Raw genomic sequence first — 144,179 nt, 5'->3', positions numbered from 1 at the left:
CCGAATGGTGAGGTTTGTAAGGTCAAAACCCATTGAGAGGAGTCCCACAGCCTCGTCTAATAGCAGCCCCTTTGCATTGCTAGATGCACTTTATCTACACAGTTTTTTCGAATGAAAAGACCACCAGGTCAATGTCCCCGGTTTTGATGGGCCTCAGTTTTGGAAATGTAATGAAAGAGTGTAAGTATGTTATGCCTGTTCAAAATCAAGCAATCTGCCAGAGTGAACAGGCGTTCCAAACAAATGCTGTTCTTGAGTTCCTTTCCTGCCTTTGATCGCATACCACTACGGCCCCCTCCACGTCTGGCCGATGAGCATTGATCCTTCTCTCGACCAGTGCTTGCACGGTCCTCCTGTTTTGGAGGGATTGAAAGCTGTTTCAAATTTGGTTGATTTGATGGAACCTTTGTAATCTAAGGCACTGCCAGTAAGCCCTGGTAAGCTTCCCGAAGGGAACCCTCCGCTCCCAGTGCTGGTTAAGTTCAGCTCTTCCACTTGGGCATCTGGTCTGGAGCCTATGTAGGACTGCTTTGGAGGCCCAACTTTGTCTCTGAGTAAGGTGTTTCGCTTTTGTTCCAATGTCAGGAAGGGCTCTGTGAGAATCAGCAAGGTATTTAGAGGGCCATTTTGGCCACTTATTCCATTCACAGTCACTGTTTCCATTTGTGGAGCAGCGCTGCCCCCCTCAGGCTGTGCTGTGGAGGTGCCAACACATGCCACACCACACCTCCTCTCCATTATAACTTCTGTGGTTTGTGGTGCTCGTTCGTTCTGCACAAGTTGCATTGGTTCAGTTCAACTTCCTGCGCCTGGTCCTTCCATGAAGTGTGAGATAAACTCAGGAGGAGTTTGACGGAGGCCGATGGAGACACCTCTCCATCCGAAATTCCCCACCCCCCTGTTGAATGTCATTCAGAGGTCTTTTTGACAAGCCTTCTTTGATACAAAAGTCCCTTGCTGACTGTCTGCTCTTCCGACTTTGCTCAGGTGAGCTTTGGAGAGATAGATTCCTTAAGAATTTTCTTGCTCCATTTGATCTTTTGTTTCCCCCAGGGGCTTGTATTTTGATTTCTTTGGTATGTAGGATTGAGGATTTCTTAGGGGCTGTTTTTTCAACTTTTTCCTGCTAAAAATAGGGTATTCTTTGTGTGTAGGGTCCACCCCTTCCTCCCCAACGTTGTTTATTGTTTCCTCGTCACCTGGGATGGTACGTGAGGCTAACGCTCCTGCTGTGAGCGAGGAAGTTCAGTCCAAACAATCAAGGTAGCCCATTGGGTGTCCGCCGATTTTTGGACCTTGGTTAGTGTTCCCCCAGCTGGGCCCTGAGTTGTCAGGGGTACCACAACCTCACTTGGGCACATAGCGGCGGTCACGTCATCCCCCGCCAAGGGTTTGATACATCTGGATGTTGTACTCTCATCACTTACCACGTGCGCTTGGGGGAAGATACCAGTTTCCCCTTGCACCTGCCTTGGTGGTTTGCTCCTGGTACGTTCCTCAATCAAAGATTCCAAGGTTGACTTTAGAGAGTTGGCATTGGCCTCCAAGCTTTTTTCATGTGCTATTTGGGCGGCGTCACAAAGCCTTGCAGGAAAATTCGCTTGGTGTGCATCATGGCCAGCATTGTAGAGTGATCCTTTAGACAATCATGGTTTTAAATTTTACTGATTCTTGATATATTCTCTGTCTGTTTACTCCAACAGACTACAAAGGATACTTCACTCACAAGAATATTCCGTCCTGATGAAGGCCTACCACAATACTGCTTCCCAAGTATAGCTCTTAATGGCCAAAACACTGTCGTGTTGACTTGTTGTTTATGTTGTTGATCAACTTTTTATTGTTTTCACACAATGTGTTGATGACCTGTCCATTACCAGACTGATTTCTCAAGTTTCCTCCCCAGAGGACCTTTAGAGAATGTAATTGTGTTATTTCAAATATTTGTGATTACATTTGCACAATTCAGGTACTACACTATGTATGTTTTAATTTTGAATATCCTATGCCTCATAGATTCTAGTGTATCTTTACACTTACTGCACACAAATTAAATAAGAACTGTAGTATATATACTTTTTCAAAAAACCTGTGTCCACCGAGTCCTTGTTTGAAAAACTCAGGATTTAGTATTTCTTTTTTTCAGCAGTTAGATCTCTATGACCTTGCTCAATTGTGTTGTTTATATAAGTGTACCTCCCTGGGCAGAGCAAGGCAGCAACCAGGCGCCCTGTCCAATATTTAACACCGTATTGAAATCACTCACTTCTTACATCGGCGGGGGGGTCCTGTTGGACTACAACCCGGTCCACCATCAGGTTTTCATGAATGTTCCTGAGTGCATGCCAATTGGAGCCTCCTGGCCGTTGATCGTCCCTTATCGTACAATTACGATTCAAGTCACAGTTAGGTGACAGTGGATAAACCTTGTTGGAATTGTGATACATTTCCGAAGTGCAGCCCGTCTCCTGGATCCTCTTCTCCAGTACTTGGTACAAATCCTGCTCGACTGTTGCTGCTGACTCCAGGAGTAACCGCTCAGCTATCTCATTGCCCACAGACTCCTTCCTGTTCCCCAAAGAGTTTCCTAAAAAGAAACATTTCCTCTTCATCCAATCACTGACCCTCTCTGACAGGGCCGGGAGTTTTTCTTCAACTGCGCGGTCTGACAGAGGACGCCCTCTTCACAATGGGCCGCACACTCTGATGTCTGTTTCCTTAAACAAGTTCAATCGTGCTCCATCTCATCTCTTTAGACCCCCATATCCAGGTCATCCTTGGCTGAGTCAGGTTTAGGAAGTGTAGTCTGCAGTAACGGGGTGACAGACCGTAAGATTAAGGCCACTGCCGTCTCCTTCGGGACACCGGGGGCAGAGGCTACATAGCAATCAGGACTCTAGGCAGACTTATTGGCTAGTGTTCCAAATACTTCCTCGCTTACATTGATGGACCGTGCATCATGGTCAGTCACAAATACCTCCTGGGGTGGGTCAAAGGGCAGCAGTGCCATGGTGGAAGCCCTACAAGGGAAACCACTTGCCTGCCTGCCCCTCGCTGCATTCCCCTTCTGTCTGCAGGCCATGCAACATGGCACTACATGTTGGTGTTAAGGGCAGAATTAAAGTTGGAGATAATGTTGCTTTGTGCAAGTTCTACGCCCTTACCTCCAGGAGGTTTTTTGTCTGCTCTCCTTCATAGTGTCTTTGAGAGCGTTGAATCGCCCAAGGGGGAGAGCTTACCTCTTGTGCACAGAGGGGCATCAGAGTCCATTCTCCTGATAAAATGGTCACAGAAAAAGTGTGGATCCACCCACAGAATCTATGAGCACCATTCACCCACTCCACCAGCGGACCACAGCAGAGCACCTTTCGCACAACGTCTGCTCTGTGTTTCGTGGGGTATGTGTGTGTTAAGAAGGCTTCAGTGAAGCGGCTCCAGCTACGGACAAACCTCCAAAGGAAAGCACAGTGGAATGACTCTCCCACAGTACACAGCAGACCACCTTTTGCACACCTTCTGTTACGTGTTCCGCAGGGTGTGTGGGTTAAGAAGGCTTTAGTGAAGCGGCTCCAGCCACGGACATGCCTCCAAAGGAAAGCACAGTGGAATGACTCCCCCACAGTACACAGCTGACCACCTTTTGCACACCTTCCGTTACGTGTTCCGCGGGCTGTGTGTGTTAAGAAGGCTTTAGTGAAGCGGCTCCAGCCACGGACATGCCTCCAAAGGAAAGCACAGTGGAATGACTCTCCCACAGTACACAGCAGACCACATTTCACAAACCTTCCAGTTATTCTTTTGAATGTTTGTTTTGGTGGAGAGAAACCCGGGGAAGGGAGTCACTCCCTGGACCTGTGAACATTATCCATTTGGAACTTTTGTTGGATTTATACCTTTTTGTTGAACTGGAACATGTGTGCACTTTCCAAGCAAAAGACAAACCCTTACCAACTTAGAGTTACTCTTAGGATTTCGGTCACTGGACATGTTTGCTTTGGACATCTTCACACAGGACAGACCCGTAGTTTTTGGTTGAGGTAGGGAAATATCTCCTAGATTAGGGACACTGAGGCATTTCCCAAACCCCTTTATTGTTTATTAAAAGTTTACACCAATCACCAAGAGTCCTCTGTGTCCGCGTCTCATTCCTGGTTCCTCGCAATACACAGGCCCCTTTAAGTAGCTTACATACCACCGGATTCTAGCCACTGCAAAACCACCCACCAGATCATGAGAGACCAAAATAGCTGAGCAGCGAGAGTTTACCATATGATAGGTTGATTCATCGGCCACATTTGCGAAAATGTTAATTACCTCCACCACGGATGCTGGTGGGGATCCCAATTCTTCCAGGAAGAGCTATATTACTGACAGGTACTGGGTGCTGTGACACTTCACCAGGTCTTGACACTTCTCCCCTTAGGGGAGCCCCTTCCTAGGAGGCTAAGGAGGTGAGGCTGCTACCCAATAGTCCCCGTAGGGGTGGTAATATGCAGGAGGATCTGTAGCTGAAGCAGTCTTGTCGCTCCAGAAGGGAGACGAGAAGAACAGGATGTTGCTGTAGAGTCCTGGGACCCAGCAGGGTACCGACTCACTTTGTGGTGGCATGACCACAGAAAGGTGGACGTTCGGGTCCAGAAACAACGCTGAGACCACCAGTCTACCGCCGAGCCATGCAGGAAGCAAGAAGGAGGAGGAGAGGCTCCTGCGATCCCATGAAGACCCAGAGCTGTGTCCCCAAGGAACCGCAGGTAACAGGAATGGCAGGAAGACTGGGTGGGGTTCAGGAAGAGGCCTGGCTCAAATAGAGTATATCAATAACCATCTCCCTCGTCGCAGTTGCCAATCCAATACCACTGCCCAAGGAGAGTGCATTGGGAGTTCTCTCCCTTCTTACAGTGGTTCATCCAATAACACTGATCAAGCAGACTGCCGGGAGTTGTCTCCCTCGTTGCAGTGGTCCAACCAATACCACTGCTCAAGCAGAGTGGAACGTGAGCCATCGCCCTTAGCACAGTGATTCACCAAATACCTATGTTAAAAAAGAGGGTATAAGGAGTTGTCTCCATTGTTGCTGCGGCCCACCAAACGTCATTGGAAAGCCCAAGAGCTTTGGGAAACAATCCCCTCAATACGATATAGAAACCAGTAGAGAGACATACAAGAAAGATACAGTGAACCCTGAAAATATATCCATCATCAGATTGTGAAATGGAAGCCAAATAAGGCTATGGGTTTTTCTACTTCCTGGAAGGAGTTTAAGCGACTAATCCACATTTTTTGCAAGAGTGCTTAAAGACCCCTGTGGATAACATTTATAGAAGAACCAGGAGAAGGGAGGCATTCCCCTGGTCCCTTGTGATGGGTCATTGAAGGTGTTACCTCTATCATAAGACTGAAGCAGCTAGGAGAAGGGAGTCATTCTCATGGTGAAGGAAACACAAACTTCACTTTAGTTAAATACTTATGTTTATAGTGTTAGGATTAGATTAGTTGGTTTCTGACAGAGGACAGAGAACATTTTATTTTTACGGACATTCTGACAGCTCACTAAAGTTTTCCTATGTTGAGGCAGGGCAAGCCCCTTAGAAGTATGGAGAGATAGGTTTTCTTGAGTTACACAATAAATAATTGTAGCCCACAAAATGACCCCTCCTTGTCAGCCGCCTTCTTCTACACTCTCACAGTGCCCAGGACTTTTCAATAACAGGGATAGCTGATTGTCAGATGCCTGCGGCACCCATCTTTCTCTGACACTAGCGACGCAGTGAGAACCAGGCTGTTGAACCAGAATGTTCCACATTACCATTCGCCAGCTGGACCCGTGAGAAGGTCATGGAAGGATAGTAATCTATGGCTAACTCCAAGGTTATCAGATACCAGGCCTGGGAGGGCCATAACGGCATGATGGTAACCACCATTGCTCCCAGGGATTGTACCTGTAATAGGATACCGTGAAATCAAGCGCATACTGTATGCCTTAATTGTACTACTGCCAGAAAGTGCCTGTGGCCAGAGTCTTCAGATTAGGTCTCCAACTAAAGAACCTGAGAGCTGGGTGTTGAAACAAGATGCTTAAATATGCAAGTGGAACAGGCCCCCAAAACTCTGACTTTAATGAAATATGTGCCTCTGTAGGTGCCAAAATGCTGATCTCTCCAGTGAAGGCAGCACCAAACTGCAACCTTTTTGCATTAACCCAGAATAAATTCTGCTTGAACCTTTATCTGCCTGGGAAGGCAACATTCACAAAAGGCCTTTCCTTGCCTTGTTAGATTTCTTCAGCTGGTACCCCCAATTTGTAGAAGTAACAACGAACCTAACAGTTATCCCTCTGCAGCCTGATTACACAATGGAATCTGCATTTTACGAAGCATCAAGCCAAAAAGGACACAGCAAGAATCTCTAAACCATTGGTGTGCATCTATGTCTTTTGCCAGGTACATCTCCTGCCAGTGGAAGCCATGTTGCAGGATGCACCTGCCCTGCCCCCACTTCAAGACTGGCCTCTAACTGCAAATGGAGACCTGACGAGATCCAAAAGTCGCTCATCCATTCCATGCTGTCATGTGTTTTAGCCACCCTTCTAACACTTCAACCCCTTTAAAGAAGGAAGGGACCCAGTCTGAACAGTCTGGCCTTTTCTGAACATGCTGATTCTTTAAGCTTTGCATTGCCCTGTCATGGAGGGTGCAGAAAAATAGCCTGACTCAATGCTGAAAGTAGCCAGACCATTCTGCCCAAATGTCTTAGAGTTATCATGCATGCCATGAACACATGAGAGATCTTCTTTCTGATTGTACTGATCGTGTCCTGAGGAAGCTGAAGAGAGATGAAACAGTTCACTACACACCCAGAAACTGAATTGTCTGAGTAGGATGTACCTCTGGAGTTTTGCCAATTTACGACAAAATCTAGAAATACCAAAAGATGTATATCAATGTGCATGTGATCAAACGCTAGGGAAGGATTCAGTGCCATAAGGATATCTCCTAATTATATAGAAAACCTGCTAACCTTTTCACAGAAAAACATACCATTGGTCATAATGGTTTGGTAAAACACTAAATTACTGAAAATAACCCAAAGGGCAAAGAAGAAAACAGAAATATAATCTGGCACCAGAGGAACAAAAAGACAATTCTGATGTTCCAGAGCAATTGGAATTGTTAGATTGCCGTCTTTGAGATCCAGGTGTTAAGCCAATCACCTGGCCTCAATAAATATCCCAACAATGCAACCATCTCCATCTTGAAGTGTCTGCTTATTATAAAATGATTGAGGGACTCATATTGAAGACTGGTGGGAAAGATTTGTCTTTCTTCCTCACTAAAGGATTGCTGAAAACGTTGCCCTCTTACACTCTGCCCAGTTCTATAGCCTTCTTTCTTCATAACTTCATAATCTCCTGATGATTAATCAAGAGAAAATCAGCGTGACCTGGAAAGGAAAAGAGAGGACTCTGCCTGGGAATTGGTACAACTCTGTGTGATATGCCTGAACCATGTCCAGGATCCAGGAATTCTATGAAATACAAAACAAGTTTTTAAACAAATGCTGTGCTTGACGCCCAACTGGAATGCTTGGAAAAGAAAACTGAAAATTCCTTATGTCCATTTGAGAAAGAGTTGGTCCTCTCCTGAAGCCCTGTCATCTTTGGTTTTATTGCCACTAGGCAAAAATATTGGTGGAGCCTTGGTCAGTTTGTAAGAACCCTGATTTCTTTGAGTCTAGGGTCCTGAGTTGCCCATCCTCTGGCAAATTAGGTTCAGCCAAGAAAACAGCCCTCCATGCATCCACCCTGGTGGAAACCCATGATCAGAATAGGCATTATAGAGATGTTTGAGTCTTGTCCAGGGTATTTAACGTGTAGACACATTTTCCAATTTTTGTTAACCGAGTCATCGCTAAGAGAACCTTTCTGCATCTCATTTGACTTGAGCATTGACAAGACCGACCAACTTGGGATTGATTTTTTAAAACAACCTCCTTCCCCCTTTCTTGTGTTATGTAATGTTATGTTATGTTAAGTCCATTTATAATACAACAGATACAACCACACAACGGCCACCACCAGCTAAAAGAGGAAGGTCTTAAGGAAACGCCTAAACTGCAGAGGAGTCTTGGTCGCCCTTAAAAGAGGGCACAATGAGATCCAGAGTTTAGTGGCTGCCACGGAAAAGGCCTGGCCACCTGTCAGGGACATCATTTCACCAAAATGCCAGGGGTAGCGGAAGTGACATCACACAACCCTTGACCTCTGATGACATCACAGTAAGTGATGTCATTTGACCCCACCCCGAAGGGACATCACGGGAAGCGATGGAACACAACCTTTCACCCCTTGACAAATCAGGAAGTGGCGTCAAGTAGCATTGTTCCTAAGTGCACTACGATAAATATAGTTACGATATCACAGTAATGTGATATACATTTCATACAAGAATGGATCAGCATATGTATCGTTAATATCATTGTGTACAGGCCCATATTACCAAATTACTGTGAATGCAAGCAGACGCCCAAGGCCAAATGATGTGTTATTATATAGCACTTACACTTAACCAATTTATATAGAACAAATATACATACAACATCACCCAACCTGTGTTGGTACTAATTTATAGACAGCAGAAGGATGAAAGGCCGAGTTGGCCTTGTGGGGATTCAAACCTGCAACCTGCAGATCACACACAAACATTGCAGCAGCGAGTACTGAACCCGCTGAGGTATATTACCAGCTATAGTTATCTTACCGGCTATAGTAAAAATGAACAATTACACGTCTGAATGTTCTCAAAGTCAGAAAACAAATTACACTCTAGTGGATAACAATAAACCGGTAACTGAGATTTAACAGCAGGCCAGTTCATATGCAGGTCTGGTGCTCAGTTGGCCACATGTCAAGCCTGCGTGGATCTACTTTTCATGCTTCAGAGGTTGGCAAAATACACACCATCGGGAGGGTTCAGAACTGTTTATTAATGAATTTAGAGTAGCGCAGGGAAATCAGCGCACTTGCACGGCATCCCGTACTGTGGGCACACGTTACCTCATGCATGCAAACAGCATGTCAGGGAGATAGGAAAGATAGACAGACACATTACAACAAAGCATTAATTGTGGCACAATGACATCAAGGAGCACTTGATGTGCTATGGTCAAACATTTCTACACTGTGCACAAGTTTTTAGGCACAAGAATTTTGTCATGTGACCGAGGACCCCGAGGTGGAATGTCTTGTGATGATCGTAACAGAGACATTGGCAGCAAACACATGCTATAGCTGCAACCTCTGAAAAGCAAAATACATATAGTTTTTGGCTGTATTGTTAATTTCAGGTGTTTAAGAACAGACTAAATCAGACTAAATCAGTGACTCACTCCCTGAAGTGTGCCTAAAATAAACCTTTAATGAGTCTAGCAATTATTGTATAGAATTCCAGAAAGACTATTTGTTATTCTTATTATTTGTTATTTAGGGTCACTGCTCAAAGTGTTACACTTGTGGAACCCTCTATTTCTTTTAAGAGGCCTGAACAAGAAAGCTAGCCCCTTCAGAGGCAAAGAGGCAAAGAGGCACAGAGGCACATGGCCCTGGCCACAGCACAGGAGCTTCCAAAACATTTTTAATTAAAAAGACTTGAGGGGTAGCACGGGAGACTACATGGGTAGCAAGGGAGATCTCAGGGGTCGCAGTTGCGACACCTGGTGAGCCCCAATGGATGTTCCTGCCACCTTTTCTGGAATGTCTGATATGAGGAACCAGGATCAAATTACCATCTCGAGACTGCAGCAAATAACTGAAACTTGAGTTGGAGGTACTCAGCACCAACACCGTAAAATGCTCGGTGAACAATACATAAAGACTTAAACTTAATCCGTTTAAGAACAGGATCCAACAATAGGATGAGAACCACGAGAGCCAGGAGAACCAGGAGAGCGAGAGCACCGTACTGGAGAGTCCGGCAAAGTCGAGGCGGGCCAGCAGGGGGGAGTGATCTACTGTATCGAAGGCGGCTTAAAGGTCTAATAGAATCAGCGTGCCTACACCCCCCCACCCCGATCGCACATACGCACTAGTCGTCCACCACTCAAACCAGAACACTCTTGATCCCACAGCCAGGCCTAAAGGCACACTAAAAAAGGGATTTAAAAAAACAGAGAGTTTTCCAAGACAGAACAAAGTAAAGGAGAGATCAGGGATTCCAAAGTTTTCATAAAGTAAGGGATAAGGGAGACTGGATGAAAGCTAACTAGATCAAAAGGATTGAGGGAAGGCTTTTTAAGAGAGGAATAACTAAAGACTGTTTCCGGTTCACTGGAGTGGAGCCCAACGAGCAAGAAGCGTTGACAACCCAAGCTACTCAAAGGAGCAATTTCTGGTAAAATGTGTCTATAAGAATAACTAGAGGGACAGGATCAAGACGGGACGCAGATTTTAGCTTCATAGTCAACCTTCACAATATCTTCAGCTGAGAATGGTGGAAATGAGGACCAGGACGGTGTAGGAGAAAAGGATTGAATCAACGGAGCAGATGTACTTGCTCTCAAACCAGAGGATGAGATTTTATTGCGAATATCCATTAAATTTTGTGACAAAAAGTCTGCCAAAGAATTGCATAAAGTTTAGGAGAGGACAATATCTGCTGAGGGGGAAGCATTAGGTGATTATGAACAAACTATTATTGTAGAGGGTGTGCTTAGCGTCTTGAATCGCATTGTGATGTGTCTTTGTGACCTTTTGCAAAACCAACTTTCCATCCTGACTATAAGTAGAATGCCATTTGCGTCCTGCCTGCCTCTATTGCAAATGAAGGGATCTAAGCTTATTGTTAAACCAAGGCTCCGAGAGCCGGCCATGAGATTTCGCGGAGCATAGAGGGGCAACATGGTCTCCAAAAGAGGTCAGAATCAGAGACAGCGAAAAAAGGTCATCGAGACAGGAATTTCTAATGTGCAATACAATGCCCACTCTGCCGCGGAGCACAAGTCCCGTTTAAGAACCGCTTGCACATGGGCAATAGGCTGCACAGATTGCGTTGCAAATGAGAATGGAATTACAAAGTGATTAGTCCGAATAGCACAAAGGGCCGTAAAAACAGCAGAGAGGAATCAGCAGAAGGAATGCAATCGAGTGTGCTGCACATGTCTAAGTTCAGCAACAAGCTGTTCGAGCTCTAAATCAGATATAGCATCAAAGATCGGTGCCGGGGCAAGAGGAGGAGGAGAGTTATATTCAAGATTAATGTCCCCTACAATCGCTACGTTGGGAAATGTGAGATGTAAATCAGGAGCAAATTCTAGAAATGCATCACAAAAAAGGATTTCATTAAGGGGAGGTCGATGTGCAATTAAAATATGAATGATCCTAGAAGCTGAAGCCGCTACTCGAACCAAAAGGGCCTCCATTTTTAAATACATTAGAGCATGGGAACGACATAATGCTTATCTTGGAATTAAAAGCCACAGTGACTCCTCCCCAGGAGGAGGCGAAATGTGATCAAGGCGTGTATTCTCGTAAACGGCTGGGAGTGCCTGATCAATCGCTGGAGCTAAGGAGTCCTTAAACCAGGTTTCGGTAATAGAAACGATATCAGGTAGGAATTCAGTAACAAAATCATTAAAATAAAGCTGAATGGGCAACTAATGAGCGCACGTACAGAAGAAAGCCACGCAGTGAATGCATGTTTGGAAGGCCATTAACCACACTTACTGAGGAATCAGAAGCACGCGGCCACAGTGTATGCCATGGCGCTCGCGTAGCAAGTCATCTCGTGAGTAGGTGGCAATGCTGCTCATAGATTGCACCGTCCATGGCCCGTTCGGTGCACGGACGAGCACAGACGGGCTGTACTTAGGCGGAACTTGAGCGTGGACATTACGCACGTCTGCTGCGCTTCCGCCATGATTTCATGTTAAATATACACATAAAATCGCAGGAGTCAATCCATGTGCTACAGCCAGGGGGCTGCGAGAAAAGACTGCACGAGGCAGACTGTGTGCAAATCTGAAAGTAAACCAGGTGTGACCGCCGGGTACAAGACCACGGACAACCGTTTTGGAGGCCAGGCATCCTACCCGGAGCAAACTCGGGATACAAGGAAACAACGTAAGAAGCAAAACAGTAAACTTAATAATAAAATAACGCGTCAGGAAGCAGGCGTCCAGTCACCTGCTATGCTGGGGAAATCCAAAGCCAAAAGGAACAGAAGAAGAATAAATAAACTATTAAAACAGAATACAACCAAAATGAGAGCCAGGAGGTGTTAAGGAGGCACTATTGTCCCAATGAAGCACACTGCTCTCTGTGCTCAGGCGCTTATCACCTCTGGGTCCAGGGGTTCCTCCATGACATTAGCCTCCTCCGGTAGGTTGATTATATTCAAAACGGTACCAACCGTTCCCGTCCAACGTTCAATAAGCAGTCCAGGCAGATAGCCCAAGCCGTATTGAAAACCTTCACTATATCCTTTCCATAGAGAGAGAGAGAAAATAAAATAAAAATGTCGGATCCAGACTAGGCGTGTAATGTTGCTTTCTGCTTGTCGCAAGCTTGGGGAACGTTGCCTTCTCTTGTTGCTAGAAGTATTATCAACTTTCTGCCACAGAAAATGCAAGGCAAACCTTTCCACATATGGGAAGACAAACTAGTCACATACATTTGGTGTGAATGGATTAGACATGGGCTCCCCCATATGTCCCAGATCCCCTGAGTGCGAGAGGTGGCACCAGCCATGTCAATGTAGTCATCGACCGGGGTCATGTCTGGGATAGTAACAAGGGGAGTATCTGTTTGACTGGAGGAACTAGGGTGCTACCACTAATCCTTGCCTGCTAACCTTACCGCAACATCCTGGCTTGCTTAAATGGATATAGTCCATCACCTCGGCAAGCAAAATCAGGTCACCTGTCACTAACGTACCCATGAACATAAAATTCCTGTGGCCACACGACTACATTTCCAAAAAAAAGGACCCAAGCTAAGCTCTAAATGGTGGCTTTTTCACTGTTTAACCTAGAAAGGGGCCACATCATGAAATTCTTGTACCCTTTCTCTCTCCGGGACCCTCAGCCAAACCTTGCTTAACATCCCCAGTCACTGACAACCCCAAAGCTATGAACCATACCTGGTGGATTGAATAGCGTTTTCCACAATTTGGTTCACAGTGGTGGTCCTGCATGTGCCTAGAAAACGCAGCTAGATTGTTGACCCATTATACCTCCTCGTGACCTCCCCCAATAGGCTGGGAGTTCTCCTTTTGTTCCCTTTTGACTGAATATTGTAAAACAACGGTAGTTAGTACGCCGTCGGTCTCTCCAGATATAGGTAAATGTAAACTTCACTTTTTGGCATATGCTGAGGATATAGCCCTAATTGATAAGAATCTAATAGAACTGTTCGGTAAAGCTCGCTCAAAGACACCCAAATTGCATTGGTCGCTTGATCACCAGGCAATCTCAATAGAGAAAAGAATAACGTGTTTGGGATTTGATATTAGATCTAAACATTCAGTGCTGGACCTAACAATGGAACTCGAGAGTGAAGTCTTGCAATTTATGTGTCAAATGAAAAAACTGTTTCACTCATTTTGCAGATTTTCACTCATGCCTCTTATTAAATTTTATAAAGGCAAAATTCTGTGTTCCATTCCATATGTCATGGAGAGTAATACTTCTGCTAGTAAAATCAACTGGGGTCGACTTGAGGGCCGTATATGGAAGAATTCATTATCTCTACCGCTTTCTTTGCCAATTGCAAAGTTGCGATATGAGTTGGGCCTGCATTCATTGCAGTTCCATTATCACTGGCAGGTACTTGCCCTCTATAGACTTATCTTTATCCCTCAAGGATGTTCTTTATATGAGGACATTCATGATTATTTTATTTTTCAGCAGAATCTCTATTTGGCAAACTTACATTATGAAGCCGAAATGATTATTGAAAACTGTGATTGCACCAATACCATCGTTATAGAAAATCCTGACATGGTGAAGTGCGCCTTAATGCGTGCGGATTGGATACGCACCAGAGCTTTGATCAGTAGCTTGAACCACACTAAGTTATACACCTTGTCAAAAACCCAGCAAATACGTTCTACCGTAAATAAGACGTTTTCCAAATTCAACTTGGCGGGCAGAATTGATGCATTTTCGCCTCAATTTGATCAAGACAAATGAAATGCAATGTATATGGCAGAAATTGGACCCTTCTGCTGGTGAATGTACTCTGTTGTGAAGGTCTCATACAGAACTCTAGAGATTTGTTGAGATCATGTTCAACCACTTAACCTCTCAGATAAAAATATTTTGCACACTTTGTTCATGGCCTGGCATGGCTTTCCACTCAGGCCTTTTGGCAGAGGATTTCTGCTGGGCGTGAGATTCCGGTATCTATTGCATTATTCAAATTATTAAATGAATAGAATTTTATTAAACAATCTTTGTTATTGTAAATATTGTAAAGACGAGAGGTGAATTTTTTTGTTTTAGAATAAGCATTTTATTTGGTTTTAATTCTAATGAAATGTATTATGTGAGTAATTATGAATGTTCTATTCTTATGGGTTTAAATCACATTCGATGCCAAAATGTATTGGGGGACCTTTTGTTATGAAATCAATTTTGTGTTACCCTTGCATTTGATGATTTTCTTGTTGATCTTATTTTTAAAGAAATGTATTTTGTTTTCTGTCTCTTTTTCTTTTTATATGATGTAAAATGTATAAAAAGTTATTTTTTGTGACTAATTGCACAATAAAAAAAACTATATATTTTTTTTCAAAAAGTATGCCGTTTCCTTGCATCCTTTGTTGTTTCCAGGCCCACGGGTTGGGGTTGAAGGCCCTTTTCTGAAAGGGATATCCTGACGTGGACCCAGATACAGCGTAAGATTTCTAGGAGGATTGCACACGACTCGTAATCCACCATTTGGAAAAGCCCTTCACTCTCTCTCTGCAACATCACCTACGATCCGCGCACTGAAGCGCAGCAAGATCGTGTCCGCAGAGTCTGGGGGCAGGCATCTGAGGCCCAAAGCATACACCGGTAACAGAGAGGAAACCCTGTTTTACACACCAACATCAAAATGAATCCTTAAATAAAATACAAAGGATATTCACATATCTTGTATCCTATTAACAGCACCTAGATGTGACATTTTCCGGGTTGAATGGAAGGAGATGTGTGGGGACCTCACCCCCTCTCCTGCATGCCTGCTGGTTGTCTTTGCTGTGAGTTTGATGATGACATAGGTTTATGAGGTCACCTCCACGGTGGTTGGTCATAATTTCGAAAACAAAAAGTCGAATGACAATAATGTCGAAACAATAATGTCGAAAAATAATTTTTTTTTATTTATATATTTTTTGGGCTTTCGTGAGTAAAAAAAAAGGAAAAAAAAGGAAAAAAAGGGGGGGTTGGTGGGGAACCCCCCCATTTCGAATAAAAAACGTAGTTAAAAAGAACTTCGATTTTTTATTTTTCGACATTATTTTTTCGCAAAAATGACTTTCCACATTGTTTTTAGTGCTCTACAGAATTGGTAGAGTGATTTAAGGGTCCTCAATTCAAGAAAGAATTCAACAGCTTTGGACCAAAAACAGAGAATCTTCTGTCTCCCCGAGACTTGTACGCTGAGAGAGGGATAGCTAAAAGATGGTGATCACTAGATCGCAACAGTCTCTCAGGCTGGTATGGGTGAATCAGGTCCCTCAAATATTTAGGGGCAATACCACTGACACATTTAAAGATAAGGCAGGCTGCCTTAAATATGATGCGATCCTCTATCAACAACCAATGTAAATCGCAACGAAATTATGACACGTGAGCAATTCTGCTCAACTTAAAAATCATCCTAACTGCCACATTCTGTACTTTTTGGAGTCTGTGGATCTGTTTAGATGGAATTCCCAGCAACTGGCTGTTTCAGTAGTCCAAATGGGTGCTGGTCAACATTGACAGAGGGATTATGGGAACAGTAGTTTAAAAAAAGTTCACTTCCTTGCTTCTATGTAAATTAAAGAATAGAGAAGTGCATAATAGGAGCCTCAATGCGGCCTCCTTAGACTGCTCCAGGTGCCACTAGTACTAAAGAAAAGCACAGGATTAGATCTACTTTCTATCTCTCTCTCACACACACATGCACACACACACACCTCTGAAACACACATTTTGTCTCACAACACCAAAACGAATGTGGATTGGCCCACACTTTGTCCTGATAATCCCCTGACCCACAGTGAGCCCATGGTGTTGATACACTTTTCTACCAATGAAAATGCCTTGAAAAGGGTGTGGCAGGGAAGGCTATTGCAGCTTGCGGCTCGCCACTTGTTTTGGACTCCGATTCCCATGATACCCTACCATTGACGATGCTGGCTAGGGCTGATGGGCGTTATAATCTAGAAAATCTGGAGAGGTGAAGGTTGCACACCCCTGAAAGATTGGCATATATTCATGCTCTTGTCCACCTGTCATTATCACAGGTTGAGTGGAACAGTCACACAGCAGCACATCCTTGAATCAGTCTCGTTTAGATATAAATCGTGGCCCCATTGCTCCAGTATCCATAAGCAGTCATGTCAGCACCCTTAAGGGTATATACAACTCTTCACCAAAATTCCTTCTGAATCATAATCCTATCATTTATATATTTATGTTTATTTATTTAGCTTTTATATGAGCGCTCCAAACCCTCAGGCATTAGGGCGCTAGTTACAGAAAGTGCGAGGCACATAATTGAGAGTGCAGGAATACGTATACGGTTACAGACAAAATAGGTTGAGGTTCAGCATGCAAGCAGAGCCTCGCCTCATGGTACGGGGGTGGGGGCGAGCAATGCCAAGAATGCAATATTAGGTAGGAAAAAAGCAGTGCAGCACACATGTCAAATATCATAGTAGGTAAGTAAGCACAACCTGGCAAAGCCACGCCTCATGGTACTTAGGCAGTATCTGGTGGATAACGCAGGCAGGACTCGAGTCAGGTAGGTAACGGTGAGTGAACATGTGCAACAAAAGGTCATAGTCAGGAAGGTAGCAGGCTGCAGCATATAGCACATTTGACTGGGGATGGATCAGATATATGTTACGTGGCTTACCAGTGCAAAGTAAGTATCGTAGTTGTAGTCAGGTTGTGTAGGAAGCACAGAGCTTCACAGGTGTGAACGGCAAGAGCAAAGTGTCAGGAATCCATTGAAGGAAAGAAAAAGGACAGAGCAACGCGCAGAGCCGACGGAAGCCCCTGACAGGCCCAGACGGGCAAAGGGCCTTTTATTTGCTGGGGGACGCCGGCAAGCCTCACGGCTTGATTCCGAGCAGCTTGTTCATTGGAGTCCCTCCAATCAGACCACACGAAGGCAGCCATAGATGCCTCAGTGCTTGTCACTGCGGTCTTGGTGGTCAATGTAGGAACGGGGCAGCCATCTTAGAAGGAACAAATGCTCCATGGGCAAAATGTTGAATTCAGGCATCAGCCTCCTACTGAAAGCAGAGTGCTGCAGGAGGGGCTCAGGTGCTCAATCCTGGTGTCGCTGGAGGAATGTCACAGGGCCTCATTACGAGGTGGGCGGTAACGGATACCGGGCACCTTTAAGGAGACCGGTGCCGGTACTCCCTTACCACCCAATTCCGAGGTCCCTTAGCGGGAACCGTAAAGGATGTGTGGTCTAAGCACATGTTCTTTACGGGACCCGTAAAGCGACCTTGGAGCTAATAACGGGCCCACAATTGGCAGGCCCTTTATTATCGCCTTCCCCCTTCCCGTTGAGCCCTATGGGGGCTCAAATGGGAATGGGGAATGGCATTTGGAATGTGGACTTACCGGGTCCGCCTAAGGCGGAAAGTCCCGGTAAGTCTCCTCTCCACCAGACTGGACCTGGACACGATTTTGGAGGCAGCCATGGCGCTAAAAGCGCCATGGCTGCCTCCAAAGTCGTAATGAGGCCCATAATCTTTGAAATCCATACATTGATATATGTGTTCTTGCCACGAGAATCCATGCTCTTTCATGATAACATGATACGTTTGAGGGACAATTCTACACTTTGCGTCACGTTTGCGATGCCACAAAGATGTGCACATACATTATATTGATGACTTTCAAACTCTTGTGGATCTATGTCAATGGGTCACTTTTTGTACCCCATTGCTGCATCCCCTCTCCCCATCTTTTCTCATTCGTGTTACCCCGGATGGGTGCTAAACGGGAATGCTGCAACCAGTGTTTTTGACATAAATTAATCAATAAAAAGACCCACAAAGGAACCGGTATCAAGCATGCATTTTCAGCAGACAAGGACATTAAACAATTAGCATCTTTAATTCAAAAGAAATGAATCTCGGCAAATGCCCAGTACTTTCAGATGATTTTGAGATGACGCTGCTGCTAGTCTGCATCTTGGCCACATTCTCCAGGGTTCATTCTTATCACAGTGACTGCTCATCAACTTTAAGAGCTTCCTGCCAGGTACAAGTCACAGGTGGCTTTTGTTTAGAAATGCTGAAAGGTATGCTGTGAAATAATGTCATAAAAGCAGAGTTCATTATTGTGCAACTACCATCCCCTAAACAGCTTTCATAATTACAACTTCTTTTTTATAATTAACCAATTCTCTTATGAGTTGTAACTGTGCCACATTGTTTTTAAATAGATTATGAAATACATGTCCAATCAAAACTGCTTTTTGATTACCAACAGTATGGTCAAATAACGAATTACCAAGTTCTTGTCAACTTTAAATAATTTGGTAGCTCTTTGAGAAAAAGTATATTTTTAGAATTAAGTATACATTAAAATGACAGAAATTAGTGGAAATGTGATCAGGAAATCTGTTTTCTTTAGATTGACCAATGTCTTCTCGCGTTATGGGCGTAACTTTCATGTTTTGCTGTCTGCAGAGATTGATGATTTATAGAATATAATTACTGAATTAAATTGAGATTCAATTAGGTTTTCTGAGTATGTTGATTAAATATGCTAATGCATGACACTAAATGTGGCTTTTGGGAATGATATGCTTGCAACAGAGCAAAAAGAACATATTCTCAGAATATTGTGGGCTTGATTCACAGAAGCGTTTCATGATGGTGCAATCCCATTGAAAAATGCTCAGTGAATTAGGCCCTATGGGGGTCATTACAGTTTTCTGGTGCAGTAAAAAAACTGGTAAAATTGCCAGTAATTCCAACACCATCACTTTTACTGCACCAGCAAAACACAAGTTTGCCAGTGGGGGCAATGATTTACCTCCAGCACTGAGCGACTGGTAAATCCGCCCCACCAGCAAAAAAATGCCACAATTAGAGGCACTGGTGCCGGTAATTGCGGCAATCCCCTCCACAGAGTCCTATAGGACTCCACGGAATGGGGATTTACCTGTGTTTCCATCACCTGAAATATCCCGGTAATACTGTGATATCACGCAGCGGAAACGGTAGGGTCAGTTTGCTGGTATCCCGCCGGAATTACCGACCTGATACTGGCAAACTCATATTGACCCCCATGTCTTAGAAATTTTTTGTGTTAATAATGTAATTTTATATACATGGAACTTGCCTCATAGGGTTGCCCTTGGGTATGAATATCTACTTATGTTCCATAAAACCCAAATCATTTTGTAAAATTCATTATCTTGATATCATGAACAACTGCTAGTTTGTAAGGCCAGCTAATTCTGTCTACTTTGTGCCAATTAAAATGCAACCATCCAGAGTAAGCCACACAACAGAAGGAAAATAAAAAGAAAGTGAACAGCCTAACCATGTGATCCATGAACAATGAAACCCTCCCTTGACAAAAAAAGTGTAAAACACATTAACCAGGCGGTGACACCAAACTGACTGCGTGCAGGCAGCGTGTAGGTTGCCCAATCCTAAGGACAATATAAAGAGACTGTGATCCCTGCCAATACCAGGTATTAGTGAGTAAAGGTCTGTATGCTCCTAGACAAAGGGCCTGATTCACGGAACGTTTTCCTATGGGATTGCACCATTATAAAACACTTCCATGACTCAGGCCCAAAGTCACAAAGTGCCTCTGAACATCCCCTAGTGGAGGAAGAGAAGCACAAAGTGAATAACCTGGAGTCAGACAACGAATATACCACCTTCCAAAAGCACCAGACTCACAGAAGATGCCAAGTGTACTCTCTTCAATACACATGATTACCATGCTCCTAAAGCCTCCTTTCTGGGGCCTTCAGCTAGCTCTACAATGCCTCAGAGTTCCCGAAGTGAAGGAAAGATGCTCAAGGTCGAGCACAAGCAGGTTCACTAAAGTCAACAAAATAAGATGTCCGCCATGGAAATTAGAAGGAGCCTCAGAAATGTAGATCCCATCCCGTTTTTGTTTCTACCCTGACAGAGCCCAGAGCCATTGAGAAGAGGCGACCTAGATGCAGTGAGAAGGAGCGCAGCATTGCTGGACAGGTCAGTGAAAAGAAATAAGAAACAATGAGGTTCACTGAGCCGCTCACATTGCTGGGAGCTGCAGTGAAATACTAAACCTTCGTAACGAAATTACCGCCATTTTCCCCACACTGCCGAATTATAACTTCGGATTTTAATTGGTGGATTTACATCTAGTAAAATTCTGGAGGTAAATCTGTCACGGTACAGTCAAAAATCGGCGGCACGCGCTGTAATTCCACCACCATTACATTCAACAACAATCTCCATGGAGTCCTATGGACATGTGGAATTACCACTACTTGTAATCCTGTGTTAACCCCACGGGACCACGTGGCGGTAATGGAAATCAAGTTTGGTGATAATTCTGCAGTTTACCACTGAATTACCACCAAACTCGGAATGAGGCCCACATCCTCTTAGTGAAGGCTAATTCTAGATGTGGGGCAGCGAACATGAGGAGCATGGCAGGGCTTATAGTCGTGGCGTGGGACTCCATATATGTTTGAAAAGGAGAGATTTTCAATGTCCTTTGGTAATAATGCAAGATCAAGTGAGCGCACAGCTGGCACCTGACAGATAAGGAATAGTAAACACAGCTTAAGTGCCATCACTGGGGACTCGAATAAACTGAAGAGCACAAAATAAACAAGCGAGCTTAAATTACATTATGTCAAATAAAATTACTTGACACCTGCACAGAGCTTCAACCGCACCCGCCATTGACCAGCATCCATGATCGGCACACTGAATACATACAACATGCATGCAGCATGTGTCCAAACCCTCGGAGATACGCAGTGGGACTGGAACCCACGAAGCAGTCACTGCACCCTTGGTCTGCACGCCTAAGAGACATTTAGAAAGCCAGTGCCCTGGCCCACTGAGCTAACTGGGAAAAGAAAACTGTTTGTGGCATTAAGTAAATGCATCCTTTGAATGCAATCTTCCTGCAATGTTCAACGAACCTCTCTATTCATAGCTAATGTGCACATTAGGCAGAGTAGCGAGTGAGAACGTGTGTGTGGTCAATTATTGTATGTGGCCAGCTTTGTTATGTTATGTTATGTTATGTTAAAGGTACTTATATAGTGCACCATCACCAACAGAATTGGTCCCCATGCGCTCTGGCGGATTTGTAAACAGGAAGGACGGGTGGGTGGTAAAGTGCGTGCGGATTGCTGGGAGAGAGATGGTTGTGTGATTTTGTGTGGTTTAAGTATGCAGAGGATTGAGGGTTAGGTTAGTGGGGTCTGTATCTTGATTCAGGTACTTCTGATTCTGTTAGAGTTGTATCCCTGTGGGTTGGGTTGATGCTGGTTCCTTCTGGGCCGACTCGCTTTGTTGGTGCTGCGCTGGTCCAGCTGTATCATGGCGAGTATTGTTTGGATTGATAGGTGCGTCTGAACCTTTTCTTCGGGTGTGGGACTGGGTTGGTAAGATGGATTCTCTTGTTATCTACTGTGACACTGGTCAGTTGATGCTTTGAATGGTTCAGGGTCGGAGTGGTGTTGATGCGGCCTTCTAGTGCATCCCTCTTGGTGAGCCTGTGTATTCAGTCGTTCCTTTCCTCCTGTCATGACTATCTGTTGGTTCTTCCGTTTCTGTGTAGTGAACATCCTAGGGGTTATTGTTTAGTTGTAGTTTTTGTGTGATGGGGCATTGCGCTTCCCACTGTGTAGTAGGTGGACAGTGTGTAATGATGAAACATTCTGATTCTTACCCACTGGATTGGGGCTTGTGGTGTGGTGCTTCCTTTCCCTCTCTGTTGTCCTTAGGTCTGTTGGGAATGGCTATCGTTTAAGGTCATGGTCCTCTTGATGATTCAACCTAGTGTTTTTGTCGTTGTCTAGCTATGTATAGGGTCTTTGGTCGTATTGCGGCTGTCTCCCGGTTAGTCGTTTAGTATGTCGTGGGATATTTTCCTGAGGGGTTTTCCCATTGATTGCTTGGTGTGGATCCGGGTCTCTCTCTACGTTCATCAATGTTTTAGTTGTGTGTGTGCTCCTGTGGTTGGTCTTTCTAGTTATGACGTGAAGAGCGAGGTTTTGAATAGTTTCCTGAATAGTAGGTGGTTTCTTGTGTTACGTATGTACTTTGGAAGGTCGTTCCAGGTTTTCGGGGCTTGGTGAGAGAAGGATGATCCTCCAAGTATTCTTTTGTGGAGTTGGTTGTGTGTAGTTTTTTGTCTGTAGCAATGTTGGCTTCAGAGTTAATGATCGGTGTAGACAGTGACATGCCTTAGCTCCAGTAGGGGGTTGAGTCCCCAGTTTTCACACTGCATAAGTAGTTAAGGCCATTTCTATAACTAGAAGTTAAACAGCAGAACAAAGAGAGTTGCGGTGGATACGCATTACATTAAACAATGAACACTTAGACGACCAGTGATAGACTTAGGGACTGAGGGAAACACGTAGACTTGGTCTTGGAAAACATTGGATCCTGGGTAGAAAATTCAGAAAGAGCGCCCAATAAGGCACAATACAAACACACCCACAGAGCCCTGACAGTGAAACATGAACATGAGCTGTCCAATTAATCCATGGGGCCTGAGTAACCCATGCAAAAGTGGTGCACAGGGACAAAAAACTCGAACATGGATCCAAAATGTCAGCATGTCAATTAGGGAAGAGGGTGACTTGAGGAGAATATTGAACAAATGGGGACAAAAAGCAGAATACATGTTCTTTCTTACCTGTTCTGTAGGTGTTCAACTAACTCACGTTAAACGTCATTACGAGTTTGCCATTTACCATTACCGCTGTATGGCCCTGCAGAAATACCGAAGGATTACAAGCGGTGTAAATCCGCATTTTCGGATGCCATTGGATTCCATGGGGTTTTTGGTGGAATTACCTCTTACGCTCTGGTAATTCCACTATAAAACGGCACATGTACGCTGGCGGATTGATCTCCATTTTTGTGCTGGAGGTAAATCCTCCACCCCTCCACTAATCTCGTAGTGAGGCGGGATGGGAAGGTAGCGGTAACGGACATTACCACTGCATTCCCACCAAATGTTTCCCACCCCGCCGACCTCATATTATATTTACCCAAATAGACAGAGAGAAGGAAGGGGGACGCAGGAGATGAAAGGTGGAGTCAGGAGGCATAAGAAGAGGACGACCGAAGTCTAGTGGTGCCACTTGGATAGACTACACCAATGTAAACTAACACCAAACCTTAACATTACAGGGAGCTGATGTTGAGAAAAGGCTTCTGAGCAAATAGTGACCAGTGGGATACCACCTCTGGGCGCACATGAAGGTCATTCCCATCAGAAAGGAAAACATCAACATGTTCACTCTGACCCAACAATTCCAGACCTACCAAAACGCTGAACATTCAAAGAAGACCTCAGCGCTCAGCCCCCAGTAGAAGACCTCAGCGCTCAGCCCCCAGTAGTATTGGGCAAAGAAGACCTCAGTTCTCAGCCCCCAGTAGAAGACCTCAGTGCTCAGCCCCCAGTAGAAGACCTCAGCGCTCAGCCCCTAGTAGTATGGAGCAAAGAAGGCCTCAGTGCTTAGCCCCCCCGTAGTATTGCACAAAGAAGACCTCAGCGCTCAGCCCCCAGTAGTATTGGGCAAAGAAGACCTCAGCCCTCAGCCCCCAGTAGTTTTGGGCAAAGAAGACCTCATCACTCAGCCCCCGTAGTATTGGGCAAAGAAGACCTCAGCACTCAGCCCCCAGTAGTATTGGGCAAAGAAGACCTCAGCGCTCAGCCCCCAGTAGAAGATCTCAGCGCTCAGTCCCCTGTAGTATTGGGCAAAGAAGACAACAGCGCTCACCCCCCAGCAGAAGACCTCAGCACTTAGCCCCCAGTAGAAGAACTCAGCGCTCAGCCCTCAGTAGTATTGGGCAAAGAAGACCTCAGCGCTCAGCCCCCAGTAGAAGACCTCAGCGCTCAGCCCCCAATAGAAGACCTCAGCGCTCAGCCCCCAGTAGTATTGGGCAAAGAAGACCTCAGCGCTCAGCCCCCAGTAGAAGATCTCAGCGCTCAGTCCCCAGTAGAAGACCTCAGCGCTCAGCCCCCAATAGAAAATCTCAGTGCTCAGTCCGCTGTAGTATTGGGCAAAGAAGACCTCAGCGCTCACCCCCCAGCAGAAGACCTCAGTTTTCAGCCCCCAGTAGAAGACCTCAGCACTCAGCTCCCAGTAGTATTGGGCAAAGATGACCTCAGCGATCAGCCCCCATTAGAAGACTTCAGCGATCAGCCCCCCCGTAGAAGACCTCAGTGCTCACCCCTCTGTACTATTGGGCAAAGAAGAGTTCAGCGCTCAGCCCCCAGTAGAAGACCTCAGCACTCAGCCCCCAGTAGTATTGGGTAAAGAAGACCTCAGTGCTCAGCCCCCAGTAGACGACCTCAGCGCTCAGTCCCCAGTAGTATTGGGCAAAGAAGACCTCAGCGCTCAGCCCCCAGTAGTATTGGGCAAAGAAGACCTCAGCACTCAGCCCCCAGTAGAAGACCTCAGCGCTCAGCCCCCAGTAGAAGACCTCAGCGCTCAGCCCCCACTAGTATTGGGCAAAGAAGACCTCACCGCTCAGCCCCCAGTAGAAGACCTCAGCGCTCAGCCCCCAGTAGTATTGGGCAAAGAAGACCTCAGCGCTCAGCCCCAGTAGAAGACCTCAGCGCTTAGCCCCCAGTAGTATTGGGCAAAGAAGACCTCATCACTCAGCCCCCGTAGTATTGGGCAAAGAAGACCTCAGCACTCAGCCCCCAGTAGTATTGGGCAAAGAAGACCTCAGCGCTCAGCCCCCAGTAGAAGATCTCAGCGCTCAGTCCCCTGTAGTATTGGGCAAAGAAGACAACAGCGCTCACCCCCAGCAGAAGACCTCAGCACTTAGCCCCCAGTAGAAGAACTCAGCGCTCAGCCCTCAGTAGTATTGGGCAAAGAAGACCTCAGCGCTCAGCCCCCAGTAGAAGACCTCAGCGCTCAGCCCCCAATAGAAGACCTCAGCGCTCAGCCCCCAGTAGTATTGGGCAAAGAAGACCTCAGCGCTCAGCCCCCAGTAGAAGATCTCAGCGCTCAGTCCCCAGTAGAAGACCTCAGCGCTCAGCCCCCAGTAGAAAATCTCAGTGCTCAGTCCCCTGTAGTATTGGGCAAAGAAGACCTCAGCGCTCACCCCCCAGCAGAAGACCTCAGTTTTCAGCCCCCAGTAGAAGACCTCAGCACTCAGCTCCCAGTAGTATTGGGCAAAGATGACCTCAGCGATCAGCCCCCATTAGAAGACTTCAGCGATCAGCCCCCCCGTAGAAGACCTCAGTGCTCACCCCTCTGTACTATTGGGCAAAGAAGAGTTCAGCGCTCAGCCCCCAGTAGAAGACCTCAGCACTCAGCCCCCAGTAGTATTGGGTAAAGAAGACCTCAGTGCTCAGCCCCCAGTAGACGGCCTCAGCGCTCAGTCCCCAGTAGTATTGGGCAAAGAAGACCTCAGCGCTCAGCCCCCAGTAGTATTGGGCAAAGAAGACCTCAGCACTCAGCCCCCAGTAGAAGACCTCAGCGCTCAGCCCCCAGTAGAAGACCTCAGCGCTCAGCCCCCACTAGTATTGGGCAAAGAAGACCTCACCGCTCAGCCCCCAGTAGAAGACCTCAGCGCTCAGCCCCCAGTAGTATTGGGCAAAGAAGACCTCAGCGCTCAGCCCCAGTAGAAGACCTCAGCGCTTAGCCCCCAGTAGTATTGGGCAAAGAAGACCTCAGTGCTCAGTGCCCAGTAGAAGACCTCAGTGCTCAGTCCCCAGTAGTATTGGGCAAAGAAGACGTCAGAGCTCAGCCCCCATTAGTATTGGGCAAAGAAGACCTCAGCGCTCAGCCCCAGTAGAAGACCTCAGCGCTTAGCCCCCAGTAGTATTGGGCAAAGAAGACCTCAGAGCTCAGTGCCCAGTAGAAGACCTCAGTGCTCAGCCCCCAATAGTATTGGGCAAAGAAGACCTCAGTGCTCAGCCCCCAGTAGAAGACCTCAGCGCTCAGCCCCCAGTAGTATTGGGCAAAGAAGACCTCAGCGCTCAGCCCTCAGTAGAAGACCTCAGCGCTCAGCCCCCAGTAGTATTGGGCAAAGAAGTCGAGGTCGAAAAAAAAAGGACTTAACTATTTCCTCAACCTGGACTTCTCGGCCTCGGCTGGATTGCCAGATGCAGCCTAGTTTGGTTACCTTTGAAGAAAAGCAGGTAGCGAGTGCAAATATGGAAGGAGCAGATGGCAAACATGAGGGTTTACCTAACAGATTCTTTTGGCCAAAAGAATAAACTCCTTCTTAGAGGAATTAAGCTGTAGTTTATTATTATTTTTTTATTGTTGTGTTCCAGTTCATATCAAACTATTAACATAAAACAATAGAGATTACTTAAACATCATAAAAATAAGAAATAATACAACTTTCCATGAACAATTAATAAACTAAAAAGCATCTTCGTCACTGAGATTACATCAAATATATACAATGTATGCAAAAGAACGTATACGCATTATATATAATACATTGCCAAGTGCATGCTCAAAGGCTTGCCACACTTTAACCGAAGCAATTGCTCTCGATAAACTAGACCCAGAGATAGCGTTTGCCCTGAACAATTTGTTCTGAATCTCCAAGAATCCCTCCCTCTGCCAAATGAATGTAGTATCTAAGATTGTACTTTAGCATAGCTTTACAGGCAGTGAGAACATGCCCAAGTGATTCTATAGCATCACAATCTCCGCACAGGCGGCAATGACGCTCATCCAATGGTAGAACCAACCACGCACACTTAACTGCCCTAACCTGTAGCTTCTTTAATCTTAACCACATAAAGGTGCGTCTCAACGTTGGGTTAGGGAATTGAAAAATATATTTCTATGGTCTTCGATAGGCAAAATATAATTTAACATAGTCACACTCAGAGGACAGTTTGCCCACATGATTGTGATTCTGGGCCCAATCTCAGACCAATATTCTCTTTTTAAAAGAACCCAAGATCACACCCAGTCCCAGAGCCCAATTTGGAATCCAAGCAATTTTTCCAAAAATATTCTCATTGGCAGCTTTAAACTCAATAGGGCCAGGCTGGACCCATTAGTGATTTCTTCTTTATGGGTAGCGAGCACAGTGACTTTCTCTGCACACATGATTTTTATGAAGACATGTCCCCCGTTGATTTTCACCACCGTGCTCAAAGATGTAAAACCAAGCTCTATTCTTATCGCTTAGATTGGGGTGGCCCTTGATAGACCCAATGTGTGACGCCAGATATAGCCCGCCAGGCAGTCTGCCCAATGCTCGGAATCTGTATATGAACATTCCAATGCATATGCAATGCTCGTCACATGTTTTTGGCGATACAGAGTGACAATGCCTATTAGACTAAAACCTGTGTCGCTGATAACAATGCTTTTTAATGAGAGGATGATGGATACGGCTTTTGAACAGCATTTTTCAAACAGCACCAATTCCTTTTGGATGTCAATAACGTATCTTACATAACAATAGCTATAAACCCTATTCATAGATAGTCCCCCTAACTGCACTTTTGGAGTGGTGGTAAATCTCTTTCTTCGGCTGGGGCCTCCCTCTGGAACAGCCCCCCAGCCTCTTTGAAACTTGAGGAGAACGATCTCTGGTTCCAGAAGCACCCCAAGACCTTCCTCTTGGCTTCTCTCTTCCTCTCCCCTGCTGATTTCCTGTCTGATAATGCACTGGTCACCTGGCTACCCTCTCATTTCAGGCCCAGGTCCCTAACCGTCCAGCTGCACACCCGCACTGCCTCCCGGAACCCTTGCCCTTGGGTCTGTATCTGTAACCCTACAGTCCTCCTACCTGCACTCTTGGATACCTGCTGTCTGCACTTACCCTGGCACCTGCCACCTGCTGGCTGCACTTCTTGTTATTGTTTTGATCCCATGTACAGCACTGTACAGCACTGCCCGCCCCTTTAACCTGGCACTCCCCCCCCACTTGCACAAACTCAATATCACTTGGCCTAGTAAGATTGATGTCTCTGTCCCCCCTTCCTTGCCTCGTTGCGCCTTGAAACACTTGTGTATGATCGCGTTACAAATGCCATTTCATATCATATCATATCACCCTCAGATGTCAGAATGCTCACTTTGCTCTCTTTAACTTTCCCAAACCTCATGAATATTATTAACTAAGTCGTTAGACTTTGCATACTCAATTCTTGATTTGGCACTTCTGCAGATCCCCACATATGTTGTATCAAAAATTGCCAGATCCCCGCAGGCAAGATGTAAACATTTTGGACGACCCATTTTTGGTGGAAAGTTACAGAGACTCTCCAATGTCAGCCAGGAATAGGTTAAATAAAACAGGGGCAAGTACACACCCCTGCTTTACTCCTTTTTCAATTTCTATTGGGGTGGTCATTTCCCCCTTCAATTCAACCTAACCTGGGGACATTGTTCTCATGCAAAAGTTGGCAGGCATAAATGAGATGCGTAGGCATATTCAAACCATCCAGTTTTTCCCACAAGTTTGCACAATCTATTGTGTCGAACGCTTAAGCAAAATCGACAAGGAGAATGTATAGGGGCAGGGAAGTTTTAACACAGGCCTGACGGATCAGAGCGTTAACTATAAATATGTTATACATACAAGAAAGAACCTTCTGAAATCCAGTCTGAAGCCGGATCAGTAATTGGTGTTCCCCAATACATTTCTTAATGCTGAGCAGCAAACGCGAAGCAGGTATTTTACTAGACCTGTCTAATAAAGACAGTAGTCGATAATTTCGTGGATCGTCGCTTTTGCCACACTAGGATAATGTGGGATCGTTTCCAAGAAAGGGGAATGCGACCAGTACTAACAATGTGATTAAACAATGCCTTCAAGATGTCCACCCACAGGACAGGGTTCGCTCTCATGACCATATTAGAGACGCCATGAGTGCTGGGTGCTGTGGATTGTTTAAGCATCTTTATCATCCCCACCAAGTCTTCATCATCCCCACCAAGTCTTCCATGTCAAAACCAAGCTTCAGCGAATCCTGAACGGACATCTTAAAAGGGGATCGAGCTTTAAACTTTTCACCAATGTGGTGCTCCCATATCATAGCAGCAATACCGTTAGACAACGCTTTCTCAGATTGCCTACCTTTACTATTAAAAAAATGTGCCACAACTGTTTGCTATCGTTTGTTCTTATATCTCCGTATAGGTTCTGCCAGGCATGGTTAGCAGTGGACATATGATGGAGTTTTATCCAATTCCTATAACTATTTTTTAGATTCTGCAGAGGAGCACCTGGAGGTGTTACCCCTAGCCCCTCACTGCCATCATACTGGAACAGCAGGAGAAGAGCTATATGTGGGAAACCCATGTGTTGTGCCCATCCCTCATTCAGTGTCTGGGAGACGATATGCACTCCGGCAACCATACCAAATGTACCCTCTTACCGAAAGAGTGGAAGGATGTCAGCACACACCTTTGGACATCATGTAGCGCTGAGTGAAATCTGATTAGGGCAGAGTGATGTCATGAAGAAGATATACACGGACAAACTATATGGAAATACTTAAGAGTGACAATGTAACTGAAGTGACAAGAGAAATATGTACAACATGATAAAGTGATCATATATGCAAAGAAGATGAAGTAACTTCCTGACCAATACGTGTAAATACTCAGTAATACAAGGTAGATGAGAAATATAGAAGCTTGCTATAGAGGAAAATATAACATGGCGAAGGCGGCTATGATAGGAAGATGAATCAATCCAGCTACCTCAGAGTCAGACCAGGGATGCAGAGTCAGGAGACGCTGGAGAAATATCTTTGTGTGCAAAATAAAGAGGAGTCTGTGTTGGCCTGGGTTCAAGGATGCTATTTTGAGGAATAAATGCAAGGCACAAAGAGAGGCAGACGGATAAGCTATGTACATATTTCTCTTATATTAAAGAAGAAGAAAACATTTGCAAGAGCCAAGTATTGGACAAGTAACAATGGATAAGGTCTATATAAGATGGAATGAGCAAGTCTCTGGAGGCCAAGAGGAGCAAGAACACCCATTAGTACCCGGCAAGGGTCAACAAGAATGTAGCAAACATTCTGATTGGCCCTCGCCGGGTCTTTACCTGACCGCGAATCCCTCGGCCGGGATTCCTTGCCTTTGGTCCCGGTGGGGGCGTGGCAGCCCCTCAGCCGATGAGGAGGCTCTAAACGGGGCCATCCCTGCTCCGAGCCTCCACACGGCTGGAGGCTGCCATCCTCCTCCGCCGGGGACTCAGGTAAGTGTTTTTTTTTCCCTCCCCCTTCCTCTGCAAACAATCCCCTCCCCGCCCCCCAACCCCACTTACCTTCGTATTTATCCTTTTTCGGGAGGCTGCCATGGAAAGGGACAACAGACTCTGTTTTCCCTTCCTCGGCTGCCATTTTCTTTCACTTTTTTTTCTGTTCCGAAACCACAGTGTTTCAGAACAGAAGAAATGCTATTATTACCCCGGTCTTGCGTGCCGGGGTACTAATAGCAATAAGCCCCTCGCCGCGAGGGCGTTACTGAGTCAGGTAATGCCCCAGGGCCTTCGTTAAGGCCCTCACTTGGGCCTATAACTATGGGCCCCGGGGCATTACATGACTCGATAATGCCCCTGCGGCTCGGGGCCTATTGCTTACGGATAAGTAAATCACATAGCAGGAAATAGGAGGTCAAAATCGACACATTTGTGGTCTCCTCACACCTAATTCAGAAGTTGAAAACAAGGGGTATTCATTAAGCTTCAGATGAAGATAGTGATGTGCTTATACTCCCTCAAATGTTCCAGAACAGAGAGAAGACTACAAGGACAACTACAGACGGAAACCTTGGCTTATGGCCAGGACTGATGAGAGATGATTAATTGATTGGGAAAGTGGGGAGTAATCTGAGGCGTCTCAAGCACCTGGGTTTGGTTTTGCTTAGGTGCTGATAACAAGCCGAAAGTCCAAGGTTGGGTGAGAATGCCAACCAATCAGAGGGTCTATGGGACAACATGGTACACAATGTTGCACAGAGCAATCTGCTGGCATTTTCTCTCCTCTAATCAGTATTATACATATTTAGAGGTAGTTTGAGGTGTGCCTTACAGATAGGGGCAGGCAATTCCTCCCTCTTTCTTTCTACTCCCCCTCTCGCACCCTCCGTTCCGCTGATCTCTTCCTCCTCTCTGTCCCTCCCTCTCCTTGTGCTCCTTCTCACTTCTGTTCCTTTCAGCTTCTCGCCCAGCTCCACTAGAACTCTTTACCCCTCTCTATCCGTTCCTTCTCCTCTTTCTCTTCCTTTCGATCCTCCTTAAAAATCCCACCTTCTTCAACCTCCCTCCTGACTGCCCTCTGTCCCCCCTTCCCTGCTGCCCTACTTCCTCTCACCCTACCCTTTGCCTCCGACAAATTGTTCTGCATACGGTTCCTGTTTATTTGACTCATGAATTGTAATTTACTGCTTTCAATGTATTCTTGTTGTTTTATGTAAAGCGCTTTGGTTTAAAGCGCTATATAAAAGTTAATAAATACAAATACAAATTCAAAATGCAATGAAGCACTAACCCATATGTATGCCATAGGTATATATGTTCCCTTAAACAATCCTTCCCTTCAATAGGTTTTGCAGTTTGCCACATAGAATGACATCATAGATGACACATATAGGGGTAAATAAACTCTGTATAATCAAGTTTGTGTGTGAGTGTGCGAGCATCAGTCCATTGTTCACCAGTTTGCCCTGCTTTACTAAATTGAGAATTAAGTAGTATTTTGTCATATTTTCAGAGTCTGTCCAATTAGTTGGTCTGAGATCTTTATTGGTAATTCCATCTAGCACAAGAGACGCTTCAAGGTGCTAGAGCACATTTTGGTAGCAGTGCGGATTGTTCAGGTCTAATTGACCTAGCCCAGATCTTCGAACTTTCGCCACTAGCCAGAAGACCGCAGAGCTTCCTATGGAGAACGTCACGTAAGAAAACACAAGTAAGAAGATACAGTTGGCAGGTCCCTCTTTGCCGAAATTCCTGACCGGACCCTGCATGCCCCACGGACTGAAGGCGGACTGGCCAGTTGAGGAAGAGCCGATGCCAAGGGACTCAAGCTGAGCCACGGATGTAAGTAGAACATTGAAGGTGGCAAACACAAGAGGAGGGATGGTGTTGTAAATATAAGGTTTAAAAGTAACAGGATTTTTTGAGATAACAAAGAAGTGAAATAGATACTTTGATTCCTGGTTCCAAGGGGACAAAAAGGTATGCACTAAAAATACTCCGACCAGGAGTGTTCAGGATTGCTGAGGCAAGGCCAACAAGAAGAGTGCATATCAAACTCCAAAATGGAGTAAAAAATAACATGAGATACATTTACTAAATGTAGTAAAGGAAGGCGTATGCAGGGAAAAGTAATTAAAGTGCACATGTGTATGGGGTTATAATATGTCAGTATAAAGTTTGTGTTGTGTTTAGATTACTAAATATAAAACAATAGTAAAACATTTATGGATTATTAGATTTTTTAAGCAAAAGATTGATGTCAATTAGGAGGATAAAAATGAAAGGAAACAAATAAATAAATAAACGAAGAAGAGATTCTTAAAATCAAAATGATGAAACAAGATCCTAAACATTGCTAGAAAGTGTAAACAAAGGAACACAAGGAACGTTGTTGCATAGATTTTAAAAGTGGTTAAAATATTTTGATTTTTGGATACTAAGCAGCGATTGATGGTGCCTGCTCAAATTGATCAGTGTGGTATATTTGAATGAATAAAGAGAAGAATAAAAGGTCGGGTAAGTTTTGTCAGTCAAGATCGACTTGTCATCATGGGGGACACTCTTCTTCTACACTTATGCAGAACATTGACAAAATATACAGCAAACATAAGGAATTATTATTCTGAGTGGGTTTGACGCCCGACCAATAAGACACTGATACCGTGGCCTCATGAGGGTTCGTTGTCAACATATTTGCATGCTGCATGTACGGGAAAGAAGTTACAGAAAAGGTTGGCTATTTTAGAGTTATGGAAAATGTATCAGAGTGAGAAAAAAAATCCATCCGAAAAGGAGTGGATGCTTAATCAGCATGAAGGGGAGGATGTAATGGCTTTGGCACCCCTTCCCCCTCCTGAAAATAAGAGCGTAGATACAGAGGAGAAGGGATCCTAACCCTTAAAGGAATTGAAAGCAGCAGCGCGGTATGTTAATCCGACATACAAGTCCCCTGCTTATAACAGTGAGGACAATGCGGAAGAGTGCAAAAGCAGAGCAAGCAGATATATATTAACACGCAGTGTGAGGAAGGTGAGACAGGACAGACAGATGGAGATAGAGGAAGAAGCAAGGAAACAGAAAGAAATAAAGGAAAAGCTAAGGGAATAACAATAGTACAGAATTAATGGATCGGAGGACAAATATTACTTAAGCTGGACGATAAGGACATTGATGGGGTTTGAGAAAGAGAAGAGCGCAAAAAGGAAGAAATGGAAGAAGAGAGAGCATACAAAGAAGAGAAGGAAAGAGAAAGCAATCAAAGGGAAGAACGAAGAAGACACGAGGTGAGGCAAGAAAAGGAGAGACTGGAAGAGAAGAGACAAGAGGAGGTAGAAGCACAAAGAATGAAAGTATGTAGGTTGCAAAGAAGGCAAGCTGAAGATGAATTAAGGGACATGAGGCAAAGGGAAGAAGAAATGAACAGAAGTCAGGGATTAAAAGATGATGAGATAGAGTATCTATGTCATAGAAATATAGTGCTGATTAAAGCACAAGAATGACTTGAGAAAGAGAGAGGGTCACAACAGCTCCGCAGAGAGTGCCCTGCAGAGCTGTTGTGACCCTCTTTATTCCTCAAGCAGCTGCAAGGGATTCCAAGAATACTGACATGGGCTGATGAGCGTGAAGTAGAAGACGTGGGGAAAAGGATTGGGGATTTGTATGTGCAAAAGAGGGATAAAGAAAGGTATAAAACACAAGAGAATATCGAAGGATCTCTTTCGAGGGAAACGCGAGGTAGGTCAGGTGACACAATAACAGACGAGCACAGAACGCTGCCTTTAAGCAGATTAGACATTGATGTGGAAAAAGATAATAGTCATCCAAGCTGGGGCATAATGATGTCAGACCAAGAGAGGGAAGATAAAAAAAGCGCGAAGGGAGAGCGCATGTAGATTTTCTAAAGAATTGAGTGTAGAGAAAGGGGTAAAATGGTCAGATTTAGAGGACCCTTAAGAGAGAGCTCCAGAATCGACCCTGTACACTGAGCAATCACAAGCATGAACGCGCAGTATAGGTGATGTATCCCCGCCTTATATAAGCAGATTAAAGGCTCGACCAGGACGGAGACAATCAGGCAAAACTAGCCCCGCCTGGAAAACAAAAAGGTAGGCCGGTATGATTATAGACAAGGATTTTCACAATTTCCATTATTAGAGAAAGGGGCAGGACATCCACAATATATTCCATGGCCACAAATGGATAAAGACAATAAAAAATGTAAATTACTGAGTTTAACTTCTGGTGCAGGAAAATGGATTCATGAGTTCTAGTGAATGATATCGGGAATGACGTTAGCCATAGGTGACGTACAAGGCCTCCAAGCAGCCATTCCAGGGGAGAGGGCTGACGACATTTGAAAGTGAGTAGGATACGCAGGTCTAACTCCACAAAACATGACACATCATGGAGCGCCATTTAATAATTGCAGCGCAGATGTATGGCGGGTCCTCAAAGTACAATATCCCGATACATCAGATATGGGCGCGATTATGACTAGGAAAAGGGGAGAGGATGAGGACCCTGTTGCCTTTATTCAAGATATTCAAGATAGATGGCACCTTGAGACAAGAGAACTGTGGGACAAAACGGAAGCATGGTAGCATTATTTTACCACATTTTGTGTCAGGGACTGCCCGAGCCAGTGCAACGGCAAATGAAGCAACAGGTGGGAATAGAAACGAAACCATGGCCAGAAATACAGTTGACGATCATGAATCAGTGCCGATTGTTACAGGAGAAGAATAATAAGAAAAATTAGAGTAGAAAGCAGGAAGAGGTGAAATTAGTTCAGAAGAAGTTATCAAAATGAGTCATAGAGGGAGCGGTACTGACAAGTAATGAAGTAATGAGGCGGTGTTGACACAGGAGATGCGACCAGCGCAGCAAAATAATGCAGTGTACCCTATGGATTAGGGTGGGTATAATTCTTGGCCAAGAGGAAGAGGGAATGGGCCTAGAGGAGGGGGCTCACTCCTCCGGGAGTAGGAGGAGTTAATGGCAGACAACTGCATCAATGTTGGAATTGCAGGAGAATAGGACACATAGCCAGAACATGTAGAAGCGGTGGAGGCATGCAGCAAAATTGGCAAACTCCAAGAGGGGGGAAGGGCTATGTTCCACAATATAATACAGAATCACAGGAGTATTGTGCCCAAGATCACAGGCAGACTCAGACATGTGCGCTGGAATTATAGCAGACACAGCAAGCGCCATTGCAAATGCAATCACCACAAGGCCAACTTCAGCAAGTACCTATGCAAACACAACAAGTACAAACTCAGCAGTCACAGGCACAACAGGCTATGATACCACAATGGAATATGAATACAGGAGTCCGGCAAGCACCTGCACCCAAATTAGGGAGTGTGACTGTGGTAGGAGGAAATCCTTTCACAGGTACAGGGATGACTTTATATCCATAATAAGACAGTCCACAGAATGACCTGATGTGTTCAGTACTATCTGTGACATCAGAGCCCTGAGAGGAACCAAGGGTGAAGGTACGATAGGATGCAAGGCATTTTCATTTCTTTTACGCACTGGGAAAATATCCAATGTCAGATATTGCCATGAATCCGCAGGGATTCTCTTGGGTGATGTATTTAGTTCGTTTCACAGTCAAATTACCAATCTCTTTAGGAGAACACAACGTGTCAGTGTCATTTGTCTCGGGAGGATGGCTCAGGGGCAACGTGCTCACCTTGGAAGCAAGACAACATGGAGGAACACAGGTTCGATCCCCGTGTCCGCGCTTAGAAACCTCTGGGTATTAAGCGCTTTATAAATAACCTATCATATCATTATTATATTCTATGCAGACGCCAGTTAACATATTAGGGCGTGACTTAATGACAAAACTTAACATGACAATATCTTTCACTGATGAAGGAATAGTGTGTTCTACTCCAGGGATACATTATATGAATGTGAGAGAGCTTATATCAGCCTGCACAGGCCAGAAGGCATTACGAGGAGTTCCCTTAGATACAGAAGTATTTTTGTATGGAGTGACTGTTTTATTATCATGGATACCCAAGTTGATAGGTAAACTATTGAGGATACCTGATGAATTTTTGTTTACAACAAAAATCCACATGGCTGATAAAGAAGGGCAGATTATCCCCTTAGAGTTAGAAGCAGCAGTGCCCAGAGATGAAAGGGTGGTTCTTCAAGGGACAGATGATGAGGGAAGAGGATGTAGGACAGTGATAGCACTCAGTTAAGGATAAAGGTTGACAGATTTGTCAGAGGGGGAGCTGTTTAAGGATGAGTACTCAGACGATGAATTAGTATTTTTCATGAGTCTCACTTATTGGATTAAAGCAGAGAATAGAGAAATACCACTGAGAATGGCACTGGTAAAAATATACCGTAAATTATACAGGAAGATTTAGAGAAAGTGCCAAATATTTTATGGACCACAAGTCCATGTGATATGGGTCTATTAATAGGAGTGGGAGCAGTTAAAATCAAACCAGGAGCTCTTTTGCCACAAGCAAAGCAATACCCCATGTCTAGAGAAGCGAATGAAGCTATATTTGAGGCAATTTCTGCGTCATGGAGATTTATACAAGACCTTTGCCCCCTACACAATACAGTCAAAGCTGAGTTTCCTTTAGTTCCAAATCCCACAACAATATTGTGCAACATCCCATCTAAGGCTAGATACTTCACAGTTATAGATTTAAAGAATGCGTTCTTTCAATTCCCCTCCATAAAGACTCACAAGATTTGCCTTCCTTTTCGCATAGAAATATTAGCCTGAAACATACTTGTTTGCCCCAGAGGTACTGTGAGTCCCCTTCAATCTTTAATACAGTCCTTCACATGGACCTAGGTAATGTTCAGCTCAAAAGTGCAATAATTCAACATGTGGAGGACATTTTGGTGTGTAGTGAGACAGAAGAAAGATGCAGAGAAGATTCAGTTAAACTCATGACCATAATGTCAGAGAAAGGGTATAAGGTGGACAAAGAAAGGTTACAATGCTGTCAGGAAGAGGTCTTGTCTATAAGACAGTTGATTTCTCATGAAGGGAGGAAAGTGACACCTGAGAGAGCAGAAGCAATTATGAAGACTTCAGAACCTAAAACAACAAGAGAAATGCAACAATTGTTAGGCGTATCTAATTATTCTAGTGCTTGGAATTTTCGATTACAGTCAATATATTCAACCACTTTTAAAAGGATTTAAATAAGTACAGGTGAACAAGAGTAAAATAACATGGACAGAGGAGACGATGAAGGATTTCAAGAATTAAAAAAGGCAATCAGTACAGCTTTTATCATGAAGATTCTTTTTTAATTTCTCATTCAAATGGAAAACTTATGACAGCAGTCATTACACAGAAAATTACATTAGGACATGGACATAATCATTGGCTTACTATAGTGAGATTTCAGATCCAGTAATGAAAGGGCATTATCCCTGTGAGCAATCTTCAGCTGCTGCTGCATTCGCGATTGAAAAAGCTTCAAGTATAATGGGGTGTTCAGTAACACTATTTGTAGAGCATGTCTTATTTGTGATTTTAGAGAAACCCCAAAGTAAATTAACTATACAAATGTCAGGATCAAGATCACTCTCAGACAACAGCTCCCCCAACTCCTCACCTGAACTCCCGGAGCTGATGATCGGCGTCTTCTTCCGTCGAAAATCTTTCTTTTATGGAGATAGGGTCTACCACGGGAAGCCGCCACGGTGACCCCTTGATAAACAAGAAGCCCGGTGGTTCAGCTCCCGGAATAGCCAATAGGGGAAAAAGCCACAAAGGCACAAAAAACCGTTCAATGATGTTTGGAGTCCTTTTGTTACAGTGCGAGGTGAGCTGTTGTAGAAATAGCAGGCGGACATCCAGTATCAACGTCCTGACTGAACTGGATGAAGACTCCCAGGCAGCAAACTGTAGCACAGGGGCAGGAAGAGATTCCAGGAAGGCAGAGGGAATTGACAAGGAGGAGCAGTGGCTGGAGAACTTCAGGTAAGTCAGAAGTGGGCAAGAGGCAGGGCGAGGCCCCGAGAAACGGGAGACCTGGAAAGAAGGAGGAAGAGGGCGAGCCGTGGGCCCCAGGAGGAAAAAGGACCGGGGAAAGAAGAAAGGAGGGAAAGGGAAGGCATAAAAGAAGCACAGGGAGCGTTTGTGGTCCGCCAGACTCTTCACCTTGCGTTGAGAAACCACCAGGTTATCCTTGGCAATGCGATGGGCTTCTGCTACCTTCAATAAGAAAGATTCAATTGTAGGCATGTTGGAGGTGCGAGAGGTTACCGGAATAATACCCCGAGGATGTAAACCGTAAGCACAAAAGAAGGGGTATATTCCAGTGGCTGAATGAACAGAGTTATTATAGGAGAATTCTGCCGTACGTAGCAGGGAAACCCAATTGTCCTGTTGTGAGTTAACATAGCAGCACAAGTATTGTTCCAAAGTACTGTTTAGGCGCTCGGTTTGCCCATTGGACTGAGGGTGAAAACCAGATGACAGAGCCCTCTCTATACCCAATCTGACGCATAAGGCTTTCCAGAACTTTGAGGTAAACTGACTTCCCCTATCGGAGGTGATCTTGTCGGGTAGGCCATGCAATCTGAATATCTCTCGAATGAAAACTTTGGCTGTCTTAGATGCTGAAGGGAGTCCAGAGAGAGGAGTGAAGTGGGCAAGTTTGCTATAGTAATCAACTTTTATCATAATGCAGGTACACCCTTCCGATACGGGTAATTCAATAATAAAATCTGTGGAAATGTGGCTCCATGGTCTGGTGGGAAGCTCAGGTTGTTCGAGTAATCCAATGGGCTTCTGAGTCTGGCCATTGCTCCTTGAACAGACGAGACAGGGCTCTATGTACTTCCTTATATCGGAGGTCATATCTGGCCAGAAAAAAGAACGGAAGACCAATTTTAGGGTCCCTTTTGCGCCTTTGTGACCTGAGGACCTATGGTTGTGACACCAAGATAGTACCTTGAGGCGCAAAGAGGGATTTGGAATGAACAATCTTTGATTGACAAAGAGTAATCCCTCTTTCCTTTCAGTCAAGGCTTGATACCGTTTAGGGATGGATTGTCCAGAACCAACCTTAGCCCCTTTGACCTCTTCCATGAAGGAAGAGACATATGCAATAATCAGATTTCTGGGGAAAAATGGATCGGGTAGGGTTGCTGAGATAGCTTCCGGGTTGCTTCAGCGAGTGAGTGCGTCCGCCAGTATATTCTGGGACCCTGGGAGGTAAGTAATTACAAAGTCGAACTGAGAAAAAAAATGCACCCATCTCACCTGCCGAGAATTGATACAATCCATGCGCTGCAAGGTCTTCAGGTTCTTATGATCTGTCCGGATGGTGAAGGGATGGGTACTACTTTGCAGCAGATGCCTCCATTCTTCGCAGGCTCTCTTCATAGCCAACAATTTCCACTCGATTACGGAATAATTACATTCTCTGGAGGTTAAAGTTTTGGATATGTATCCGATGGGATGTTCTCTTCCTTCATGTTCCTGGAGTAAGACAGCCCCGATAGCTCTTGCTGAGGCATCTGCCTCAATGATGAAGACCTTGGTTTGGTCGGGTTGACGGAGTATCAGAGCAGACGAAAACAGGTCTTTGAGATTCTGGAAGGCCTTATCAGCTTCTTCCGACCACTGGAATATGTTAACTGACTTCTTGAGCAGTCCAGTGATAGGCAGGACGATGTCGGAAAAATGCGGGATAAACTTGCGGTAAAAATTCGCAAACCCCAGAAACATCTGGACCTCCTTGACTGAGGATGGAGCTGGCCATTCCAGAATGGCTTGAATCTTCTGTTTATCCATCTCGATGCCTTCTCTGGAGAGGATGTAACCGAGGTAGGGAACCAAAGAGACCATAAATAAACATTTTTCGGGTTTGACTAGTAGGTAGTTAGCCTGGAGACATGACAACACTGACTGTAGATGCTGGATATGTTCTTACATCGAGGGTGAGAAGACCAGTATATCGTCTAAATAGACTATGACAGTATGGAACAAAAGGTCAGAAAATAGACGGTCCATAAAATGCTGGAACATAGCATGAGTGTTGACGAGACCAAAAGGCATTACCTGGTACTCAAAGTGGACATAGGGTGTCCGGAAGGCCGTCTTCCTCTCGTCGCCCTCTTTAATACGCAACACATGATAAGTACTCCGAAGGTCTAATTTAGAAAAGACAAAAGGTCCTTGAACCGCTTCGAGAATAACAGAGATGAGAGGCATCGGATACCTATCCCTGATGGTCACCTTGTTGAGTCCTCTATAGTCTATGCAGGGTCAAAGCTCGGAGGAATCCTTCTTTGGTATAAAGAATAATGAAGCACTGGCGGGTGAATGGGAGTGTTGGATGAGACCGTTTTCAAGATGTGTGTCTAGATATTCCCGTAAGGACTTCTTTTTGGTTACTGAGAATGAAAACATCCGTCCGAAAGGGACCAAGGCATCTGGTTGTAAATCGATGGCACAGTCTTCCGGTCTACGGGGAGGTAAGGTCAGAGGTCCCTTATCGCCGAACACGCTGTTGAATTCACTCAGTATGGTGGGAATGCAATGCACAGTCCGTGGTCCCAAGGGAGGGCTAGGTAATGTGGTAACTGCATGATATTCGGGTTTGGGTAGACAGTATTGTCTACAGAAGGAGGAGTGAAAGCCTAAAACATTATTGGACCAGTTGATGGATGGGTTATGCTTGCGTACCCAGGCGATGCCCAAAATCACAGGAAAATGGGCAGCGTGGATGATATCGAAAGCCAGATTCTCAGTATGTTGAATGATGTTGTTCTGGAGAAGTTCGGTGGTATGGGTTATGGGACCCGAGCATAATGGAGTGCCATCCACTCCTTCCACCTTTTGATTCTCCCTTTTTTCAACACGCTGAATGCCTACTTTACTGGCCCAAAGAGTGTCAATGAAGTTGCCAGCAGCTCCACAATCTGTGAGTGCCAAAGTGTCAATCTTCTGATCCTTAAGGCTTATCTGTATTTGGACCACCATGAGTCGTGCGTCTTCCTTATCTTCAGGAGTAGTTATGCCACTGACACATAGGGACTAGAAATTGAACCTCAGAATTCCGTCCCGCCTAAGACCGAGGTCTTCCATTTCCCAGATGTCTAGGAGGCACATCGGGGCATTCTCGTAATAAATGGTTTGCAGATCCACAGTAAAGGCATAATCCGGAGTCCCGTTGGCGTTTCCGGTCTTCATGAGTAAGTGGTGCTTGGGTGGTTCCGATCTGCATTGGCTCGTCCTTGGGTTGCCGGGAAACAGGCGGAGAGGGAGAAGCTTATGGAACAGGTAGGGTGTATAAGGAGCCTTTCCTTTCTTTCTTTCAGTTCTTCTTTCACTCAGACGGTAATCAATTTGAAGGACCGCTGATAGTAGATCCGTGAATGTGGAGGGACGAGGTATCCTATCTAATTCGTCCTTAAGCTCTTCTCTGAGGCCTCTCTGGAATATGGTGAATTGAGCTTGTTCTGGCCAAGCAGCCTCGGCCGCTAAACGTTTAAAGTTGGTAATGTAAGTGAGCAGATCGGAGGATCCCTGTTGAATGTCCAATAACTCTTCACAAACCCCGTAACATATTTCCGGGCGTTCGAAGGTCTGTTTGAACAAGGCAAGAAAGGCCCCATAGTCCTGCAGCACAGGATCATTCCGTGTGACTAGGGGAGTAGCCCAAGCTAGGGCATTGCCCACAAGGTTGGATATCAGAAAGCCCACCCGGGCATGCTCGGAAGAGAAGGTGGTAGAGCGAAAGGCGAAATGAACCGTACGTGCCTCCAAGAATTCTTTCAGTTTTTTAGGTGAACCGTCATACTTGCCAGAGGAGAGAGCCATGGGTGGGAGTTCGGGCGGAGGGCGATCTCTGGCTGCAACCATCTGTCGGAGGACGGCATACTCGGTTTTAACATTCTGCGTTTCTAGGTTGAGATTTTGCACTGCTGCTACCACCAATTCTTGTATCTGTTCTGCGGTAGCCATTGGGTTTGCTGAATGTATTTGGGCGTCTCAAACTGTCAGGATCAAGATCACTCTCAGACGACAGCTCCCCCAAATCCTCACCTGAACTCCCGGAGCTGATGATCAGCGTCTTCTTCTGTCGAAAATCTTTCTTTTTATGGAGATAGGGTCTACCACGGGAAGCCGCCACGGTGACCCCTTGATAAACAAGAAGCCTGGTGGTTCAGCTCCTGGATTAGCCAATAGGGAAGAAAGCCATAAAGGCACAAAAAACCCTCAATGATGTTTGGAGTCCTTTTGTTACAGTGCGAGGTGAGCTGCGGTAGAAATAGCAGGCAGACATCCAGTATCAACGTCCTGACTGAAGTGGATGAAGACTCCCAGGCAGCAAACTGTAGCACAGGGGCAGGAAGAGATTCCAGGAAGCCAAAGGGAATTGACAAGGTGGAGCAGTGGCTGGAGAACTTCAGGTAAGTCAGAAGAGGGTAAGAGGCGGGGCGAGGCCCCGAGAAACGGGAGACCTGGAAAGAAGGAGGAAGAGTGTGAGCCGCGGGCCCCAGGAGGAAAAAGGACCGGGGAAATAAGAAAGAAGGGAAAGGGAAGGCATAAAATAAGCGCAGACCAGGAACAAGGGGATAGCAACGGACAGCGCTAAAGGGAAGACCACGGGAGAGGGAAGCGAGAAAGAGAGAGAGAAAGACAGGGGCTGGGCTCAGCAGAGCCAAGAAGAAACTGAGCATACGGACCCAGTGAGACAAAGCAGCACTAGCGGGTTGAGACGCGTCAACCGCAGGGGGCTGTAATGCTAAGAAGCTCCCGGCGGCGGCCATGTTGAAAAAACACTAGAACGCCGAAAGAAGCGCCGAGGACAGCGTGACAGGGAAATCAATGGTGCCCAGCATGCCACCGATCCCACAGTCTCCATGAGGGATGGTGCATGACAACAAAGAGCATCAGGATACAAGGTAATTATTTTGATTCCTGCAATCAAAATTGTTCGATGCAAGACTGTTAACCCAGCAACATTCATAGCAGAACCAGTAGGGGAGGATGATTATGTACATGATTTTACAACGTAAACTGAATGCTATGATGATATTCCCCAAGCTAGAGAAAATGCTCTTGGGAGGGGGGAAGGTCTCTTTATTGACGGTTCTTGAAAAATTGACCAAACGGCTGGCGAAAGATATACTAGATCATTGAGATAGTGACAAGCACGAGATTGCCTTCGCATTACTCATGAAACAGGCTGCAAAATTATTGGCGCTTATCGATGCACTTCAGAGATTTGAAGATGAGGAAGTGACGATGTACACTGACTCAGCCCATGTGATGTCAGCTGTGCATGCAGGTTTGTCATGTTGCAGAAGGCACTCCATTGCAACATGCGGTGCTATTGGATAAGCTTATTGAAGCATTAGGACTCCCATTGATGTTCGCAGTCGTAAAACGCGCAGCGCATTTTAAAATGTCAGACAAATTACTTGCGGAAAGAAAGCTGCAGATTTGGAAGCCAAAAAGGCAACCTATTTCCCAACCATTTCTAATTTTGAAATTGAAAGTGTTAAACAAATGCAGGATGATGCATGTTGCTAAAGAGGACTTTAACATGACATCTATTTTCCAGTTAATTGAGATACAAGGTCGAGCCCCACAAGAAGAGAAGGATTTATGGAGGAAACAGGGGCGTTCTTTATCCCCCAAACAGGCAATTTTTAGACAGGATATAACTGGAAAGCCAGTTATGCTTCTAGCATTTTTGAGGGTAGCACTGGAGCAGCTTCGCTAACCCGTGCATGTGACTCGAGAAAGAGTCTTGGGCTACAATTGTAGAAGATTGGTTTTCGCCAACTATGTTGGAGCATATGGCACAGTTCATTGTAAATTGCATTGTGTGCCAGAAATTTACTGCATTGCAACAATAAAAATGACTTTAAAGAATGGATGGCTACATTGCCTACCCCTTGCTTTGTATGCTCTAAGAAATCAGCCTGGCTCAGAACACTATTTAAACACTGATGTCCATAGTGTAGCAAAGACATTAGGTGATGAGATGCATGATTACCTAACAACAATGACTGCAAGTGTTTCTTTCATGTCTCAACAGGTCAAGAACCGAAGGAAGGGGTCAAAGACAAGTGACAAAGACAGCCAATCTATTGATTCAGAGGATTTATTGAAGCAACCAAGTCTATATCCCGGGTACCAGGTGCTGGTAGGAAAGTTTGTAGACACTTGGAGTGCGCCCTGATTTGAAGGACCATATGAGGTGGAAGAAGTTAACCCCCCAGCTTCCAAGTTAAAAGGAAGAAGAGCTTGGCTGCATTTGCCTGACATCAAACCATATAAAGAAGAAACTCAGACCTCTCCTGCAACTACTGACAGTGAAGCAAGAGAAGAAGTCCCACGCATGCAGACTTATTCAATGGCCGAGAGAAAAGATAAGGAGAATGAAGAGCACAAAAAATATTAGGGACCGATATATTTCAACATTTGTTAGGGAATACATAGACTTGCAGTTATCCTGGAACTTTTTAGATAGGCTCAAGAGACAATGTTTTAACATACTGGCGCAGGTATGGTATGCCAGAGGTCTGGGGGTTACTAGGAGCTTATCGTTCAGCTCCCAGGGCCCAACAACGCTCTTCCAGTAACAAACGGAGGACTCAGCCAAGGCCAAGTTAGAACTGTTGTTTATTACAAAAACCGGCAGGGATCATACAGGACATTCCATCATTGTCCGAATCACACCTCTCAGGCCCGTGTTGAGCCGTTTTGTGGTCATCTTGCATCACAACACAGGACCTTACCCAAAAAATGTATCACTCTTTTTGGTTGGGTGATCAAAGTGATATCCCTTATGGATAACCCCTATAGATCTTAGTTGATTGGCCCTTGCATGTCAGGTAGCTGGCATGCCCCTTCCCCAAGAAACGATCTATTAAATTGTTGCAGGGTCGCAGGAGTACCATTGGCCCTTGCCCTCTGCCATCCACCCATGGATTTCTGTCCCCTTATTGGCTGGAACAGGTCTCCCGAAGCCTGGGCCCCAGCTCTGTTCTTAGCGCTCTGTGCACCTCTTCAATGTGATGGGAATGACTGTGTGTTCCCAATGTATCTGTTAGCAGTACCACTTTTGCCTGTGAGAGTGCCCTCAACATTACATAACTGTAAATGAGTCCATGTTTCGCTTCATGTCTGAGTTGCTGAGAAATGTTTGCCTTCTCACTACAGGTGAATAACCATTGTCTAGCATGGCTGCATCACGTGTTTGAAGACCATGAAATCAAGCTCTTCTGGTCTGCAATTAATGAATATTTATTCTGTTTTTCTGCAGTTGGTCCCTTGTCGTTTTAGGTCTTTATTGTGTTGCTTGACTCTGGCCTTGGCTGCAAGCCCTGGCCTTCTTGTTCTGTGGAGCCTGGTTCTGCTTCCCCTCATCTCTCATCCTGCAGCTTGTGGCCTTAGGTGATCCTCGTTATACTCATACTATGATTTCTATGTATCTATATCGTGCTATGTTTCCCATAGGTTAGTCATGTTTGGTCCTTCCTTGCTCCTTATGTGATCCTGTAGTTCCATAGGGTTAGTTGCCATAAGCATCTGCAAGCTTGCCCTGCATCTCTTCACTACCTTGCATTCAGCGTTTCTGCACTTAGCTAGTGAGAAAAATAATAAAAGCTTTTGACAGTATGTATATGTATCTGTCCTCTATCTACAGAACTGTGTAAGTATGTTCTTTGTATGTTCACGTGTGTGTTTGTGTTACTTTGTGCATGGCTGCAAGTGTACTTAGTGACTAACATTGCTATGTCGTGGTGTCACTAATGATGTCAGCACAGTGGTTTCTCGCCATTAGTCAACATCATCCATCGAGGTGTTTGGGTACATGACCAATGTTGTAGCACCTTTCTACATATAGACATTGATTGGATAAGGTTTGAATGGCTGTCTAAAGAGAATGGGCCTCATTACACGGAAGGCGGTAATCCAGGGTGCTATTAGCACCCTGGACCATGCCGGTAAATTACCGGCACCGCCTTGGCGGAAAGGGGATTTACCGCCCCATTCCAAGGTTGGAGGGGCGGTAAATCCCCCTTCCGCCATTGCCCTTCCCCATTCCCATTTCTGCCCCATAGGGCTCTATGGGAATGGGGAAGGCGCTAATTACGGCACCGCAATTTTGCGGTGCCGTAATTAGCTCCGAGGTCCCTTAGCGGGTTGGTACTTAACGCCTGCAAAAAGCAGGCGTTAATTCCTCCAACCCGCAAAGGGACCTCGTAGTACGGCGGTAAGGGTTAACGGTCACCGTTGCCATGAACGGTCACCGTTAACCCTTACCGCCGTCCGTGTAATGAGGCCCAATGTCTTTCCGGGTACGTGTCAGCCACTGATCCTCATGGGGGCTGTCCGAATAGTGAGTGACTTTGTGCATTTTTTACTCTTTGTGTTTATGGGGGTGTGGAGGGGCATTCCAGGGACCCTCCCTTCAATATATTCAGAGTCAAAAATTAAGATGATGAGGTTTCAGAATATTGGCGGCTCATTGCCATCAAGAAAATTGATGAGTTTTCATGGAATAATAATTGTGATATAATTTTGTATTATGATTTGTGTTTTCCTCCTAATTATTGTGGCATTTAGACATGTTATAAAAACAATACAGACATGGTGGGTGACAATGAAACATTTCTTATTATCCGCAATAAAAGTGCTGACAGCATCTTATATTATAAGGCACCTATTTTGATTTAAAAGGGATGTTGGGGAAGATCATGAAGATATAAATACATATTTTGATAATTTAGGTCCTTTAAAAAATAATTTATGGTATCAGCACATGAAAGAGGTGGGAGAGAAAACATCAGATGAAAGCTTCTACGTCTGTTCCTTAATACCGTATACCATGAATGCAACAAGGACATTTATTGCCAAAAAAATACCTGCGCATGATGCAATATATCCCACTCATCTAGCAGCGTGTACGACCAGAGGGCAATTCGAAGGAAAATGGGCATATTTACGATGGCGATCAAGAGAAACATTTACATATGAAGATACTTATGTGAAAACAAGGAGGATGGAAAGTGGAATGGGGTTGACATGTAAAAAAGTATCTATCCATCCCAAATTGGAGAACAAATAAAAATTGTCAAGATGAAGAGGATGGACTGCTCAGATATGACTGAAAGATCAGGAGAACCAGCATGCTGGGAGACACCTCAGCTATTGGTGTATGGGCGTGTTGCCACCAGTACTAGATAGGAAGCAGTACTATTATCTTGCCCTGCACACTTATTGAAGAAGAAACCAGTCAGCATAGTGCAAATAGTGGATGTCAGATGCCTTGAGTCATGGGCCAACTACTCTAAGATACTAACATGGGTCAACAACAAAGCAGGACCAGTATCTATAATACCACTAAAGTATACAACATGCTTGAAGAATGAAGGCTTGGTTCTGGTTGGAGAAAAGAAAGGATGTGGATACACAATCGAGGTCTCAGGAATGAATGAGGAAACTGCAGTATTGATGGACCGATATTGGGTCTGTGGATCCAGAGCTTCCATTCAGTTGCCTAAAAATTGGGGAGGAGTATGTTCTATTGTATTAATACATGTTCCAGCATTAGTGATTCCTCAAAGTGATCTCAATATCGATGAATTTCCAAAAATAAATGAACACCAGAGAAGGAAGAGGGTGCTTGTTCTTCGCTGACTGAAAAGGGAGAACAATTTCTCATCAAAGTCAATAAATGCCTATGAAGAGATTCCAGATGAGCATAAACTGTTCAGCAAGACAGTAATGATAATGACATCTATGTTCAAGCCAGGTCACTAGACTGCAGTCAATGCCAAATGTATACAGATTACCAGATGGAAGCTGTTACAGATGATCAATGCAATGATAATAGGATTCAATGCAATCAGAGAAGAATTGAGATCCATCAGGCTGATCACTCTCCAGAACAGGTATGTCCTGGACTTAATTACAGCAATGGAAGGAGGCACGTGCACCAAGGTCGGGCCTTCTTGCTGTAGATTCACACCATCTCATGATGGAGAAAATGGAACCTTGATGGAAGCAATACAAAGATGGAAGATGAAGTTGATGAGACAGCAGGATATGACTGGTTTTCAGTTCTATTATTGTGGATTCCAACCTGGCTGGCAAATACTTTCAAAACACTTAGATCAATACTCATGTTGGTATTGATAGGATTTTGTTTCATAGGGATCATTTTGGGACACTGCCAGAAGACAGAAAAGAAAGCCATTGTGATGAAGATAATGATTGATATGAATGCTGGAGCTGGTGAGAGAACGCAAGATGAGGAAAGTACCCTTTAGAATATAAAGAAAAAGCCCCCTGGCACCTCCATGAATGAAGTTCTACTATTGTAAGGATCATAAAAATATGTAGGATTTTGGATATTCTGTCCACCATCAGGAGAATGCTGTCACATGATCTGGAGTGTGGATGAACATATAAAGACTGCAGGTCACCTGAGGGGGGTGATAAAGATATAGATTCCAAAGAAACGACAGTATGAAGAGAAGATGAAGGAGATTGAAGAGGAGAATGTGGTCGAGGACTTGACCAGAGGGGCGAATGTAGAGTAGCAGGTGGATGCGTTTTCCCTAGCTCCTGCCCCCTCACTGCCATCATACTGGAACAGCAGAAGAAGAGCTATATGTGGGACCCCATGTGTTGTGCCCATACCGCATCAAGTGTATGAGAGATGATATGCACTCAGGCAACCATACCGAATAGACCCTCGTAGTGAAAGAGTAGAAGTATGTCAGCACACACCTTTGGACATCATGTAGCACTGAGTGAGATCTGATGAGACCAGAGTGATGACATGAAGAGGATATACGAGGACATACTGAAACAATATGAAAATACTTAAGAGTGACCATGTAACTGAAGTGAAAAGAGAAACATGTATGTTATGATAAAGTGATCATATATGCAAAGTGGATGCTAACTTGGTGACCAATAAGTGTAAATACGCAGTAACGCAAAGTAGATGAGACATATAGAAGCTTGCTGTACAGGAAAATATAACATGGCTAAGGGGGCCATGATAGGAAGATGGACGTCGGCTCATGTCAAGACTCAATCCAGCTATCTCAGAGACAGACCAGGGATGCAGAGTCAGGAGATGTTGGAGAAATAGCTTTGCATGCAAAATAAAGAGGAGTCTGTGTTGGCCTGGGATCAAGGATGCTATTTTTAGGACTAATCGCAAGGCACAATGGGTGGCAAATAGACATGCTATGTATGTAAGACATATTTCTGTTAGATTAAAGCAGAAGAAAAGATTTGCAAGAGGCAAGTATTGGACAATTAACAATGGATAAGTTCTATACAAGATGGAGTGAGCAAGTCTCCAGAGGCCAAGAGGAGCAGGAACACCTAATATAAGTAAATCAAATAGCAGTAAATAAGAGGTCGGAATGGACAAATTAGCAGTCCCCTCACACGTGATTCAGAAATTGAAAACAAGGGCTATCCATTAAGCTTCGGATGAAGATAGTGATGTGATTGCACTTCCTCAAATGTTCCAGAACAGAGAGAAGACTACAATGTGAACTACAGACGGAAAGCATTGGCTTATGGCCGGACTGATGAGAGATGATGGATTAATTGGGAAAGTGGGAAGTAATGTAACATGACTCAAGAACCTGAGTTTTGTTTTGCTTACATGCTGCTAATGAGCCGAAGGTCCAAGGTTGGGTGAGAATGCCAACTAATCAGAGGATCTATGGGGCAACATGCTATACAATGTTGCATGGACTAATCTTCTGCCATTTTCTCTGCTACAATCAGTATTCCTTACAGAAAAGGGGCAGCCAATGAAGTACTAACCCCTATTTATGCCATAGGTACATATGTTCCCTTAACCAACCTTTCCCTTCAATAGGTTTTGCAATTTGCCATGTAGGATGACATCATAGATTATACATATTGGACTATATAACCTCTGTATAATCAAGTTTGTGTGTGAGTGTGCGAGCATCAGTCCATTGTTCGCCAGTTTGCCCTGCTTTATTAAATTGAGAATAAAGTAGTTTTTTGCCATTTGGTCATTTGGTCTGAGATCTTTATTGGTAATTCCATCTAGAACAAGAGATGCTTCAAGGTGCTAGAGCACAACTCCTTACCTCTCAAGGTTTATCTGATTGGTCCACCTCAGATTGTCGCAATTTTCTAATTTCCTATCTTAAAGTGCATTTTTCTTTGGTTATTACTTTGTCAAACGAGTGTGGCTGCTTTACATTTGCTTTAAATATACGGTCTTTACTTCTCATCAGAAATATGCTGGTGATATGCTGGTGATGGAAACAATCCAATTTATGATCTTATCTGGGCAATGAAACCTTCCAATACACTTTGTCAAGATTTGCCATGTATTTTGTCAAAGCAGCCAGATTTCTGTCAGACCAGCCCACTCGGTTCAAACCATTGTTGACCTGTGAATCACCCACCCTATCAAACTCACGATTGACAGCAACTTTCAAGACCAAATTGATCTTTAAAATAGCGTGATTGCTAAACTCAGAGAACTTGTTAACCTTGCCACAGATTGATTCTCTCCCGAAAAGATAGTCAATCATGTTGCGGAATACTTGTCACTGTTTCTCCACATTGTGGCAGCTGCATATCCCCATACATGGACCCGTTGATAATATACACTCCCGGGTCATTGAAGAATTCTACCCACAAACAGGAAGTCCTAAATGCTTTGGCTTGCCTTTTAGACACTGCATGCAATGGCAACACTACCTTCTCAGTCATAACACAATCAATACAAGGAAAATTTAGATCACCCCCCAAATAAAATATCTACATCAATGGACTCAGTTCTGAATGATGTTATAGTCTCATGTATGATCAGTTGTGTGGCTCCAGTAAGACCCCCTCCAGGTGGATCATATACATTTACCAATTAAATATGATAGTTGTTACATAAATCCACGTCGACTATTAAGATGTTAAGGTTAATGGCTGATATGGTTATTTCCATAGCTCCAGATTTGTTAGAGCAAATGGTCGTTAGTCCACCAAATTGCCGACCTTTATCACCTCTTCTCGCCAGATTTTTAAAGCAGGAAAAACCATCAAATGCAGCCTCCCCCATCAGCCAGGTTTCTTGTAGTAATATGTCTGAGTTTTGTAGGAGGTTTTCTAATCCCTCATCAGTGAACACGCTGTGGGTGTTCCAAGAGCTTATGGCTATGCTACATTCAGGTACACTGACTTGCCGCTGGCAAGAAGGACAAGAGCCACTTCCAGCGGGTCTTCACCATTGCATCTCCATCTTGTCTGGCTGGAGGAGGCTTTAATAAAGAACTACTGGCTTATTCAAATTTCCCAACCGAGGTTGAGATTGTGCCACAGGCCTTCTGATGTCGTCAATCTGTGTTGTGCTCAAATTTATAATTCAATCGATATCAAAGCCCCACTTTAAGAGAGAAGATGCATTTATGCGTACCAAGGCCACAGTTTCTGAGTCCCTACAGTGGACTTTACTTACCACTGTGCTATACCCTTCCAGCTGTTCAACATATCCAAATCCCCACTTTGTAATACACACAACGATGGTAAATTATTGAAAAGGTCCAACAATGCGCTTCGATTTATAGGATGATTGCCATCTTCAAAGAGGTGTGTTACAGTAAATGATGTCAGCGGTAAAAACACTATTTGTTCGGGTTCACTGGATTTATCTAAAACAGTGGCCAAAACAGAGGCCTCCACAACCATTTTGCTCGTAACCATTATTTCAGCAGCATCACAAAAATCAGAGGCTGACAAGCTAATCTGTTGGACATGCATCTGTTTTAATAAAATTGATTTATTGTCAGCTTTTTTCCAAGATGCTTGATTAGATCTGATTTTTTTTCCGTTTTTGTTTTTTTGAGCCACTGTTTAGGAGCCAAGAGGTTAAATTACCAAGTTTGTTATTTAATCTCCTCAGTTTCCTTGCTACTTTCTTACCGAATTTCTGTGCTGGGGGCACTCTTTTTTGTGAATTCACCAGGACATCTGCTATCTCAGATGAGTCCAGAACAGGCTCTAGATCATGATCCCAGACTTTTTTTTTTCCTTTGTTGCCTTCAACCTTTTACGCCTTGCTTTCCTAGATAACACTGAGGGCCTCATTACACGGATGGCGGTAGGTATTTAACGTTACCGGTAATGGAATACCGGTAACGTTAAATGCCCATGCGGATTACGACCCGGCTCACCGCCATTAGCGGCACCGCTAATTACGGTGCCATTAATAGCGGTCAGTCCACGTGCGCGCGACCCGCCAACCCGTAAATAACGACATGCCACTAATAGCACACCATCACAAGGCCAGTGCACATGGCAATAGCGCCATGGTAAATACCCCAAAACCCCTTACCGGCATGGCGGCAATACCACCATCGCGAACCACCTGTTAAAAGAACTAAGCAGTGTCAACACCTGCCACAGGTGGCCAAAATCAGCACAGGTGGAGGCAATGGAGACTGTGGCTGCTCAAAAGAAGCACACCACACCCCTTCCCGCACCCCTTCCCACACCAAGATGGTTCCAATACTGGCAGCATTACATGGCCTGGAGGACCTGATTGCAGCACTGCTGCTACAACAACAGGCTGCACAGAGGAGAGGCAGGAGGAGGAGGGCCAGACAGGCACAGCAAGCACCACCACGCCACCTAATCATACCACAGAGGCACCCACCAATTCCCCGGATCAGAGCCAGTCCATTTAACCTAACACCTGAGCAGATACACACCCTGTACCGTCTGGACCGGGACACCATCACCAGCATCGTGGACATGATACACAACGACATTGTGAGCCTCATAGATATCCGAACTGCCATCCCCCCTCTACTCAAGGTGGTGACAGTGCTCCACTTCCTGGCCACAGGAACCTACCAGCATACAGTGGGGCAGATGCATGGCATCTCCCAACCAGTATTCTCACGCATACTGAACCAGGTACTCGATGCCCTCCTGAAGCATGCACCCGAACACATATCCATGCCACGGACTGCCCAGGAGATTGCAAACACCAAAGTTGGCTTCTATTCACTGGCAGGCATCCCAAGTTGCATTGGGGCCATCGACTGTACACATGTGGAATTGGTCGTCCCACATCACAATGAAGTAGTCTACCGAAACAGGAAGCAATTCCACTCCATCAATGTCCAAATGGTATGTGACGCAAACAAGATAATCACACATTGCTGTGCCCGATTTCCAGGATCTACCCATGATTCCATGGTCCTGCGGAACTCAACTATCCCCCGCTACATGGAGCGACAAATGGGACAATGTTCGTGTCTACTTGGTGAGTTCCATGCTAAGCACATGGCAGTGTGATTGGGGGGGATAGATAGATACTCCGAATGGGTGTGCATGGGGGGATAGATAGATACTCCAACTGGGTGTAGCCTGTAGTCCGTCGCCCAAATGCACGTACAGATGTACGCCAATGGGCATCTGTGAGGGCAGCAACGTACTTGGGATGAACGGACATGCAAGTATATGCCACACGACAGAGCTGACAACCCAAATCTGGTGACATCAAACATCAATCCTCATCCACATTGCACGACACTCCACGCCAGGAAATAAACAAATGTCATCCATGCCGCCAACATAGTCATGCAGCATTCCTACAGCACAACATCAACAATGCATTGTGCCCTTGGATGCATGCAAAGGTATACCCCCTAGCTATGGCAATGCACCACAAACCCATGGCACCACTGAAGCGTTGCCTCTCAGCATGGCAACAGCAATGTCGGAAGGACAGTACACCACCAGTGTGGTACCAAATGTGCCTGCCCACAGGGACACCAATGACCTGGCCTCACCCAGGACATGGCAGACACTGTTGGAGGCATCCATGGGGCATGTCTACTTGCATGCTTGTGCTCACCTTTGCACAAAGCAGTCACACAGACCATATTCATTGATGCAGTTGAATGTGTACATGAATCAAAATGATAGGCCAAAGTATGTGACATGAACAGGCCACACATGTGTCAAAAAGTAACAGGAACCCATTCCTCCCCCCATGTAGGTGATGCTGGCTATCCCCTGAAGAGGTGGCTCCTCACACCTGTACGGAACCCACAGAACAGGCACGAAGAAGAATACAATCATGCACATACCCGTACCCGCCTCGCCATCGAGCAGACTTTCGGACTGCTGAAGTCACGGTTTAGGTGCATTAGCAGGTCTGGTGGCGCCCTCCTGTATGGCCATGAGAAGGTTGCAAAGATCACCACGGCATGTGTCATGCTGCACAATATGTGTATGAGACGGAATGTGCCACTGCCCCCTGACGTTGAAATGGAGGCACCTGATGAGGATGATGACGGGGATGAGGATGGAGGTGAAGGGGATGCAGGTCATGCAAGAGGGGATGGCCAGGAGGGACGTGCTGTGAGACAGCATTTGATTAACCAAATATTCTGAGTGACATGTAGTTATACTGTCACCTGTATATGGCTGGTGATGCACTGGTGTCTGTTTGTTAGCTCACAATGGACCTTGCCGCCAATAGATTGATCACACACAATGAAGGAGTCAAGGCCTGTGTTTTGCTCAAACAACAGTGTATTAATGAACAGAAAAAGGAAAATGTGCAAGGCCCCAACCATCCCGCCAGCCTTCCACCCGCCACAACTGTCCCATAACACCCTTCCCCCCACCCTCCACAACTGTCCCATCACACCCTTCCCCCCACCCCCCACAACTGTCCCATCACACCCTTCCCCCCCAACTGTCCCTCATGAGTCTCCAACAATGTATGTGTCCAGGCATGAACAGAGGTCAATGGACATTCACGCCCTATTGTTCATTGCCAGGGCCAGCATTTGGGGGCTGGCTGGAGGTGCGCCTGGTGGTGCGTGTAGAGCGTCTGATTGGGCTTGTCTGCCGCGAACTGGTGGTCGAAGAGGTGGCAGACTGTCCTGGTGGAAATTGGCGCTCCATAGCATCTGCGATGCGTGTTAGCACCTCCCGGACGGGTATCAGCTCCCCACATAGCCTGTCTTTGCACAACTCCATTCCCATGAACGGTGACGTGCGAGCAAGGTGTGTGTAGGGGTGATTGCTCGGGGGTTACAGCAGGGCTTGGGGTGTGCATCGGCAGATCGATTTCCGTGGGCTCATCCACGTCGGACAATGGGGCAATGGCTGCTGCCTCCCCTGCCGAACTGGCAGCATCTGAGGGTGGACCCTCGGTGGCGGTGATTTGGGGGGGGAGTGGACCTCCAGAGGCGGGGCAGTAGGGTTTTGCGTGGCACTGGCAGTGGCGCGCAGGAGTTGTTTTGGGCGCTGCAATAGGGGCCTTGGCCTTTTTCCACCTGATGTTGTTGGTGCGTCCTCGCTGGGCTGTGGCCTTTTCTTCTTTTGCACAGGGGGTGCTTGGGGTGCTCCCTCGCTGTCTGTATGCGACCCTGTCGGGGACAACAAGGGGGATGTCATTGGTTATGGTCGCATGTACTCAATGCAGGCTACATCATGAATTCATTTGGGGCCGTTTGAACTTAATTGTGGATGAAGCAGGTGAGGTGTCATTTCAGTGCCTCATCCATGCAGTGTTGTGTGTGGCACTTGGCTCTGTTGATGTATGCATGTGTGTGTGTTGGGGTCTGGTGCTGACATGCGCAGGGTGGGATGCATGTGTGGATGCCGGGCCATCCATGCAGTGATCCAGGGCTGCCATTTGTGGGGACTTGCACATTCACATTGCATGCTTGCATCAGTGCACTTACCTCCATCAGAAGTGTCCGGCACGCCGTGCTCCATCCTCCCGACTCCCTCATAACATTCTACCCCGAAGAGGTTTGCACATGTTTCCTCCCACTCCTTCAGCTTGATCGGTGACCCTGATCCTCCAGCGGTGGCAGTCTTGTGGTTCTCGGCCAGGATCATCCTGACCCGGAGTCTCAGGTCGTCCCATCGTTTTCTGCACTCGCGTACAATGCGCGCGCTGGTGCCTACAGCACTCACTTTTGTTGCCACTTCAGCCCAGATTGATTTCTTCTTTAGGAGGGTCTCCCGCCACATGTCATTTGCGAAGACCACTTCTGCATTGTCCGCTAAGGTTTGAATCAGCATCACTAACTCCTCGGTGGAGAATTTCTCCTTTCGCTGTTGTTTTTTTTAAAGCCTTGGGCATGGTGACAGTGTAGCAATGGGTCTCAGGCAGCAAGGTAACACGAACAGGTCCAGGGGGCAGAGGATGGCAATGGATTGTGTTTTTAAAGATGGCCGCCGTGCTCTTTCCCGTTCCTGTGCGATGATGCTATTTCCGGTTCTGGTATTTAACGGTCACTGCTATTAGCGGTGGCCGCAATTTGCACGATGCGTAAAGGCGGAGTCGCTATCTGCACTGTCGTGGAAGGCGGTAAGTGACTTTTGGGGGAGATTAGCGGCAAGGCTGGAGGGGCATTACCGGCATGGCGCAAAGCTTGTGTCCGCATACTCGTAATGGTACGCTATTAGCGCACTCCTACGAGGGCGGACACGTTAAGGGCGCCATGCTGGTAATTTGCGGATTTTACCGCACAACGTGTAATGAGGCCCTGAATCATAAATTGGCTAATTGTCCTCCTCCGTGCACCTTCGATCTTCAGGTTTCTCTACTAGTATGGACTCCAACAGAGTTTCACTTGTCTGCTCTACTTCAGTCAAAAGAGGAAGCGCCTGGGTCAGGTTTTCACCTAATCTGCTAGCTGCGTTCTGTTTCTCATTGTGACTTTTAATAGTCCTGATGGAATTACCCTTGCACAATGTTAACAACTGATCCATAAAGTTGGTGTGCCTCTGTGACTCATTAGATACACAATTGCAGAGATTTAGCAGAATTTTCAATGTAAAATGAGTTGCTTCATTATGCATACTCGGGACCTCACCATCAACAATGCTGGTGCTATTCTGTAACCATTCCTGCTTGTCTGGTAATATACTCAGCTCTAATGCTTCACAAATGGAGTCTGCTATTAAGTCCATTAAGCACGGAGAACCAGAAAGTCTGTGATCAGTAGAGGGCAAATTTAAACCTTTATGTAAAGCTCTTTTATCTGGAGTGCCTGGAGGGTACCCCTGGATGGTAGCGGTGCGCGGTATAAATCAATATAACATTATATCTCTATCCGAACCTTTGGAATCCTTGTGGCACTCTGAAGTCGGCAACTGTTGCACCTTGGCTTGCAGTGAGAGACACAGGTTGAGAAGTAAATAGTTATTATGGATTTCAGAGGATACAGTAGCCATAACAGCCGGCACCCTGGAATCAGGCAAGGTCACAGTGTTTGACACACCCTCTCCAACCACCCATTACACCCTAAAGTATTTGGTAATTTTGGGACCAGCATGGCGACCTGGCAAATGCGGTTGTAAAGAAACCAGCAATACTGAGCTAGTTCCTATCTGTCCATTCAACCCAGACAGGTTGACAAAAGTCATCTGTCGATGGTTTGACATTTGCTTATTACCGCAAAGGTTATATTTTCTCTTTGGTGGCATTCAGAGAAAAGGTTCACAGCCTTAGAAGCAAGCGCATAGATCAGAGTGCGAGTAAACTGTTTCTCCATTTACTCTCTCACTCACTGTATCGCGCTGAGACTTGCCAAGCCGATGATCAGTCCAACAGCAGTTCTCCCTCCTCCTTCATTCCTGCTGAGCCTGCGACTGCTCAACTTAGCACAACTTGCCACAACGCGCGCTAACGTGCTCAGGTGAGGATTACGTAGCTTCTGTGGGATGCATTTAAAGGCCCTAAACAGAAATCCTTGTCACCTGAAAGCTGCATTAAACATTACCATAAAAAATGGCTGTGCTTGGCTTTCGCTGGCACATGTGCGGCAAGCATTTGAACATTTCACCAAAAACGGCACTGCGTGTTCGTTTATTCCAACTGAATGACACAAAGTTAAAACATTGAATCAAGAACGGCTCTGCATTTGCTTCAATTCTATCTGAATGACTGTTACGCTCACCTGGTGTCCACGGGGCCGTTGATCTGGACCGGCCTGATGTTACTTCTTCCAGTGATACTCGGAGCGCCGAGATGACGGAGTGGACCGGGCCACCCAGCTTGGTCTGTGTGGCTCGTGTGAATACTCTTCTGTAATGCAGAAAGGGGAATTAACCACCTGTGAGGTTTAAGCTTAACCCCATCTTCTCCCCATGAATTACTTTGGGACTCCTTTAGATTCTCACCTGATAATCTGGAAAGACAAACTCTCCATCCTGCTTCAAGTGCAGGGGCGCCTAGATGACCAGTTGCCTCACTGGTGTGGGAAGTTGGCGAGTTGCAGACAGAGTTGACTCTGTAGAGGTAATAGTTATAAGAGTTCAAAAACATCTGGAATTCACTCTGTCCAATTCCCCTAGGTTGCCCTTATAGATCTGGAAAGAGTTCACGTGGCAACCAGAGATGCGCAGGTAAGTGTTTATAAAAGCTGTTCGGAATAAAGAGGGAAGCTTGCTCTAATCTGTGGTCTTTTTCCTTTTCAGGCATCCATTCGGAGGAAGATCCGTGGATTGAAGCGTTTACCGCAACCGCGTAAGTCTGTAGCAGAATGTTTCCCCATAGGGGCCGGGGTGCGGCGGATATGCGGAAAAGGTTGCGCCGACCCGCGATTAGGTGAGTATCCTCGGTGATCTCAAGTAAGTCTTAATATTTGCCTTTGTTGCCTTAGATAACTCTCTGTTGCTCACCTTATTGTTTTTATGTCCATAGGTGATGAAGAGCGGCCGCGGACTGAAGATGAGCGTGATGGAATGCTGAAAATGGCAACAGGTGAGTTCAGCGCGGCGTTGCAGGAGGTGCAGCAAGAGCGACTAATGGATTCTTTCTTCCAGGTCCAAGTCGGGAAGATGCAGGGTTCAGGTGAGTATGAATAAACTCTTGCTCTAACCTTTCCTTCTGTTTTCCTTGCAGGGTTCAGGAGCTCTGGAGTGTAGACGGGCGTGGCAGAAGACTGGAAGCTGCTGCAGGCACGGTGAGCGTTATGCTGCTACTGCAGAATAACGCGAAGCACGTGTGGCTGTCCGGGCGTGGCTTAAATAGCTTTGGAAGAAGTCCCAGGTAAGTATTCTTCCACTGCCCCACCCAGGTAAGAAAATAGTCCCTGCATTAAAATAGTCCCTCCTAAGCCTCATTTGGCTTAGGTCTTCATGCAGCATGGTCTGCATCAGGTGAGTAAGCAGCATGGTCTGCTTTAGGTAAGTTCTCATAAATGAGCCTGGCGCCTATGGCGCCAGGACTGACTTTGTTCTTATGAGCCTGGCGCTAAAGGTGCCAGGACTGCACCCAAACAGCTCCTAACTGGGGCTTTTGGGCATGCTCCAAATGGCGTGATGCCTGCTTCCGGGGCTGCTGGGCCTGGTCTGGTTTCCCAGGGGCAGGCATCATGACAGCACTCCCCCTCAAGGCTCCTCCCAAAGTTGTTCCTCTCCTTGGCCGTGGTTTGTCTGGAAATTCCCGGTGGAACCTCTTCACCAAACGAGGTGCATGCACATGGTCACTAGGTTCCCAAGACCTTTCCTGCGGACCATAACCTTTCCAGTCAATTATGTAAAAGAGTTTAGATCTCACTCTTTTTGAGTCCAAAATATTCTTGATTTCGTATTCGGGTTCTCCGTCTATGAGGATAGGTTCAGGTGGATCGGTTAGCCTAGTTCCTGGTTGCACTGGTTTCAAAAGAGACACGTGGAAGACAGGATGGATTCGCATATGAGCAGGTAGTTCCAACTCGACAGCCACCGGGTTAATAATGGCTTTGATGGAGTAAGGCCCCAAGTACCTGGGATTAAAGGTCCGTTTTCCTTTGAGAGGAATGTGCTTAGTAGATAACCATACTTGGTCCCCTATCTGGTAGTGTGGTGCTTCTCTTCTAAGCTGATCAGCGTTTTTCTTGTATTTTTCCTTGGCCTTTCGTAAATTTTCTGTTGCTTCCTTAAAGGTTTGAGTAATGACTGTGTGAAGATGATCTACTGCGGGCATTTCTAAATGCTGGGGTGAATCCAACTCCGAGGTTCGGGGATGATGTCCATATATGGTAAAAAAGGGACTGTGCCCAATTCCTGAGTGTACTGAATTATTGTACGCATATTCAGCGATCCATAGGGTGTCCTTCCAATTGCCTTCAGACTGATGTAGCATACAGCGTAAATATTGTTCGAGAGTCTGGTTAGTTCTCTCTGTTTGGCCGTCGGTCTGGGGGTGGTGGCTAATGGAAAGCCTGACATCTATTTGTGCCAGTTGGCAGCATTTATTCCAGAAATGCGAGATCAATTGACTTCCTCGGTCTGAAATTAACACAGATGGAAAACCGTGTAGACGAACGATGTTTTCAAGGAATTCCTTGGCCAGGGTTGAGGCTGAGGGTATCCCTTTTAAGGGAAAAAAGTGGGCCATTTTAGAAAAAAAGGTCCACTATTACTAGGATAGTATTGAAACCGTTACACAGGGGTAGATCCGTGATAAAGTCTAATGACAAGGTGTGCCAAGGAATCGGTGGGATATCCATAGGCTGTAATAGCCCAGCTGGTTTTCTTTTTTGACTTTTGTTTTGGGCGCAGATGCCACAAGATAGGACAAATGACTTAATATCTTTTCACCAGGTGGGCCACCAGAATTGTTTCTTGATTTTAGCTTCAGTCTTTGTAATACCGGGGTGTCCCTCTAGTAACGTATCGTGATAATGGGAGATGACTAGTTCTTGTAGTTCTTTTTGTGGCAGAAATAGACGTCCTCTGTAATATGGTAGTTCATTGGTGATGCTGAAATCTGGGCCTTTCTTGGCCCAATCTTGTAGGGCTTGAGGATCAAAGAACTGCCGGACAATCCCTTGAATGTCTTCCAGTGTCTGTACTGAAGTTATACCAAGAATTCTCTGGTCAGGGATTATGGGTACAGGTTCCAGGGTCACTTCAGTCTCTCCCATTCCAATTCGGGATAAGGCGTCCGCTTTCCCATTTTTACAACCGGGCCGATAAGTTATTACAAAATCAAATTTGGCAAAAAACAATGCCCAACGGAGTTGATGTGAAGACTGGGCTTTGGCTGTTTTTAGATATTGTAAATTGCGATGATCGGTGATAACCGTGATGGTGTGCCTGGCTCCGAGTAGATAGTGTCGCCAAGCTTTGAAGGCGGACTTGATAGCTAACAGCTCCTTATCACTAATGGCATAGTTTAATTCAGGAGCCGAGAACTTTTTTGACCAAAAGGCCACTGGGTGAATCTGGTTTGTTTCGGGATCTTTTTGAGAAAGGACGGCTCCCATTGCTAAACTGGATGCATCAGTCTCCACTATGTACGGGAGTTCAGGACGTGGGTGTCTTAGGCTCGGTGCAGATGTGAATTTGGCCTTTAATTCTTGAAAGGCGCTTTCAGCTTCATCTGTCCATACAAAGTGTTTGTTTTTTCTCAAGAGTGCTGTGATGGGATGAACAATCTGCGAAAAGTCTGGAATTAACCTGCGGTAGAAGTTGGCAAAACCAAGCATGCTCTGTACCCCTTTGACAGAGCTTGGCGAAGGCCCTTTGAGAATTGCGTCCACTTTTCGTGTATCCATCCTGATTCCTCCCGGGGTTAAAATGAATCCTAGAAATTCCACTTCAGTGGTGTGGAAACGCATTTCTCCAATTTGGCATATAGTTTGTACTGACATAGCTTTTCTAACACTGCTCGGACGTGCTTGATATGATCAGATTCTGATGAGGAGTATACTAAGATGTCATCAATATAAACAACGACACAAACATCGATAAGTTCTCTAAGGACATCGTTCATGAAGAACTGGAAGGCTGCCGGCGCGTTGCATAATCCAAAAGGCATCACTTGGTACTCAAATAATCCATACTTCGTGCGAAAAGCAGTTTTCCACTCGTCGCCTTCTTTGACACGTACCAAATGATACGCCCCCCGGAGGTCTAGTTTAGTATATATGCGGGCTTCTTTTACTTGGTCAAGTAATTCCGGAATTAAAGGCAACGGATACCGATTCTTAATGGTTATTTGGTTCAGTGCGCGATAGTCTATGCACGTTCTGAGGTCGCCTTCCTTTTTTGGCACGAAGAACAAAGCAGAAGATGCTGGGGATTTAGATGGGCGAATAAAACTGTTAGCAAGGTATTGGTCCAGGTATTGACGTAAATGAAGATTTTCGGGCTCCGTAAGGGCATAGATCCTGCTGCAGGGAGGTTGTGCGCCTGGTATGAGGTCTATTTGACAGTCATATGATCTGTGTGGGGGCAAGGTATTTGCCTGTTCTTTTTGGAAGACATCTTGAAACTCTAAATACTCTGTAGGTAGTTGTATGGTAGCTGGAGTTACTGAAGCCAGGACCATGTTCTGAGATTTTCTTGGGTAACAGGTGTGCGCACATTCTGGGAAGGTAATTCTCTTCTCTCGCCAATCGATACTAGGATTATGTTTTTCCAACCAAGGTATCCCCAGTATTACTTGAAACTGTGGAGCCTTGATTAAATCAAACACCAAAGTCTCTCGGTGCCCATCCTGCACCAGCAATGTCATTTCTGTGGTGGAGTGAGTTACGGGGCCTGAGGCAATTTCCGTTCCATCAACTGTGGTAATGACATCTAGAGTGGGTTTCTGGGCAAGAGGCAGGTTCATCCTGGAAGCCAGTTCACTGTCCACGTAGTTTCCTATGGCTCCGCTATCTACGTACGCTTTTACCGCGTGCATCCGAGATGGCTGTTCCGGATCTACGAGGATCATTGGAATGGTGAAATGCGAGGTCTGAGTGTCCTTCTTCGAGCTCGGCAAGCGGACCTCTACGCTTGTCGGGCCAGATCGTTTCCCGAGTCAGAGTTTTTTTCCGTAGCCCCCACCACCTTTTTGGGCGGTTTTATGGGGCAGTTCAGCAAAAAATGACCTGAATTCCCGCAATATAGGCATAGCTGCATTTGTCGCCTTCTATCTCTTTCTTTCTGAGTTAAGGGTCCTCTCACCCCTCCGATTTGCATGGGTTCTGATGTCTCTGCCCCTTTGGGGCTGGTATGAGTTCTGACCAAGACTCTGTTTTCAAACCTGGCTTTATCGGCCTTCCTATTTTGAAGTCTATGATCAAGTTGGACCACCAAATTTATATATTCGGTACAATCTTGAGGCGGGTTCACGATCTGGGCCAAGACATCTTTGAGTTCTCCTTGAAGCCCTCGATGGAACAATGTGATTCTTTTTACTTCTGGCCATTCAGTTTCCACTATTAATCTGTTAAAGGTTGCAATGTAGGAAAGAAGATCCTGATTCCCCTGTCCTAGGGACAAGAGTTCGTTATCCAGGGCCTGACCCTGGGAGTGTCGAGCAAATAGTCTTTCCATGCTTGTTTGAAATCCCTGGAAATCCCGAAGAATGGGGTCATCTTGATTAACTAGAGGAATGGACCAGTCTGCTGCGCTGCCGCTCAGGTATGACAGCACAAAGGCTACCTTGGCTTGATCATTCGGAAAGGCTGCAGGTCTGCATAAGAAGTGTAAGCGGCACTGATTCATGAATACGGCAAACCTTTTTGGGTCTCCGGTAAAACGTTCGGGTGGAGCCAATGGAACTGCCCCTGGTAAGTGTATTTGAACAGGGTTGCTCGATGACACAGGAGCTGGACCTGCCCCGAGGCCAGGCAGTGGCGTTTGCCCAGCTTGATTTTGCAATAACTGTCTGGCTAGATCATCCGTTCGCTCTTTCGAAACTATCAGCTCCGTCCTAAGGGCATTAGTTTCCTGGCGGGAGGCATGCACTTCAGCCCTTAGCTCCCCTAATAATTGGGCTAATTGATCCGTCTCTGAGGTCTCCATAACGCCCAGGTGGCTTGTTGTGGGTAGGCTTCGTGTTCTGTTACGCTCACCTGGTGTCCACGGGGGCGTTGATCTGGACCGGCCTGATGTTACTTCTTCCAGTGATACTCGGAGCGCCGAGATGACGGAGTGGACCGGGCCACCCAGCTTGGTCTGTGTGGCTCGTATGAATACTCTTCTGTAATGCAGAAAGGGGAATTAACCACCTGTGAGGTTTAAGCTTAACCCCACCTTCTCCCCATGAATTACTTTGGGACTCCTTTAGATTCTCACCTGATAATCTGGAAAGACGAACTCTCCATCCTGCTTCAAGTGCAGGGGCGCGTAGATGACCAGTTGCCTCACTGGTGTGGGAAGTTGGCGAGTTGCAGACAGAGTTGACTCCGTAGAGGTAATAGTTATAAGAGTTCAAAAACGTCTGGAATTCACTCTGTCCAATTCCCCTAGGTTGCCCTTATAGATCTGGAAAGAGTTCACGTGGCAACCAGAGATGCGCAGGTAAGTGTTTATAAAAGCTGTTCGGAATAAAGAGGGAAGCTTGCTCTAATCTGTGGTCTTTTTCCTTTTCAGGCATCCATTCAGAGGAAGATCCGTGGATTGAAGCGTTTACCGCAACCGGGTAAGTCTGTAGCGGAATGTTTCCCCATAGGGGCCGGGGTGCGGCGGATATGCGGAAAAGGTCGCGCCGACCCGAGATTAGGTGAGTATCCCCGGTGATCTCAAATAAGTCTTAATATTTGCCTTTGTTGCCTTAGATAACTCTCTGTTGCTCACCTTATTGTTTTTATGTCCATAGGTGATGAAGAGCGGCAGCGGACTGAAGATGAGTGTGATGGAATGCTGAAAATGGCAACAGGTGAGTTCAGCGCGGCGTTGCAGGAGGCGCGGCAAGAGCGACTAATGGATTCTTTCTTCCAGGTCCAAGTCGGGAAGATGCAGGGTTCAGGTGAGTATGAATAAACTCTTGCTCTAACCTTTCCTTCTGTTTTCCTTGCAGGGTTCAGGAGCTCCAGAGTGTAGACGGGCGTGGCAGAAGACTGGAAGCTGCTGCAGGCACGGTGAGCGTTACGCTGCTACTGCAGAATAACGCGAAGCACGTGTGGCTGTCCGGGCGTGGCTTAAATAGCTTTGGAAGAAGTCCCAGGTAAGTATTCTTCCACTGCCCCACCCAGGTAAGAAAATAGTCCCTGCATTAAAATAGTCCCTCCTAAGCCTCATTTGGCTTAGGTCTTCATGCAGCATGGTCTGCATCAGGTGAGTAAGCAGCATGGTCTGCTTTAGGTAAGTTCTCATAAATGAGCCTGGCGCCTATGGCGCCAGGACTGACTTTGTTCTTATGAGCCTGGCGCCAAAGGCGCCAGGACTGCACCCAAACAGCCCTTAACTGGGGCTTTTGGGCATGCTCCAAATGGCGTGATGCCTGCTTCCGGGGCTGCTGGGCCTGGTCTGGTTTCCCGGGGGCAGGCATCATGACAATGACAACAAGTTAAACCTTTCACCAAAAACGGCCCTGCGTGGCTCTGATTTCATCTAAATGACAAGAAGTAAGCACTACATCCAAAAGAGGCCTTGTTCGACTTTTAATTCAATGAGGGGCAGGAATATCAATACTCCAACTAGAAACAGCTTTGTTCTTCCTTTCATGTGAACTGCAACACTTTACACAGAGCAAAAGAAAAATGACTTTTAAAAGCCACAGGGATAAGACAGCACTGCTTCAGGGAAATCTGTTGTCGGGTTGGGGTTGACTAAAGCAAGGTACATTATGTTTTCCCCCACAAGACTTCAATCACCTTTGAAGTGGCCCACAACACCAGACAAACTAGTTTGGCCCCCGCTCTGAATGAAAGTCGCACCTACCAGTGAACCATTCCGCAGTAACATGTGATGTGATTAAGGGCGACATAATTCTCTGCTCTGCCAGACTTTAAGGCACAGGCTCAGGGAGGACAAAGAAAGTGAAGTGTGGATGGAGCATGCCTAGGAGGGGTGAGCCCTTCCTCCACCCCTACTAAAGATGAACTGACAGACTTCGAAGAGGGTCATCAAAATCTTTGGTTTCAAGCTGACCCAGGAAGACAGTGGGCTCTGGGGGATGATGCGCCCCTCCCACAGAGAAGGACAGATACTTTCAATTGACAGTTAAAGATTGATTTCAATTTAGGCCTTTTTTTTCGCAGCACTCAGAATAAGAAATCATTTCGTTTTATGCTATTTTTCCTTGCAATTTCCACACGTTTTTTTTATTAGACTAAGTGCATGTTCCTAGGACTTTGTGGACTGAATGGCCATTAATGACTAGTTTCTGGCTGATTTAAAAATGGGACAAATATGACAGTTGGTGGAAAGATGGAGATGGAAATGATGAACATGCTTGATCATTTGCAGAGTTATAACTGTTATACATTGTGTGATAAGGACAAAAATGTGCCAAATGGCCATGCTACATCATACGGATTTGGCAATTGATTTATCTAATTGCCCCTGACCAGCCACAACTGCATACCTGGTTCACATGGCAGGGGCAAGTATAAGTATGAGGTTATGAGGCATAACTCAGTTTTGCTAAAAAGTTGACCTGAGAACAAAGAACTGTCATAAATGCCAAACAGACAGATGTTGCTCTCTCCCCTGGAACCAATAATGCCAGGGGTGGAGAGAGGAATGGCTAAGCTGTCCTATCCAAGGGTAGGAGTGACCATAGAGTACTCCCCCTAGATTGTAAAGTGAGTGATGTCATTTGTGCTATATATGGGGGGACTGTACAAGGAAAGAGAGACAGGCAGACCCACAAGAATCTGAGGATACAGGAGAAGGAGGATGGAGAGGAGGCAGCTGAACCATACCAGGGAGAGTGCAGTGACCAGACCCCTTGCCTAGCTGTCCAGAGTGCAGTGACCAGCCCTTTTGTCTTAGCTATCCAGAGTGTCCTGAGATCCAGCTGGCTTTCCAGAATCCCAAACCAAGGCTTACTTTTTAAGTAGCAAATAACCACACCCCTAAATTGCATAATCCTTTCCCTTTTCTAACATTGCATACAATATTTCCCCCATTAAAACCCCATTGAAAATCCCATTGAAACCCCATTGAAAATCCCATTGAACCCCCATTGAAAATCCTATTGAAAGTCCCAGATTGCCAGTATAATTCCTTCACCTTTCCATAGAAGAATATGTATTAGACTGTGTATGTTAGCGTATTCCTTTGATAAACCTCTCAGTTGACTGTATAAATCTTTAGTATCCTTTAGAAATAAATCAATGAATTCCCCATTAAAATTCACGGTAGGAGTTGGTTAAAATTCGAAATTAACTCCCTTGTCCCTTATGTATTTCTTTAATAACTATAATCCTTAAAGTATTGCCTTAAACAAATTAGTCTCTGTGTAACTGAAATCCGAATTTACCCATGTATTGTGTGGATTACCCCACAAACTCCTAACTTGCATCTGTCCTAAAAAAAAGAAAAATGTAGTCCCAGTGAGAGCAACCCCTTTTGTCTAGAATCCTATCTGTTATGTGCCTCTGTCCTTGTCCTTGAAAACCAATTTCCGATTTCGAAAGCTAAACCCCTTCCCTAGCTGCCTGTCCTTGTGAATCCTGTGTAAAATGAATTTCCATTTGCATTGTATTTTTCCTTTTGCATTAGCTTCTCCAAAAAAACGATTTTTCCCTTTTCTTTCTACTTTGCCCTGGTGTGCTGATTAGTAGTCTCTAAGCTTCCCTATCTCCTCAAGTGTAGGCAAAACGAATTTCCTTTGATTCTGTGCAACAGCATTTGTGAGTAGCCATGTGAGTAATAATCAAAACCCGATTCTGCCATTTTGCTCCAAAAACAGGTTTTCACTTTCTTTTCTGGCTTCCCATCTTGGGGGTGGTGGGCTTTATTACAAATCCGATTTTCTCTCTCTATCCTTACTCCTTGCCACTGCCTTCCAGTCAAAGGAATTCAGCTAGCTGATGTTTGGGGGTGACTGTTGCAGGGGGGAGTGTTAAACCTTGGTGCTATCACTTGATTAAAACTGTTCTTTTTCCTGTTTTGCAATTAAAGATCTGTGTAAACTGCGATAGAATATCTGAAACTAATAGTTCTGCAGGAATCATTGCATTTGTGTTGCCACATATTAGTGGCTGCTGTATTTTGAGTAGTTTTCCTTTTTCATTAAATAATACATTAATAAATATCTTATCGATACACTCCGGCCTGGTTCCTAGTCCATTGTGACAGGGTGTGTTTGTGAAGGTTGGGCATGAGACGGGTTGGAGGCCTACTCAAAAGAATCCGTGCTTTATTAAAAAGAAAAAGCACTTTATTATACACCACATTCATTGTCAGGGAAGGAGTCCCTTGCTGGGGTGTGCCCTGTTATAAACCGTGACACTTCACAGGAAGTCCGGGACAGCGAGCTGAATACCAAATTCTCCAGGAAAGAGCAATACATTGCCAAGGGTTTCAGCAGCCTCCTGCAGTGACTGTTCAACATAGCACAACTTGCCACAACGCTTTATCATTAAATATCAATATCATTATCATGTGCGCCCTGAGAAACCCGGGTGAGTGGTGCGTAAGAAAAATTAAAATAAATAAATAAATTATCCACTGTTATAATTCAGAAACACACTCAATCAACTGTTGAGGGAGACACTTGAATTGTTGACATGCATGTAGATTTGTGTGTCATCTGCAAATGAACGGTAATGAAGCTTACATTTGGTAAGAAATATGCATGAGAGGCTGAATATAGATGTTGAATAGGAATGGGGATAGCAAGGAGCTTTGGGGTACTCCACAGGTGATTAGAATTGGGTCGGAGTACCTATTTCCAAGCTTTACCTTTTGTGTGTTACTAGGTAAAATGAACTTGAACCACATCAGAGCCTTTAGGAATACACAGGCGACTACAGTCAGCCTGGATAACAGGATGTCATACTCTACCGTATCAAATGATGCAGAGAGGTCTAGCATAATCAACAGTGTAAGAGCGCTCTCGTCTGTATGCTTCAGAATATCGTCCCAGATAAGAACCAATGCAGTCTCTATGCCATGAAGTGTCGGAAATCGAGACTGAAATGTGTCAAGCAGCTGGTCTTCTTCTGCAAAGTTCTGCCGTTAAACAGTGACTATGTTCTCGATGTTCTTGGCCAGCCAGGGTAGATCTGCAATGGGGCAGTAATTCTGAAGAACATAGGGATCAAGCAAAGTTTTCTTCAGTGAAGGAGTTAGGATAAAGACTTTTAATATCTTATGAACAATTCTTTTGGCGAAAGAAGAATTCATAAAAGTGGAAATAAAATAATGTAACATGTGAGCCAAGAGACACGCAAGGCTAGCTGGAAAAAAATCATAATTATGGTTGGGAGGTTTCAGGGTCAAGAGAAGAGACAGCATTTCCTCTGGAAGAATTGGAGAGAGCTTGAAAATAGTTTTAGAGGGGATTTCTTTAATAGTGTAGTGGTTGGGTGGCGCAGAATTTGGTAAGATTTTCCTGGATCAGAGCAATGTTTTCTATAAAAAAAAGTTGTTAAATGAATTTGCTGACTTCAGGGTAGGGTGCAAGCTTGTAGATGTGCAAGTAGGGTTGCAGAATCTTTTTATAGTGTCAAAAAGTTTTTTTTGGTTTATTTAGGACACCTTTAGGCAGCCCTAGAGGAAAGTTGATTTAGCAATGACAATGACCATCTTATAGCTAATTAGAGCTGCGTTGGCTAAGAGGAAGGATAGGGAAGTCCTATTGTTCCACCACTGTTTTCCTTGATTATTAATATTATTATTATTATTATTATTCTCTATGTAAATCTATAACACCTTATGTAACTGTCTCAAACACTAGTTCTAAATCAAAGCTGAAAAAATAAGTACAATGTGTGGTTTGATAAAGACGGTAAACTGGCTAAAACCAGTCTATGAGAGGAGTTTAAAAAAAAGAGCTCTAACACAGGTGTCATATTAGATCTCCGGCAAGGCTATAATTCAACAATTGCCCGGAAAAAGGTTAGCTGCAGAGCATGAGAATTGAATCATTCTTATGAAAGCCGCAGCTGATAAGAAGTAAATAACATTTTGGGGTTCACTTGCATACAGCCCCTTATTATCAATCCGAAATGACATCAGCAATTCCGGCTGACCAATGGCTAATGGGTTTTGAAGAAAAAGCTGCAATATCCGTCACTCCATTTGGATCCATTGTCCTTTCCATGTGGCATATTTCTCTGGTCAAGGATGAATGTGCACATGCTCAGTTCCTAATGTACAGCATCCTAAAATCATTATTTATAAGGGGAATGTGGGAGCAGGTGTTGATGATGAACACTTTAGAGGAGACATTATACCCACTGTCATCTTTCAATGCACCTAGAACCAGTCTCTCCAGTTGTCTAATCCAAAAGGATTTACAGTGTAGCAAGAGCTGCTTATTTCTTTCCTGTAGTTTTGTAGCAACATCTATTTACTTGCATTGTACTGTGAGCATCTGATGTTCAAAACTATATATGTGTTCTACCAGTAAAGTGGAATCATGTTGTTTTCAATTGTTCTCTTGTGTTTCATAATCCTTGCTTTAGTTGCTTGCATGATTTACCTGCACAGAGCTAAGCAACAAGGGCAATGGTTGAAGTAGACTGCACAAAAGGTTGTACATATGATCAGAAGTCCAGTTTGTTTTCATTTCTTTGTATTTGTATTTTAAGTAGCAGGAACATAACTCAGGAGCATCGGATCGCTGTACATGTTTGACGAATTGAGAAATGTCTTCCCTTCTCCCAAAGGGGAAGCCCCCCATGAGGCTAGGGAAGTGAGCCCATTCCGCCAGACCCTCCCTAGGGGTCGAGGAAAGTGGGACCTCACTGGGAGAAACCCCCCTTGGGGACAAGGACTCCCATTCCCTTGAGGAACTCCCCAAAGCCCTCAAAGTGATGGCCTACTTGGATTTGTCTAACATAACGGAACATTATAAATTCCATGACAATGAATTGAACTTATGCTATTCACAACAGGAAACTAAGACTATCCCTTTAAATCAGTCCCTCCCATGGACTGTGCCAAGGATGCTGAAAAGGTATGATATGACAAGAGAGAGAGAGACGACGAGAGAGGTCGAGACGTTGACAGAAGCCGGAAAGCAGAGAGAACCAGGGGAACTCCCCTGTACATAGCAGAGCGGAAAAAAGGCAGAGCTCTTACAGAACGCAGACCCCATGCAAGCCAGCCTAGCTTTGATGCAGAGCCAAAGACGGCAGAAGGTCGATGTATGAGAAAGGAAGAAATCACAGCGCGCTTGAAGAGAGAGTTCGGTGGTGTCGTGACCACACAGCCGTGGAAAGCCACAGAGCCAAGAAGAAGCAGTACGCGAGTCCGAGACATTACCGGTACCAGTGCCGTTACCCCTCGGAAAAGAAGGTAATATAGGGAAGTAATACAGGGAATGGAATTACCAGACAGTGAAGAGGGACTCATAACCCAAACAAAACTGTTCCCAGTAATAATGAGAAAAATATTGTAAATAAGCAGAGGAATGAGAAGCATGTTCATGAAATACACCAATTCGGATCGGAGTAGAGTTGAAAACTTGTTACCTTTGGTGAAGGGAAAAGTCAACCCAGCTCACAAAGATGAGAAAGAGAATATAATGAATAAAGTCATTCGGGAAAAACACATCAACCAGGAGAAGGGAGTCATTATCCTGTCCTTAGTTAGTTATATTAATGGTAGTGTCAGATAGGTAAGAATTGGACAGTGGACAGACTTGCTTTTGGACATTCACCATGACTGACGAGAACCCTAGTTAGTAAAATAGGTAGGGAACATCTCATAGGTATAGGCAGAGTTAGGCTTAATTTACTTTAGAATAAACATCATGCTTAAAATGTCGTCACAGATACTGTGTCCTTCTTCTGATCCTCCACAATGTGTTAGAGAGAACCAGATGGGTAAACCCACAAGACAATCCCTGAGTGGTGGTAATCAGGCTTCAGCAGATCTTAAGTCTCACCTAGTAATTGTGATTAAATGATCGATAATATGTCTCCTACCATGACATTGTTGTATCCATGGCAAACCATGCACCCTTAAAAAAAGGTATTATATCTCTTTTGAAGGTAAAATAGCACCATGAAAGAGAGAAATCTATTTGACATAGATGCCAGAAATTCACTTTTTACAACACCACTCAATTCTGACTTTGGTGGTACAGCACAGGATTTACCTCTAACATACTGGAGATCTTTAACTCAAAATATTGGAGGATATGCTTTTACTGGTGGTAATCTGTGTGGTAAGAGTGTACTGTGGCACTTTATTATCATGCACGACCAGCCCTTAAATACCATTAAAAAGACCTGTCACCACTGGGAAAAAGCAGCAGACCTACTGCTACGGGAACTTCCAAGTCTAAACCTTTATAGGAAACAAAGAAATCAAATAAACTTTATGGAATCTTGTGCCAGTCTAGTCTACAGGAAATAGGACAACTTCCAAGGGCTCTAACCCAACATACAGAGACAAGGTCAACCATGAACTTGACAGTGATTGCCCCATGCTGTTGACCAAATTCCAACACCACAGGCCACCACCCCACCAGGCCTGACTTGTGCAACCACCAATTGTTTGCGAATTGCCACTAGGTTGCATAAAGCCTCCAGCCTTAGGTTGATTCCAATGTAGGTCTGGAGGGATCGTGGCATACTTCCACCAGGACTCCTGAGGGTCCTGAAATATCTTGTCTTCAGACCCTTATGAAAACTATGGAAGTGTCCTGGCACTGATCTACAACCTTCTTTGATACATTTCAGAATGAAATCCAGTCTCCAGTCCATTTCCGGATTTTCCGGAACCGTGGGGCATTCCCATGCTTGCAATCTTTTCCTCAGTTCTGAATATTGGACCTCTCTCACTAAGTGACTGTGTACTTCCGGAAGGTGTCTCTATGAACACACTGTCATTGAAGCGCATTGGTCTCATAGCATCGTTTACTCTGTTACTCTGAACCAAACGTTTCCCCTGTTTCATGCTGCTTGTAATTCAGGTTTTCCAGTTTGTTCCTGTTGGAGTGCCTTACCTCTGAGTGTCCCAGATTGATGCCAAATGTGACCCCCTCCAAGACAGGGATTTCTTTGTCTCAGAGACTCCAGGTGGAGTGCTATTTCCTGTTCCCCTGTCTTACTGGAGCACACAGGGGTATCTGTGTTATGTTATTACAGCACCAATGCTTTTTTTGTGTGGCTATCATAAACACCCCCTTGGGTACATTTTATAGTGCTAGCTCTTGTATGATTGTCTAGTGTGTTAGCGCTATATTTAGTAATTGAGAGAGCCTTGCTGTTTCAGCTTAATGCCTTGCTGTTTCAGCTTAATGCCTTGCTGTTTTGCATTTCTTTTCAGTGCCCTTTACATGGTTTACCCTGAATCTCCAGCCCCTTATTAGATTCCATTGTCCCAATGACTGAACCCAAGACACAGTCCGGTTCTTCCTTAGTGCCTTCTCACAGTTTCTCTTCCAGCCTTGCATGTTGGGCGAGTCTAGTACATCGTCCCTTTGCTGTGACCTGTATATTTTATGTGTCAGGGCACCGCCTGTCTTTTACCATTGGTACAAGTGAGGGGGGTGCTTCATAATGCCATACGCGCTGAGACAACATTAGCTCCCATTACCAATGGAGATAGCGGGTCACTGCTGAAGAGAAAGCTGCTGCAATGAATTCATGGGCTCTCTACAGTTCTCGAGGTAGGCCACATTCATGCAGCAAACACACTCTCCTTTATCGTCTCAAAGTTGGCTCTTGCCCAATGTTTGTTTTTCATGTTTCTACCTATCCGGTTGGCACCTGTCACTGGCCTCACCTCTAGCTATGGTCCTTAGATGTTGTTGCTTCTTTTTGTCTTTGTTTTAATCTCTCCTTCCAATATGCCAATACCCTCTGCAGTTGCAAAGCCAGACCTATTGGCTTTGCCAATGATTGCTATTGAAGGTTTGCTGTTGAATAGGAGACCCAATACGTTCACTTCATAATATCTGCCATAGAACTGAGCTCACTGTTGCTCCACAGCTATGTTTGTGTTTAAGTTCTCTAAGAAGCACCTAACATGTATGTTCCAGAAATCCTCCAGGCCTCATTTGCAAACGCATACATCCTTGGCTGCAGAGTTGCAGTCTGTGGCAGTCACTCCAAACCTTTCTCCAGAGACAGGAGTCTCTCTACTGTGTCCAGCCTCATACGTGGGAGGATCCATAAAACCCCCACCCAGCCGCGGAGCGGCCGCGGAGTTGGCTGCAGAGTTGCAGTCTGTGGCAGTCTGTGCACGTCTGAAACAACTGAAATGGCTGCACCATCAGCGGACCCCACCTCCATGGACATAGCCACGGACCGAGACTCTACGGATATACAGGACGGTCGTCTGCTTCGAAGCGCGTGCCCACGCCCCGCTGCAGAAAAAAGCCTACAACATCACAGCGTACAACCTCACCACCCGCTGGGCCCACCCCATAAACATTTAAAAACCCCAATAGCAACAATGGCAAACGCCCGTTTGAAACAGGACCTTCTTGAAAAATCCGGGCCAAATACATCAAAACCTGTAACAACTTGGCAAAAAATCAAACCCAGAGGAAGCAGAGGACCCGCATCGGCGGACATCTGAGGCCGTGTCTTCGGCGCCGGGCCCATTGAGCCCGGACCTTGAGGGCATCCCGTCGGCGCTCCTGTGCCCGCGCCAACGAGTCCCTGCTCTGGCCATGGCCCCCACCAGCTCCCGGCCAGCGCGCTCTCGCCCGCGGCCCCCACCCCCACATCCCCGGGACCCGATGGCCTCCGGAGGGAGGATCGAGGACCGTGAGCGGGGGGAGAGGTCCGCACTGGTGGAGAGCGCGGATCGGACGCCGCGAGTCGGCCTGGAGGGAGAACGAAGTCCTGCTCCCTCGGCAACGGCCTCCCCGGAAATGGCCCAGAAAGAGGCTGCGCACCCACGGGCCTCTCTGGGGGAGGAACCAGGTTCCATCGCTCATCCCCCGGCAGGACGTGACAAACAGTGGGAAGGGCTCAACGGCCACAAGGCCACGCCCCCCACTGAGGAGGACTCGCAGCCACCTCACCCGCCACGAAATGGTCCAACAGACCTCTCAGTAGAGCACAGAGGTCCCGAAAGTAACGCAGATTCAATCAAGGCCAACCAAGACACCAACGCGTCACTACAAATGGAAGCTCAAGTGCATTCTAGCAAGCCACCAAAAGCTTTTCCTCGCCACTCAGTAGACGAGCACAGAGCCTCAGGGACTACAGGAAACGAAGATCAGGTCCCAGGCCTGGAAGAGTTCACGCCACCACTGCTCACGTCCCTGGCAGAGTCGAAAAACAAAAAAAAACGCACCAGGAAAGAGGCGGAGTCCCCTGACACAGGAAACCCAAGACCCACCTGGAAGAAAGCTCCCTCAAAACTTACAAATAAAACACAAAAAAGCACAACCAGGTTACAGATGTCAAAAAACCAAAAAAGTGGTCAAGCATTAAAAAAACCCAGGGGCTCGAAATCAACAAAACCATCGGTCGCCACCCTCGTAACCGACTTCTTTCATGCTTTCGCGCCAGAGTCTCACTCCAGGCAAGCGGACCTTACCGACGAGGAAATACTGGAGGCAATAAAAACGTGCCAACCCCCTGAAAAAGCGAGGAAAATAACTCTACCGACAAATCCGTGTGTTCAACACCAAAACTCTGCAAACGACATACAACCTGCTTCTCCTTTGAAACAGGCCCTACAGGAGAAACCAGTAAAGCAAATTGACCCGACTCCATACCGAGTATTGGGGCCCCAGCATACATCTAATAGGGAAATTACGCCGAAACAAATCACAGAATCCAACCGAGCTATCGTACCCACAGAAAAGCTCGTAGGCGCGACGCAAACAGCCTCATCCAGGGAAAACTCGGCTCTGGTCAATCTCAAAGCCTCACAACCAGTTAGTGAAGACTCCCCATAGCCAAACCAACCGAATCCAAACGCTTACCCCGAAACTCCATAGCAGACAGGGCCACAGTCATCTCAAGATCAAGCCACCGAAACACAGAGGCCAACCCCCCCGCAAACTGAATATAAGCCTGAAACTCCCTCAAACAATGCAGCCGCGCCCAGATCAAATAAGGAACGGCCGATTGGCACCCGGCAGGACGGCGCCTCAACCACCCTTCCACTAAAATCATACCTACCAGGGCAATTCAGTAGTGGCCCACCTGATTTACCTCCTTCGCCTGTAGTAAGACGGATCTTAAACGAGTCCAACTCATTTTCGCCAGTTCCTAAACAGCGCCCTCCACCCCAGGGTTCGCCAATGGAGCCTGCAACGCAACACAAGAGAGACCTTCTCTCAATAATGTCAGCTGTCACCATTGCAATGAACCCGTTTACCAAACTATATGAAGGCATCAACGAAAATCTGAAAGACAATACAGCGATGCAAGCTACAATGCTCTCGAAACTAACTTTTCTGGAAGGATACATCACAGCCTTAGACGACAAATTCAAAACCCTAAAGCTAGTCATGGAAAAAGGCCATAAAGATACGGCAAACCTCCTCATCTCATCTTGCGTGGGGGATAAACAGGGAGGCCAAATCTCCTCAGCACAACATTCACTCCCACCCTCTAGCATAGTCCCCAACAAGCTATCGGACCTTGGCTTACCAATTCCTGTACCACAAGAGGTGATTGTTATCACAGATGAAACAGTCAACGCTTCGCTCCCCTCGAAACCGATAGTGAGGGTAACAGACCCCTCGTACCCCTTGTTTACAGGTACAAGACCGGAAAAAAAAAACAACCCCCTGGGGGAAAATCCGAAATCCAGAATCAAAACTCAGCAAAGCGATTAAATTCACGGTCAACAAAAAAGAAAGAGAAAGAAAGAACTCTGGCCCGGAGTCCGGCCGCAAACCAATCAACTTCAAAAGCCTCCCCCAGAACATTAGAGGACTTCATAGAAGACGAGGTTCTGATGAATATCTCTCAACACCTCGAAGACACTCAAGATCCACCCCCTGACAAAAATGAGAAAATGCCTCAACCATCAAAGTCGCAGACTCCTTCACCTAAAGTGGATCAAATTGCAAAAAAAGAAAACCCAAAGGAATCGTCAGAAGAGGACTCGCCACACAATTTTATCACCTTGGAAGAGCGTAGGAAAATCCTCCATTGTCGGAAACCCGCTACCTCCCGTAGCCCTATGAGCTCCAGAGCGGTGACATTCACATATCCACCAGCACGCGAGGGGCCAACTTGCAAAAAGTCAGCCTCCAGCGTCCAATACAGCCCACAGCAGACACGACAAACTCAGGACTCCCACCAAAAGTCCAAAGAAGACACATATTCAGAGCCAAGAAAAACCGACAAAAGGGGGCAACACCTGCGTCCCCACTCCACTTCAAGGACCAAACAACACCGGAAAAGACACGGCTCCATGAGGGAGTCCCCGATCAAGCTCGAACAACACGCTGAAAACGACGACGACATCATACTGAATAGAAGAGGGATCCTCATGCTATTCAGCCTGATCCCAACCCTCCGGAAGATCAAGTCATCCGATCTAAAAATCATCGACCCATACCACTCTAATGAAAGAGCGAAAGCCTATATCTACCCAGTCTCAAAGCACACAAAGACGAAAATCGCGGACGCAACTAACGACCTGGCTGCGCTAGGTTATATTGTGCAAAGAGATCCACAAAATTCGCAAAGCGGGGAGAAAACCAACCCAGAAAGAAAATCGGTCCGAAAGGACAAAATCTCTGGGAAAGAGCAGAAAGCGGAGCCACGAAGACTTCCAGAACTCACCCGAACAGTGGTAAACTCATCCTCAAAGTCACATGAGAGCCACCGAGAAACTAAACATGTCATCCCCAGGAGCGATAAGCCGCAAAAGCCCATAGAAGCGACAACCTCGAAGCTTCAACAGCTAAAAGCAGACCGACTCAACTTGACTAAGACCGTGTCTATGGCGCAAAGTAACAGGACGAACATCGGAGCCCCAACAGACAGCGCCTCTACAGCCTCAAAATCAGCCGCGAAACTACAGGGGCTGTGGGCCTGGCTCCCAAAGGCCCTATCCCACGGGACTCAATTCAAATAGCAATTCGCAGGTCGGCCTGCCGAACTCATGGGAAAACGGAATGTCGACCGGCTCACATCATCACTACATCTTTGCTCATGGAACACGAGAGGACACTTACATCTTACCACAACGGGTGACGCAAACTTAGCCTCATTCGACATCATTTGTCTCCAAGAGACCTGGCTCAGACAAAACCCAGCTATGGATGGTTATGATACAATCCTGGCCCCAGCCAACAAAGGAGCCCTAGGTCGGCCGACATCGGGTCTCCTTTTGGCCTGCCGACAGGGAATCGGGCTGACCCTTAAGTATACCCTTCAAGCAAATCTCTCAATATTAGCTGTACCACTCGAATGGACTGAAAAACCCTTCTCCAGTCCATCACAAATAGCGGTGATTAACACTTACTGGAACCCAGCGGCAATAAACCACCAGTCCTACCTTTCAACGATGGAAAACCTGGTCGACGAAATTCAAGCAACACGACAGGTCTCTTCAATTATCATCTGTGGGGACTTGAACGCCAAATGCCCCAAGGAAGTGCGAACACTGGACGCATCCTCGCAAACCACAACAGCATTGAAAAGAGGTCACCTATGGTCTTCCTTGATGTCCTCCAGAAAATTCGAAAACCTGAACTTCGTCTTCCCAAATGAAAATCGTCTGCCGACCTGGGAACAAGGCTCACTAAAAGTGACCATAGATTACATCTACGTATCCAGACCCCTTCTGAGCAAAGTACAAACCTTTGAAGTCCGACAGACCACAGCCAGCGATCACAATCAGCTGACGATGTCTCTGGTAAACCACCACAAGGTGCCTGAACCCTACACCATGGAAGTAGAATCAAACGCCCGTGGAAACCGCCTAAACCTGACAACTCGAGCGGTTAAATCTCTGCTGGCAAACTACACCGGGGAAGAAAGATCTAAGGGCGTAAAGAGTCTCGATTACGTACCTCTGCTGTTAAAACATCGAACGAACGTAAAACAGAAAGCCCTGGCCTCTGCACCTCCAAAGCATGCTTATGATCCCACCCTGGTGACAAAACAAAGGGAGCTCCGAAAACTCAAAAGACAATTAGGTAACGATCCGTCAAATAAAGAAAAACTAAAATCGGCAATCGTAACCTATAAATCATGGGTGAAAGAACACTGTCACCGACTATACCAACAAGATGCCAAAATTATGCTAAAAGCCATCAATGGCAACAAAGCCAAAGAATTTTGGTCTTTGCTGAAATCTGCGGTGCCTTCAATAAACAACTCTACAATCAACGCCATGCCGGAGCACAAATGGATCATGCACTTCTCTTCGGTCTTCCGAGCCCCCGCTCAAACCCCCTGCCGGGATACCACAGACCAGACGTCAGCCTGGATCCAACTGGACGACCGACAAGAAATCAACAACCATATCAAAAAACTGAAGATCTCCAGAGCAGCGGGCCTGGACGGGATCTCAAACATCGACCTGAAAAACAACTGTCAGGAATGGGCAACACTGTTAGCCTCCATCTTTCAGAAATGCTCTGAGCAGAAATCCCTGCCGCCGTCCTGGACAAAAGCTATCATCGTTCCCATCTATAAAAAGGGGGACATTACTGACCCCCGAAACTATCATCCAATTGCCCTGTTGGATTGCATCGGCAAAGTCTTTGGAAGCTTACTTCTGAACCGCTTTCAATCTTGGGCTGAATCTGCCCCATGCAACGATAAATACCAATCGGGCTTCAAGAAAAACACGGGCACGATGGTGAACATCTTAGCGATCAGCACTCTAAAAAGTAAAGCTTGGGAAAAAAATCTCGAATCTTCATCGCATTTATCGATCTCTCGCAGGCGTTTGACCTTGTCGACAGACACCGCTTATGGGAAAAACTGGAGAGGTGGAGTTGCCCACAAGAAATACTACAACCAATCAAAGCTCTCCACACGGACACTTCCCTCAAGGTTCGACTTTCCCAAAGAGGCGCCCTATCAGACGAAATTCAGATTGGGCGAGGGGTAAAACAGGGATGCCCGCTAGCTCCTGCACTGTTTCTTGCATACATCGGCGATTACGGGGACTCAGTAGACCTGGAACATACTTTTCCACCAGCTCTTGCATCCTCGAAAATAAGCCACCTGTTGTATGCTGACGACCTAATTCTCCTGTACCAGACCCAGATCGGCCTGCACAGACAACTATCTAACCTCCAGAGCTACACCGCTGAAAACAACTTAAAAATAAACCAAGAAAAAACAAAAATAATGATACTGGAAGGAGGACAGAAGAAAAACAAATCCTCTGAAAAATTCAAATGGTGCCTTGAGGGAAAAGAGATTGAGAGGGTCTCCGATTATAAATATCTAGGCGTCCAGATCGACTCCTCAAAAAACGAACTATCCATGCAGATCGCCCTGGAAACAAAGCTAAAGAAATTAGCCTCCCAAGCAAAGGCGATTGACTCAAAATTCGGTAAATTTTCGTGCATCCCGGTAATAGACTTTTACAAGAAAAAAGTCGTCCCTTCAATCACCTATGGAGCTGAGGCTATGCCAACAATCCCAGAAAGAACTTGGCAAAAATTGGAGAGCAAGTTCTGGAAAACAGTCCTGGGTCTTCCAAAGTCCACATCCATTGCTGCAATCCGCCAGGAGCTAAGCTTATTGTCACTAACAGCAACAGTCAACCTAAACTCACTTAGGTTATTCAGGAAATGCATCACGGCCGACAGTGAGCAAATCTTTGGTCTGTTGAACAAAGAACTACAAAGTGGCAAAGTCAAAACGCTAAAAACCTGGAAAGGCAAAACCACGTCCCTTTTGAAATCAGTCACGTGCACGGAAGCAGACCTCATTACAAATCCTCTGAGAGTTTACAAGAAATTGAAAGAATTAGACTGGATCCAGACTCAAGACCTAGTCACCAAAAATAAACTTCTTCTCCATCTTCCCCCCTCGCTCTCTAAACTAAACGAGCCGATGCAATATCTCTGAAAATTCCCAAATAGGAGGGCAAGAAACTACATGCTAAGAATCAGGCTGAATCTGCTGGAAACCAACGAGATTCTAAACATCCGAGGCCTATCTGATTCCAACATATGTCGTCTGTGCAACGCCAAAACAGAATCCATCAGGCACCTACTGCTCTCATGCCCAGAAACCCTAGTCCTGAGATCGGCCTACATAAAGCACTTCAGCTCAGAGGAAAATGGGTGGGACGAAGACACCTGCTGGAACAGACTGATAGGAGGGGATCGAACCTCCTGGTTACTAGCATCAATCAAAATACTGCAACACACTATGCAGAGGATAGAGGGTTGACGGTCCCACCCCCCCTTGTGCAGCCACTGGACTTTGTCTTTGTTTTCTCTGCGCAAGCTATCTTCTCGTCCTTTTGTAAAGTTCTAAATGAACACACACAAATTAAAAAAAAAATAATAATAACATCCTTTTTATTTATATTAGACATTGCTGCTTTAATCCTAATGATCATGTAATGTTTTCACATATGGAGGTTTGCAAATGTTTCATTTGAGTGGGGGGAGTTGGGTGGATGGGCACTGTTCTGAAAATAAACATGGACACCCTAACTTTGGCATTGTTCAGAAATAGTCCTATGGACATACCAATTTGTTCTACTGTAAACGACCCTGAGTGCAATACACAGATGAGCAATATCTCAAACTGCTTTAACAAAAGTGATGCAGCCCTCACCCCCAGCCCTTCAGCAGGTTTGTAAAAACCTAATGGAAAGCGTTAATGCCCATCAAGGGTGCATGAATGGGGTCTGTGGTGGTACTGGTGAACCAGTTGGCTTTTTGCCCTGAAAACATATTTTTTTAATTACAAATAGACATTTTGATGTATAGTTATTAACTTTATTGCTCGATTTTAAACGTTTAACATTAGTATTTCAGATTACCAAAAAAGGAAACATTGTGTGAGACAATTGAGAAATGTTTCATAGAAGCATAATGAAAACATTACATAATGAATGAAGGTTACAAAAGATTAATTGAAGCCTATGGTCAACATAAATAAATCCTATTGACCTAATGCCATAAGCCTAGAATGCACCACTGGAAAGTAGCTATCTACATGTTGAATACCTGCTTTTGCCAATTTGCAGTAAGCAGAAAGGTTGCAAGAACAACCACTGTGCACCCGTGGCCATTTTAAGTTACAGAACGAGGCCAGAGCAGCATCAGACTTAGTGACAGCAGCCTTCCTCTGTGCAATGGTGACTGAGTTTGAGCAGCAATCCCCGCATAGAAAGACAGGATCCTGCACAGTGTTGTGTGCAATGGCCCGTAACAGAATAGGACTTTCAAATATACTGTTTGCCCAAGATCACACGGATGCTTATCAATGATATATTAACTTTCCAGTGAGGGCTGATTGCTTCAATTCCTCCCGTGGGCTGCAATACAAGGGCACTGGATTAAGTACTTGCCCAAGATCACCAGGCTGCACTATTATGAAACCCTCCACCCCCAGTACTGATGGCAGGGCTGACTGCTCTTTTACAGAAGGGTGGAACACAGCAACTCGGAATATACTGTTCACCAAACACCACTAGGCGGCTATGCATGGAATCCATTCACTGCTGTGCTGATTCCTGGTCTTTTCGCCCCTTGCAAAACATAACCTCACAATAGGCTTGACCATGATCACAAGGCTGTTCTGTAATGAATGCTTCCATCTCCCAGCACCGATGGCTTTTGTACCCCCCGACCCACGTAACAAAATATTTCAGAATATACTCCTTGCCAAAGATGAAAAGGCTACCCTGCCATGAATGGCTCTATCTGCCAGTACTGATCTGCTTCCTTCCCTTCACATGGAGCACAATAGCTACATGCCTGCGTTGTAGCCCAGAAGTCACAAGGCTGCACTGCAACCAATCACTTCCCCTCCTCCTCTGACTGCTTCCCATTCTTTCCCGTTAATACAAGAGCTCTGAATATATGAGGTACCCACCATTTCAAGGCTCTTCTTGCTGCAGTCAAGAGCAACCCACCATGCTCTGCACCATTTTATTGTAATACCTGTGGCATGCTCTAGGTGCAATGCCAAACAGCATGTTTTGCTTTAAAAATCAGTTGTGAAATCTGTAACTACTAATACATTTGCTTGCATGTATTTGGGAGTATTGACAAATCAAGATTGCATTGCACTGCAGCTTAACTTAAATAACGTGTTCCAGATCCGCATTATGTTAGGTTGTTTCATAAATGTTCTCTTAACGTTAACACTACATTTATGCACTGTTATTGCTTTTTCATGGAACAATTAATCCTCTGCCAACTTCGTGTCTGATTACAACCTCATAGGACACTTGGCTTGATTACCAGAGGTGGTAATTAACATTACTGTCAGTGGCAATCTGGGGGGTACCGCCTGATCACGGGAATACCACCTTTATGGCGGTAGAAGATGTGGATTTACTGAAAAACTGCTGCTGGCGTTTCAGTGATTCTGCGGGAATCATTTAATTCATTATTTGCTAACATTTGCCTTCTCATCTTGGTCCTCCCACTACTGTATAATTCTTTATAGGGTTGAGAATGGTCAACATTGATGAATATTTGCATTACACTGCAAAGAGGGTGAGGAGGTTGACATTGGAGATGTCTCGTGTTTTACCCCCTTTCTGAAGTCTCCATACTAATGGAAATAAAACGTCCAACTGTTCCGGGGACTTTCTCCATTCCACTGATGTAGAGGTAAACATTGAAGGTGTTTCTGGCTGCTTTCTACCTTGCAACCAGGAAGCGTTTTCTGCCAGTGGGAATAACACTGGTGGTAAATACTCCAACCTTGTAATTTGGCAAGTAGTAAAACTGGCAATATTTGGAAATATTTCCCGTTTTTACCATTACCACCATATCCAAAATGGTGATGCCCTTTGAAGAAAATGTTTTGTATCTTTGAATTTAGTGAAGACAAATAAACATTCAGAGAATTAAGATGGGCAAGCCTATTTTAATTCCCATCTTGCTTTTGTTTGCCTGCTAACTTTAGAGTTCAAACAACTAGCGTTCGTTGCGAAGCGCCAGTAACTTGAAAGGCCATAATCATCCCCTGAATGGCTGCAATTGGCTTACAGACCATAGGTTGTGCCCACTGAATAACAATACATTTCAAAAGCAATCTGTAAGCTACCAAGATTCATTCACTCTCATGTTATATATCACTGTCACAGAGCTTCGGGTTAAAATGCACACAGCAATATGTCCTCGTATCCTATATTGCAGTATGCATTTACCCTGGTGTATCATTACATGCTGCAGCTGAAGGTTTTCACACACAAGGAAAACAGACACGAACAGGGTAATTCATAGAAATTCGCACAAAAGTGGCGCACGCGGCTGGCGCACAGTGTCCCCGTGCAATACACTGCTCCAGCCGCGTGCGAAAAAATCCTTTTCATCGCACAGCGAATTCATGGATTTTAGCCTCCGAAACCAGCCGTGGCGCAGAGTGGCGCAGCGACCCTGCAGCAGCGGCAGTTACGCCCCCAAGAACGCCCTTGCGCAAGGAAAAGCCTTCAAAATTCCCAAATCATCGCAAAGGGCTGCGCTAACCCTGGACCAGTTCACAGGGCTGCCAAACAGCAAACGCTGAGCGGGGAACGTGTATTTCAGTGGGTCTCGGGAAGTTTCACATGCGATTGTCCTGGGTACGTGTACATCAGGGGTGCGTGGGAAGTAACACACACGATTCCATCAGGGCACGTGTATTCCAGGGGTGCGTGGGAAGTATCACACGCAAAAACAGCAGGGTACGTGCATTTCAGGGGTGCGCAGGAAGTATCACACGCGATTCGATCAGGATACGTGTATTCCAGGGGTGCGCGGGAAGTATCACACGCAAAAGCAGCAGGGTACGTGTATTCCAGGGGTGCGCGGGAAGTATCACACGCAAAATCAGCAGGGTACGTGTATTTCAGGGGTGCGCAGGAAGTATCACACGCAATTCCATCAGGGTACGTGTATTCCTGGGGTGCGCGGGGAGCACCACACGTGAATTGCACGTCTGGGTCCTCCCAGGTGTCCCTTCTACGCCCTCCACGGCCCCTGCAGGCGGCCCACACCATTGGGGCCTACCCTGCACATGTCCCGCAGGCAGCCCATCCACCATGCCCATGCCCCCCAGCCAACCCACATGTCACCTTGAACTACTGCCCACCAACGCATGTCCCCCTGCACCCCCAGCCCCCAGCATCCAGGGGCACCCTCCACCAGGCCCCCACTCATGTCCAACTCATGTCTCCCAGCACCCCCACCCCCAGCAGTGCAGGGCACCCTCCACCAGGCCCCCACACATGTCTCCCAGCACCCCCACCCCCCAGCAGTGCAGGGCACCCTCCACCAGGCCCCCACTCATGTCTCCCATCACCCCCACCCCCCAGCATCCAGGGGCACCCTCCATTAGGCCCCCACTCATGTCCAACTCATGTCTCCCAGCACCCTCACCCCCCAGCAGTGCAGGGCACACTCCACCAGGCCCCCACACATGTCCCCCTGCACCCCCACCCCCCAGCATCCAGGGGCACCCTCCACCAGGCCCCCACACATGTCTCCCATCACCCCCAACCCCCAGCAGTCAGGGGCACCCTCCACCAGGCCCCCACTCATGTCTCCCATCACCCCCACCCCCCAGCAGTGCAGGGCACCCTCCACCAGGCCCCCACTCATGTCCCCCTGCACCCCCACCCACCAGCATCCAGGTGCACCCTCCACCAGGCCCCCACTCATGTCCCCCTGCACCTCCACCCACCAGCATCCAGGGGTAACCTCCACCAGGCCCCCACACATGTCTCCCAGCACCCCCACCCCCCAGCAGTGCAGGGCACCCTCCACCAGGCCCCCACTCATGTCCAACTCATGTCTCCCACCACCCCCACCCCCCAGCAGTGCAGGGCACCCTCCACCAGGCCCCCACACATGTCTCCCAGCACCCCCACCCCCAGCATTCAGGGGTACCCTCCACCAGGCCCCCACTCATGTCCAACTCATGTCTCCCAGCACCCCCACCCCCCAGCAGTGCAGGGCACCCTCCACCAGGCCCCCACACATGTCTCCCAGCACCCCCACCCCCCAGCAGTGCAGGGCACCGTCCACCAGGCCCCCACTCATGTCTCCCACCACCCCCACCCCCCAGCCACCAGGGTCACCCTCCCCCAGGCCCCCACTCATGTCTCCCACCACCCCCACCCCCCAGCCACCAGGGTCACCCTCCACCAGGCCCCCACTCATGTCTCCCATCACCCCCACCCCCCAGCATCCAGGGGCACCCTCCACCAGGCCCCCACTCATGTCCAACTCATGTCTCCCAGAACCCCAGCCCCCCAGCAGTGCAGGGCACCCTCCACCAGGCCCCCACACATGTCTCCCAGCACCCCCACCACCCAGCAGTGCAGGGCACCCTCCACCAGGCCCCCACTCATGTCTCCCATCACCCCCACCCCCCAGCATCCAGGGGCACCATCCACCAGGCCCCCACTCATGTCCAACTCATGTCTCCCAGCACCCCCGCCCCCAAGCAGTGCAGGGCACCCTCCACCAGGCCCCCACTCATGTCTCCCAGCACCCCCACCCCCCAGCAGTGCAGGGCACCCTCCACCAGGCCCCCACTCATGTCCAACTCATGTCCCCCTGTACCCCCACCCCCCAGCATCCAGGGGCACCCTCCACCAGGCCCCCACTCATGTCCAACTCATTTCTCCCAGCACCCTCACCCCCCAGCAGTGCAGGGCACACTCCACCAGGCCCCCACACATGTCCCCCTGCACCCCCACCCCCCAGCATCCAGGGGCACCCTCCACCAGGCCCCCACTCAAGTCTCCCAGCACCCCCACCCCCCAGCAGTGCAGGGCACCCTCCACCAGGCCCCCACTCATGTCCAACTCATGTCCCTCTGTACCCCCACCCCCCAGCATCCAGGGGCACCCTCCACCAGGCCCCCACTCATGTCTCCCAGCACCCCCGCCCCCCAGCAGTGCAGGGCACCCTCCACCAGGCCCCCACTCATGTCTCCCAGCACCCCCACCCCCCAGCAGTGCAGGGCACCCTCCACCAGGCCCCCACTCATGTCCAACACATGTCCCCCTGTACCCCCACCCCCCAGCATCCAGGGGCACCCTCCACCAGGCCCCCACTCATGTCCAACTCATGTCTCCCAGCACCCTCACCCCCCAGCAGTGCAGGGCACACTCCACCAGGCCCCCACACATGTCCCCCTGCACCCCCACCCCCCAGCATCCAGGGGCACCCTCCACCAGGCCCCCACTCATGTCTCCCAGCACCCCCGCCCCCTAGCAGTGCAGGGCACCCTCCACCAGGCCCCCACTCATGTCTCCCAGCACCCCCACCCCCCAGCAGTGCAGGGCACCCTCCACCAGGCCCCCACTCATGTCCAACTCATGTCCCCCTGCACCCCCACCCCCAGCATCCAGGGGCACCCTCCACCAGGCCCCCACTCATGTCCAACTCATGTCTCCCAGCACCCTCACCCCCCAGCAGTGCAGGGCACACTCCACCAGGCCCCCACACATGTCCCCCTGCACCCCCACCCCCCAGCATCCAGGGACACCCTCCACCAGTCCCCCACACATGTCTCCCATCACCCGACCCCCCAGCAGTGCAGGGCACCCTCCACCAGGCCCCCACTCATGTCTCCCATCACCCCCACCCCCCAGCAGTCAGGGGCACCCTCCACCAGGCCCCCACTCATGTCTCCCATCACCCCCACCCCCTAGCCGTGCAGGGCACCCTCCACCAGGCCCCCACTCATGTCCCCCTGCACCCCCACCCACCAGCATCCAGGTGCACCCTCCACCAGGCCCCCACTCATGTCCCCCTGCACCTCCACCCACCAGCATCCAGGGGTACCCTCCACCAGGCCCCCACACATGTCTCCCAGCACCCCCACCCCCCCAGCAGTGCAGGGCACCCTCCACCAGGCCCCCACTCATGTCCAACTCATATCTCCCACCACCCCCACCCCCCAGCATTTGCAGGGCACCCTCCACCAGGCCCCCACACATGTCTCCCAGCACCCCCACCCCCCCAGCATCCAGGGGCACCCTCCACCAGACCCCCACTCATGTCCAACTCATGTCTCCCAGCACCCCCTCCCCCCAGCAGTGCAGGGCACCCTCAACCAGGCCCCCACTCATGTCTCCCAGTACCCCCACCCCCAGCAGTGCAGGGCACCCTCCACCAGGCCCCCACTCATGTCCAACTCATGTCCCCCTGCACCCCCACCCCCAGCATCCAGGGGCACCCTCCACCAGGCCCTCACTCATGTCCAACTCATGTCTCCCAGCACCCCCACCCCCCAGCAGTGCAGGGCACCCTCCACCAGGCCCCCACACATGTCTCCCAGCACCCCCACCACCCAGCAGTGCAGGGCACCCTCCACCAGGCCCCCACTCATGTCTCCCATCACCCCCACCCCCCCAGCATCCAGGGGCACCCTCCACCAGACCCCCACTCATGTCCAACTCATGTCTCCCAGCACCCCCTCCCCCCAGCAGTGCAGGGCACCCTCAACCAGGCCCCCACTCATGTCTCCCAGTACCCCCACCCCCCAGCAGTGCAGGGCACCCTCCACCAGGCCCCCACTCATGTCCAACTCATGTCCCCCTGCACCCCCACCCCCAGCATCCAGGGGCACCCTCCACCAGGCCCCCACTCATGTCCAACTCATGTCTCCCATCACCCCCACCTTCAGCAGTGCAGGGCACGCTCCACCAGGCCCCCACTCATGTCCAACTCATGTCTCCCATCACCCCACCCCCCAGCAGTGCAGGGCACCATCCACCAGGCCCCCACTCATGTCCCCCTGCACCCCCACCCACCAGCATCCAGGGGCACCCTCCACCAGGCCCCCACTCATGTCCAACTCATGTCTCCCAGCACCCCCACCCCCCAGCAGTGCAGGGCACCCTCCACCAGGCCCCCACACATGTCTCCCAGCACCCCCACCCCCCAGCAGTGCAGGGCACCCTCCACCAGGCCCCCACACATGTCTCCCAGCACCCCCACCCCCAGCAGTGCAGGGCACCCTCCACCAGGCCCCCACTCATGTCTCCCATCACCCCCATCCCCCAGCATCCAGGGGCACCCTCCACCAGGCCCCCACTTATGTCCAACTCATGTCCCACAGCACCCCCACCCCCCAGCATCCAGGGGCACCCTCCACCATGCCCCCACACATGTCCAACTCATGTCTCCCAGCACCCCCACCCCCCAGCAGTGCAGGACACCCTCCACCAGGCCCCCACACATGTCCCCCTGCATCCCCACCCCCCAGCATCCAGGGGCACCCTCCACCATGCCCCCACTCATGTCCAACTCATGTCTCCCAGCACCCCCACCCCCCCCAGCAGTGCAGGGCACCCTCCAGCAGGCCCCCACTTATGTCCAACTCATGTCCCACAGCACCCCCACCCCCCAGCATCCAGGGGCACCCTCCACCATGCCCCCAACCATGTCCAACTCATGTCTCCCAGCACCCCCACCCCCCAGCAGTGCAGGGCACCCTCCACCAGGCCCCCACACATGTCCCTCTGCACCCCCCAGTATCCAGGGGCACCCTCCACCAGGCCCCCACACATGTCTCCCATCACCCCCACCCCCCAGCAGTGCAGGTCACCTTCCACCAGGCCCCCACTCATGTCTCCCATCACCCCCACCCCCCAGCATCCAGGGGCACCCTCCATCATGCCCCCATTCATGTCCAACTCATGTCTCCCAGCACCCCCACCCCCCAGCAGTGCAGGGCACCCTCCACCAGGCCCCCACACATGTCTCCCAGCACCCCCACCCCCCAGCATCCAGGGGCACCCTCCACCAGGCCCCCACTCATGTCTCCCATCATCCCCACCCCCCAGCAGTGCAGGGCACCCTCCACCAGGCCCCCACTCATGTCCAACTCATGTCCCCCTGCACCCCCACTCCCAGCATCCAGGGGCACCCTCCACCAGGCCCCCACTCATGTCCAACTCATGTCTCCCATCACCCCCACCTTCGGCAGTGCAGGGCATGCTCCACCAGGCCCCCACTCATGTCCAACTCATGTCTCCCATCACCCCACCCCCCAGCAGTGCAGGGCACCATCCACCAGGCCCCCACTCATGTCCCCCTGCACCCCCACCCACCAGCATCCAGGGGCACCCTCCACCAGGCCCCCACACATGTCTCCCATCACCCCCACCCCCCAGCAGTGCAGGGCACCCTCCACCAGGCCCCCACTCATGTCTCCCATCACCCCCACCCCCCAGCATCCAGGGGCACCCTCCATCATGCCCCCACTCATGTCCAACTCATGTCTCCCAGTACCCCCACCCCCCAACAGTGCAGGGCACCCTCCACCAGGCCCCACACATGTCTCCCAGCACCCCCACACCCCAGCGGCACCCTCCACCAGGCCCCCACTCATGTCTCCCATCACCCCCACCCCCCAGCAGTGCAGGGCACCCTCCACCAGGCCCCCACTCACGTCCAACCCATGTCTCCCACCACCCCCACCCTCCAGCAGTGCAGGGCACCCTCCACCAGGCCCCCACACATGTCTCCCAGCACCCCCACCCCCCAGCATCCAGGGGCACCCTCAACCAGGCCCCCACCCATGTCCAACTCATGTCTCCCAGCACCCCCACCCCCCAGCAGTGCAGGGCACCCTCCACCAGGCCCCCACTCATGTCCCCCAGCCAACATGTCATCACAATCTAGATCCCTGGCCCTTATGGTCAGCCTCCAAATGCCAAACACCCACCCGAGTGTTGCATCCACCCACTTAGAAATGGCAATAACATGATAGAACCCCAATTGCAAGTTTGGAAATGAACACATGTCCCTCACATCCACCCAATGGGTGTCAGTGAATGTCAAAACCCATATCATGATATGCATGAAACCAATGAGATGATACTACACATTGAAGTTTGAAGAAAAAATATGTATTAAAAGCAACATAAATTGAATCAAAAATAAACAAACAATAATGGAAATTTAAAAAAAAGAAACCAGCATGTCCGTGAAATAATGCAAAACCACAAATCATAATCCAAAGGAAAGGTGTCCAAAGTCACAGTCCACAAAAGTAAATCCAATGGAAAATTAAAATCGAAAAACCATTGCTCCATGGGTAAATCATAAAAAAAAAATGAAATTCCAACAGTCAACTATATACAGATAAACAATCCAGGGTCCATGATCCCAACATGTCATGATCTCTGCTTCCAAAAGGTCAGGGTTTTCCCAACTCCCTTGGAAGCAGATCCATAACCCAGGTTACGAGTGCCAACCAGTCCCAATTGGGACCTTTTGGACCCAGTCCTGGCGCCAGTGGCACCAGGCTCATAAATATGCCCAGTCCCAGCGCTGGAAGCGCCGGGCTCATAATGCTTGGGTGGACTTACCTGCAGCAGACCATGCTGCTTACTTGCCTTCCAGTTGAGCCTCTGATCCTCTTCTGTTTGGAACTACTTTTCCTGTTGGGTGGGGCTGGAGCCACTCCCTAGATTCAGAACACTGGAACTCTTCTGGAAGGCAGGAACTCTTTTCTTACCAGGAACTCTTTTCTTACCTAGGCGTGGCTGTGGAAGGAGACACCTAAGCACTACAGGAGGCTATTTAAACCACACCCGGTGGATGAATCTTGCTTTGCGTTATTCTGCAACCTCTGCAGCAGGACGCTCATCGTGTCTTCTGCATCCGGTCCTGGGCCTAAGGAAAAAGGCTTACCATCCTGAATCCAGTCTTCAGCAACACCTATAAAGACAAGAAAGAACAGGTTAGCATTCCGGCATCTGAAAGGCAAAGGCTTACCATTCTGAATCCAGTCTTCAGCAACACCTATAAAGACAAGAAAGAACAGGTTAGCATTCCGGCATCTGAAAGGCAAAATCTTACCAACTCTTCGCACGCTCCGGAGGCCTTCGGCGCTGCATCCCGCATCTGAAAGACAAAACAAGGTGCGTTTAAAGACATTGGGGAACTTTAATACTCACGTGCCATTACTCCTTTCCACATCTAATCCAGTGGGTATTCCGGGACCCTGCAGCCGCTCCGAACTCGTACCTGCAAAATAAAAAGACAGTTAGAGCGCATCGTGAAGCAGGCAACAAGCGCTTACTTACGTGCTTCCAGGCGCTTCTATTCATCACACGGGCTCCATCTTCAACTCACTTCAGCCCGTCATCCGCCATCGCCGGAACCCTGCAAAACAAGAGACATCATTACTAAAGACTTTAAAGACATTTGAATGACTCGAAACTTACCGTTCGTGCAGTAAACGACGGACAGCAGTCCTCTGAAGTCAAGAGGCCTGCGCTACCTATCCAGTGAAGAAACTGGTTACAGCACCCTGCCCCGAGGCAGATGGAGAGCTCGGCATTCACTTACCTAAGGTGAGAGCGTTAACTTTTGGGGGTCTACAGGAGAGGAGAAGAGGAAAGAGATAGGGACACCCCAATAACCCCAGTTCATTAACCCCATATTTTCTATCTGCAGACATCTTACTCTACACGTCAGGCATACAGTGCACAGAGGTCCAGCCCAAAGAGCCAACCGGGTGCTACACATCACCTTTGAAGATACGGTAGTCGCCCAGTCAAGACCGGCGCCTCTGCGAGAATCAGGTGAGCGTTACAGAACGCAAAGCCTACCGCAAAACTCTCGCCCAGGCGCTATGGAAATCTCGGATACTGACCCCCTAGCCCGGTTACTTGGGGAACTAAGGGCAGAAGTGCATGCAGCTCGTCAGGAAACGAATGCTCTAAGAAGGGAACTCATTATTTCCAAGGAGAGAACAGACAATCTTGCTAGACAAGTGCTACAGTCACAAGCCGGACAGATCCCGTTACCCGCATCAGGGGCAAATCTTCCTTCAACATCCTCTATGAATCCAGTGCAGATCAACCTACCTGGGAATGTACCTCTGGCTCCGCCCGAACGATTTTCTGGTGACCCAAAGAGGTTTGCAGTATTTATCAATCAGTGCCGGTTGCACTTCTTATGCCGGCCAGCAGCCTTTCCAACTGATCAAGCAAAAGTAGCTTTTGTACTTTCGTACCTTAGTGGCAATGCGGCAGACTGGTCGATCCCTCTAGTTAATCAAGATGATCCGGTTCTCCATGATTTTCAAGCCTTTCAGCTTAGTATGAAAAAACTGTTCGCAAGACATTCACAGGGGCAGGCCTTGGACAATGAGCTTCTTTCGTTGCGACAGGGTAATCACGACCTTTTGGCTTATATTGCATCTTTCAATAGACTAATAGTGGAAACTCAATGGCCTGAGGACAAAAGGATTACGCTGTTTTATAGAGGTCTACGTGGAGAGCTCAAAGACGTTTTAGCCCAAGTAGTGAATCCCCCACAAGACTGTTCGGATTATATAGACTTGGTCGTTCAAATAGATCACAGGCTGCAGAACAGGAAGGCCGATCATTCCAAGTTTGATGCTCGAGTATTTTCCAAACCGCCAACTCCTTCCAAAGGAGTAGACTCCGGGGAACCCAGGCAAATAGGGGGTCTGAAAGGTCCTCTAACACAAAGGGAGCGGGAAAGGAGGAAACAGTTGCAATTATGCCTATATTGGGGAAACTCAGGGCACTTTCTTCGAGACTGTCCGGTGAAACCTGCCAAGAAGGCAGTAGGAGCTGCAGTTACCAAAGTTACAAACTCTGAGCAGGGAAACGACCTCGCCCGACAAGAATAGAGGTCCTCTTGCCGAGCGTGAAAACCAGTTCCGTGACCTCGCATTTCGTGATACCTATGGTCCTCATTAGCCCTGATAATCCGGATCGATTACATGCAATTGAAGCTTACGTCGACAGCGGTGCCATCGGCAATTATATGGATCATGAAATGGTTTTGAGGATGAATCTAACTCTTTGTCCCAAGGCTGTAAAGGACGTCATTACTACGGTGGATGGTACGGAGATAGCCTCCGGGCCAGTAACGCATACCACTCAAGAGGTGACGCTAGTAAGTCAAGATGGACACCATGAGAAGATCGTGTTCGATGTGATCAAGGCCCCTCAGTTTCAGATTATTCTAGGAATACCTTGGTTAGAGAAACACAATCCTCTGATCGATTGGCGAGCAAGAACGGTCCAGTTTCCAGAATGTGTCTCTACTTGTCACCCTCCACCTGGTGTTGCACTGGCCGCAATTTCTTCAGAGACTCCCCAGTTACCTCCCGAATACCTAGAATACCAAGATGTTTTCCGGAAGGATCAGGCTAACTCTCTACCTCCTCATAGGTCTTATGACTGCCAGATAGACCTGATACCTGGATCTACTCCTCCTTGTAGTAGAATTTATGCCCTCACCGAGCCTGAGAACCTTCACCTTCGACAATACCTGGATCAATACCTGGCAAATGGGTTTATTTGTCCTTCCAAGTCCCCTGCTTCTTCAGCTTTGTTCTTCGTTCCAAAAAAGGAAGGAGACCTTAGAACTTGTATCGATTATCGCTCCCTGAACCAGATCACCGTTAAGAATAGATATCCGTTACCTTTGATCCCTGAACTCCTGGACCAAGTCAGAAAAGCATGCATATATACAAAGCTGGATCTTAGAGGAGCTTACCACTTGGTACGAGTAAAAGAGGGCGATGAATGGAAGACGGCCTTCCGCACCAAGTATGGGCTATTTGAATATCAGGTCATGCCCTTCGGACTTTGCAATGCCCCGGCCGCCTTTCAATATTTTATGAACGATGTCCTCAGAGAGCTCATAGATGTATGTGTTGTTGTTTACATTGACGACATCCTCGTTTATTCTTCATCGGAATCTGAACATCGGAAACACGTGAAAATGGTCCTCGAAAGATTGCGTCAACACAAACTTTTCGCTAAGTTGGAAAAATGTGTTTTCAACGTGACTGAAGTTGAATTCTTGGGATTCATATTATCACCTGGCGGAGTGCGTATGGATTCAAAGAAGGTCGATGCAGTTCTCAAATGGCCATCACCATCCTCCATAAAAGGTGTGCAAAGCATGTTAGGCTTCGCTAACTTTTACCGCAGGTTTATCCCCGAATTCTCTCGAATAGTCCAGCCCATCACTGCCTTGTTAAAGAAAAACAAACGTTTTGAATGGTCTACCGAGGCGGAACAAGCTTTCCAGGATTTGAAGACTAAATTTATCTCTGCACCAATTTTAAAACACCCTCGCCCCGAACTCCCCTACATCGTGGAAACTGATGCTTCAAGCCTTGCCATGGGAGCAGTTCTATCACAAAAGGACCCGGTAACCAATCAGTTGCATCCCGTGGCATTTTGGTCCCGCAAATTCTCGCCTCCTGAAATCAATTACACGATTACTGACAAGGAACTTCTGGCTATCAAGTCTGCCTTTAAGGCTTGGCGGCATTATCTGCTGGGGGCCCGACACACCGTTACTGTGATTACGGATCACCGAAACCTGCAATATTTGAAAACCGCAAAAGCCCAATCCTCTAGACAACTCCATTGGGCATTATTCTTTGCCGAGTTTGACTTCATAATTACCTATCGACCTGGTACAAAGAACGGTAAAGCTGATGCCCTTTCTCGGATGGGAGTGGAAGAACACTTGATCAACCCTAAACCTGTACCAATCATTCCCGAACAAAGAATTCTGGGTGTAATCGCCACCGAATCCATAGAGGAAGTTAAGGATAAAGCCAGGCAACTTGTAACTCCAGCAGACATACAGAATTGGCATCTGCAGGGAAAGGACTTTGCAGTAAAGGACAACTTATTGTATTTCCAAGAACGATTATACCTACCCAGCACAGATTTACAGAAAAAAGTAATCTCTTGTTATCACGACTCTTTAATGGAAGGTCATCCCGGTATGGCCAAGACCTCAGAAAAGATCAAGCGCTACTTCTGGTGGCCGTCTTGGAAGAAAGATATCAGAGACTTTATAATGTCCTGTGGAGTATGCGCCCAAAACAAGAGTCAAAAGGAAAGACCAGCAGGCCTCTTACGCCCTATTGACATCCCACCTCGCCCTTGGCATACGCTTTCTATGGACTTCGTCACCGATCTACCTCCATGCTCCGGATACAATACGATTCTAGTAATCGTGGACTTATTCTCCAAGATGGCGCACTTCATTCCGCTCAAAGGCTTGCCAACAGCAGCAACTCTGGCCCGAGAATTTCTCGAAAACATCGTCCGACTGCACGGTTTTCCTTCGGTTCTAATTTCGGATCGAGGTAGTCAATTTATTTCTCATTTTTGGCGAAGTTGCTGTCGGTCGGCTCAAATTGATGTGAGACTATCGACCAGTCACCACCCTCAGACCGACGGACAAACCGAGAGGACCAATCAAACTCTGGAACAGTATTTACGCTGCATGCTGCAACAAACTGAAAAAACTTGGAAAGATATCCTTTGGATAGCCGAATATGCCTATAATAACTCTGTCCATTCGGGAACTGGGAAAACCCCGTTTTTTCTTTTGTACGGCAGTCACCCTCGAACCTCGGAGTTGGATCCCCTCCAAGATCTTGAAACACCAGCAGTAGACTGCCTGCATTCTACAATCACCCTAGCCTTTAAAGAAGCTGTTTCTCACCTTCAAAGGGCTAAAGAACAATACAAGAAAGGAGCAGATCAACATCGGAAGGAAGCCCCTCACTATCAAGTCGGGGATCAAGTCTGGTTATCCACCAAATATCTATCTCTAAAAGGGCCACGCACATTCAACCCAAGATACCTTGGTCCCTATTCCATCACTACCATAGTAAACCCAGTAGCGGTCAAGTTGGACTTGCCCCCGCACATGAAGATACATCCGGTCTTCCACGTCTCTCTATTAAAACCCGTGCAACCTCAAACCCGACTAACCAAATCTCCAAAACCTATCCTAGTTGATGGAGAACTCGAGTTTGAAGTCAAAAGCATTCTGGACTCCAAGATCTCCAAATCTAAACTATTCTACCTAATTGACTGGAAAGGCTACGGCCCCCAAGAGAGATCCTGGGAACCTGCTGAATATGTCCACGCTCCTCGCCTAATCAAAAGATTTCACCGAACATTTCCTGACAAGCCAAAACCCCCGGAGAAGCCCGGTTTGGGAGGGGCCTTGAGGGGGGGTACTGTCATGATCTCTGCTTCCAAAAGGTCAGGGTTTTCCCAACTCCCTTGGAAGCAGATCCATAACCCAGGTTACGAGTGCCAACCAGTCCCAATTGGGACCTTTTGGACCCAGTCCTGGCGCCAGTGGCACCAGGCTCATAAATATGCCCAGTCCCAGCGCTGGAAGCGCCGGGCTCATAATGCTTGGGTGGACTTACCTGCAGCAGACCATGCTGCTTACTTGCCTTCCAGTTGAGCCTCTGATCCTCTTCTGTTTGGAACTACTTTTCCTGTTGGGTGGGGCTGGAGCCACTCCCTAGATTCAGAACACTGGAACTCTTCTGGAAGGCAGGAACTCTTTTCTTACCAGGAACTCTTTTCTTACCTAGGCGTGGCTGTGGAAGGAGACACCTAAGCACTACAGGAGGCTATTTAAACCACACCCGGTGGATGAATCTTGCTTTGCGTTATTCTGCAACCTCTGCAGCAGGACGCTCATCGTGTCTTCTGCATCCGGTCCTGGGCCTAAGGAAAAAGGCTTACCATCCTGAATCCAGTCTTCAGCAACACCTATAAAGACAAGAAAGAACAGGTTAGCATTCCGGCATCTGAAAGGCAAAGGCTTACCATTCTGAATCCAGTCTTCAGCAACACCTATAAAGACAAGAAAGAACAGGTTAGCATTCCGGCATCTGAAAGGCAAAAGCTTACCAACTCTTCGCACGCTCCGGAGGCCTTCGGCGCTGCATCCCGCATCTGAAAGACAAAACAAGGTGCGTTTAAAGACATTGGGGAACTTTAATACTCACGTGCCATTACTCCTTTCCACATCTAATCCAGTGGGTATTCCGGGACCCTGCAGCCGCTCCGAACTCGTACCTGCAAAATAAAAAGACAGTTAGAGCGCATCGTGAAGCAGGCAACAAGCGCTTACTTACGTGCTTCCAGGCGCTTCTATTCATCACACGGGCTCCATCTTCAACTCACTTCAGCCCGTCATCCGCCATCGCCGGAACCCTGCAAAACAAGAGACATCATTACTAAAGACTTTAAAGACATTTGAATGACTCGAAACTTACCGTTCGTGCAGTAAACGATGGACAGCAGTCCTCTGAAGTCAAGAGGCCTGCGCTACCTATCCAGTGAAGAAACTGGTTACAGCACCCTGCCCCGAGGCAGATGGAGAGCTCGGCATTCACTTACCTAAGGTGAGAGCGTTAACTTTTGGGGGTCTACAGGAGAGGAGAAGAGGAAAGAGATAGGGACACCCCAATAACCCCAGTTCATTAACCCCATATTTTCTATCTGCAGACATCTTACTCTACACGTCAGGCATACAGTGCACAGAGGTCCAGCCCAAAGAGCCAACCGGGTGCTACACATCACCTTTGAAGATACGGTAGTCGCCCAGTCAAGACCGGCGCCTCTGCGAGAATCAGGTGAGCGTTACACAACAGAAGAAATGAAACCTATCTAATAACACTACCTAAAAAAAAAACTATATACAAAAATGTGGCCCATTGTCCAAAAGGTCAAAAAAAATGCAAAACCAAAGGAAACCTAACACTAACTACAGAACTATTTACAAGGGCAGCGGGCTAGTCTGACGGCTCACTTCGGGATGTTCCGGGCCAGGGCATCATCGAACTCCTGCTCAATGTCCCGGAGGCGGTCCTCCTCCATGGCCCCGAGGGTCCGCAGGGCCGTCGACATGTTCACCCCCAACTCCCTGCGGATTGCCTCGAGGCACTCAGCCCGCCTCAGGGCCCTCCGCATGGAGTTCTCCGCCCTGACCATCGTGAGCCGTGCCTCTTCCGCCCACTGCCGCTCCGCATCTATGGCGTGGCCCAACCGCTGCCACACGGAAGACACTTCCTGTCCTGGGTCCTCCTGCCCTCCGGCCGATGCCTGCCCCTCCGATGTTGAAGGCCCCGAGCCATCATGGCTCCCACCACATTGCTGCTGCTGCTGTGCCTCTGCCCGTGCACTGCCTCCTGCCGCCTGCACATCCTCCGCTGGCTGGGGTGCAGTCGTTGATGTGGCCACCCCTGCTGGACGTCCGACTCCCGACTGTGGCAGGGATGCCTCCTCCACCAGCCTGGCCGCACCGTCAGAGGCAGCTCCACAGGGCACCCAGGTGACTAATGGGTGGGAAGATGGCACAGAGGACGACTGGCGCATAGGGGGTTCAGTTGAGGAGGGGGTCGGAGCAAGCCCCATCAAACGGAGGAATCCGGCCTGGGTGACCTGTCCCAGTAGGCCGACGCGGTCAACAAGCCATTCGAGATGACGTGCAGTCTCCTCATGAAAAGACTGCAGGTCACCTCGCATGGCCTGTTGACGCAACACCACACCAGTCAGGACAGGCTCAACCCGGACCCGGATAGCCACGTCCGCAGGCAGAGGAAGGCCAGTTGTCGTGAGCTCATACCCTGCCTGAAAACGGGTCTGGAAGTAGGCATCCCTGCTGGTGCAAGATGATGCAGTGACAGGATCAGGGACAGGATTGCACACAGGCACCTCCGCGGCGGCCTGTGCTGCCTCCTGTCCCTGGTCCTGCACTGCACCACTAGCACCAGTGGAATCCCCACCTCCAGACCCCATCTCTGTTGCTTGCACGGCCTCCTCCTCCACCAAACCCCCCACCAACCTGGATGACTCCGTGCCATCTTCCCCCGTTGGGCCCTGTGGGGTCCCAGCTGCCCCTTCTGCTGCCGAGGAGTCCAACTCCGACCTCCGCCTCTTGGACCTCCCCCAGGCAGCTGCGGCCTGGGACGCGGCACCGGACTCCTCACTCCCCGACGAGATCACAACCTGGGAGGGGAGCCGGGCCTTGCGTCTCCGGCTGGCAGTGCGATCCCCGCCGCTGTGCTCCACAGCACCTTCTCCGCCCTCTTCATCAGTTGACGCTGCAGACAGGGAGAAATAAAACACAGGCATCAGGGCACTGTACAATGGACACATACACACATGACAGTTGTACATGAGTGGCATTGGCAAACCTCAGACATGGCATCACAATCGGCAACACACATGTCATTTCAACTTGCACACATGAGCCATACCACAGCCATATCGCAACTGCCAGCACCATCCATACACATACAACAGCATGAGCAGGCAAAGGTGAGCCAGACATCACATGCAACACAGGGAGTGCACTACACATGCACGCACACCACCACACTTGCATGCATGTGTACACCTCAGCCAACTGTCGCAGTGTTCAGATGGGCATCCATGTAACATCTGCCAATCAGGCTTCCACATCCCGCTGTCACATGCATCCATGTTGCATCACTGTTGCACCCTTGTCAAATACACACACATGCACATGTACACAGTGCTGATACATGCAGCTGAAAACAACATACATGCGTGACATCACGAACATCCCTACTTACATACACATTCATCCAAACATGTGTGCCCACACAACTGCATTTGGCATGCAAGCCTACACACACAAGCACCATCCATGTCTCACACATGACAGCCCTCGCATGTGTTAGCCTCACGGCCCTGTACACCCCCACCCATATTCGGCCCCATACAAACAGATGTGCAACCTGCACACTACTGGCACATCACCACACGCACAGCTTACAATCATGATGCATGTACACTTACCGCTCGACTCCAGACGGGTCTGCCTCTCAAGGACCTGGATGTGGAGCGCTGGGGATATGCGTTCCAGGACTCTCATCTGATCTTCCGACAAGTGGCCCCGGCGCCCCTTAGCATCCGCTGCCTTCAAGAGGCGCCGGGCCTTGTTGAGGGTCCTGGACCTGAAGTCCTCCCAGCGCTTCTTGACATGTTGGAAGTCGCGGACTGCCATCCCCCCCGTCCTTCCTTGTCGGCGCGCACACTTCCGAAGAGGGCATCATACTGCCCCAGGACTTGCTCCACCAGGACACCAACTTCGGTGGCAGTGAAGCTGGTGCCCCTCTGCCTCTCTGGCCGGGGGTTGTCAGTGGTGCCAGATGTTGCAGTGCCCGACATGACAACCCCAGAGGCAGGAGTGGGTGGGGAACTGGGTCCTGGGTCTGGGCTGTGGAGCGATGGAATCCCAGTCGGGAGTCTTCGGTTCCAGCAGGGGTGGTCACAGCAACAGGCTGATGTGCAGGCAGCAAATGGCAGGGCACGTGGGCAGCAGGCAGTCAGGCAGCAGCAGATGGAAGGTGGGAGCGTGCTCGGGGCTCTGGGGGGCAGTAAATCGGCTTTCAGGGCAGGATCGTGGTCTTCCGTGTGCTTACGCATGACCAGCTTGATACGGAGTGATTTGGCACGTGAAAATCCTGCAAGTCTGCGTGTAATTCGAGGAAAGGCCCTTAGCGCGTAAACGCGTCAGCACACTTACGTTAATTCATTGGCCCAAAGGCCCCCATGCGCATCTATGATGTCACGCGCATGGCCGTAGAGAATGGCGCGTGTAAAAAAAAAGATACACGTCCGAGTGTCAAAGCGTGTAATTGGTGGAAATGACCTCATCGCGTCTGTGACGTGTGTATAAAAGGTACGTGTAGAACGCCATTTCCTTGTACGTGCTTTTCGTGAAGAGCGAGTGGGTGAAATCTGTACTTCTTGTCGGTTCACACGCGATTTACTTCACAGCGTTTCAAGTTCGTACTCCCTGTTACCTCTGACAGCTTTTTCTCTTTTCCTCTTTTTCCTGGGCCTGTTTCCTCAAACAGCGTTCCCTTCTACTGTTGTCCTGTCTCCTCAGACAGCGTACAATTCTTCTTTTGGCGGGGGTGTTGTCAACGCGCACACGCGCATATTTTTCACGCTTTTGTTCCTGGCAGACGGTGAGTCGCGCACGTATTTAACATCTGTGCTTGCCCCGTGTGTCGCATACCCCTTCAGAGGTAATTCTAGGCTGCGTGTGACACGCATACGTTCATTCTTATGTTTCTGGGTGCCACAGCGTAGTGCAGGTTTATTTTTCCACACACGTGGTCTAGGAGGGGTTGCGTGCACCTTTCTTCCCTTTTTTGGGGTGCCTGTGCGTTGCGTGACCCGTCATCTTTCCCCAGGGGTGACATACAGCCTTGCTAGAGCACTAGGGTACGATTACCATCTGGTACCCAACCCCTTTGACCCCCAATTGCCTAGGACAATAGTTCACAGCGACTCCCATACGCACAATAACATCAGTGCCATGGCTGGGAGGCGAACAAGCCGTAAGGGTGGCAAAGGTGGCCGAGCCCCAAGTGGTGGCCGTGGTGGATCCGGTAGGGGACATGGCCATGACTTGCAGGGTGCCCCTAGCCCCCATGTGTGGAGGAGCAGTCAGGGACACCCATGCCCCCCCCGGTTGAGGGTAACGTGGCTGACACCATCCATGCTCAGCCCTTGTTGGACCAGCCCACTGTGGAACCAGACCTGGCACAGGGTGACTCCATGGCTGACTTCCAGGTCCGCAGGTCTAGGCCACGTGCGCCGGTGCACGTTGGTGTCATCAGGCCACGTGGATCGGGGGCAGCTAGGTCATCTGCTACCCCGCGTAGGCAGGCTGGGGAGACTGCAGGGGCAGCTGCGGCTCCATCCACCCCACCTCTCACACACCCAGCCAGGACAGTGTTGGTCCAAGTCCATCCTGCTGACATTCACCCTGACACCATCACACTTGAGCTAATGCCTGCACCAACTCCCATGCTGAGTGTGCAATCCCACACTCCTAGTACAGAGTCCACCGGGGCTCCTGTCCCTAGTGTCCAGAACGGCGTAGGACACTCAGGATCCCCACCACCTTCCAAGCGGAAGAGGAAGAGTGCTCGTCCAGTAGAGGCTGATGCCCCAGATACGGCTACACAGTCCGGCCCGTCAAGGAAGCCCAGCTTCAATGAGGCCGAACTGAATGCACTTGTAGAGCATGTGTCCGCACATGACCGCGAAATGGTGATTGTTGCAGGATCCAAGACCACACCTGCACAACGTCTGGCACACTGGCAGACCATCGCGGACATCATAAGAGCCCTTGGAATCGTGAGGCGCACAGCTAATGAATGCTACAAGCGCTGTAATGACCTGAAGCGCAGGGCAAAGAATAAGCTGGCCTCAAGTCATGCCGCTACTCTAGTGACTGGAGGTGGGTTTCCAGCAGAGGACATAGAACTCACTCCACATGAGCATGTTGCTGGGACCTACGTCACGGAGGAACAGATCCAAGGCGTGGGAGAACTGGCAGATTACAAGGCATTGTCCGGTGAGTGCACATGCATGTGTGTGTCATCCATGTGCATGGTGTGTGTGTGAGGGCTTCTGTTTGGGTGCCAGGTGAGGGTGTGTGTGCCTGAGTGGTTTGGGTCACCCATGTGCCTCATCCAATACATTCTGCGGACCAGCATTTGGGTATAGCAGTATCCCTTCTGCCAACATTAGACATCTAGCCCAACACCACACCAGTTGCCCTTGAAGTGTCATCTTGCCACAACATTGTTGCTTATTTTCCTCTGTTTATTCAGGCAGATTGTTTGCATACCACCACTTTTACTAGGCATTTCTCAGTCCTATTGTCACATGTCTAACATGGCTATGGTACAGTGGACTGGCTTTGTTTCCTGGATATGATTTGTTTAGACATGTCCCTGTGCTATAGGACCATTTTGGACTGGCAGCTCCAGGTTAAACATTTGAACCATTTCAATGAAAAAATCAATTTCATGAGCAAACTAGACTGAATGAACAATTGGTGCCCACCTCTCCCTCTTCACCTTATGGCTAGGGTACATGCCATCTGTGTGATGACATGTGTATTTGACCTGCCAATCACAGGCCAATGTGTGATGCCACTGCTAGGCAGCATGCAGCAAATGTGTTCATCTTCCATCTTGGTGTCATCAATGTGTGCCATCTGCCTCCCCTTCACATGCAGTGACGGTGCATGCATGGGAGGGTTTTAGTCATGTGGGACATGTGTCAATCATGTACTGTTTCTGTAGCTTCTCAGCCCTAATTGTGTGCCATAGTGCTAATGCCTGTTTCCATTTGTTTTCTTTTATGTCTTTGCAGGGGATGACAGACTTGATACTGCTGGGGTTGTGGAGATGGTGCAGACCCAGGAGGGGTCTCAGGCCCGACCGACCACCAGTGAGGGACGTGGTGTGGTGGTGGGTGAGAACCCACAACTGCTGCAGGTCGTGCTCTCAAGGGGTGTCTCTGGCTGCACCTCCCCCGAGCTGTATTCAGGTGTCGTTTCGGATGATAAGACCTATGTGCCGTCGCAGGTGAGTGTTCCTGGGAGGGATTCTGTTCTGTCCGACCCACCTGCACCAGGGTTAGAACCCTCAATGGGGATGTCAGTGTTGGCAGGTACACCTTTGGTGGTTACGGATGCAGGGTCACACTCCGCAACATCTGATCCTGTTCCTGGGCCAGCAGATCAGAGGGGGAATGCAGTCCTGCAGCCTCAGGCATTGCCTGCACAGCAAGGCGCAGTTCGCCTTGCCCCAGACAGGTGTGGTGCCCGCCGACGTGGTGGCCGTACGCCACCTGGCAATAACGCATGGGAGCAATCCATATATGGTATGGCAACCCAACAGGCAGCATCATCAGAGATGATGGCTCAGGCCATGGATAGGGTGGCCACTTCCATTGTCCCCCCTGAAAGGCTGATGGAGCGACTACAGCAGGCAACAGACTCCATCTGCCAGTCACACAGGGAGGACATGTTGGCGTCCGACAGGGACAGGCGGGCGGCACTGGCGACTCTGTGGGAAGCCATTTCCATAGAGTCCCAGGGCCACAGGGAATCCCTGAGGGTGGAACTCCTTCACCTCAGGACGACTCTTGTTGAGCTTGAGGCTTCAACAAACAGAAGGACAGAACAGCAGCTGGAGTGTCTCACACGTACGCTCTCAGCTGAGATGCAGGCAACTAGGGCGGAGGTCTGGGCATCCCGTGAGTTGTTGCATGGGGACCTACGCACAATTATCCTCCAGAACGAGACCTTCCACACCCGCATGCTTGCTGCCATGGAGGACCAGACTAGGGCTTTGCGTGGGCTGCCTCCCATAGTGCCACCACCTCCTGATGCAGCTGCAGAGGGTGAGGAGAGCGACAGCAGTGATTCTCTCACAATAGGGTAGCCGTACAGACCATGAGCCCATGGAGGTGTTATTTTTTCGCAAGATCCACACAGGTGGGTTTTGGTGTGTACCCTGTCCTCGGACCTCCTGGGTGGCCTCCCCCACCCCCCCCCCGGCCCATTAATGGCCATTTTTGATTTTTTTTTTGTTTTTTTTGTTTTTAATTTTTGTTTTTTGGACAGTGTGTTGCCTTGTGTGGCTCCCATGGGCATACGCTGTATTGTGGCTGGGCACATCCAGGCTTGTCATGAATTTGGGTTAGATGCTTGGGTTTGTGTGACACACACCCCTCCTGCTTCCCGTTTCCATGGGCTTGCAAAGGGTGTGCCCAAGTGACATTGACGTACATGGTGACGTTGGACTCCCATTTGATGTGTGGGCAGTCTGTAGTCAATACTGTGTATACATTCATAGTGCATATTGTTGTTGTATTGTACACTGCATGGTGTATTGATATGTGCCTCTGCATCCATCTCATCCTCCTAATTTGCAGGTCAATTTCTCATGTCTTCACAAGGCGGTCTACCTTGGAACTGGAGTCCATGTTGTAAGCAGTGCACCTACACTCTTGCGTGGCGCTAACACTGTATACTTGGAAGTGTTCAAAGTGCTGGCATTATCAGGTAGTGAGGCTACCAATTTTTTAAGTCTGTAATGTCATGTTTAAGGTAGGTTGGAGGTTGTGTAGGTGATTGGTATTCTTGGTAAGTATTTGGTATTGTGTGTTGTAGGTCCTGCATTACTGTGAGCATTTCATGTGTGGCCAGTTTCCATTAGGGACACTGTAGTTGGTGACACTTGGGGCATGTTGTGGGGATTAATTTGTTTGCTCTCACATTGCATGACATGCCATGGTGTGTTGTGTGTGTTGTGTGGCCGTGCCGGGGAGGGGTTGGGTGACATGGCACTGTTCTCATGTAGTATTTTGCAAGTGGGTATTCATTTCTGCAGCATGGAAGTGTGTCTTTTGATGGCACTGCAATTTTGGTGTTTGTGTAGGTAGGGATGCACACATTCTGACACTTCCACATGAACAATCTCAGGCTGCTATGGTTCTGACAGTTGACTGTCCCTTTGTTCCTCATAATTGTCAGGTCGAGTCATCATTGCTTATCAGATGGTATGTGCCAGGGCTGTGTGCACTCCACAGGGGTGTGATTTATATGTGAAGTAATTAGCCACCAGCTGCGTACGGGCTGCCTCACCCCGTGCCCTTTCCCTTCCCATGCGCAGCGGGCGTGCATGTGGTTGGGGATGTGGGGGCACCACCATGTCCACAGCCAGGCCCCAGCGTGTTGCAACATTGTGCAGGACACATGTTGCCACTATGATCCTGCACACTACTGGGGGCGCATATAACAGCTGCCCGCCAGAACGGTCAAGGGAGCGAAAGAGTGTCTTGAGCACTCCGAATGTGCGCTCCACTATGCCCCGGGTTGCAATATGGGCTGTGTCGTATCTTACCTCGGGAGGCGTGATGGGGTTCCGAATTGGCGTCATCATGTGGGTGCTCAGAGGGTAGGCACTGTCCCCTGGTGAGGAGGTGATGGGTATCATTAGTGGGGTAGTGACATAACTCTGCATCTGACATGCATGCATGTGCAGTGGCATTCATACTCACCAAGCAGCCATGTATCGCCATGCCGCCAAGCTTCTAGGTCCCGGCTTAGGGTAGACATTCGGTAAATGAAGCTGTCGTGGGTGGACCCTGGATAGTTGGCATATACTGAGGTGATGATTCCCTTGGCATTACATACTACCTGCAGGTTGATGGAATGCCAGTGCTTGCGGTTCCTATAGATGTGCTCAGATGCCCTGGGGGGACGTAGTGCCACATGGGTGCAGTCAATGGCACCTAGCACTTTGGGGAATTGTGCCACACCGTAGAAATCCAGGGCGGCAGCCTGCCTTTCTGCAGGTGTCCTGGGCAGGTATATGTGCCTGTGGACTGATGAGCATGCAGTGATGATGTTCAAGACCTGGTGTAGGCAGCGTGACTGCGTGGCCTGTGACACACCACCCACTATGGCACTTGTCCGCTGAAATGATCCAGTGGCCAAGAAGTGCAGTACATTAAGGACCTTCTCCAGGGGGCTGAGTCCTTGGGAGCACAGGGTGGGTGATGTGAGGTCATCCTCCCAATCACTGACCAGGTCCAGTATTATGTGTGGTGGAAACCTGTACCTCCCATACACCTGGTCATCAGGCATCCCAAAAAGGCTGGTTCTGGGAGTGAAAATTCGGGCCCTCACTATCCTCCTCCTCCTCCTTTGGTAACCCACGGCCACTGCTGCTAGGAACGGTATATTCATCCTGGCATCTGAGCTTGTTTGTTGCTTGCGCGCACTTTTATGCTGCGCGGGTCGACGTACGCCTGCTTCATGCTGGCGTACGTGTTTCAGGATTGGACCATTTATTTTTTGATGCGTTGTAGGCGAGCGTGTGAATCTTCCCGTCCACCGCAGGAATACACGTAACACGCCCTCCCAGGCCCAGTTGCGAGTAAATATTCCCACCTACCCCTGGAATACACGTACCTCACTCTCACAGGCCCAGTCGCGTGTGGAACTTCACGCGCACACCGCAATACACGTACCCTGCAAAATCGCGTGTGAAACTTCACACACACCCCGAAATACAAGTACCCAGGGCAATCGCGTGTGGAACTTCCCGCGAACCCCGTAATACACGAACCCTGATGGTATCGCATGTGAGACTACCCACGCACCCCAGGAATACACGTACCCAGGCAAATCGCATGGCTGGGGGGTGGGGGTGCTGGGAGACATGAGTGGGGGCCTGGTGGAGGGTGCCCTGCACTGCTGGGGCATGGAGGTGCAGGGGGACATGAGTGGGGGCCTGGTGGAGGGTGCCCCTGACTGGTGGGGGGTGGCGGTGCTGGGAGACATGAGTGGGGGCCTGATGGAGGGTGCCCCTGGATGCTGGGGGGTGGGGGTGTGGGGGGACATGAGTTGGACATGGGTGGGGGCCTGGTGGAGGGTGCCCCTGGATGCTGGTGGGTGGGTGTGTCGGAGGACATGAGTGGGGGCCTGGTGGAGGGTGCCCTGGATGCTGGTGGGTGGGGGCGCAGGGGGACATGAGTGGGGGCCTGGTGGAGGGTGCCCTGCACTGCTGGGGGGTGGGGGTGATGGGAGACATGAGTTGGACATGAGTGGGGGCCTGGTGGAGGGTGCCCCTGGATGCTGGGGGGTGGAGGTGCAGGGGGACATGAGTGGGGGCCTGGTGGAGGGTGCCCTGCACTGCTGGGGGGTGGGGGTGCAGGGAGACATGAGTGGGGGCCTGGTGGAGGGTGCCCTGCACTGCTGGGGGTGGGGGTGATGGGAGACATGAGTGGGGGCCTGGTGCAGGGGGCCCCTGGTTGCTGGTGGGTGGGGGTGCAGGGGGACATGAGTGGGGGCCTGGTGGAGGGTGCCCCTAGATGCTGGTGGGTGGGGGTGCAGGGGGACATGAGTGGGGGCCTGGTGGAGGGTGCCCCTGACTGGTGGGGGGTGGGGGTGCTGGAAGACATGAGTGGGGGGCTGGTGGAGGGTGCCCCTGGATGCTGGGGGGTGGGGGTGCTGGGAGACATGAGTGGGGGCCTGGTGGAGGGTGCCCCTGGATGCTGGTGGGTGGGGGTGCAGGGGGACATGAGTGGGGACCTGGTGGAGGGTGCCCTGCACTGCTGGGGGGTGGGGGTGCTGGGAGACAGGAGTGGGGGCCTGGTGGAGGGTGCCCTGCATGGCTGGGGGGTGGGGGTGATGGGAGACATGAGTTGGACATGAGTGGGGGCCTGGTGGAGGGTGCCCTGCATTGCTGGGGGTGATGGGAGACATGAGTTGGACATGAGTGGGGGCCTGGTGGAGGGTGCCCTGCACTGCTGGGGGGTGGGGTGATGGGAGACATGAGTTGGACATGAGTGGGGGCCTGGTCGAGGGAGCCCTGCACTGCGGGGGGTGGGGGTGATGGGAGACATGAGTGGGGGCCTGGTGGAGGGTGCCCTGCACTGCTGGGGGGGGTGCAGGGGGACATGAGTGGGGGCCTGGTGGAGGGTGCCCTGCACTGCTGGGGGTTGGGGGTGCTGGGAGACAGGAGTGGGGGCCTGGTGGAGGGTGCTCCTGACTGGTGGGGGGTGGGGGTGCAGGGAGACATGAGTGGGGGCCTGGTGGAGGGTGCCCCTGGATGCTGGGGGATGGGGGTGCAGGGGGACATGAGTTGGACATGAGTGGGGGCCTGGTGGAGTGTGCCCATGGACGCTGGGGGTTGGGGTGCAGGGGGACATGAGTGGGGGCCTGGTGGAGGGTGCCCCTGCACTGCTGGGGGGTGGGGGTGCAGGGGGACATGAGTGGGGGCCTGGTGGAGGGTGCCCCTGACTGGTGGGGGGTGGGGGTGCTGGGAGACATGAGTGGGGGCCTGATGGAGGGTGCCCCTGGATGCTGGGGGTGGGGGTGATGGGAGACATGAGTTGGACATGAGTGGGGGCCTGGTGGAGGGTGCCCCTGGACGCTGGTGGGTGGGGGTGTAGGGGGACATGAGTGGGGGCCTGGTGGAGGGTGCGCTGGATGCTGGTGGGTGGGGGCGCAGGGGGACATGAGTGGGGCCCGGTGGAGGGTGCCCTGCACTGCTGGGGGGTGGGGGTGATGGGAGACATGGTTGGACATGAGTGGGGGCCTGGTGGAGGGTGCCCCTGGATGCTGGGGGGTGGGGGTGCAGGGGGACATGAGTGGGGGCCTGGTGGAGGGTGCCCCTGCACTGCTGGGGGATGGGGGTGCAGGGAGACATGAGTGGGGGCCTGGTGGAGGGTGCCCTGCACTGCTGGGGGGTGGGGGTGATGGGAGACATGAGTGGGGGCCTGGTGGAGGGGGCCCCTGGATGCTGGTGGGTGGGGGTGCAGGGGGACATGAGTGGGGGCCTGGTGGAGGGTGCCCCTAGATGCTGGTCGGTGGGGGTGCAGGGGGACATGAGTGGGGGCCTGGTGGAGGGTGCCCCTGACTGGTGGGGGGTGGGGGTGCGGGAAGACATGAGTGGGGGGCTGGTGGAGGGTGCCCCTGGATGCTGGGGGGTGGGGGTGCTGGGAGACATGAGTGGGGGCCTGGTGGAGGGTGCCCCTGGATGCTGGTGGGTGGGGGTGCAGGGGGACATGAGTGGGGGCCTGGTGGAGGGTGCCCTGCACTGCTGGGGGGTGGGGGTGATGGGAGACATGAGTTGGACATGAGTGGGGGCCTGGTGGAGGGTGCCCTGCACTGCTGGGGGGTGGGGGTGCTGGGAGACAGGAGTGCTGGGAGACAGGAGTGGGGCCCTGGTGGAGGGTGCCCTGCACTGCTGGGGGGTGGGGGTGATGGGAGACATGAGTTGGACATGAGTGGGGGCCTGGTGGAGGGTGCCCTGCATTGCTGGGGGTGATGGGAGACATGAGTTGGACATGAGTGGGGGCCTGGTGGAGGGTGCCCTGCACTGCTGGGGGGTGGGGTGATGGGACACATGAGTTGGACATGAGTGGGGGCCTGGTGGAGGGTGCCCTGCACTGCAGGGGGTGGGGGTGATGGGAGACATGAGTGGGGGCCTGGTGGAGGGTGCCCTGCACTGCTGGTGGGTGGGGATGCAGGGGGACATGAGTGGGGGCCTGGTGGAGGGTGCCCTGCACTGCTGGGGGTTGGGGGTGCTGGGAGACAGGAGTGGGGGCCTGGTGGAGGGTGCTCCTGACTGGTGGGGGATGGGGGTGCAGGGAGACATGAGTGGGGGCCTGGTGGAGGGTGCCCCTGGATGCTGGGGGATGGGGGTGCAGGGGGACATGAGTTGGACATGAGTGGGGGCCTGGTGGAGTGTGCCCCTGGATGCTGGGGGGTGGGGGTGCAGGGGGACATGAGTGGGGGCCTGGTGGAGGGTGTCCCTGCACTGCTGGGGGGTGGGGGTGCAGGGAGACATGAGTAGGGGCCTGGTGGAGGGTGTCCCTGGGTGCTGGGGTGTGGGGGTGCAGGGGGACATGAGTTGGACACGAGTGGGGGCCTGGTGGAGGGTGCCCTGCACTGTTGGGGGTGGGGGTGCTGGGAGACCTGAGTGGGGGCCTGGTGAAGGGGGCCCCTGGATGCTGGTGGGTGGGGGTGCAGGGGGACATGAGTGGGGGCCTGGTGGAGGGTGCCCCTAGATGCTGGTGGGTGGGGGTGCAGGGGAACATGAGTGGGGGCCTGGTGGAGGGTGCCCCTGGATGCTGGGGGTTGAGGGTGCAGGGGGACATGAGTGGGGGCCTGGTGGAGGGTTCCCCTGACTGGTGGGGGGTGGGGGTGCAGGGAGACATGAGTGGGGGCCTGGTGGAGGATGCCCCACAGTGCTGGGGGGTGGGGGTGCTGGGAGACATGAGTGGGGGCCTGGTGGAGGGTGCTCCTGGATGCTGGGGGGTAGGGGTGCAGGGGGACATGAGTGGGGGCCTGGTGGAGTGTGCCCTGCACTGTTGGGGGGTGGGGGTGCTGGGAGACAGGAGTGGGGGCCTGGTGGAGGGTGCCCTGCACTGCTGGTGGGTGGGGATGCAGGGGGACATGAGTGGGGGCCTGGTGGAGGGTGCCCTGCACTGCTGGGGGTTGGGGGTGCTGGGAGACAGGAGTGGGGGCCTGGTGGAGGGTGCTCCTGACTGGTGGGGGATGGGGGTGCAGGGAGACATGAGTGGGGGCCTGGTGGAGGGTGCCCCTGGATGCTGGGGGATGGGGGTGCAGGGGGACATGAGTTGGACATGAGTGGGGGCCTGGTGGAGGGTGCCCCTGGATGCTGGTGGGTGGGGGTGCAGGGGGACATGAGTGGGGGCCTGGTGGAGGGTGCCCTGCACTGCTGGGGGGTGGGGGTGATGGGAGACATGAGTTGGACATGAGTGGGGGCCTGGTGGAGGGTGCCCTGCACTGCTGGGGGGTGGGGGTGCTGGGAGACAGGAGTGCTGGGAGACAGGAGTGGGGCCCTGGTGGAGGGTGCCCTGCACTGCTGGGGGGTGGGGGTGATGGGAGACATGAGTTGGACATGAGTGGGGGCCTGGTGGAGGGTGCCCTGCATTGCTGGGGGTGATGGGAGACATGAGTTGGACATGAGTGGGGGCCTGGTGGAGGGTGCCCTGCACTGCTGGGGGGTGGGGTGATGGGACACATGAGTTGGACATGAGTGGGGGCCTGGTGGAGGGTGCCCTGCACTGCAGGGGGTGGGGGTGATGGGAGACATGAGTGGGGGCCTGGTGGAGGGTGCCCTGCACTGCTGGTGGGTGGGGATGCAGGGGGACATGAGTGGGGGCCTGGTGGAGGGTGCCCTGCACTGCTGGGGGTTGGGGGTGCTGGGAGACAGGAGTGGGGGCCTGGTGGAGGGTGCTCCTGACTGGTGGGGGATGGGGGTGCAGGGAGACATGAGTGGGGGCCTGGTGGAGGGTGCCCCTGGATGCTGGGGGATGGGGGTGCAGGGGGACATGAGTTGGACATGAGTGGGGGCCTGGTGGAGTGTGCCCCTGGATGCTGGGGGGTGGGGGTGCAGGGGGACATGAGTGGGGGCCTGGTGGAGGGTGTCCCTGCACTGCTGGGGGGTGGGGGTGCAGGGAGACATGAGTAGGGGCCTGGTGGAGGGTGTCCCTGGGTGCTGGGGTGTGGGGGTGCAGGGGGACATGAGTTGGACACGAGTGGGGGCCTGGTGGAGGGTGCCCTGCACTGTTGGGGGTGGGGGTGCTGGGAGACCTGAGTGGGGGCCTGGTGAAGGGGGCCCCTGGATGCTGGTGGGTGGGGGTGCAGGGGGACATGAGTGGGGGCCTGGTGGAGGGTGCCCCTAGATGCTGGTGGGTGGGGGTGCAGGGGAACATGAGTGGGGGCCTGGTGGAGGGTGCCCCTGGATGCTGGGGGTTGAGGGTGCAGGGGGACATGAGTGGGGGCCTGGTGGAGGGTTCCCCTGACTGGTGGGGGGTGGGGGTGCAGGGAGACATGAGTGGGGGCCTGGTGGAGGATGCCCCACAGTGCTGGGGGGTGGGGGTGCTGGGAGACATGAGTGGGGGCCTGGTGGAGGGTGCTCCTGGATGCTGGGGGGTAGGGGTGCAGGGGGACATGAGTGGGGGCCTGGTGGAGTGTGCCCTGCACTGTTGGGGGGTGGGGGTGCTGGGAGACAGGAGTGGGGGCCTGGTGGAGGGTGCCCTGCACTGCTGGGGGGTGGGGGTGATGGGAGACATGAGTTGGACATGAGTGGGGGCCTGGTGGAGGGTGCCCTGCACTGCTGGGGGGTGGGGTGATGGGGAGACATGAGTTGGACATGAGTGGGGGCCTGGTGGAGGGTGCCCTGCACTGCTGGGGGGTGGGGGTGATGGGAGACATGTGTTCGACATGAGTGGGGGCCTGGTGGAGGGTGCCCTGCACTGCTGGGGGGTGTGGGTGATGGGAGACATGAGTGGGGGCCTGGTGGAGGGTGCCCCTGGATGCTAGGGGGTGGGGGTGATGGGAGACATGAGATGGACATGAGTGGGGGCCTGGTGGAGGGTGCCCCTGGATGCTGGTGGGTGGGGGTGCAGGGGGACATGAGTGGGGGCCTGGTGGAGGGTGCCCCTGGATGCTGGTGGGTGGGGATGCAGGGGGACATGAGTGGGGGCCTGATGGAGGGTGCCCTGCACTGCTGGGGGGTGGGGGTGATGAGAGACATGAGTTGGACATGAGTGGGGGCCTGGCGGAGGGTGCCCTGCACTGCTGGGGGTTGGGGGTGATGGGAGACATGAGTTAGACATGAGTGGGGGCCTGGTGGAGGGTGCCCTGTACTGCTGGGGGGTGGGGGTGATGGGAGACATGAGTTGGACATGAGTGGGGGCCTGGTGGAGGGTGCCCTGCACTGCTGGGGGGTGGGGTTGATGGGAGACATGAGTTGGACATGAGGGGGGGCCTGGTGGAGGGTGCCCTGCACTGCTGGGGGGTGGGGGTGATGGGAGACATGAGTGGGGGCCTGGCGGAGGGTGCCCTGCACTGCTGGGGGTTGGGGGTGATGGGAGACATGGGTTAGACATGAGTGGGGGCCTGGTGGAGGGTGCCCTGTACTGCTGGGGGGTGGGGGTGATGGGAGACATGAGTTGGACATGAGTGGGGGCCTGGTGGAGGGTGCCCTGCACTGCTGGGGGGTGGGGTTGATGGGAGACATGAGTTGGACATGAGGGGGGGCCTGGTGGAGGGTGCCCTGCACTGCTGGGGGGTGGGGGTGATGGGAGACATGAGTGGGGGCCTGATGGAGGGTGCCCTGCACTGCTGGGGGATGGGGGTGCAGGGGGACATGAGTGGGGGCCTGGTGGAGGGTTCCCCTGACTGGTGGGGGGTGGGGGTGCTGGGAGACATGAGTGGGGGCCTGGTGGAGGGTGCTCCTGGATGCTGCGGGGTGGGGGTGATGGGAGACATAAGTTGGACATGAGTGGGGGCCTGGTGGAGGGTGCCCCTGGATGCTGGTGGGTGGGGGTGCAGGGGGACATGAGTGGGGGCCTGGTGGAGGGTGCCCCTGGATGCTGAGGGGTGGAGGTGCAGGGGGACATGAGTGGGGGCCTGGTGGAGGGTGACCTGCACTGCTGGGGGGTGGGGGTGATGGGAGACATGAGTTGGACATGAGTGGGGGCCTGGTGGAGAGTGCCCTGCACTGCTGGGGGGTGGGGTTGATGGGAGACATGAGTTGGACATGAGTGGGGGTTTGGTGGAGGGTGCCCTGCACTGCTGGGGGGTGGGGGTGATGGGACACATGAGTGGGGGCCTGTTGGAGGGTGCCCTGCACTGCTGGGGGGTGGGGGTGCTGGGAGACAGGAGTGGGGTCCTAGTGGAGGCTGCCCCTGACTGGTGGGGTTGGGGGTGCAGGGAGACATGAGTGGGGGCCTGGTGGAAGGTGCCCCTGGATGCTGGGGGGTGGTGGTGCAGGGGGACACGAGTTGGACATGAGTGGGGGCCTGGTGGAGGGTGCCCCTGGATGCTGGAGGGTGGGGGTACAGGGGGACATGAGTGGGGGCCTGGTGGAGGGTGCCCTGCACTGCTGGGGGGTGAGGGTGCAGGGGGACATGAGTGGGGGCCTGGTGGAGGGTGCCCTGCACTGCTGGGGGTTGGGGGTGATGGGAGACATGAGTTGGACATGGGTGGGTGCCTGGTGGAGGGTGCCCTGCACTGCTGGGGGGTGGGGGAGATGGGAGACATAAGTGGGGGCCTGGTGGAGGGTGCCTTGCACTGCCGGGGGGTGGGGGAGCAGGGGGACATGAGTGGGGGCCTGGTGGAGGGTGCCCCTGACTGGTGGGGGGTGGGGGTGCTGGGAGACATGAGTGGGGGCCTGGTGGAGGGTGCCCCTGGATGCTGGGGGGTGGGGGTGATGGGAGACATGAGTTGGACATGAGTGGGGGCCTGGTGGAGGGTGCCCTGCACTGCTGGGGGGGTGGGGGTGATGGGAGACATGATTTGGACATGAGTGGGGGCCTGGTGGAGGGTGCTCTGCACTGCTGGGGGTGGGGGTGATGGGAGACATGAGTTGGATATGAGTGGGGGCCTGGTGGAGGGTGCCCTGCACTGCTGGGGGGTGAGGGGTGCTGGGAGACATGAGTTGGACATGAGTGGGGGCCTGGTGGAGGGTGCCCCTGGATGCTGGGGGGTGGGGGTGCAGGTGGACATGAGTTGGACATGAGTGGGGGCCTGGTGGAGGGTGCCCCTGCACTGCTGGGGGGTGGGGGTGATGGGAGACATGTGTGGGGGCCTGGTGGAGGGTGCCCCTGACTGGTGTGGGGTGGGGGTGCAGGGGGACATGAGTGGGGGCCTGGTGGAGGGTGCCCTGCACTGCTGGGGGGTGGGGTGAACGGAGACATGAGTGGGGGCCTGGTGGAGGGTGCCCCTGGATGCTGGTGGGTGGGGGTGCAGGGGGACATGAGTGGGGGCCTGGTGGAGGGTGCCCTGCACTGCTGGGAGGTGGGGGTGATGGGAGACATGAGTTGGACATGAGTGGGGGCCTGGTGGAGGGTGCCCTGCACTGCTGGGGGTTGGGGTGCTGGGAGACAGGAGTGGGGGCCTGGTGGAGGGTGCCTCTGACTGGTGAGGGGTGGGGGTGCAGGGAGACATGAGTGGGGGCCTGGTGGAAGGTGCCCCTGGATGCTGGGGGCTGGGGGTGCAGGGGGACACGAGTTGGACATGAGTGGGGGCCTGGTGGAGGGTGCGCCTGGATGCTGGGGGGTGGGGGTGCAGGGGGACATGAGTGGGGGCCTGGTGGAGGGTGCCCTGCACTGCTGGGCGGTGGGGGTAATGGGAGACATGAGTTGGACATGAGTGGGTGCCTGGTGGAGGGTGCCCTGCACTGCTGGGGGGTGGGGGTGATGGGAGACATAAGTGGGGGCCTGGTGGAGGGTGCCCTGCACTGCTGGGGGGTGGGGGTGCAGGGGGACATGAGTGGGGGCCAGGTGGAGGTTGCCCCTGACTGGTGGGGGGTGGAGGTGCTGGGAGACATGAGTGGGGTCCTGGTGGAGGGTGCCCCTGGATGCTGGGGGTGGGGGTGATGGGAGACATGAGTTGGACATGAGTGGGGGCCTGGTGGAGGGTGCCCTGCACTGCTGGGGGGTGGGGGTGATGGGAGACATGATTTGGACATGAGTGGGGGCCTGGTGGAGGGTGCTCTGCACTGCTGGGGGTGGGGGTGATGGGAGACATGAGTTGGACATGAGTGTGGGCCTGGTGGAGGGATGCCCTGCACTGCTGGGGGGTGCGGGTGCTGGGAGACATGAGTTGGACATGAGTGGGGGACTGGTGGGGGGTGCCCCTGGATGCTGGGGGGTGGGGTGCAGGTGGACATGTGTTGGACATGAGTGGGGGCCTAGTGGAGGGTGCCCCTGCACTGCTGGGGGGTGGGGGTGATGGGAGACATGTGTGAGGGCCTGGTGGAGGGTGCCCCTGACTGGTGGGGGGTGGGGGTGCAGGGGGACATGAGTGGGGGCCTGGTGGAGGGTGCCCTGCACTGCTGGGGGGTGGGGGTGATGGGAGACATGAGTGGGGGCCTGGTGGAGGGTGCCCCTGGATGCTGGTGGGTGGGGGTGCAGGGGGGCATGAGTGGGGGCCTGGTGGAGGGTGCCCTGCACTGCTGGGGGGTGGGGGTGATGGGAGACATGAGTGGGGGCCTGGTGGAGGGTGCACCTGGATGCTGGTGGGTGGGGGTGCAGGGGGACATGAGTGAGGGCCTGGTGGAGGGTGCCCCTGGATGCTGGTGGGTGGGGGTGATGGGAGACATGAGTTGGACATGAGTGGGGGCCTGGTGGAAGGTGCCCTGCACTGCTGGGGGGTGGGGGTGATGGGAGACATGAGTTGGACATGAGTGGGGCCTGGTGGAGGGTGCCCTGCACTGCTGGGGGGTGGGGGTGATGGGAGACATGAGTGGGGGCCCGGTGGAGGGTGCCTCTGGATGCTGGGGGGTGGGGGTGATGGGAGACATGAGTTGGACATGAGTGGGGGCCTGGTGGAGGGTGCCCTGCACTGCTGGGGGGTGGGGGTGATGGGAGACATGAGTTGGGCATGAGTGGGGGCCTGGTGGAGGGTGCCCTAAACTGCTGGGGTTTGGGGGTGATGGGAGACATGAGTTGGACATGAGTGGGGGGCTGGTGGAGGGTGCCCCTGGATGCTGGGGGGTGGGGGTGCAGGGGGACATGAGTGGGGGCCTGGTGGAGGGTGCCCCTGGATGCTGGTGGCTGGGGGTGCAGGGGGACATGAGTGGGGGCCTGGTGGAGGGTGCCCCTGGATGCTGGGGGGTGGGGGTGCAGGTGGACATGAGTGGGGGCCTGGTGGAGGGTGTCCCTGACTGGTGCGGGGTGGGGGTGCAGGGAGACATGAGTGGGGGCCTGGTGGAGGGTGCCCCACAGTGCTGGGGGGTGGGGGTGCTGCTGGGAGACATGAGTGGGGGCCTGGTGGAGGGTGCCCCTGACTGGTGGGGGGTGGGGTGCTGGGAGACATGAGTGGGGGGCTGGTGGAGGGTGCCCCTGACTGGTGGGGGGTGGGGGTGCAGGGAGACATGAGTGGGGGCCTGGTGGAGGGTGCCCCACAGTGCTGGGGGGTGGGGGTGCTGGGAGACATGTGTTGGTGATCAGTAGTGCAAGGTGACATGTGGGTTGGCTGGGGGGCATGGCCATGGTGGATGGGTTGCCTGTGGGACATGAGCAGGGGTGCAGGGTAGTCCCCTGTGTTGTGTGCTGCCTGCAGGGGCCGTGGAGGGTGTAGAGGGAACACCTGGGAGGATCCACACGGCCAAATCACGTGTAGCATTCCCCGGCACCACCGAAATACACGTGCCCTGCTGAAATTGCGTGTGAATCTTCCCGCGCACCTCGGAATACACGTACCCTGCTGAAATTGCGTGTGGGACTTCCCGAGCACTCCGAAGTACACGTACCCAGGCCAATCACGTGTTGAATTTCCCACGCATCCCGAAACACACGTACCCAGGCCAATCGCGTGTGGAACTTCCCGCGCACCCGAAGTACACGTACCCAGGCCAATCGCGTGTGGAACTTCCCGCGCATCCCGAAACACATGTACCCGGGCCAATCGTGTGTGGAACTTCCCGCGCACCCCGAAGTACACGTACCCAGGCCAATCGCGTGTGGAACCTCCCGCGCATCCCGAAACACACGTACCCAGGCTTATCGCGTGTGGAACTCCCGTGCACCCCGAAGTACACGTACCCAGGCCAATCGCATGTGGAACTTCCCACGCACCCAGAAACACACGCACATGCTATTTTTCACACAGCGGGTGTCCGTGTTTGTCGGTACCCCTTTGCACCTCATTTGTCCTAGAGGGCCACTGTATGGACCATTCATCATCGCTGTATATGGGTGCTTTTTGTTAGCGCACATTTTGGCGCACATTTATTTCAGGCGCAGGGACGCTACCGCCTGCTTTCTTGTGGCGTTCTTGTTTGGCCCTGTGCAAACCAGCGCGTCTTTCACTGTGCGCTGGTTTGCCCTATTCGATTCCATGAATACGGGTTGTAGGCGAGCGTGTGGGCGTTACGCGCACTTGCCTCCTGTACTTCCCCCGTGACGCCCATATTTTCACGCGTTGTTCCCCATTCCGAGTGTTCCGCCCCGTGTTCCGCCTACTTTTGTGATGTGCGCCGCGCTATGTGCGATTTCGCAGTGGCCGTGGCGCACGCTGTTGGATGATCTGTGCGCCGGCGTGCGCTGCGCACTTTTTCAGCGCACATCCAATGTTTTTCTCGCGCACGCACTTCCATGAATCGATGTGCGCTGGTTTCCCTGCGATTTTCGCACTTGCACTGCGATTTTCGCACTTTTACTGCGAATCACACATTTTCGGCGCACATTAATTCCATGAATCGACACCTTAATAGGAACTTCATCATAGAGCTCACGCACAATTAATAATAATAATAATAATAACATATCAGGCATGTCCTACCATTTCATGATGCTTTGGTTTGGATGTAAAGGCCCTATGAGAGGCCTTCTTTGCATTATAAAGCCCGTGTATAGGCGCTATATCAATAAACCATACCATACCATACCATACCAGATGAATTATGTGGATTGGGCGCATTGTTAATGTATTCCTTAACCACACTAACAGTGGCATACATAAAAAGAAACACAAGGTCTAATACCAACAAAAAAAACAACAAAGTACTAAGCAGAAGAAATAACAACACTTTTTTAAATGTAAGGTACTTAATAAAGTGCAACCCTTGTCCCCAAGGACTCACAGAGCACTGCAAGATAAAACTATTACAGTGTACAACAAGATAGAATGTAAAATGTATCGACTCTTAAACAGAAATCAAAGCTAAAACAGAAACCTGCTAAAACAACGATCAAAACATCAAACTAAAATTCATTGAGAAAAAAGAAAAGTCTGAAGACATTGGGCCTCATTACGAGCCCGGCGACAGCCGTGTCGGTAAAACCGGCAAACTGCCACCGGACTCGTGATGAATTATCGCCGCCTGACCTGCCGGAATAAACGGGGCATTACAGCCCCTGCAGTCTGGTAAGTCAGGCGGCGGCAATTGTTACTCCCCATTCCCATTCGAGTCCCATAGGACTCAATGGGAATGGAGTGGACAAAAGCACCGGCACTGTGCGCAACAGTGCTGGTGCTTCCGTCAAAGTCTGCTGGCGGGTGCCGTTCTGCCCGCCAGGGTCAGAAGTGGCGGGCGAAACGGGACCCGCCAGCAGACTCGTAGTTTGCCGGTCTGGAAAACTCTGTGCCATTAAGCTTACCGGCACTGTTGTTTCCAGATCGGCAAACTTGCAATGAGACCCAGAAAGCAGAAATTAAGGGGGAAAAATTCACCTTGGCAAGTGAGAGAGGTCCAAAATCTGGATGCAACAAATGAAAAGGCTTGATTTTTGACTTTCACTCTTTCTCACTTTCGGTCACAAACAGCTGGCCTCTACCACATGAGAAGCATATCCTACTCAGTAATTCTGGTTTTGATGCTAAATAACTGTGTTGACTTAATATCACAGCCATATAAGTTGGGCATCCCAATTTAAACAGGCACCGTGCATAAAAGTGTCAATGAATGAATAGAGGCCAACAGTGGGGAAACATGATCATATTATCGCGCCTCGGTATTAGACGGGCAGCTGACTACAAAGCAGATTAAAGAGGGCCTGGAGCTTTTTCAAAAACTCAAACAATACAATGCCAACATCAATGTGGGAGAGTAGCAATGCTTGTAGAGCAGAACACAGAGCAGGGCATGAGATAGTAATCTTTCCATTGTCCGAAAAATTATGAACTGATATTGTGCCAATTGACTTTCTTGGACACATGAGAGTGAAGCAAGTGTTTTATCCAATAAGAAGTTAAGAAATGTAGAAGTATATGAGAGTTAGAAGTTTTGCTATAATGGGCGAACATTGGAAGCCATGATACCAAGAAGAGAGACTTTTTCTGGGCTACGTAGAAAAATAATCTGTTTTTGAATTGTTGAATTTAAGATTTGCCGGAGCCATGCAGACCTCAATCTCCATGGGCAGGTTCCCGGTGGTGGGCATACCCCAGCCAACGACAACCCGAGGTATCATTGTGTGTCAAATGCATCCAAGTTAATCAAATCAAAAGTTCAAAATAACAAAGACTCAATAAATCCCCATATTCTTCAAGCTGAAATTGAAATATTTCAATACCACAAGTTCTGGTGGAAAGTCCTTCACCAGGTAACCAGCTGTAGAGAGCCAGCTGAGGGTGGGGCCCACAATGGCAGTCATTTCATGTCTTGAAACAAAGCACTTGTTTTATTTAAAGCATTATTAATCTGACTGACATAACCTGATTTCCATTGTTGAATAGCCTTGCGACAAGCTTTACGAGCCTCACTTAGACTATGCAAAGAACCTTCTGTCTGTTGTATTTGCGACCCTTTTCCCGAGTTTACGAATATCACACTTATTGGCATTCGGATCTTGAGAGTACCAGGCACTGATTTTTTTTTTCTTTTTAGCCTTTTACATCTAGTACGAGTGCTTAAGTCTAAAGAGGTGTCAAATTGTGTTGAAATGTGAATTAAATATGTGTAGAAGATTTTCCACACTCAATATTGTGAGAGGCAGGCGAGGCAGATACAATAAAAGCAAGAAAATAATGCAGTCTAAAAATGAAAGCAACAATGAACCCAGCAGCATGTAAACAAAAGTCGTTTGGCATCATGATGTGTCTGATCACACCCGGGCCCCTCTAACATGCATCTCCAACTCTCTGTCGGAGAGCTAAAGCTTTTATAGGCCCAACCTAAAAAAAGAACCTTCTTCATTCCTGACAGATCCGTAGGGTTACATTTGATATGCGCAAAAACAGGATTCTAGCACTGATCACATGCAGTGTTGGAGCAGCTGCCTTTCTGCCACACTTGGAAATTGGCTTTCTTCAGGGTTCGTTTTTATTACATTGCATGTAGACAGCCAACACTATACTTACTTGTGAAACCTATAGGTGGGCCCTGCAGATCCAGTCCCACTATCATATTCTAGACAGGTGTTCCGGGCATGCCGGAGGTGAATGCCACCGCCGCCGCCGCTGCCACAACAGCAGTGCCATTAACCGGAAACACATTGTCAAACCTTGTATTCTTCACAGCTCCCTGCGGCAAATTAAATGTGCCTTTTGTTCCCGGAGATTAATAGCATCTCCTATAATGCGCATACTGTGAAATTGCAATACATTATCTGGCCTTTTCGAATGCATCATTGTGATTAGTAAAAGTGAAAAGGGTCTATTGTTCCAAATATCTTCATGAAATAAACGCAGGCCGATAGAATTATCATGGGCCGGGAACGCTCTTTGGGTCCCAAGAGCTCGCATCTACAACTCCTTCTTGCAGATTAAGCTCGAGCGGATTAAAGCGCAAGAATTGGAACCTGAGCCTACTTCAGGTTAATGAAAGGGATTGGACCGAAAGCAAAAGAAATTTAAGTGATTATAATTTGAAGATTGCCATGATCTAAATCCTTTATAATCCTCCCATTCTTCATATGGGATGCCTTGCTCTTCAAAAGCAGCTCTGATATAGTTTGTTGTTAGGTTTTCTGTTTCTAGGACAAATATATATTGTTGTAATAAAGATTAGGTTTAGCTGTCCAGTGCCACTTTATTTGATCAGGGTTGTGCCCCAGGGGAGAATGTGCATTTGATCAATATTAGTTCAGACAGACTTTGCGCTACTTGTGCAGGTGACGGAGAATCAGACACGAATCACCTGTGTCCTTGGTTACCCAAGGGCATTCTGTCTCTTCTGAACCTGCAACAAGGCTGCTGAGTCCTTTCATTAATAAGTGATAATGTCTCTATAAAAAGAGTCAAAAAACAAATAAGCAGTTTTTCCAACACATCAAAGCATTTTTGAATGGCTTTTAAATTTAAATTTGGTGTATTCGTGTGACACAGTATCATGTTGGGTTAAGCCTGCGTCAAGGCGCTTTGTTCAAGGCTCGTGGAAGCATCTGCTCTTACGAGTTTATCTGTTTTCAGAGTTTAGGGTAAATATAAAGATTCTCCAATCTCATGACGCTCATGCGGGGAATGGATAGTGAAAGATTCGTTGGCATGGAGTGGCACTGAGGTCAAAGGTTGCAACATTGGCCATGGTCAAAACCGTGTTCCACTGCCATTCTGCATTAGCCTGCCGAAGACAGGCAAGCAATATTGAAATTGCCTTTAAAATTCTCAACTCAAAAATCGTGTTTGCAGGTTCTCGTGCAGTCACAGGCAGAACGTCTAAAGCGAGCCACATGAATAAGATACCAGTGACCACGCTTCATTGGTTGCTTTACGGCATATATGCAATGTTGTCTTATTTATTATCTAGAAACGTGGTTAAAAAATGTTGCGAACTAGTCTCGGGTCCTCTGCTAATAGGTACATCGTTCAAGGATTACCGGCACAACAGGCAGCTGCAAAACAACATACTGCGTATCTGTTATCCTGTAGTCCATTAACCAGAACACTGTATTATTGCATGCTCCTGCAATTTCTGGTAATAGTATTGTTCTGTTTGTGGGGGAAAGATTGGAATTGAAAATGTTTTGTACTGCCCTTGCACATTACTGCATTATAAGACTGAAGTGGTATTGCAAACTGCCATGCTTAAACAATGTTTCTTGCTTGTGCAAGGTGAGGCTTTCGGTTTTACTTTGCATATGTTTGTGATGAAGGCTCTTCACCTAGAGTGTTGCTATGCTTGCCTTCACATCTCTCACTTCTTTTTTTTTTAAACTTTCTTTATTTGTCTTGACAACACACCAGAAAGTAACAAGGCGCCACATGGCACCAGCAATGAGTCAAAGAAACTAGCAACATACATAATGAGCAACACATCATGCGTCAATTACAGTATACAGAGAATGAGGCAGCAGACTGGACATTAACAACTGTATCAGGGGAAGACATCATTTATGGGGAGCCCTCAGGGGAGGACACAACAGAGTTTGTGGGTGAGGCCATGGCAGCCATATAGTCCCGAAACTTCCGCCAGATGTCTCTTGGCCTCGAGTGTGAGTGTTGCATTGCATTCCAGGATTCCTCAGTATCATGAACCCATGTAATTGACCTGAGCCACTATGCATAGGTAGGGGCCCTAGGACAGAGCCAACACAACAGTATACAGCGGATTGCCAACAGCATGCCTAGACCTGCAAGTTTCTTAGAGTCGCGGGGCAGCTGTGGGAGATCATGAAACAGGCAGTGTAATGGGGTGGGGGCTATAGTGTGTTCCAAGATATCCGATAGTGTGGAGCAGACGTCTAACCCGAATTGGGTAAGACGGGGGCAGTGCCATAACATATGAATGTAGGAGGCTCGATCCATGCCACACCTGGGGCAGCTGGGAGGAACGCTGCTGAACATGCGATGTAGCCTTACTGGTGTATGATGGTATCTGTGTAGCACTTTGAATTGTATTAATTTAAATTTAGTCTTATAGGATACATTGTGGGTGCGGGCACACATTCGGGACCATCTCTCGTCAGTGAGTTCAACTCCAAGATCCTCCTCCCATGTGCGTCTCAGCCCTGTAAAGGAGGGGGCCGCCCCATTCTGCAGTAAAGAGTACAGTCTCGACACCTTGCCCCTAAAGGAGAGGTAGGAGTAGAGTTCCGCCACTATAGGCTCGTCAGGGGGTAAGGTGGGGAAATCAGGGAATTTGGATTTGAGATTCTTCCGTAGTGAGGAGTATTGTAGCCACACTGAAGGCCAGTGTCTAAGGGGTGAGGGAAGATTTAGCCACTCAATAAAGTTCTCCTGTTCGTAGGCATCTCGGAGTGCCAGGAAGCCAGCATCTGCCCAGTGAGATACGACTGATTGTGGGATATGCGGGACATCAGGAAGAAAGTTCCATAATGGCAGGTCTCCGTGGAACGGGTGAGGCGTGCCGACAATTGTCCGAAGTTTGGACAATGCTAAGGATGTGGCAGCAACCTGGTCCGCAGAGTCTGGGTCAGGGGGTGCCGGTTTGGGGATCAGGGAACCTATCACGTGGTCCGACACCGCCAGTTTTTCCAGCCGAACGTGTGGGGGGGCGATCAGTGGTATTAAACCAATATGACGCAAACTGCGATTGGGCTACTACCCAGTATCTGATGAAATCTGGAGCGTTGAACCCACCCAGTTCCTTGCAGCGGTCAATGTGGACAGCTTAAGGCAGACAGCCCCTGAATGCCACAGAAAGGTGTTGCTTATCTGGCGCAGTGTTCTAAAAAAAACATCCCCAGGCCACACAGGGAGGTTAGTGAATCGGTACAGGAGTTGGGGAAAAACTCCATTTTAAGTATTCCAATTCTGCCTGCCAGTGAAATGGGGAGTTTGGACCAGCTGGAAACCCTCACCGCGAGGCTAGTTAAGTAAGTCTGATAATTATCCTCGCAAAGCTTGGCCACGTGGCGGGAAACCACCACCCCCAGGTAGGTGATGCTGGACGGCGACCAGTTGAATCCACATAAATCTGAGGGGGGATGCGTGGAATCCATAAGTGGGAATAAGGTGGACTTGGAGCAATTTATTTTAAGGCCAGATATGTCCCCAAAGCGAGTCACATCGGCTAGTATGGGGGCGAGGCTAGAGTCGGGAGACCGGATGTACAGAAGAGCGTCGTCTGCATATAGGAAACTACATCGGATTGGCCGACTGTGCGCAGGCCCCTATGTGAATGTGATTGGCGTACCATGTCTGCAAAGGGTTCCATAGAAATAGCGAATATAAGGGGGGAGTAGGGGCAACCCTGTCGTGTGCCCCTGGATATCTGGAAGGGAGTGGAACATCTGTCCTCGGTACGAACTCTGACCGACGGGGCAGTGTAAAGCAGCCTAACCCAGGCACAGAAGTTGGGGCCGAACCCGCACCTCTCGAGAACTCTCCATAGATACTCCACAAGACCGAGTCAAATGCCTTTTGCATGTCTAGGGTGGCTGCAACCGCCTGTGTGGTCGGACTGATTCTGCTGATTACATTGAAGAGCCTCCTCAAATTCAGGGATGTAGACCTGCCCGGGACAAATTCTGCCTGGTCGGGGTGGATGATGTGCGGCATGTATGGGGCTAGGCGGTTGGCCAGCAGTTTAGCATATATTTTAACATCGCTGTTAATCAATGACAGCGGTCGGTATGAGCCGCGCTGAGTAGGGGGCTTACTCCGTTTGAGGAGCACTGTTATCAGTGCCTCCCGGAAAGATGGACGGAGTATACCCTTTTCACACAGCTCCTCCCACAAGGCCAACAGTTGCGGAATCAGGATTGACTTATATCGTTCATAAAAATCCATAGGAGCCCGTCGGGGTCAGGAGCCTTCCCTGATGCCAACGATGCAATGGCCTTGTCAAGTTCCTCGGAGGTAAACGGTCTCTCCAGGAGAAGGCTGGTTTCAGTGGACAGTACTGATAGGGGAAGGCCCTCTAAGTAGGAATCAATTTCCGGAACCTGGGGACCATCGGAAGCAGAGTACAAGTAGGTGTAGAACAGCTGAAACTGGGAGGTGATGTCCTGCGGGGAGGTGGCGAGTGAGCCATCAGGTCTCACTATCGCAGGGATATGGGGGGCACCGAACTCCTGGCGCAATAGCCTGGCGAGCATACGACCTGGGCGTTCACCCTCTCCGTATTTCCTCACCGCCTGAGAGAAGTCTAGGAATTTAACCTCTCGCTGGGTGAGGACGCGAAACCTGTCCAGTTCGGAACCCAGTGCAGCCAGAGTGGTTGGGGAGTGGTCTTGGGCATATTGGGACTCAAGGATAGCCAGGGCCGATTCGCTAGCAGCAATGTCAGAACGGATTCCTTTAAGGGTGCCGCAGCACTTGGATATGGCCATCCCCCTCACATATGCTTTAAACGATTCCCACAGGACAGCATGCAATGTTACTGAGTCTGTATTGATCTCAAAGAATTCCTCGATGGAGGATTCGAGTTCGGCTGCGAAGGCCTGGTCGAGAAGCGCATATGGTCCCAGCCTCCACTGCCTAACTTTTCCGGCATCCTGACCCCAGTTTAGGGAAATGGGTACCGGTGAATGGTCCGAAAGAGTCCTAGGGAGGATAGCCAAGTGAGACAAGGATCTGACCAGTGTGTCCGTTATAAGCCATCTGTCTATCCTGGAATGGGAATCGTGAACCGAAGAGTAGAAGGAGAATGTGCAGGAATCAGGGTTCATTAGGCGCTATACATCCACAAGTGCCAGACGGGGAAGGGATGTAAGGATAGTGTAGGCTGCCTTGGAAAGTTGGCGAGGTCTGATGCCTGACCTATCTAGGGTGACATCTAGTATGGGTTTTAAATCTCCCCCCTATAATATTGGAAGCAAGGGGTAACTTTCAAGGAGGGCAGCTAAGTGTAGGTAGAATTCAGGGTCGTCGATATTAGGACCATATATATTCAGGATGGCTATCTTTTGGTGGAGCAGTTTGCCCGTGATCAATACGTATCTGCCCAGAGGGTTGATATGCGAGTGGTGGCATGTGAATTTCAGGCTATTGTGTATCAGAGTAAAGGTGCCACGGCTTTGCGTAAAATAGTTAGTATAGTACCTCTGGGGCCCCCATTGTCTCGCAAACCGCTCACACTGCTCCGAACGAGCATGGGTTTCCTGTAAACATAGGATTTTCACCCCATGACGTTCAGCATGTAGCTGTACTTGTCTCATCTTTCTGTGATTGCCTAACCCCCGGATATTCCAGCTCATGAAGGTCAGGTCAGTGTTAGCCATACTCTCGTGGGTACTGCTTGTATTCCTGCCACGGGGGCACCAGCCACAGGGAGCTAGTGGATCCAGCGGTCCGTGGAGCCCCGTCTGTGTACTCAAAATGCATTGCCTCGGCGCATGGGGCACCTCTAGTGGCCGTCAAGACTTTTTTAACCATAACGTCGCCCCCCCCCCCACCCACATCCCTCCCCAATCGGAGGGACGAGACCCAAACTAACCCATATCAACCAGGAACTTCTAGGCATCAACGCCTGGGGGACTGTTAGCTGCCGGTCAGTGGCGCACCGGACTAGGGAGAGCGTGAGGAGAGTATGCAATCTAATAGTATTTACCATAGTGTTCGAGGCATGTATAGGTAATAGAGGGGCCATGGCCAATGGGAAGTGAAACCAGTGAAGCCGGAGGGAAGCAGCCCTGGGTCTCAATTTACCATCCGGGGTGCAAAATGTGGAGTCCGTGTGGTAAGGGCCCACCCTCGGGGGTTTGGTAGTAGTCATAGAATATTCACCCGAGATGGGTCAGCGTGGCACACAGGGCCACAATTGCATAGGATAAAAGGAGCAATGTGAACAAACCAGCAACCAATAAACTTCAACAATAAGGTGTCATCATAGGGGGAGACGCCAACAGGGGTCCCCATGTGTCCTGGGCACAGCAGTATGCAGAGTAGATACACATCCCATCTAGACAGTAAGTGGCTCAGCCCGGGATGTGTTTGTCTATAAATTTGGAGGCCTCCTCTGGGATAGTGAAAAAGAACGTTTGGTTGGAGTGTTTGATTCTCAGCTTTGCAGGAAAACGCATAGAGTATTTAACCCCTAAGTCTTAGAGTCTTCTTTTTACAGCTATAAAGGTTTTTCGCTCCTGCTGCACAGCCACGGAAAAGTCCGGATATAGGTGTATCCTCGCCCCCCAAGGAGCAGCTCCCCTTAGCTCTGGCCGCTCATAAGAGGGCATCCCGATCACGAAAATTCAGGATCCTGGCAATGATGGGGCAGGGAGGTGCGCCAGGTCTGGGTTTCGCGGTTAGGGAGCGATGCGCTCTTTCCACCGCAAATTGTGCTGACAGCTTAGGGTGGTCCAGTAGTGTTAAAAGGGTTCGTGCCACATATTCCTCCATGGGCTCACCAATGTCATCCTCGGGCACGCCGACAATGCAGAGGTTGTTTGGCCTGGAGCGGGATTCCAGATCGTCATTTTTCTTCTCCACTGCCAGGACCCGACTGGTGAGAGTGGTAACCGCCGCGTGGAGGGAGCCCAGGTCATCCTCAGTAGTTCCAACCCTTGTTTCGATTTCAGCGACCTGGCTATCTGTTCTCTCGATATGAGCCTTTATCGACGGGATGGTACCATTCATATTGTCTAACTTAGTATGCAGCGTGGTGAAGCCTTCGCGCATGCATTCCAGCATTTTTTGCGAGTCTTCTGGGGGTGAGGATATTGAGGCGGTGGGCGATTCCTCTGGAGGCTCGGTCGGTGGTCTGGAGGGTGTCTTAGTGAACATATTTAGTGAGCTTTGCTTTCTTCCGGCTCCCTTGGTCATGATGGCAAGTATAGATTAATTTGCCGGCGCCCCGAAGGTGCCAGGCTGTCAGGTGTGGCAATTTTCCCTCCGGATGCAGCTCAGGATGATCTTCTCTGGGCAGGCGAGGACCACTGAAGGCCTGTCCTGTGATAACGCACCGGACCACGGTTGTTCTATGATAGTGCGGGAGGATATGGCCGGAGCGGCAATGGCAGGGGCCACGAGAAGTAGGCAAATAAGAGACATACAACCCTGGCGTTAAGGGGTTAACGGCGCCGTAAAAGGTGGCGGCGCCGTTAACCCCTTAACGCCTGATTACAAGGTCCCTTTGCGGGTTGGAGATTTTAACGCCTGCTTTTTGCAGGCGTTAAAAACCAACCCGCAAAGGGACCTTGGTGCTAAGTACGGTGCCGCAATTTGCGACACCGTACTTAGCGCCTTCCCCATTCCCATTGAGCCATATGGGGCAAAAATGGAAATGGGGAAGAGCCATGGCGGCATGGGGAATTACCGCCCCGCCAATCTCGGAATCGGACGGTAATTCCCCATTCCATTCCCCATTCCGCCATGGCAGAGTCGGTAAGTTACCGGCATGGACCATGGTGCTACTAGCACCATGGTCCAACGCCAGGGTCGTAATGAGGGCCAGGGAATGATCTTCTCAGTCACTGTGGGCCGCTGCAAGCAGGGTAATCCTGGAGGCAAGGGATGGCTCAACCCCAGACAGGAGCGTGCGGATCTGCGGAACAGCGGTGTTCCCTCAGCTTTACCGAACCCCTACAAGCGATTCCATGGGTGGTGAGGTCCAGTAATCAATCCCAGATTCAGCTGTGAGCCACTGTGTGGACGATGCAGCTGGCCGTTCACATCACAGAGGGTGGGAATGTGTAGTAGAGAAGTTCATATGTATGCCTCCTGGCCAAAATTTTGAATCCCCAGCAGGGCACGGAAGATTAGGATGCCAGTGGCAAGGAGCGATTATGGCGCGTATTATGAGCAGGGTCGAGTCAAGGAGCCCAAAAAACACAGACAGGCTATGGGTACTCCCTCAGGCGTTCAAACGCATGCATGTGTGGCACCGGGTCGGCCGAGGGGCCGTAGTCCAACCGGGGGGGAGCCGATGAAGAGGGCCAAGGCCTGCTGGAGGCAGACCCACTGAACCCCCCTCATCCCCTACCTGGTAGCAGGCCTGAACCGGAGCGCCTGCGGAGGGGTGGCAGCGAGGAAGATGCTGTGCGGGTAGGCGCAGAGCCGCAGACGGCGGTCCAGCCGTGCCGGTAATCTCTCAGTACAGGCGTCGCTGGTGTCAACGGAGGTCGCATCTGCAGTAGTTGTGGCGGGCCAACAGGGCAAGACAGCCCGTCGGGAGGGCAGGAAGAACAGAGTCCGGCTCCGCAGGCCCCTCCCCCGCAGTAGGCTGCAACGCCGCACCCCCAAGTGGCTGGGAGGGCTGCGGTCCACGGAGCGGCAGACGGGGAGATCGGGCAGAAGGAGTCCCAGCAGGGACCGGGGGACCACAGCTCAGCGCCGGGGGCGCGTTTCTCCAAAAAACCTCCCAGGGCCACAGAGGATAGGGTTATAGGGAAGCGCCGTCGATTTCAGACAGATGCAGTGGGTTTGCGGGCCTGAACGCAAAGGTTCTTTGCTCTCCCCGTCCGGGGCACAACACCTAGGCGGCCATCTTGCTTCGGCGAAACAGCGCTGCTGCATCTCTCACTTCTGATGCATTTCCTTTTTGGCATATGTAAGCATGATTTAGGCTCCCGCTTTCTTAGGAAAAGAGGCATTATTAGAGGGAAATCATACTCCAAGCGTTATCGCCTGCCTCAGAGCATGTGTGAATCTTTGAAGAGTATGTTCACCTTCACTAAGGGCCTCATTACACGGAAGGCGGTGAGCCATGGCGCTATTAGCGCCATGGCTCATGCCGGTAAAATACCGGCACCGCCTTGGCGGAAAGGGGATTTACCGCCCCATTCCAAGGTTGGAGGGGCGGTAAATCCCCTTTCCGCCATTGCCCTTCCCCATTCCCATTTCTGCCCCATAGGGCTCTATGGAAATGGGGAAGGCGCTAATTACGCCACCGCAATTTTGCGGTGCCGTAATTAGCTCCGAGGTCCCTTAGCGTGTTGGATTTTAACACCTGCAAGAAGCAGGCGTTAAATCCTCCAACCCGCAAAGGGACCTCGTAGTACGGCGTTAAGGGTTAACGGTCACTGTTGCCATTAACGGTGACCGTTAACCCTTACCGCCGTCCGTGTAATGAGGCCCTAAATGTTTCACGATATGCTGACTTCCCTGAAAACATGCAATAACATGTAATTGCAGCTGGAATCAAAAGCTTGGAAAGTGGGACTTTGTTCCCTGCTTGCAACCTTGTTTCAGTATGATTCCCTGCCCTGTCTGGACCACCCCTTCCTTTGAAATCCATATGTTCCTTTGGGCATAAGGGGATGGTGCATGGGAGTAGGTGGGGTCTCACTTTTGCCAAAATCTGGTACTGCCATTGGTTTTGTTTTGTTCCATTAGTGCTTTTTGCTAATAAATTGTTCACCAATCCACGGAATCGTAAGTGGTAATTTTTCCAACACATGGTTAATAAAATAATGGAAAACAAAGTTTGAAGGCCAGGTAACCGGGATTCTGTATGGCAGGGTGCCCTCTGTGAGCTAATCATTTAGACCATGTTCTAGCAGCAAGTTGCAAGAACTTTAAAGCATATGCCTGCCTTCTATTCAGTTAGTTGTCCTTTCGTTATTTTTATCTACATCTTTTATAAGCCCTCAGATTTGTGCTAATTTGACAATTTTTACCATGGTTTTTATCTGTATATGATTTTAGGAGACATGCAACATGATGCATACTATGGAATACGGTCTTTAGACCATGTTTCCTGGTCCGATTCTAAAAGAGACCATCTAGGAAATGCTGCCGAGAGAAGACCTCTCTGTGAGAGGAGGAAGAACGACACATTGCTCAGCAGGGCCGGAACAAGGACGTCAGAGTGCAGGTAAGTGGATTTTCATGTCAGGGGAGGGAAGGTGGCTGGTGGGAGGGGGCGAGGAGTATAGGAGGGTTTTGGAAGGGGTGAGCAGCCGTTGAGGTCCGGAGGAGGCAGGGATGGCAGGGGTGGTTATAGGTGGTTATAGGTGACAAAATACCATCCATTGCAGTTTGCTCCAAGGTGGTCTAACGAAGGAGGTATTTTTTTGGAGTGGTCTCTAACAGATATTTGTGGACGCATGGTAAGCTTCCAAGTTCTTCAAAACAAATGGAGCCAGTAAACAGAAGCACGTGCACTGAGGCCAGAAATTGTCCAACCCCCCAGATGGGTCATTGCACAGTGCTAGAATTGCAGCTTCGTTATAATTCATCTCCAAACAGTTAATGCCCATCAATTCACTGCTGGAAATTAAGCAAGAGTTGACTTTTTTGTAAGTGGAATGCAAGTCCTGGCAGTAAATGTAAAGAAGAAATCTGCATGTCATCAGGGTTTATGAACAAGTAGCAATGGCACAACGCAAAATGGAAGGCTAGAGGGGTCACATTCAGATTACAAAAGACTATATGGGCGAGTCCTCGGGTACCCCCAGTGTAAAAGGGTGTATGGAAAAGGAGCAATGCAACAGATAGACTTCGGTGGGAGAGGCAGGACATATTTCACTAAAGCACTAATAGTTCTTTTATAACGCGCTTAATACTGGGGACCAGTTCCTAAGCGCGAGACTGGGATTCGAACCAGTGCTGGTTATCTTGCTTCCATAACGTTCCTGAAAGGTTGCCCACTCAGCTCTCTGTTTCCATGAGAACCGCCAATATCCTAGTCACTTGGCCCATGCTTGTCTGGTCCCTGCAATCGGAGCTTTAATATAATTAAAAGCTAGGTGTTTTCCGTGCCAGGAGCTTTTCCCCACAGAAAGGGGTCTTGCCACTGGCTGCTCCACACTTCGCTCGTTACAATACAGGGATCTGCGTGATCCTTCCGTCACGGAAAAGTCTGTGACTGAAAAGTTTGCATGGGAAATGTACGCACCACCAAAGGTGCGTACATTTCCCTTGCAAACACACATTGCAAATAACTACATTAACCACACCCCCACCCACACCCACAACACACCCATGACACACCCCCACCCACACCCTCAACACACCCCCAACATAAACATATCCTACTTACCTTTTCTTCAGGCTGTATCCCTGTAACCAGTTCTCATTGCAGCTAAAAATCGTTTCACACATTTAAGGGTGTGAACTTCACAAAAATAAAATTCTGATGAGAATACACGTAACTCCCATTTGTGAAGTTTATTACTGGCTAAGGCACATTTAGGAGAAAATAAAATATGAAAAACACCATTGGCCAATTTATTACTGGCTAATGTATGTTTAGTGGAAAACAAAACACAAATAACTACGGTTACAGGCGAATTGAGCTCTGTCCCCTTTAAGGGATCCAGGGCCAGAGAATGAGGGAGGGACTTGGGGAGAGAAAGGGAAGGGGAGGGAATGAAGAAAGGAAGGGCAGTACGTGTTAAGGAAATAAAGGATATAGACGTGGTGCTCGGTGTCCGTTTCTCGTTATTAATACGCCTGTGTACAAGACGCGACAACTGGCGACGAGCCAGTGTCCCACGCCCGCTGCCTCGAGGAGGAGCAGGCACGTATACAAAGGAGGTCATCAGACCGCCTGCTGGCACGAGGCCCGTGCTGCCAGTGCAGGAGGAGGCTACGTCGGGACAGTGGCGTCGCCAGGAATCAAATTTAGGAGGGGCACAGAGGTGTCCAAAGACAAAAGTAGGGGGGGCACAGACAAAAGTAGGGGAGAACATGGTCACTGCTCATCTTAGGTAGGGGGGCACAAGGGGGGCACAGGGTTTCACTGGGGGGGCCCCGGCCTCCCCAGGCCCCCCCCTAGCGACACCACTGAGTCGGGACCTTGGGGAGGGAAACGGAAGGGGAGAGAATGAAGAAGGGAAGGGCAGCACGTGCAAAGGAAATAAAGGATATAGACGTGGCGCTTGGTATCCGTGTCTCGTTAGTATGCCTGTGTGCATGATGCGACAACTCCATTTGTGGAAGTTTACTCATGAGTGGGGTGAATGATGTAAGTGGAAGTACTCGTCCATGCACACACACACAACACACACAAATCCCACTCCTTGCTACTCCAGTCATCCTGACTACTCCTGCTCTCACTCTCAGTCAGTGGCTCTCTGTGTCTAGGCACATTTCCTTTTGTGGACACCTCTTAGGAGCAGTATGCCATGTAGTACTTAGCGCAATGCCATTGCCAATGTCATCACTAGAGTGTGCTGTTGCTTCTTGCATCCTCCTTGGACCAGGCCGCACATAGATCTATAGAGGATCACTGACTCCATTGCCTGAAAGCGATGATGGTGAGCAATGACTGCCCTTGGACTTGTCCTCATCTTCGCCATTATTTCCAGGGTTCATCTGCAGACATAACCTATCTGCAACACTACAGCGATAGTCAGAAAAGGCATGACGCACATCTGAGGAGGCCTTTAGCTTGGCACATTCAACTTGCACACTACCAGGACCAGTATTCATGGCTGCAGGATGTAAAGCATACAGCGACTGCAGTTTACTTCTTCAAAGAGTTGGGGGTAAGGGGTGATCTTTGCCCATGGCACACTGATGGTTTATTTGCAAATGGGCACTTTCTTGTTTGCTCCAGCTTGTTTTATGGTGATGGGCTTCTCAAGACATTGAATCTTCCTTTATTGGTCTACCTCCATGGGAGAAACATATGGAAGTACATATGGATTATGCAGTGGACAGCTTTCATTAGAAGCAATGCAAATGTTGAGGAACATATTCATATAGTAGGTTTGTTTATAAATGTAATATACATACCGGTGAATCTGGCAGAGCTGCTGGATTTGGCTGGAGCAAAGTATGACTGAAGTCCAAAAATGAAGAAATTAGATTCCATCAATTTCATAAAAGTGTGCACTGCATTACATTTTATAAACACGGCATAGAATCCGTTTTTTTCCTTCTATTTGACTTTGATTTACCATTCCGTAATCTATTGGCATTCTGTTCCGCCATCCTCCCTTTTGGTTCCTTTTACATGTCCACTCCGGTACAGAAAATGTAACTATTACTATAAAATAAAACACAATTAATACAAACTAAATATGAGCAACAAAAGTCATAATAATACATGAGATTCATAAGCATGAATTAAAATAAATAATACATTAATAGAAAAAACAATCAAACATTAATACAAATAAAATCAATATGATACAGATAAACAGAAAAAAATAAACATTCATAAAAACTGTTTGCCAGGCAAACATACTCATCAAAAATCATGAAAAATCAAATTACAAAAAAGGGTACACATTAAAAAACGGTTAATTTAAATGTATACAGTGCGCCAGTTAAGACTTTGAAGTGGGCATATTTCACTCCCTAGTTCATAAATTTGGGAGCAAAATGATTTTTTTAAGGAGTAAAATAGTAAGTCCCATATATTTTATAAGCGGGTACAAATATGTTTGAACTGTAAAACAGAATTTCTTTTGTAATAAATATTTATTTGCACCTAGTTATTCATGCACATGAAAAGATACATTCAGGTAGTCAGGCAGTAATAATAGTTGTTTCTTCCTCTGGCACTACGTGGACTACTGGTCCCAACATAGGCTGCTTCCTGTTTTTGTTGGGAGTATTTTTATCCGCTATAATTCTTTTCTGGGCATATTCACCTATTTTAAAGGAGCGAAAGTGTCTTATCTGTAGGGCTGTGTAAAACACATATATATATATATATATATATATATATATATATATATATATATATATATATATATATATATATATATATGATTATAGTGCAGCGATAACCACCCTATAGTTAATGTGATCTGGAGGCACATAGGAACCCCTCACAAATCTATTGTTCATAACTTTTGATTCGAGTAACATATTTGAACAAAATTTTGAAAGTGATTAAAAGTCTGTAGTTATTTTAATATTTGACCTAGAAGGGGTTGGCCCCTTCCCCCGAAAGAATAAAAGATATGGTGCATTGCAGGATCATGGTTTTCAGAAATGAAAAGACCGCCATCTTGTTTTTCTCTCGATGCGAGAGATATTCGCGGCAATAACTGAGGTTATGGGAAAATGAAACTCTGGAAAAAGCTATAGGTAAGTCAAAAAACATACAAATGCCGTCAGGGTAGAGGTTGGGGGATGGCTAAAGGGCACTGTGAGAACCCTGACAGTGTATCCCTTGCTAGTTCCCGGGGGGGATCTGTCGTCCAGATGGCCAGGACATGGGCATCGCTATTGGATCCAGTACCTGGGGTTGACCAGTGAGGGAAGATCACCTGGATGGGGACACCAGAGGGTGAGACACAATATCCCCCTACTTTCAACACCTTTTCACGTCCTACCATGAAGGATATTCCAAAACACGGCCCTCCCCCCTTCTGACACAAACACTTTCGCACAACACAAAAGGCAATGGACTAACGCCAGAGCTGTTTACCTGACATTTCCCAATACAAGGGTCAGGCAAAGACAAGCAATTGACCAGAATCACACACCCACCTGACGGCCCATTGTCTTCCCCACAGGGATAAAAGGTGTAGCACTAGAGTACAGGGAAGGCAAGGCAGACCGCACAACGTGAGAGCTATCTCAGCATGGCAGTTCAAGAGGAGACGAAAGACGGCACATACCGAGAGGGTGACAAGGAGAAAAGCGACCTTGCCCTTGCCCTTTACAACCAAGGCTCATGAAACCTCTGTTGATGGAAACATAATACCGAGAACAATAGCAAGCTTGTATTGCAGAAGATGTCAATGGTACACAAAACCCTCCTCTGCTGATTTCCAAACTGGGTAGAGATGCTTGTCTTGGAGATACCAACCTTGACTCCAGAGAGGAAGAAAGCCAAGCGGTTCATCACAGCCGGTGAGTCACGGGGAGAGCCGATGAGAATCCAAACTGTGTTTAATGAAAAGTAGCAAACGGCTAATTTGAACTTTGAAAGGTTTAAAGAAACTATTGATGAAAGAGGGGGAAGGTCACAGCAACAGAGGCGTATGGCACCACATGGGTGCTCAGACAGGAAACTCTGGGTGAGTACCTGATGGTAGAGACTACCGTAAGCAGAAGGCCTTGGGAAAAGGTGAAGAGAGGTCAAAGTGGTCATACAGGGGTCTTGTAAAATCCTGTGTACCGTTGAAAGTCTTTGACCGATAGATGACTGTGAAGGAAAGGGAGATGAATCCTGCATGGAGAAGTTAGCGAAGGAACAGTGTGATACAAAAGTTGGCAAGCGTGAACCCGACGGAGGGATGCTGACAAAAATGGGCAAAGCCTGAAGTCTACTTTGAGCAGTGTGTTGACAGGAGTGAGCCCGACCAAGGGATGTCCACAGTAAGTTGTTTGAAAAGACATTAATGAACCGAAAGAGGGAGGCTAAAGTCTGAAAGGGGTCCAAGCCCAAAAGAGGGAGATCCAGGGGTTGAAGGTCATCACCTCAAAGCTAACTTTGAGAAAGCCTGAAGAATTATTTAAAAAGGCATTCTGATTCATAAAGGGAAGAAAAGCTGTAGTGAACCCAAAGGAGGGATGCTGACATTTGAAAGAGGTCTGAACCCAAAGGAGGGAGATACAGGGGTGGAAAATCAACCAAAGTTCATTGAGAAAGGAACTGTTAAATTGAATTGTCGAGTATGACTGGAAGAGGTCTGCGCCCGGAAGAGGGGGACCCAGGGCAGAGACCGTCACCCAAATCCATCTGTGGAATAAAACGTTTGTGTTTGTGTATTGAAATGATCAGGCCCTCCAAGGCAAGAGACTTTTTATTGAAAAGAGACTTAACCATCGAAGAACCTGATAGCTGCAACAGAACTGTCGACTCATTCTGGGAAAGCTCGAGTGTGTGCTGTGCTCAGTAGACCCACCTTGTCCCATGCTGAAAAAATTGGGAAGTGAGACCCCTGGCAATCACATGCTGACTTATTATTTGTGAACACTTTTTCCTTTACTGAAATCCCTATCCCACACTCTTTCTGTAATTAGTTGTAAGGATTTGGCAATCGTTTTTTTTAGTAAAGGACTTTTTTTTTATTGACATGACGCCACAAGGACTGCCTTATTTTTCATTTGTTGGTCGACGCTTGCTCCCATCTTAGATTTAGGTTTAAGTTAGGTGTTTTTCCAACCTGCATCTTGTTTAAATAAACACCCTTGAATCGTGATCACTGGTGTCTGCCTTTACTGTTGTCACCATGAGTCCCTTACAGCACTGAGTGAAATTTGGGAGTTGGAGGGGGTCCAGGGACCGAGTTTGCAAAACAAAGCTTTCTGCAGCCTCGGCTATTGCCATTACTAGCCAACATCTGAAAGTAAACTGCGTCACAGAAGCAGCGTGTGTTCTGGGGTGAAAGGGAGAAGGCAGGGTAGGTGAGGAGGCTGCCTGGAGTGTGGGGGGGTTGCACAGATGAGGGGGAACTTGGTGATTGCCTGGGGGGGCAGGGAAGCATTTTTTTCTGGTCATTTTGCCAATATTCACAGCTATATCTGAGGCTACGAAGGACTACAGATACCTGCGGGTAAGAGTATTTCTGTAGTCGCGGCTATATTTTTGGAGGTGTCTGTGTTTCATTTATTTTCAAAAGTTATTTGTATAGTTATAGTGATGTCGGGTCATCACATTGGGGGTGAAAAATCACTCGTCATGGCCAACGGCCATTGTCAGTGACCTGGTAGGTATTAGAGAGTTTTGTTTATTTTGGATGTGTGTTTTCAGACTTTTGAGCAGGTGAGACTTTGGAGAGAAATAGAATAAAATAGTTTCACAAAACTAGTATAAAAAGGAGCAATTGTAGTCTAGTTTTAGATGCACCATACAATGTGTTTCAGGTGGTGTATTCTAACTTATGGTATTATATTTTGTGGCTGTGAAATGTTTGCTATCTAGTTTATTGTTATGTTTTTTTCTTTGCTTTCTTATTTTTCAGTTACATTAGTAGTGTTGTACTGTATTGATCATTTAAATTGGATTGTAGTATAAAACTTGAAGTCAGTCCCCCTTTGAAATGACTTTTTCTAGCCGCTCTTATGGTAAAAGGCAATGAAATGTAGCAGAGGGTATTATAAAAAATGTTTTTTTGTGATTATTAATGCGTTTCATAACTTTATTCGGTCATCGGCCATCAAAGTACATCCTATTAAAAAATATGCTTAATAAACATTATCACGGTGCAACACAGTACACACCATCAATTAGAAAAAAGAAGGGACAGCAGTATAGAAAGGCATCCCTCTTTAAAATACCAAACACTCCATAGTCCTTGCCACATTGAACCCCGGTTGAAGTTGTCCCAAAGGCATGATGTTCGTGCCAGTTAGAGGAGTATAGGATGTTGGAATTCCAGGTTATTATTTATTCTATCTGTGTATTTATGCATGATGAGTAGTCCTTAAAAGGACTGTTCTGGGGAAGACTGAGTTTAGAACTTTAGCACAACAGGAGTACTGTTTTCATGTTATGAAGGAACACTGCATTTCCTTCATCGGTTAGGTGTACTCCATCATGTCTATAGAAAAAATTAGCCATGTTGAACTGTTTGTTGTTCGAAATCCATAATTGGTTGTGGTCTATCATGAATGCTGAAACTGCTTTATTAACATTTCTCTGGGATTTCTCAATTTTACCATCAATTCTGGTGGTCTATCTCCATTTTTGCTTCTGAGTCAGATTGGAAAAGATAAAGATGGTGTGAGGAAATAGTTCCATTTGTTTTCCAATGCATTGTTTCATTATTAAAGTAAGGGACACCCCTCGTACATTCCCCTAATCATTGCCTCCACAACAAATTAGTATGACATATGGGTGCTCTCTTCTTGTCAGACTTAACAATTTTGGAAAGACTTGGAACCAACACATAACCCACAATCCAAACCATTTAATTGTAAAATCTCTCAAACCTAGGTCCATGTTAATATTTAGTTTCTCACAAAAGGTCAGCAACCAAAACAGCCAAATGTCTCCAATAAGCCACGCAGTTTTCAAAGCAGCCATAATATCTATAGTATTTCTTTGTTTCCAGGAAAATGAGTCCTAGTTTGATTTTCTAGTAGTTTGTATGAGATGGGTAGGTATGATGTGTGTGTGTTGTAGTTTCCAACTGGTTGATGGTGCTGTTGATATTATTTGCGGCTATACAGCAACCACCCAGTGTGTGGCATTGCTATTCATCGGTAGATACCCACACCCCACCCCTCCTCTCCCCTGCAGTCGCAGCTATCTTCAGGCAAATAACGTGTCATGTGTTTGTGTACGTGTGGTAGCCACGGCTATCTGAAATTTTGGGTGGGGTGGCATCTTACATGAATTGAGTAGGGTATTCTAAGAGACTAGGCGAGTGGAGGAGGACTATGAGGAGTGGAGGGGGGCTGGTCGGCAGGTTGAGGACAGTTTTTGGAGTTTGGTGGAGTGGAAATGCAATTTTGAACCCATAGTTTTTGCATGATTAGCAAACGTCCAGGAGGCTTTTTTGTATAACGGCCACTACGAAAAGTACATGTGTAGGCACGTCAATATTATTCTGCATTTTATTTGTTGTGGCTAAAGCCATGGGTATATTTAAAGGTGCGTCTATAAATAAACATTTTCAGTACAATAATCATATTTTTATGTGAATGATGCAGTACAGAATTGTATTTGTGAGTGTTATTTTATGTACTTTGTTCGCTTATTTGATTTGAAGGTTTGAAGGCCACTTTAGTTCGATTTGGGGCTTGCAGAAAATTGTCCGTGTAGCTACTGCTACAAACCAAGATCAGTAGCCACGTTGAATAGCCTGGGCTATGAAAGATGGTAGGTGGGGAAAAATAGATTTCTGTCAGTTACATTCTTTGATATTGGTTGTTAATACTTTTCTATTTATGTAGCTGTCTGTGATAGTTTTTTGGGGAAAATGTGTTATCCATTTTAGTAGTTTTATTAGTATACAGTCCTCTTTTTTATATTCATTTTGGAAAGTATAAAAGCCACCATTTTCACCAGTTTCATCCTTTTGATTCCAGAACTTTCAGGATGGAGGTGGCATGAGTGTGACTAGTGTGAAAGTAAGTGTCATACATTTTTCAATTTTTGAAAGTTTATTTGCAGTCTTGTGTGTGTTAGTTCTATTTACCACTGCTCTTAATTGGTTATTGTGATTTTCTTTATCTGCTTTGATTTTGTGGCATGTATGTAAGGTATTTTTCAAGTTTTAGAAATATAAAATTAGATTTGTCAATGAATGACATTTATCTGCAGGCATTTAGTTTTTGTATTTATATTAGTGAGGCTGAAAGGTTTATTTGATTGTATTTTCTGTAATTTTAATGCACTTTGAGGTATGCAGTACTCTTAGGTGTTTAGTGTGTTTTGTGAGGTAGTTGAACTGATGGTGGTTTGCAAGTTTAATTTAGTTATTTTTTCTGTGTGTATTTTATTGTAGCTTTATGAATCTCATCATCCCAGTGGACTCTCACTAGATGTTGTACAATTAACTCCTGTCAAAGGTAAACCTATATTCAGAACATAGTGGCACTGTTGGAGATGGAGCAGCTGGTAAAATTGGAAATGTGCAGCTGACACTGCTGTAGAGGTTGAGGCTTTTATTTAGTGTTGATGATGTTGTACTGGTGGATGCAGGTGCTGGAGGTGGTGCTGACTTTTGTGCATGTAATGCATGAGCCTCATGCATTTTTATTTTGTGGTGTTCGTGTCATTTCCGATTGTCTTCAGTGATGTGATCTGTGATGCCGTCACTGAGGTCATAGGCTGCGCAAATTGAGGCGCGTAGTTAAGGTGGCTTTAGCTGAATTTCCAAGGTTCTGTTGCATATTGTTCTCACCTCAACGTCTTGCAACTAAAGTTTTTTCATTGAATTTCAAGGGTTTTCTTACAATGTATTGCTCACCTTAACGTCCCTGCAACTTCAGTTTTTTCCTTGACTATATGTGTATATATATATATATATATATATATATATATATATATATATATATATATATATATATATATATATATATATATATATATATGTGACCAAGCGGTGTGTTCACCAAGAAACGCGTCGTTTTTGTGCTTACTTATTTTTTTGTCCATGACATTTTAATGAATAAAGGAATTATCGACTGCCTGGCTCATCTCTGGTGATTAAACTCAGCGTTTCGAGCAGACTTCTTTTCTGGACTGCTCTTTGGAGTGCATCTCCAAATACTTTATACCAAGGTATAAGGCTTTCTCATATATATACATATATATATATATTACATAGTAAATCCAAAATAGGAATTGCTAATAGCTTTTGACTCGTGCAACGGATTTGACTGATAATGTCAGAGGACCCCCAAACTGGAAAGATTTGGGAAGATTCTTTGAAAAATAAAAAAGCTATTAAGAAAACAAAAAAAATGCAGTTTTGGGCAATGCTGCATGGGCATCCCAAAAGCGAGGCAGGGTAACTGCTGTTACCATCGGCAGCTGGGAGAGGGGCAGCCCCAGCCTTCCCACGCCTGCTCCTCTCCTCCCCCCAGCTATGGAGACACGCAGTCTCGGCAGCTCAAAAGCCACAGAAGGGTAAGGTGCGAACAGTCATCGCACCCTTCCTCCAAACAGCAAGGTGCTAAGCGCCATAAGGAAAACAACCATCAGGCAGGGCCCAGGTTCAAAGATCTGCCCCCACCAGGGGGTCAGACACGCAGCTAAACGGCCGGGGGCCTGCCACAACAGCAGCCCCCATCACATACACAACAAAGACCCAGGGCCTCCCTGGGTCCTATAAATGAGAGCAGCATGCTCATAGAAAACACGATCTGTTTGTGGACCCTGAACGGGGACCCAAGCAAACAGGAGGTTCACTGTTTACTCGGGGTCTTCCAAATCTTCTTGCTTCTTTACCACAGAACCTGCCCACCCTACAAAAAGGGGAGAAGAGCAAAAAGAAGTAGAAGGCACTGTACGGTGCCCACAACAAGTCGTGGGACACAAGAAGGTGGCACAGGTCCGAGGGGATAACCTCAGGACCCGGTGCCCAAAAGTATGATAGCATCATGATATGTGATATTGTTATTGCCATAACCCATATCTGTACAATAAAATCCTACGGCCTTTTATTGCCAACACTTGATACAAGTTGTGAGCCTATCATTATGGGTGAGGGTTTGGGGTTCGGCCATTACTAATGCATGCATATGGGTTCAGCAGTTATGGGCAATGCTGCATGGGCATCCCAAAAGC

The sequence above is a fragment of the Ambystoma mexicanum genome, chromosome 9 (genome assembly GCF_040938575.1).
Source record: "Ambystoma mexicanum isolate Mex_15411 chromosome 9, UKY_AmexF1_1, whole genome shotgun sequence".
In the NCBI taxonomy this organism is placed as follows: domain Eukaryota; kingdom Metazoa; phylum Chordata; class Amphibia; order Caudata; family Ambystomatidae; genus Ambystoma; species Ambystoma mexicanum.
This window is presented reverse-complemented; position numbering follows the sequence as displayed.